Below are 144,179 nucleotides of genomic sequence, written 5' to 3' on the forward strand. Positions count from 1 at the left end.
TTTTTTTTCTATTTGGATTTGAGAATCCAAGTAGAAACGAACAATTTGTTTGAACACAAAAATTTATTTTTACGTCGGGCGACTTGGGCTCCTACTGGCAAAGCAAAACTCAAGTTTTGTTAAAATCTAAGTTAAGACTTTGAACTATTGTCCTAAATCTTATATGACTCACGAAATATTTCAAGTTTCTTTGTTTTTCTGAATTTAGAAAATTTCTTCGAAATTTTCATTGCCATGCTCTTAAGATTATAGAATCATTTCTTGTTAAACCAACGTATAATAACCCAAAACAGTGAGGACCCTCTTCTAAAAAATTTCTGTAACATTCTAATCTTTTGAATTAACTAAAATTGAATAAATTAGGGAAAACTGTTGGAGAATTGATGTTAGAAGAACTAGTCCTAAAGTTCTGACCCTATATGTAGTTGCTTATGTAATCTAAACAATTTGATATTTAACACAAACAAATGTAATGACAAATTTTAATCATAAATAGATATAATATTTCATTTAAAATCCAATATCAATATTACAAAATATTTAATTTAATTAACACTATCTTAATTTATAATTGACGGAATGTTCTTTTCACAATCACACCTATTTTGACAAAGTGAGGATTACATTTTATAAAAATAAATGTGGTACACGTAAAATAATTTTCTCCATAAATCACATTGCTCCTTATTTGTGCTGCATATACTATAATTCAACTTGAAATAATACATGCTATACGATTCTACATAGCAGTGAAAGAATAGGGGCAGATACTTGTCCTAACAAATATAGAGTCAACTGAAAAGAATAAAATAAGCATGTTAGAAAAGTCTTCAGCAAAAAACTGATTCTGAAATATACTAAAAAAAAAAATTTTTTCAACTTTTAGACCATCTAGTCGGTATTTCAAGGATTTCTTCTTATGGATTTCTATGAGTTTTTCAAGAAGTACCTAGCTAAGTTTGACCTGTCTTTCAATCCTAAGCATTTTTAATCCGAGTGGAGGAATATAAATAATGACCTTCATCACAAATTAGTAGCGAAACTTGTCTGACGAAAAGTATAAGAAAGGAAAAAGAAACAGCATGTGCTTCATTTTGGTGGTTTAATAAAAAATGCTTTCTCATTCCCTGCAAAAATCTAAATTTGAAATCCCCTATCTCCTCCCCAAAAACTAATCTAGAGGGAAGGGTCATATTTTATGTTAAAGAAACAGCATGTGCTTCATTTTGGTGGTTTAATAAAAAATGCTTTCTCATTTCCTGCAAAAAGCTAAATTTGAAATCCCCTATCTCCTCCCCAAAAACTAATCTAGAGGGAAGGGTCATACTTTATGTTTTTCATATACAAAATAAAAAAAGAATGAAAATATGCTTAGTGTAAAATCAGAAAAAGGATATTTTTTTAGGAAAACCCTCCCGACCCAAAAAATGCGAGAATTTTCCCTATTGAATCAATAAGAAAAACAAGGGGATAGGAGGTAGGTGTGAATTTAAGGTTCCCGAATGGCCTCAGATTGGTAAGAGGTTGAAATTTCACTTTTACCAAATCTACGAGGAATCCTTCATATAGTTTTAAGGATATGGGAGCGAAAGAAACAGGACGACACTTTCGAAAACCAGGATTTCCGTCTTTGTTTTTGAAATGGATTATGTAGACCTGTTTCCTCATTTAGGGAAATTGGGCCAAACTCACTAGTCTCATAGGAATAAACAGACAAGAAGTGAACTAGTAATTTTAACTTATGTTCTATTAAAGCACTAAGCAGCCTGTTTCGTTTAAAGTTATCGATTAAACTTTTGTACAGCGTAAATCGTTGCACAGCATTGTTTAATATACGGTTGTTCAAACTAGTATCTATCACTATCCTTGGACATTTTCTCAGTAAAACGTTCTGTATATACTCCTAATTTCTTCCCAAGTAGGCTACCCACATTTAAAAAGATACTTATTTTAAGAAGATAACACATTTAAAAAGATACTTATTTTTATATACTTGCTTTGCTAGCATTAAAAAATGTAACTGTCTTGATTCTTCTACTTTTCGCCTTTTTTTAAATCCACCATCATTACACATACTGTGACTTAAGTGAGTGAAACTATAACCTTGATTAATTTTATCATTACCTAACATTGGCTTCTCATCTTCATTTCTTATTTATTTGCGTTTTGTTGTTCTCATTAATTTTCAAACATCAGTTAGATCAGTTCCCGAAGGGGACGAAGAAACAGAAAATCTACAAAGGAACAGAGCAGATTAATATAATGATTTTGTTCGTTTTTCTTAGTAATAATAAAGATTTTGATATAAATTAAAACAAATAGTCAAGCCTGACTATCAAAAATGTTCCATATGGTTTTACATCCTGAAAAAAAAATGGTACCTTGACCGTTGGAAAAGCTAATAAATGCTGAACAGTTGAGCTATTTATCAACAGACATAGAATTAAAAAGTAAGATAGATATAGTGACCATGACTGATAAATAAATCCATGACACCATTTTCATGGTGTCACCATGGTGTCATGGCTACACCATTGCTCTTTCATGGCTCTTGTGGATACCTATCCGGTGTTTTTTATTTTTTCCTCCATTTTGCCTTTCAATGGCTTTAACTAGCAAAATTAGCAAACATGATTAAAAGTATGGTTTCTTTTATATAAAATAATGCAAAACTTCGAAGACATCATACCAGCCAAACATTAATAAAGACAGGTGAGTTAAATGAAAGGACAGACGCATAGAAAACTTGTTATAAGATCATTAAAAAGGTATCTGTTTCTCAGCAAGAAATAATTTGTGTTTTCGATTAACACTCAACCTAATTAAACACATGAAATGGTGCAGGATATACGTACTACATATTTGTAGGGTCAATTTCAATGTGTCCCCCTTTCAAGAAAATTTCGTTTTTCCTTTTCTCAATCGACGAAAATATTTACTCGATACGTATCTTCTTATAAAATAAAAATTTAGGTGAATTAAAATAGTTATACTCTGTCAAGAATCTTTCTTTCTTTGTAGAATTTTTTTTATTTTTAACAGCTCTAACATCAGTTGCATTTAACCGCAATTCTGAGAAAATACCAAAACGCGTTTTAGAGCTTAATTCTAGATCCCAGGGCCATTTGAAAGGACTTTAATCAAAACAGAGCTTCCAAAAGAAATTTGTGGGAAAGGGGGAGGGGATTTGTTTGAAAAGGTTTTTACCTGAATTTTAAAGAGCACATGACGAGTCAAAGAGCTAGAGTTTACTTTTTAAGAAAAAACAGTCTTTTTACCTACAGTTTATAGCTAAGTCTACGAGTCAGAGAAATATTTTAAGTGGGATAAAATTCAAATCTGGTAAACCCTGCTCATCAATATTTTGATTGCTCTAAGCTCTTGTGACTTGAAGACAATTCTGAGCATAGCTCTTACTTTGGCTGCAACAATTCAAAAAACATTATGTGACATGTTATGTCATATTGAGATTCGCAGTCTACAATAGAAAGTTAATTTTGCATTTTTGGTTCAATCAATTTCCCCCTTCTGCGTTTGGCATTAAAAATATTTAGAAATTTGTGTTTTTTTAGTGTTTATCCCTAACGTAAAATTAGAAATACTTAGGAATTAAATTTTTTGTCTTATAACAATGTATTTTACTCTATTTTTTATTCTGGTTCACCCTACCTTCTGCAATTAGCTTTATTGTTAGTAAAAGTTAGTTGAATCTTTTTCCAGTGTAAACTGTCAATGCTTTCGGTATTAAAATAAACCCTCGTAGTCACACGGCGCAGTCACATAGGTCGGATTCTAAAATATTTAGTAAGGACATTGTCCAAAGCATATTAAAGAATTATTTGCTTCGTTTAATAGGCTTATTCCCCACTGTAGTTCTTTCATGGTTCTTGTACCATGCGATCACAGAAAAAAAAAATTTGAGGATCGTTTTTCAAACGCTAGAGGAATGGAAACTGTGGATTATGGGTTAGTTTATCTTAAAAGCCAGATACAAGTAACTCTTTTCGACACCGATTTCAAAAGCTAATTGGGCAAACGATAGCTTTGCTTGATATTTTCAAAACTAAACATAATGGACATCAATTGTCAATTGCAGTTCATCAACAGTTGCATGGTGTATTTTAAATTATTTCTTTTGATTTTACTGCTGAAGAGAAGGAAGCAATGGAAGATGGAAGCACCTGAGGAAGAGCATTTTTTTAACATTTATTTTGTACGATCATGATGGAATTTGGTGCCATTTTTTTCAATCGGAACTGATAACTGGAAAATTTTTCAAGCTCGAATTGCTGTCATTTTCTTTGCAATTCGGTGTCGATTTGGCAAATCCGTACCAAAAATAGCTTCTTGTGTCCGGCCCCTTAAGAGATAATTTACCTCATACGTGTACGCTCTAGCATTTTTTCTACTTCCCAGATATGCCAAAATGGCATTTTAGTTTTACAATTGTCAACTAAAATTTACTTCTTATAATATAACACCTTTTAAGCTAAATACTACTGCGGACTTGATGCTCTGAAACTGTTTCCGAATAACTTAGATATTTAGAGTAAATCTGAAACTGATTTTATTGTAATTTTCAAAAAGCTACTTTTTCGTTAGTATATTCTTCTCTCAGTTTATTGAAATATTTTCAGAAGAATTTTCTAAGAAGTCACTTTTAAGACTCTTTTTTCTTTATTTCAATCTTTGAAACTAAGATTGTAAACCTTGTTTTAACTAAGTTCAATATTAAGAGCAAAATAACAAAACAATTTGAGTAAAAAATATTGTCGCATAGGATAGTATAGTTAAGACTAGCTTCCAAAATCATATATCCTTTGACCGGAAAATTTTCCAAACTTCGGTAGAGATGTACTTCACCAAGTGTTAGGAGGCGCTTTTATACCTTGAAGCAGTCTAAATAAATCTGATTCAATCAAATGTTTCCACCAGCAGGGAATCCGTTTAGCTTCAAAATATTTCTTTTGGGCGTTCTTGTTGGACTCTGTCTCTACTATATCCATTTAAGAAATATGTAACCATCTCTCCCTTTCCTTTCACGTTGATTTTTCCACGACATGTTAACGGATAACCTTTTGGTTCAAGTACTTGAAACACATCTTTTGTCACCTGAAATAAGAGACATATCAAAGGAAATACTGACCATATTGGGCCTCCATCTGCTTCTAACCATTTTGTGGTAATTTCATGGAAATATAATTTTTAGGGGTCATATATTTAACTAATAATTTGGTGAAAACTTCTTGTTTTTGTAAAGAATATTAAAAGTTGACCTTAAAATGCATTCAAAGCGTTAAAGTGGCATTTCCAACTTGAAATATATATATATATATATATATATATATATATATATATATATATATATATATATATATATATATATATATATATATATATATATATATATATATAATATATATATATATATATATATATATATAAACTGTAAAGCACTAATATCATTCACAATTGTTTCTGAAATGAAAATTTCAAGTTCTATATTGTGTTCTTTTAATAAGTTTATCTTTTAAATGTATTTCCCATTTTCTACAAAACAATTTTGGATTATTGGGGTCGGGATTGGGTCGGTCGAAAACAGGATCAGCCGCTTTGTGGCATGTTTGAAACAGGTTTGATGTGGCATGGCCGCATAGAAACAAAAATGAATTCTTGTCGAAAAGGGGCATGTTTAAGAGCTGACGTCACAAGACTTGTTTTGTTTCTTAAGCTAATACGAAGGTGATGACATGCCAATTCTAAACCAAAAACGACTCTATCGAAATGTGGCACGTATAGGCATCATGTCAAAAAACTGGTTTTTGTTCTATAAGCTAATATGAAACCAATGGCAAAAGTTAAAAAAAACTGGTTTTTATAATTTAATTTCTGATCTTTTTCTTTAATAATGCTTGGAAATGCGGCGCCCCCCACATAGCAATGTCTCTTCCCCAATGAAAACTTACTTCGTGGAAAGATCCTCCCATCTAACCCCCGCCCCCCCCCCCCCTACCAGAAAAAATCCCCCCTGAAAACGTCTGTATACTTACCAATAACCAAAACTATATGTTAACATTTGGTAAATTTCATAACTTTCAGCCCTCTCCCCAGGGACTCCGGGGGATTAAGTCATCCTAAAAGACATAGTTATCATATTTTTGACCATGCTGAACAAAATGGCTATCTCAAAATTTTGATCAGGTGACTTTGGGAAAAAATGAGCATGGGAGGGGGCCTAGTTGCCCTCCATTTTTTTGTCACTTAAGAGGTTACTAGAACTTTTAATTTTCGTTCAAATGAGCCCTCCCATGATATTCTAGGACCAATGGGTCGACACGATCAACCCTGAAAAAAATAAATAATAAAAATAAACAAGCATCCGTCATCTTTCTTCTGGCAAAAATTGCAAAATTCCACATTTTTGTAGATAGGTGCTTGAAACCTCTACAGTAGGGTTTCTGATACGCTGAATATGATGTTGTGATTTTTATTAAGCTTCTATAGCTTTTAGGGGTCTTTCTCCCTTTTTTCAAAAATCAGCCAAATTTTCTCAGACGCTTAACTTTTGATGGGTAGAACTAAGCTTGATGAAACTTATATACTTGAAATCAGAATTAAAATTTGATTCTTTTGATGTATCTATTTGTATCAAAAATCCGTTTTTTAGAGTTTCGGTTACCATTGAGCCGGTTCGCTCCTTACTTACACTTCGTTATCACGAACTGTTTGATATATGTTTTGGGTTAAGAGATTTGGGTTAAGAGAATAAGACATCTGCGTCTCATATGCCATCTTCAATTCAAAGTACAAATTCTATAACTCGTAATTAGCAGACCCATATATACGATGGATATGTCTTTGTATCCTTGGCAAAAGCCAAAACAAGAGACATTCAAGTTTTGTGACAAAAACCAGTTTTTTGACATGATGCCTATACATGCCACATTTCGATAGAGTCGTTTTTGGTTTAGAATTGGCATATTATTACGTTTGTATTAGTTTAAGAAACTAAAAAAGTCTTGTGACGTCTGCTCTTAAACAAGTCCCTTTTCGGCAAGAATCTATTTTTGTTTCTATGCGGGCATGCCGCATCAAATCTGTTTCAAACATGCTACACAGCGGCTGATCCTGCTTTTAACCGACCCGGATTATTTGAACATTTCGTTTACAGCGATCAGTAAAGATTTTTTGTTAGTTTACAGAAACGTGCTTTTTAGTATAATTTTATTATTATTATTTTTTTTAGGTTGGAGGAATTATGTCTTGTGAAGGTGTCAAAAAGTGGATTCAAATTCATTAAAAAAATTTAACTAATTTTCAATTAAATGAGATACAATATTATATTTCAACTGACAAATACACGAAATGATTGTCTAATACTTTAAATATAGATTAAAGTTCTCATAGAAGCAAAGAGCAACATTAAAACATCCCGGACAGAACTTATCCCGAATACAGAAGGATCAAACGGTCTCATTCAATTCCCGACTGCTTACGATTAAGTGTAACTACTGCTAAAAAAAATTACAGTTAAAAAATCTGAGCAGGTTGGCATCGCAACGCTTTGGTTTTCTAAAACATTGAAAGTGAACGCATTGTCTCTACAAAATGTGAATAAATAAATCCTTCAGTCAATGAAGAAAATCCACATTTCTAGAAAACAAAAGACTAAAAATCTCCCAGAACAAAGAACCTGGTTTTATTACATAGATTATCAACATTTTTCCTTTCAGTGGGAATTCCAGCCATAAAACAAATCGATCCTGGTAAAAAACCAAGATCGATTCCTGTTGTGATTAAATTATATCAACTAAAGTATTTTATAGTCCATGCTTTCGTATGTGTGAGGGAGGGACGTCAATTCATTAGTCATTAGTCGAAACAAAACCAATTTAACTTTTTGAATTTAATAGGGGGGGGGATAATATTCCGAAGGCCCTCTCTGTCATCCTATTTATAAAAAGTTTGAAGAGTACTTAGACTCATGGTCGAACCCTTTTCTCCAGAATATATCTTCTGCCTCTCAAAATTTTCGCGATTAATTTTGGAAGATGAAGCCCTCAAAACCCAACTATTACCATTATTAGGGGATGGGTTAGTCTCTTAAAATTATATATTGGTCTGAGCAAAAATTCAAAGCAATACTTCAATATTGAAGTGTTTAAAAATTTATCATATCAATTTCCTTCTGGTTCAAAAATGAAGTCAAATTTTAGGGCTGAAAGTTTGTTAATTTGAGTATTAATGTTTATATTCATAGTGAAGAAGTATTAATTTTGGTCAGTTGAGAAATATCAGCTAAGGGATGTTACAGAGTTTAACCCCCGAAATTTGTTCACTTTCAAACTTTCCCATTAGAATAATAATTCTGACTCTCAGTGTCAACTCTGTTTTGCTTTTATTGTAACCAAGTCAAAACTGTTAAGAAATATATCTATTTATCTTCAACCAGCTCTAACTCAGAAAATATCAATAGAATCCACAATTTCTTTGGGAAGTAACCTTATTCAATTTAATGCTATTGTTGGTTTTATTTGAGGAGCCCTTGCGTTCGTTGTTCAATCCATATTAAGAAAGGAGGAAGTCAAAAAGTATTTCAATTATTAAGAATAGATCTGCCCACAATTTTCGGTTAAATGTGTTTTTTAGTATAATTTTATTATTATTTTTTTTAGGTTGGAGGAAATATGTCTTGTGAAGGTGTCAAAAAGCAGATTTCAGCCAAATTTTCAGTGAAATTCCAGTGGAGTTTAAGCGAATTTTCGAATTTCGCTGACTCATTCGTCTCTGGGTCAAAAGCAACAAATTTATGTAATCGATTCATTTAAATAAGAAAATAAATATATCCTAAAACATTTTTAATGAAGTTTCCTTACAATCCAAAACTGCATAACATTTTTGACTTTCTAATGTAATTTACAGATAAACTGCTTCATTTTAAATCAGCTATTTTTATAAGTTGACATCGTATACGTAATAAATACATCAAAATTATCTGAAACATAAGAGAATCTTAATCAAAATATCCCTAAATCGTGAGTTTAACAAACTATATATTTTTATGGCGTAAAGAGCAGAAGTTTAAAGAAAAGACAGCCTTCCCTGGTCTTAAATGTGGGGATGCAGTGGGAACTAGGCTATACCTTCAATATTTTTTGCTCCCCATCGAAAAAAAATAATTTGAAATTACAAATTTTTAGGGACATCTCATTGAAATTTGCTGGTGTATATACCCTCGCTAAATTTTTTGAAATGGAATGAAATAAATTTTTTGAAATGAAGGTACTCCTAGCCTCCCGATAAGTAAATATTAAAAAAATTAAAAGTAATATTAAAAAATAAGAGGGAAGGCAAACCAAGTGGAAAAAAAAACTTGGACCGCACCAGTGCACAAATAGACTATAAGTATATATGTGAAAAAATGAAAACAAACATTTAAAAAGTAGAGGGGAAACAAACCAAGTGAAAACACAGTACTTAAGCCGCATAATAAGATAATAAGACAAATAGATAATGAGTAAATAATATAAAAAAATAAAACAACAGTTAAAAAATAAGAGGGAAAATAAACCACGTGAAACAACATAAAACTTGGGCAGCTCCAGAGCACAAATAAGAAAGACCAAAACTAGAGCGGAATATTTTGTTTAATTTTTCTGTGATGAATGTGACAAAGTTTTTTTTTATATTTTCAGGTAAAGAAGCGAACGGGGGAGAAGGTAAGAACACGTTTAGAAACAACCCAAGGTAGGCGGGATCCGGGCGGGGAGTGTCTATTGGGGAGATTTTTTTTTTCCTTACGAGAGTTTGTTATGGCATTTTGGTTTACATTCCTTGCAAAATGAAGGAACAACGTAACTCTCCTGTTCACTAGGATTTTCAACTTGGCTTTTTATTGAAGAAGAGAGTATGGAACTTTACCTTGCATAGGATCTTTTTTGGATGAATTCAATTATTTCTGATTATTTTTGGGAGATGTCAGGGTGCCGAAGTGGACAATCGTAGTCGAGCTGCGGGCGGACACTAAATTTATTTGGAGGCCTAAGGAGGTATTAGATCTGTGGTTTATGTCTATATTATTACGTCTAATACGTCTATATTAGCGTAATACGTATTATAGACGTATTAACTACAAAATTGGCAGTGAGTAAGGACAGTATGAAGAAAATGGGTTTAGGATTTAGGGAAACATATTGGAATTGCCATGAATTTGAAAGAGATTACACTCATGTCTATGTCCGAGGCATAATATGCAAAATCATTAAGGATACTCATTGGGCTGATTATAAAATTTCTTTCATGAGTCTTAACAACCGTCAGGTCATCGAAAAATTTTCCATCTGTCAGAAAATTCCTTAGTGAGGATGTTGATCATAACTGAAAAAATAGGGGATCCAGGACTGTACCTTGGGGTACTCCATTTCGGAAAAGTGGAGCATTGATTCAGATTGTTAACTCTTTACGATCTATCAAATAGGAAGGAGGTAACCAATTAACCAGGAAGTAATCCACACTCTCTAAATTTTGTTTTATAAATTCAGTAACAGGTATTTTAACTAATTTATTGTTTTTAACAAGGTCAAATGTTTTTTGAAGGCCAATAGAAATCAAATTTAGAAAGGCATTGGGCTTTTTGAAAATTTTCCCAATGGAGTCGCTAGAAAAACAGGGTAATGGAAAATAGAAGTGGAATTATGACTCCCAAATTGCCTAAGGCGGGTAAGAGGTAGGACTTTTTCATTTAGCCAGTTTTTCAAAACTGCCAAAACCAAGCTTCTCAATGGGGGCAAAGCCGATAGTGGACTGTAAAAATTCTTCAAATTAGTGAAACAGAGAATAAATTCAATCCATCTTAAGCTAGTTGGCGTCACCAACTAAAAAAGGCCGAAGACTTGAATGCTTAGCCTTTACCGTATAACAATCTCAAACTTTCTCTCATCATACGCCTGTGAAGCTTCAAAATTATCTTCTGTCTTTTAAAGTGCTCATATTTCAGAGCCTTGATTAACCACTGGCTTCACTATAGATTCCAATATTTTAATCTTGGTTCGGAGAATTCTCTTCCAAATATTTCCAACTTCTTTCATACGTGATGGAACACTCTGGGTGTTGGCTATTCTACTTTTAACACCTTCACTGCACCTTAACACCTTCACTGCACCTTAACACCTTCACTGCACCTTAACACCTTCACTGCTCCTTAACACCTTCACTGCACCCAGCTTCTTTAATAATACTAACTAAGTGAAGCTATTCACTGGATCCATATTCTCGTTGATCAGCATTTGCTTATTCCTAGTCTTAGCGACCTAGTCCTCTTAACGTTAATTTACAAACCTATTCTTGAGCTCTGAGCTCCAAAAAATCACTCACTTTTTTTACATTTTCATCTAAGCCCCTCATATTATCAATATAACCTAAGTTTTAGAGAGTTTTATTATACCATAACCTTTTGTTTAGCATTGCCATTTACTATATTAATAACAGTCTAATAGCCTTAGCGGTCTTGTTGATGGAAAAGTATATCAAAATTATTCATATAAATGGAGGTAGAACCAGGATTGCCAACTGCCTAAATCTTAAAATAGTACAAATCAAGGCCAAAAAGAATTTTTTTTGCTCAAAAAGAGTTTGTCAAAAAATTTGCGCATCCCCTCTTCCGCATCCCCTCTGAGATAAAAAAAAAAAGTGCACTTCACACGAGAAGTGTGTAAATTGGCCACTCTGTGCCAATTCTGATGAATTTGTCAACTAGTGGTGTTAAAAATGAATGAAAACTGACACCCAAAAAGAGTGATTTTCAATTTCACTCAGTGCATTTCACACGTAAAGTGTGCAAGTTGGTAACCATGGGTAGAGCATAACCCTCTTTAACTCTTGATTCAGTAAGAAATGTTCAAATTTTTAGCTGCAGTAATGTTATTCCCATACATGCCACAAATAACTTTAACGCATGTATCTGGTATACCTCGATAAAATAGAACCTTGGCTGAAACTCTTCTAGTGGCTTAATTAAACGCTTGCTGTATGGGTCTATGACTCAGGCAGTTTAAAATCATTAGTCTAAAACTGAAAATTCGGTAGTTACACCCTATCCCCTTCAAGCAAACGGGCTGTTGATCTCTCAAGACTTGCTTTACAGCATATCTCAGTCTAAATAGTACCATCATGTAGAATAATCTCCTTCGAATAGAAACCAAGCTAATGCCGCTATAGTTACTCTTATGATTATTCTTATATGGGTTTAATTAAAGCTTTCTTATAGTCCCCGGTTGCTTTCCCTATTTCAAAATCATATTTGTTATCTTAAGTAATTTATTTCTAACTGCACAAAATTCGTATTTAAAATACAATATTTACCATACGAACAGCAAGTTGGGCTGTTTTATTTTAAATGTTTTTTCTACGCTTTCTAATTTTTTGTCACAAAATATATCTTTCTTAACTGTCACAAACTTTTTCACTGTCTTCTAAGCCATTTTCTGTAACTGTATCACGGTTTAGCCCAATATTAAAAATTTGTATCCATGTCTCTTTAACTCCTATTTGTCACTAATTGTGGTCCCATTCATATCCTTGGCTGGGACAAGCCCAAATGGACTACACTCTGTCTGTCTGTCTGTCTGTCTCTGTCTCTCTGTCTCTCTCTGTCTGTCTGTCTGTCTGTCTGTCTGTCTGTCTGTCTGTCTGTCTGTCTGTCTGTCTGTCTGTCTGTCTGTCTCTCTCTCTCTCTCTCTCTCTCTCTCTCTCTCTATGTCTCTCTCTCTCTCTCTCTCTCTTTCTCTCTGTGTCTTTATCTCTCTCTGTCTGTCTGTCTGTCTGTATGTCTGTCTGTCTGTCTCTCTCTCTCTCTCTCTCTCTCTCTCTCTCGCTCTATGTCTCTCTCTCTCTCTCTCTCTCTCTCTCTCTCTCTCTCTCTCTCTGTCTCTCTGTCTCTCTCTGTCTGTCTGTATGTCTGTCTGTCTGTCTCTCTCTCTGTCTCTCTCTCTCTGCTCTCTCTCTCTTTCTCTCTCTCTCTCTCTCTCTCTCTCTCTCTCTCTCTCTCTCTTTTTACTTTTTTAAAATTTTTAACAGCGTCTTTGTCTTTTTAACTGCGTTTTTCTTCCTGAGACACTGTCTGATACGTCGCAAAATGTTTCATTATTAGGATACTCCGGTCTGTATTTAGTTACTTATGATCCATAAGTAATCAACTACGTGCATAAACAAAGAGGAATAGTAAAGGAACAATTTAATCCTTAAAAGGGGAAAGAGGAAAAAAAGAAAACAAAGAAAAATCAGAACAGAAAAGTTATTCAGGTCCGGAAGTTTCAGAGGGATGTCATTGGCGCAACAACGAGATTAGTTTTTAATATTGTTTAATTTTTTCTTTAGATGTTTCTGGTATCGATAGAAAAAATATAGTGTATATGAATTACTTGAATTTTATCCAACTCTCCGGTGGAATCCATTCGGCTTGCAACGTTGACTGCATTACCCCATATATCATATTGAGGCTTTCTTGCACCAATTACGCCAGCAACCACTGGCCCAATGTTTATTCCTAATAAAATAAATCAAATAGTTAGATTAGAATATTACTTTGAGCTTTTAAGAATTCAATCTTACCAATTTCACTTTGAACATTTTTGAGTAGGTCTATATCATGAAAGCCACTTAATTGACCTTCAGCTACAGTAAATCACAAATTTATTCCCCAAAAATAAGGACTAGCACAAAAAGAACAGAAATTTATTTTGAAATCAAAATTATAATTTTTTATAATCTAGTTTACGACAGAGAAATCTGCGGAAGAATATTCTCCAGGCATAAATTGATACTAGAAAAATCTTTGATATTTTTCTTCCACAAAATGATTGATAGTTAAATTAAAATGGTAATTAATATTCTTGTTGAATTAAAATCATCTAAGAACGTTGTAAAAAAGGTCCTTGAGAAGTATATTTAACAGTGTGTAGCTAATAAAAATGTATTTTACTTTGAAGTTATATATTTTATTAGGCTTTTCAAGTACCTGATAAGCCTTTTTTCCTTTTAGTAACTGAATTTTGTTCGTATAAATTGACACAACAAATTCCAGACTATTTTCCTCACAGGATAATTGATATACTAAAATAAAACGTAATCCAATGTTTTTTTTTTTTTTGTTTTTTTTTACTTCACTATGTACTTTTGTCTTTGACTTTGGAATTTTCAGTGTTGGGACTTGATCAATTTGGTCACTAAAGAGTTTTTCTACTTGATAAATTCTATCTTTTAGTATGTAAGGTATCTATTTGATTGGATTTTAAGGTCTTTTTTTAGTTTGATAATTTGAATTTAATTGTTACTGCCTATTCTCTAAGCTTTAGAATACACAAATAAAAGAAGTTCTATCAAAGGTGAGGAAGGTTGGCGGGGTGATATAGTGTGACGAATTATATATCTACTTTAATTTTTCCCCTGTTAAACCATAAAATTAATAAAGTTAATCACTAATTGACTCTGTTAATATCATAAGATTTTTCATTCTTTACACCCTAATTAGTTTTGTTTTAAGGAGGGATTGAATAGAGAACAGGTATGCCACAAATTAAGTTCTTAATAGAAGTTACCAAGTTGCAACAATATTTTTAGACATTATTAGATAGATACTTTGTTAGTGACTTAATGGGAAAATGGTAGGGTAACAGCAAGAGAGGGAATGGTGCCGTTTTGTGTTGTAATAAAAATTGATCAGCTAGCTCTTCAATAAAGGTGCTATGATCGACAGAATGGCAAGATAATGAAAATAAGACAGGTGAGACATTAGAAAGATTTTTGTTAAAAACAACTTAACAAGGATATATCAACAACCCAATAGTTGATTGGGACTACCCCAGAAATGGTGGCTAAGACCTTACTTGCAGCAGCCCTAAAATATTTGTAAATTAAAATCAGGGAAGGGCTTTAAGCTGAAAGAAGGGCTTTCCTTATATACGTTTTCATAATTACACTAATCCATATTGGAGCAGCATATAGAATAGTACTTTCAGCAGCACTTTTATGCATCAAGCTTAGGGCTAAAGGTTCTAGCCCTCAAATTGATCTGACAATACGAAGGAGGCAGATGGAATATTGTCTAGTGGAATGCAATCTGTTAGTAATAGGAGGAGACCAAAGCAACTTCCTATCTAACATAACACCCAAGTATTTCACGTTATATTGGATTTTATTCATATTAACACAGAAGCACAACTTAATAGGAGGAGATTGATGCCTGCTGTTAAATAAATTTGAAATGCCTGCTGTTTTGATTTTATCAAACAGTTCGTGGTAACGAACTGTAAGTAAGGAGCGACCCGGCTCAATGGTAACCGAAACTCTAAAAAACGGAATTTTGATACCAATAGATGCATCAAAAGAATCAGATTTTAATTCTAATTTAAGATATACATGCTTCATGAAGTTCAATTTTACTTATCAAAAGTTACGGGCCTGAGAAAATTTGGTTGGTTTTTAAAAAAAGGAGAAAAGACCCTCTTAAAAGCTACAATACGCGAGTAAAAACTAAAGCATCAGATTCCGAGTATACAGACAACCCTACTGGAGAGGTGTCAAGCACCTATCTATAAAAATGTGGAATTTTCCATTTTTTGCCAGAAGAAAGATCACGGATGCGTGTTTATTTGTTTTTTTGTTTTTTTGCTTTTTTTTTGTTTTTTTTCCCAGGGGTGATCGTATCGACCCATTAGTCCTATAATATCGCGGGAGGGCTCATTGGAACGGAAATTAAAAGTTCTAGTGCTATTTTTAAGTGACCAAAAAAATGGAGGGCAACTAGGCCCCCTCCCACGCTCATTTTTTTCCCAAAGTCATCTGATCAAAATTTTGAGATAGCCATTTTGTTCAGCATGGTCGAAAATATTATAACTATGTCTTTTAGGATGACTTAATCACTCGAAGCCCCCAAGGGGAGGGCTGAAAATTATGAACTTTACCCAATGTTAACATACAGTATTGGTTATTGGTACCCGGCTCAGTGGTAACCAAAACTCTAGAAAACGGTATTTTGATGCAAATAGATACATAAAAAGAATCAAATTTGAATGCTCATTTCAAATATATAAGTTTCATCAAGTTTAATCCTACCAATGAAAAGTTACGTGCCTGAGGAAATTTGGCTGATTTTCGAAAAAAGGAGGAAAGACCCCGTAAAAGTTATAGAACCTGAATGAAAATCACACCATCATATTCCACGTATCAGAGAACCTGTAGAGATTTCAAGCTCTTATCTACAAAAATGTGGAATTTTCCATTTCTTGCCAGAAGAAAGATCAAGGGTGCGTGTTTATTTTTTTTTTTTTTTTTTTCCAGGGGTGATCGTATCGACCCAGTGGTCCTAGAATATCGTGGGAGGGCTCATTGGAATGGAAATTAAAAGTTCTAGTGCCTTTTTTAAGTGAACAAAAAAATGGAGGGCAACTAGGCCCTCTCCCGCGCTCATTGTTTTCCCAAAGTCACCTGATCAAAATTTTGAGATGGCCATTTTGTTCAGCATGTTCCAAAATATTATAAGTAAGTCTTTTAGGATGACTTAATCCCCCGAAGTTCCCGGGAGGAGGGCTGACAGCTATGAACTTCACCCAATGTTAACATATAGTATTGGTTATTGGGAAGTATACAGTACAGACGTTTTCAGGGGAGATTTTTCCTGGTAGTGGAGGGGGGAGGTCAGGCAGGAACGTACGCAGGGGGAGGCCTCCAGGCCCGCCCCCCCCCACGAAATCTCACGATTTTTTTCATTTTCCCATAATTTTCTGATTTTTCTCACAGAATAATGGGTTTGAAGGATTTGGCCCCCCCCCCGAAACAAATTGCCCCCCCCCTCCCCGAAACAAATTCCTGCGTACGTGCCTTGGGTCGGGGGTTATATAGGAGGATCTTTCCATGAAGGAAGTTTTCATGGGGGAAGGGACATTGCTATGAAGGGGACGCCAGACTTCCCAGCATTATTTAAAAGAAGATCAGAAATTAAATATAAAAAAACAAGTTTTTCAACTGCAACAGCAGCACCATCAAAACTTTAAACGAACAGAAAATATTACATATATGATTGGGTTCACCCCCTAGTCAATACCTCACTCTTTAAGCCAGAGATCTTTTTAGTACTTTCATAAGAGCTATTTATTCTAATTAACGGCCTTTGTGATTAAGCGGTCATTTTTAAAGAATTGGAACAAAATTAGAACTTTCGCTTAAAGAGCAAGGTATTGACTAGGGGGCGAACCTCCTAATATATGTATTAAAAATATATGAATATAGAAGTTCGTTACGTAAGTTAATTCGTAAGTTACGTATATTTATTTCTAATAAAAACGTTCGTAAATAAAATGAAACAAGTTTCGAGAAAGCCATTTAACCAAATAAAAGTAAATTAATATGAAAATTTTGTTTTAATTATTCATTTACTGTGAGCCAAGATCAAAACCTGCATTTATTCAAAAACGTTCAAAAATTAAATAAAAAAAACAAGTTTTTATTACTGAAAGTAATGAGCGACAGTAAAATTTTAAACGAACAGAAATTATTCCGTATATGAAAGGGGCTGTCCCCTCCTCAACGCCTTGCTCTTTACGCTAAAGTTTGACTTTCTCACAACTCTATTTTTTTTAAACAATAAAAAACTTTAGCGTAAAGAGCGTGGCATTGAGGAGAGGACGGGCCTTTTCATATACGGAATAATTTCTGTTCGTTTTAAGTTTTAATGTCGCTCCTTACTTTCAGTTATAAAAACTTGTTTTTTTTAAATTCGTATCAAAGGTGAGTTTGTTATTTGAAAACCAATCAATAAATCTTTTGAAGACATTTGTGACCAGTCCTTCCATACTTTCAATTATCAAGCCATTTTTGTTTCAAAGCAATTCGAGCCATTAAATATTCAAATAACGCACGCATCGCCTGAGTAGGCTTGAACTTTGAAATCGGTGTCAATATTTAGCCCAAGCAAGTCTTTTATGTTTATAGACCAAAGGAATGGAGATAATATGCCACCTTGGGGGCATGAATTTTCAAAATTGAGGGAAGTGACATTTTCAGATCAGACAAATCTATCATGTAAGCAACTGTAAATTAGGTTTTTACCACTAACAGGACGTTTTTTATCTATTAGCTTTTTTATAATGCCCGTATGCTAAGCCTTATCAAACGCAACTTTAATATCAAACAAAAATTGTGCTTTTCGCGTGAACAATTTTGACATTTTATTTTTTTCACTATTGATTAGATATTATATAATGCGTCTATTGTTGATTCATTCTTTCCAAAGCCAAATTGTGAATCAGAGATCCAATTATTAGTGTAACATGAGGAATAAATTTTTTCAACATTAATTGTTCAAAAAGTTTTTCAACATTAGACAACAGACTAATAGGTCTATAGGAAAGAACGGAACCATCTTTATTTTTATTGATTTTTTTGCTAATGTCGAGGAAATTTTAAACTTTTAAATTTTTGTGGAAATAATATGACTTCAGACAATTTTAAACAAAAAAGAGCATAACTAATTAATATTTTGTTTCAAAACTAAATTTAGGATCTTGACTGGGGCAGCTACTTTAATTGAGCTTGTATTCCTTATAGTTTCCTGTATTTCGTGTAGCATTTGACAGCATTAGAGTAAGATTTCAGTGGGTTCTTTAGAGGGAGAGTCAGAATGGTTTGACATAGCTTGGGTATTACCATTTGTAGGGAATATGTTTTTTTTAAATATCTATTTTCCCTACTTAGCAAAGTAGCATTTTCTTGACGAATGGAGTGACGCAAGAATTGTTAGCGGTCAAAGTTTTCAAGGGTGATTGTTTTTCCACCATTAATTTTTTATTTTCCCTGAAAAGACTTTGATTCTTCCGAATAATTTAGAAATAATTTAACAATGTTCAAATCCGGTAATCTAATCAGTTCTTAATCGGAAGAAATTTCAGCCTCAGGTAGTTGATGACGTCAAAAGATCGTAGAGGCTTAGCTTTGGATCCACTCTAACCAGCAAGGGTTAGATCAAACAGTTCGTGATAACGAACTGTAAGTAAGGAGCGACCCGGCTCAATAGTAACCGAAACTCTAAAAACCGGAATTTTGATACCAATAGATACATCAAAAGAATCAGATTTTTATTCTGATTTTAAATATATAAGTTTCGTCAAATTTAATCGTACCCGTCCGAAGTTACGCGCCTAAGAAAATTTGCCTGGTTTTCAAACAAAGGGGGAAATACCCCCTAAAAATTAGAGGACCTGACTAAAACTCACCCCATCATAGTCCTCGGATAATATACCCCTTCGGTGGAATTTGCCAGATTCTACCTACAAAAATATGGTCTTTTCCATATTTTTAGCGAATACTGAACACGGGTGCGTGTTTATTTGTTTGTTTGTTTTTTGTTTTTGTTTTTTTTCCCATGGGTAATTTTATTTACACAGTGGTCCTAGAATATCGTAAGAGGGCTCATTTGAACGGAAATTAAAAGTTCTAGTGCCCTTTTTAAGTGATAAAAAAATGGAGGGCAACTAGGCCCCCTCCCACGCTCATTTTTTTCTCAAAGTCACCCAATTAAAATTTTGAGATAGCCATTTTGTTTAGCATAGTCAAAAATCTGATCAATATGTCTTTTACGATGACTTAATCCCCCACAGGTCCCAGGGGAAGGGCTGCAAGTTATGAACTTTGCCCATTGCTTGCATTTTGTATTGGTTATTGGGAAGTATACAGACATTTTCAGGAAGAATTTTTTTTGGTGGGGGGGAGGGGGGCTGGAGGAGGGGGTTACTCGGGATAATCTTTCCGTGGAGGATGTTTCTTTGGGGTAAGGGACATTTCTATGAAGGGGGCGCCGGATTTCCAAGCATTATTTAAAAAATGATCAGAAATTAAATTTAAAAAAAACAAGTTTTTTCAACTGAAAGTAAGAAGCAACATTAGAACTTAAAATGAACAGAAATTATTACGTATATGAGGGGTTTCTCCCCCAAGTCAATACCTCGCTCTTTAGGCTACAGTTTTTTTAGTGCTTTCAAAAAAGCTATCTATTCTAATTAAACGGCCTTTGTGATTCAGGGGTGTGTGAATTAAAATTTTTTTAAACTTTTAACGTAAAATGCGTGGTATTGACTAAGGGGTGAACCCCATCATATACGTAATAACATAAACGTAATAAAAAAAAAACAATAAAAAAAACAAGCGATACGGCTCAATAGTAAGCGAAAGTTTTAAAAACGGAACTTTGATGTCAATAAATGTATCATAAGAATGGGCTTATAATGCTGATTCTAAATATATAAATTTTTTTTAGTTTATTATTATTCATCAAATACTACGAGCATGAGAAAACTTGCCTGATTTTTTAAAAAGGGGGGAAACATTCCCTAAATGTGAAAAATTTTTAATTAAAATGATTGTCGGATTCTGTGTCTCAAAAAACCCTATAACATTGGTTTCAAGCTCATATCTGCAAAAATCTGCAACTTTGTATTTTTTTCCAGAAGAAAAATATACGACTATAGAAGTTCGTTACGTAAGTTAATTTGTAAATTACGTCAGAACCTTATTTAGAGACAGCCATTTAGCAAAAGAAAAGTAAAATTTTTATGCAAAGTTTGTTTACTTATTCAATGACGGCGAGCCAAAATAAAAGCTGCATTAACTAAAAAACGACCAGAAATTAAATAAAAAAATAAGTTTTTTAAACTGAAAGTAAGGAGCGACATTAAAATTTAAAACGAACCGAAAGTATTCCGTATAGGAAAGGGGCTGTCCCCTCCTCAACGCCTCGCTCTTTACGCTAAAGTTTGAATCTGTCTCACAACTTTATTTTTTAAAACAATAAAAAACTTTAGCGTAAAGAGCGCGGCGTTGAGGAGGGGACAGCCCCTTTCATATACGGAATAATTTCTGTTCGTTTTAAGTTTTAATGTCGCTCCTTACTTTCAGTTAAAAAAACTTGTTTTTTTTATTTAATTTCAGACAAAAACAACTGAGAAAATTTATATGTTTATCTATGTTTATCTATGTTTAAAATTTATATGTTTATATATGTTTTTAAATTGGACTGCTGGAATATAAAAGGGATCCATAAGATGAATATGATAAAAGTTTGGTTGCAAATATAAACAGAGGAAGCATACTTTTTCACAGAGACAATGAGATATTATTATCTATCACAATTGACCCAGAGATCTTTTCAGTTTGAAGCTTAACTGATACTGGAAAAACATTATTGTTACTACAGATCCTTCTATACTTCTTGAAAGGCAGCGAAAATATTGAGCTAATGGAAGGTTACTCAATTTGATTATTGGTTCTCTTTGTGGTCTTTCACAAAGAATAAATATATCTCCCTCAATATTTTAACCATTGCTTACGATATGAGGAGTACCAAAAGCGTCTTTTGTAGGCCCTTTATTATATTTATCTACGCAAATGATATTTCTTCTTCTCTTGTGCCAGTTGTGAATAAGGTTTTATATTTTACATAAAAAGAGGTAAATGTTCCTCTCCCAATGTTTGCCGATGACATAGCTTCAATTGGTTGTGTGAAAGTGACTGAATTGCTTTTTACTTCAATGTCTATTACTATTAAGAGGGTATCCATTGGGATGAGATGCAAAAAGATTACTTTTAATTATAATAGGTCAAAATATTTTATATTTTGGAGGTTCTGGTAATTTTTATCCCTGGACATCTTCAGTTGAAGCTGGGGCCTTTCAACATAATGAATGTAAAGTGTTCGATATCTTGCTATTAATGTGGATGAATTTTCCTCATTTAATGGTCTCATTGAGAAAGTTTAAAATATTTTAGTTAGAGACATCAATATAATTTAAAAACTTAATTTCATAATCCGAATATTTTTTATTAGTTTAAGCCAATCCTATATTTGGTACTTTTGTTTAATACGACTAGGGATATTCTTCCTCAATACTTACCCTGGTCCAAGTTTTAAGAAATCTCATAATTAGAACATTTACAAATATAAGCCCTTCTGAATCGTGTTGTGTGGCTCACGTTAAGTCGAAAGTACTTTCAGTAGTTGCTGTTCGTAATTTTACACTGGTGTTTTCGTGTATAATTACACCAAAGGTATGTTCTTTTTTCTAATTGTGTTCACGAATGTTAATGGTGCTAATTCCCATGGCATAAGATCGAAGAATAAAATTTACATTAATATGTTGGTAGCGTCTTGTTCTGGGTTTTCTGTGGTTATTAAAGGGGATAAGCTATGGAATTCGTTAAATGGATATATTAAAAGTAGTTTTATGTAAGTGTATTTAATAGTCTATTGAAAAATTGAATATTTTATAAATATGATTTTTAACAATTTTGCTCTAATTAGCCATGTTTTATTCTTCTATTTTTTTTTTCTCTCTTTCAGTGTTACTTTAAATTTTTTTTTCTCTTGGTCCTTAACAAGTTATCTTCTAGGATCTTTATTGTTATTAATGTTTTTGTTATGTTTTTATTAGAATAAATTGAATTGAATTGAATTGATTGAATGATTGAATTAATAGAATGTACAATTCAGGGGAAATGGGATTAAATCATAAGTATAAAATGTTTTCTTATGATTGAGCGGGGTTAAGAAAGGAACTGACTGTTGAGCGTTAAGTTAGTGGTAGCGAATACATGATGCTCTAGCCATGTTCTGTTTTTAAAGCCCTTCTTAGAAAAGCATAAATTGTTTTTTTAATGGATTTGTTTAAATGTTTAATGTTTATATAATATTTTCATAATCCCCCTCCTACAGGCCATCGAGCCTTTGTGAGGATTTGTAGATTGTTGTTTAATTATTTTACTGTTATATGGAAAATAAATCTATCTTTCTATCTATCAATGAATTAATTTATTTGACCAATAAATTTAAAACATAAGCACATGGCATTTTGGGGACATTTAGTTATGTTAAGTTTTTGTTAATAATTGATTTAAAAAATAAATTAAAAATCAGGTATGTACTCAGAATATTTGTTTACTCTCTTGAATGCTTTTGTTGTTGTTCTGTGCTTTATACCACGAATAAGCAAGCAGTGTTTGTGTGTTTGCCTAAGTATGCCGGTTATAGTCACGAACACCTTTTAGCTAATTTCAATTGGCCTTGGTCAGCATAACAGCTCCAATTGAGGGATGGATATATACAGAGTTAGTCACGAGAACCTTTTAGCTAAGTTCAATTGGCGTTGGTCAGTATAACACCTCCAATTGAGGGATGGAGATATACAGGGTTAGTGAAGAGCACCTTTTAGCTAAGTTCAATTGGCGTTGGTCGGTATAACACCTCCAATTGAGGGATGGAGATTCACAGAGTTAGTCACGAGCACCTTTTAGCTAAGTTCGATTAGCGTTGGTCAGTAGCCTATAACAGTTCCAATTGAGGGATGGAGATATACAGAGTTAGTCGCGAGCACCTTTTACCTAAGTTCAATTAGCGTTGGTCAGTATAACAGCTCCAACTGAGGGATGGAGATATACAGAGTTAGTCACGAGCACCTTTTACCTAAGTTCAAATGGCATTAGTCAGTATAACAGCTCCAACTGAGGGATGGAGATATACAGAGTTAGTCACGAGCACCTTTTAGCTAAGTGCAAATGGCATTAGTCAGTATAACAGCTCCAACTGAGGGATGGAGATATACTGAGTTAGTCACGAGCACCTTTTAGCTAAGTTCAATTGGCGTTGGTCAGTATAACACCTCCAATTGAGGGATGGAGATATACAGAGTTAGTCACGAGTACCTTTTACCTAAGTTCAATTGGCGTTGGTCAGTATAACACCTCCAACTGAGGGATGGAGATATACAGAGTTACTCACGAGCACCTTTTACCTAAGTTCAATTGGCGTTGGTCAGTACAACACCTCCAACTGAGGGATGGAGATATACAGAGTTAGTCACGAGCACCTTTCAGCTAAGTTCAATTAGCGTTGGTCAGTAGCCTATAACAGTTCCAATTGAGGGATGGAGATATACAGAGTTAGTCAAGAGCACCTTTTACCTAAGTTCAATTAGCGTTGGTCAGTATAACAGCTCCAACTGAGGGATGGAGATATACAGAGTTAGTCACGAGCACCTTTTAGCTAAGTTCAATTAGCGTTGGTCAGTAGCCGATAACAGTTCCAATTGAGGGACGGAGATATACAGAGTTAGTCACGAGCACCTTTTACCTTAGTTCAATTAGCGTTGGTCAGTATAACAGCTCCAACTGAGGGATGGAGATATACAGAGTTAGTCACGATCACCTTTTAGCTAAGTTCAATTGGCGTTGGTCAGTATTACACCTCCAATTGAAAGATGGAGATATACAGAGTTAGTCACGAGCACATTTTAGCTAAGTTCAATTAGCGTTGGTCAGTAGCCTATAACAGTTCCAATTGAGGGACGGAGATATACAGAGTTAGGCACGAGCACCTTTTAGCTAAGTTCAATTGGTGTTGGTCAGTATAACAGCTCCAACTGAGGGATGGAGATATACAGAGTTAGTCACGAGCACCTTTTAGCTAAGTTCAATTGGCGTTGGTCAGTATAACACCTCCAATTGAGGGATGGAGATATACTGAGTTAGTCGCGAGCACCTTTTACCTAACTTCAATTAACGTTGGTCAGCACAACAGCTCCAATTGAGGGATGGGGATATACAAAGTTAGTCACGAGCACCTTTTAGCTAAGTTCAATTAGCGTTGGTCAGCATAAGACCTCAAATTGAGGGATGGAGATATACAGAGTTAGTCACGAGCACCTTTTAGCTAAGTTCAATTGGCGTTGGTCAGTATAACAGCTCCAATTGAGGGATGGAGATATACAGAGTTAGGCACGATCACCTTTTAGCTAAGTTCAATTGGCGTTGGTCAGTATAACAGCTCCAACTGAGGGGTGGAGATATACAGAGTTAGTCACGATCACCTTTTAGCTAAGTTCAATTAGCGTTGGTCAGTAAAACAGCTCCAATTGAGGGATGGAGATATACAGAGTTATTCCCGAGCACCTTTTAGCTAAGTTCAATTGGCGTTGGTCAGTATCACACCTCCAATTGAGAGATGGAGATATACAGAGTTAGTCACGAGCACATTTTAGCTAAATTTAATTAGCGTTAGTCAGTAGCCTATAACAGGTCCAATTGAGGGATGGAGATATACAGAGTTAGGCACGAGCACCTTTTAGCTAAGTTCAATTTGTGTTGGTCAGTATAACAGCTCCAACTGAGGGATGGAGATATACAGAGTTAGTCACAAGCACCTATTAGCTAAGTTCAATTGGCGTTTGTCAGCATAACCGCTCCAATTGAGGGATGGAGATATACTGAGTTAGTCACGAGCACCATTTAGCTAAGTTCAATTAGCGTTGGTCAGTATAACAGCTCTAATTGAGGGATGGAGATATACAGAGTTAGTCACGAGCACCTTTTAGCTAAGTTCAATTAGCGTTGGTCAGTAAAACAGCTCCAATTGAGGGATGCAGATATACAGAGTTAGTCGCGAGAACCTTTTACCTAAGTTCAATTAGCGTTGGTCAGCATAACAGCTCCAATTGAGGGATGGAGATATACAGAGTTAGTCACGAGCACCTTTTAGCTAAGTTCAATTGGCGTTGGTTAGTATGACACCTCCAATTGAGGGATGGAGATATACAGAGTTAGTCACGAGCACCTTTCAGCTAAGTTCAATTAGCGTTGGTCAGTAAAACAGTTCCAATTGAGGGATGGAGATATACAGAGTTAGTCACGAGCACCTTTTAGCTAATTTCAATTGGAGTTGGTCATTTTAACAGCTCCAACTGAGGGATGGAGATATACAGAGTTAGCCACGAGCACCTTTTAGCTAAGTTCAATTAGCGTTGGTCAGTAGCCTATAACAGTTCCAATTGAGGGATGGAGATATACAGAGTTAGTCGCGAGCACCTTTTACCTAAGTTCAATTAGCGTTGGTCAGTATAACAGCTCCAACTGATGGATGGAGATATACAGAGTTAGTCACGAGCACCTTTTAGCTAAGTTCAATTAACGTTGGTCGGTATAACACCTCCAATTGAGGGATGGCGATATACAGAGTTAGTCACGAGCACCTTTTAGCTAAGTTCAATTGGCGTTGGTCAGTATAACAGCTCCAACTGAGGGATGGAGATAAACAGAGTCAGTGACGAGCACCGTTTAGCTAAGTTCAATTAGCGTTGGTCAGTAGCCTACAACAGTTCCAATTGAGGATGGAGATATACAGAGTTAGTCACGAGCACATTTTAGCTAAGTTCAATTGGCGTTGGTCAGTATAACAGCTCCAACTGAAGGATGGAGAAACACAGAGTTAGTCACGAGCACCTTTTAGCTAAGTTCAATTAGCGTTGGTCAGCATAACACCTCCAATTGAGGGATGGAGATATACAGAGTTAGTTAAGAGCACTTTTTAGCTAAGTTCAATTAGCGTTGGTCAGTAAAACAGCTCCAATTGAGGGTTGGAGATATACAGAGTTAGTTGCGAGCACCTTTTACCTAAGTTCAATTAGCGTTGGTCAGTATAACAGCTCCAACTGAGGGATGGAGGTATATAGAGTCAGTCACGTAAAACAGCTCCAATTGAGGGATGGAGATATACAGAGTTATTCACGAGCACCTTTTAGCTAAGTTCAATTAGCGTTGGTCAGTAGCCTCTAACAGTTCCAATTGAGGGATGGAGATATACAGAGTTAGTTACGAGCACCTTTTAGCTAAGTTCAATTGGTGTTGGTCAGCATAACAGCTCCAATTGAGGGATGGAGATATACAGAGTTAGTCACGAGCACCTTTTAGCTAAGTTCAATTAGCGTTGGTCAGTAGCCTATAACAGTTCCAATTGAGGGATGGAGATATACAGAGTTAGTCACGAGCACCTTTTAGCTAAGTTCAATTGGCGTTGGTCAGTAGCCTATAACAGTTCCAAGTGAGGGATGGAGATATACAGAGTTAGTCACGAGCACCTTTTAGCTAAGTTCAATTGGCGTTGGTCAGTATAACAGCTCCAAATGAGGGATGGAGATATACAGAGTTTGTCAAGAGCACCTTTTAGCTAAGTTCAATTAGCGTTGGTCAGCATAACAGCTCCAATTGAGGGATGGAGATATACAGAGTTAGTCAAGAGCACTTTTTAGCTAAGTTCAATTAGCGTTGGTCAGTAAAACAGCTCCAATTGAGGGTTGGAGATATACAGAGTTAGTTGCGAGAACCTTTTACCTAAGTTCAATTAGCGTTAGTCAGTATAACAGCTCCAACTGAGGGATGGAGGTATATAGAGTCAGTCACGTAAAACAGCTCCAATTGAGGGATGGAGATATACAGAGTTATTCACGAGCACATTTTAGCTAAGTTCAATTAGCGTTGGTCAGTAGCCTATAACAGTTCCAATTGCGGGATGGAGATGTACAGAGTTAGTCACGAGCACATTATAGCTAAGTTCAATTGGCGTTGGTCAGTATAACAGCTCCAACTGAAGGATGGAGATATACAGAGTTAGTCACGAGCACCTTTCAGCTAAGTTCAATTAGCGTTGGTCAGCAAAACAGCTCCAATTGAGGGATGGAGATATACAGAGTTAGTCACGAGCACTTTTTACCTAAGTTCAATTAGCGTTGGTCAGTATAACAGCTCCAACTGAGGGATGGAGGTATATAGAGTCAGTCACGTAAAACAGCTCCAAGTGAGGGATGGAGATATACAGAGTTAGTCACGAGCACCTTTTAGCTAATTTCAATTGGCGTTTGTCAGCATAACAGCTCCAATTGAGGGATGGAGATATACTGAGTTAGTCGCGAGCACCTTTTACCTAACTTCAATTGGCGTTGGTCAGCACAACAGCTCCAATTGAGGGATGGGGATATACAGAGTTAGTCACGATCACCTTTTAGCTAAGTTCAATTAGCGTTGGTCAGTATAACAGCTTCAACTGATGGATGGAGATATACAGAGTTAGTCACGAGCACCTTTTAGCTAAGTTCAATTGGCGTTGGTCGGTATAACACCTCCAATTGAGGGATGGAGATATAGAGAGTTAGTCACGAGCACCTTTTAGCTAAGTTCAATTGGCGTTGGTCAGTATAACAGCTCCAAATGAGGGATGGAGATATACAGAGTTAGTCACGAGCACCTTTTAGCTAAGATCAATTAGCGTTGGTCAGTAGCCTACAACAGTTCCAATTGAGGGATGGAGATATACAGAGTTAGTCACGAGCACATTTTAGCTAAGTTCAATTAGCGTTGGTCAGCATAACACCTCCAATTGAGGGATGGAGATATACAGAGTTAGTCAAGAGCACGTTTTAGCTAAGTTCAATTAGCGTTGGTCAGTAAAACAGCTCCAATTGAGGGTTGGAGATATACAGAGTTAGTTGCGAGCACCTTTTACCTAAGTTCAATTAGCGTTGGTCAGTATAACAGCTCCAACTGAGGGATGGAGGTATATAGAGTCAGTCACGTAAAACAGCTCCAATTGAGGGATGGAGATATACAGAGTTAGTCACGAGCACCTTTTAGCTAAGTTCAATTAGCGTTGGTCAGTATCCTATAACAGTTCCAATTGAGGGATGGAGATATACAGAGTTAGTCACGAGCACCTTTTAGCTAACTTCAATTTGCGTTGGTCAGTATAACAGCTCCAACTGAGGGATGGAGATATACAGAGTCAGTCACGAGCACCTTTTAGCTAAGTTCAATTGGCGTTGGTCAGTAGCCTATAACAGTTCCAATTGAAGAATGGAGATATACAGAGAAAGTCACGAGCACCTTTTAGCTAAGTTCAATTAGCGTTGGTCAGTAGCCTATAACAGGTCCAATTGAGGGATGGAGATATACAGAGTTAATCACGAGCACCTTTTAGCTAAGTTCAATTGGCGTTGGTCAGTATAACAGCTCCAAATGAGGGATGGAGATATACAGAGTTAATCAAGAGCACCTTTTAGCTAAGTTCAATTAGCGTTGGTCAGCATAACAGCTCCAATTGAGGGATGGAGATATACAGAGTTAGTTAAGAGCACTTTTTAGCTAAGTTCAATTAGCGTTGGTCAGTAAAACAGCTCCAATTGAGGGTTGGAGATATACAGAGTTAGTTGCGAGAACCTTTTACCTAAGTTCAATTAGCGTTGGTCAGTATAACAGCTCCAACTGAGGGACGGAGGTATATAGAGTCAGTCACGTAAAACAGCTCTAATTGAGGGATGGAGATATACAGAGTTATTCACGAGCACCTTTTAGCTAAGTTCAATTAGCGTTGGTCAGTAGCCTATAACAGTTCCAATTGAGGGATGGAGATGTACAGAGTTAGTCACGAGCACATTATAGCTAAGTTCAATTGGCGTTGGTCAGTAAAACAGCTCCAACTGAAGGATGGAGATATACAGAGTTAGTCACGAGCACCTTTCAGCTAAGTTCAATTAGCGTTGGTCAGCAAAACAGCTCCAATTGAGGGATGGAGATATACAGAGTTAGTCACGAGCACTTTTTACCTAAGTTCAATTGGCGTTGGTCAGTATAACAGCTCCAACTGAGGGATGGAGGTATATAGAGTCAGTCACGTAAAACAGCTCCAATTGAGGGATGGAGATATACAGAGTTAGTCACGAGCACCTTTTAGCTAATTTCAATTGGCGTTGGTCAGCATAACAGCTCAAACTGAGGAATGGAGATATACAGAGTTAGTCACGAGCACCTTTTAGCTAAGTTCAATTGGCGTTGGTCAGTATAACACCTCCAACTGAGGGATGGAGATATTCAGAGTTAGTCACGAGCACCTTTTAGCTAAGTTCAATTAGCGTTGGTCAGTATAACAGCTCCAACTGAGGGATGGAGATATACAGAGTTAGTCACGAGCACCTTTTAGCTAAGTTCAATTGGCGTTGGTCAGTATAACACCTCCAATTGAGGGATGGAGATATAGAGAGTTAGTCACGAGCACCTTTTAGCTAAGTTCAATTGGCGTTGGTCAGTATAACAGCTCCAACTGATGGATGGAGATATACAGAGTTAGTCACGAGCACCTTTGAGCTAAGTTCACTTAGCGTTGGTCAGTAGCCTACAACAGTTCCAATTGATGGATGGAGATATACAGAGTTAGTCACGAGCACATTTTAGCTAAGTTCAATTAGCGTTGGTCAGTAGCCTATAACAGTTCCAATTGAGGGATGGAGATATAGAGAGTTAATCACGAGCACCTTTTAGCTAAGTTCAATTGGCGTTGGTCAGTATAACAGCTCCAAATGAGGGATGGAGATATACAGAGTTTGTCAAGAGCACCTTTTAGCTAAGTTCAATTAGCGTTGGTCAGCATAACAGCTCCAATTGAGGGATGGAGATATACAGAGTTAGTCACGAGCACTTTTTAGCTAAGTTCAATTAGCGTTGGTCAGTAAAACAGCTCCAATTGAGGGATGGAGATATACAGAGTTAGTCACGAGCACCTTTTAGCTAAGTTCAATTGGCGTTGGTCAGTATAACAGCTCCAACTGAGGGATGGAAATATACAGAGTTAGTCACGAGCATCTTTTACCTAAGTTCAATTGGCGTTGGTCAGTATAACAGCTCCAACTGAGGGATGGAAATATACAGAGTTAGTCACGAGCATCTTTTACCTAAGTTCAATTAGCGTTGGTCAGTATAACAGCACCAACTGATGGATGGAGATATACAGAGTTAGTCACGAGCACCTTTTAGCTAAGTTCAATTGGCGTTGGTCGGTATAACACCTCCAATTGAGGGATGGAGATATACAGAGTTAGTCACGAGCACCTTTTAGCTAAGTTCAATTGGCGTTGGTCAGTATAACAGCTCCAATTGAGGGATGGAGATATACAGAGTTAGTCACGAGCACCTTTTAGCTAAGTTCAATTAGCGTTGGTCAGTAGCCTCTAACAGTTCCAATTGAAGGATGGAGATATACAGAGTTAGACACGAGCACATTTAATTTAAGTTCAATTGGCGTTGGTCAGTATAACAGCTCCAACTGAAGGATGGAGATATACAGAGTTAGTCACGAACACCTTTTAGCTAAGTTCAATCAGCGTTGGTCAGCATAACGCCTCCAATTGAGGGATGGAGATATACAGAGTTAGTCACGAGCACTTTTTAGCTAAGTTCAATTAGCGTTGGTCAGTAAAACAGCTCCAATTGAGGGATGGAGATATACAGAGTTAGTTGCGAGTACCTTTTACCTAAGTTCAATTAGCGTTGGTCAGTATAACAGCTCCAACTGAGGAATGGAGGTATATAGAGTCAGTCAAGTAAAACAGCTCCAATTGAGGGATGGAGATATACAGAGTTAGTCACGAGCACCTTTTAGCTAAGTTCAATTAGCATTGGTCTGTAGCCTATAACAGTTCCAATTGAGGGATGAAGATATACAGAGTTAGTCATGAGCACCTTTTAGCTCAATTCAATTATCGTTGGTCAGCATAACAGCTCCAATTGAGGGATGGAGATATACAGAGTTAGTCACGAGCACTTTTTAGCTAAGTTCAATTAGCGTTGGTCAGTATAACAGCTTCAACTGAGGGATGGAGGTATATTGAGTCAGTCACGTAAAACAGCTCCAATTGAGGGATGGAGATATACAGAGTTAGTCACGAGCACCTTTTAGCTAAGTAAAATTGGCGTTGGTCAGTATAACAGCTCCAACTGAGGGATGGAGATATACAGAGGTAGTCAAGAGTACCTTTTAGCTAAGTTCAATTGGCGTTGGTCAGTATAACACCTCCAATTGAGGGATGGAGATATACAGAGTTAGTCACGAGCACCTTTTAGCTTTGTTCAATTAGCGTTGGTCAGTAGCCTATAACAGTTCCAATTGAGGGATGGAGATATACAGAGTTAGTCACAAGCACCTTTTACCTAAGTTCAATTAGCGTTGGTCAGTATAACAGCTCCAACTGGTGGATGGAGATATACAGAGTTAGTCACAAGCACCTTTTAGCTAAGTTCAATTGGCGTTGGTCTGTATAACAGCTCCAATTGAGGGATGGAGATATACAGAGTTAGTCACGAGCACCTTTTAGCTCAGTTCAATTGGCGTTGGTCAGTATAACAGCTCCAACTGAGGGATGGAGATATACAGAGTTAGTGACGAGCAACTTTTAGCTAAGTTCAATTAGCGTTGGTCAGTAGCCTATAACAGTTCCAATTGAGGAATGGAGATATACAGAGTTAGTCACGAGCACCTTTTAGCTAAGTTCAATTGGCGTTGGTTAGTATGACACCTCCAATTGAGGGATGGAGATATACAGAGTTAGTCATGAGCACCTTTCAGCTAAGTTCAATTAGCGTTTGTCAGTAAAACAGCTCCAATTGAGGGATGGACATATACAGAGTTAGTCACGAGCACCTTTTAGCTAAGTTCAATTGGCGTTGGTCAGTATAATAGCTCCAACTGAGGGATGGAGATATACAGAGTTAGTCACGAGCACCTTTTAGCTAAGTTCAATTAGCGTTGGTCAGTAGCCTATAACAGTTCCAATTGAGAGATGGAGATATACAGAGTTAGTCGCGAGCACCTTTTACCTAAGTTCAATTAGCGTTGGTCAGTATAACAGCTCCAACTGATGGATGGAGATATACAGAGTTAGTCACGAGCACCTTTTAGCTAAGTTCAATTGACGTTGGTCGGTATAACACCTCCAATTGAGGGATGGAGAAATACAGAGTTAGTCACGAGCACCTTTGAGCTAAGTTCAATTGGCGTTGGTCAGTATAACAGCTCCAACTGAGGGATGGAGATATACAGAGTTAGTCACGAGCACCTTTTAGCTAAGTTCAATTAGCGTTGGTCAGTAGCCTACAACAGTTCCAATTGAGGGATGGAGATATACAGAGTTAGTCACGAGCACATTTTAGCTAAGTTCAATTGGCGTTGGTCAGTATAACAGCTCCAACTGAAGGATGGAGAAATACAGAGTTAGTCACGAGCACCTTTTAGCTAAGTTCAATTAGCGTTGGTCAGCATAACACCTCTAATTGAGGGATGGAGATATACAGAGTTAGTCAAGAGCACTTTTTAGCTAAGTTCAATTAGCGTTGGTCAGTAAAACAGCTCCAATTGAGGGATGGAGATATACAGAGTTAGTTGCGAGCACCTTTACCTAAGTTCAATTAGCGTTGGTCAGTATAACAGCTCCAACTGAGGGATGGAGGTATATAGAGTCAGTCACGTAAAACAGCTCCAATTGAGGGATGGAGATATACAGAGTTAGTCACGAGCACCTTTTAGCTAAGTTCAATTAGCGTTGGTCAGTAGCCTATAACAGTTCCAATTGAGGGATGGAGAAATACAGAGTTAGTCATGAGCACATTTTAGCTAAGTTCAATTGGCGTTGGTCAGTAAAACAGCTCCAACTGAAGGATGGAGATATACAGAGTTAGTCACGAGCACCTTTCAGCTAAGTTCAATTAGCGTTGGTCAGCAAAACAGCTCCAATTGAGTGATGGAGATATACAGAGTTAGTCGCGAGCACCTTTTACCTAAGTTCAATTAGCGTTGGTCAGTATAACAGCTCCAACTGAGGGATGGAGGTATATAGAGTCAGTCACGTAAAACAGCTCCAATTGAGGGATGGAGATATACAGAGTTAGTCACGAGCACCTTTTAGCTAAGTTCAATTGGCGTTGGTCAGTATAACAGCTCCAAATGAGGGATGGAGATATACAGAGTTAGTCACGAGCACCTTTTAGCTAATTTCAATTGGCGTTGGTCTGTATAACACCTCCAATTGAGGGATGGAGATATTCAGAGTTAGTCACGATCACCTTTTAGCTAAGTTCAATTAGCGTTGGTCAGTAGCCAATAACAGTTCTAATTCAGGGATGGAGATATACAGAGTTAGTCACGAGCACCTTTTACCTAAGTTCAATTAGCGTTGGTCAGTATAACAGCTTCAACTGATGGATGGAGATATACAGAGCTAGTCACGAGCACCTTTTAGCTAAGTTCAATTGGCGTTGGTCAGTATAACACCTCCAATTGAGGGATGGAGATATAGAGAGTTAGTCACGAGCACCTTTTAGCTAAGTTCAATTGGCGTTGGTCAGTATAACAGCTCCAACTGAGGGATGGAGATATACAGAGTTAGTCACGAGCACCTTTTAGCTAAGTTCAATTGGCGTTGGTCAGTAGCCTATAACAGTTCCAATTGAGGGATGGAGATATACAGAGTTAGTCACGAGCACCTTTTAGCTAAGTTCAATTGGCGTTGGTCAGTATAACAGCTCCAAATGAGGGATGGAGATATAAAAAGTTTGTCACGAGCACCTTTTAGCTAAGTTCAATTAGCGTTGGTCACAATAACACCTCCAATTGAGGGATGGAAATATACAGAGTTAGTCACGAGCACTTTTTAGCTAAGTTCAATTAGCGTTGGTCAGTACAACAGCTCCAATTGAGGGATGGAGATATACAGAGTTAGTCACGAGCACCTTTTAGCTAAGTTCAATTGGCGTTGGTCAGTATAACAGCTCCAACTGAGGGATGGAGATATACAGACCTAGTCACGAGCATCTTTTAGCTAAGTTCAATTAGCGTTGGTCAGTAGCCTATAACAGTTCCAATTGAGGGATGGAGATATACAGAGTTAGTCAAGAGCACCTTTTACCTAAGTTCAATTAGCATTGGTCAGTATAACAGCACCAACTGATGGATGGAGATATACAGAGTTAGTTACTAGCACCTTTTAGCTTATTTCAATTGGTGTTGGTCGGTATAACACCTCCAATTGAGGGGTGGAGATATACAGAGTTAGTCACGAGCACCTTTTAGCTAAGTTCAATTGGCGTTGGTCAGCATAACAGCTCCAATTGAGGGATGGAGATATACAGAGTTAGTCACGAGCACTTTTTAGCTAAGTTCAATTAGCGTTGGTCAGCATAACACCTCCAAGTGAGGGATGGAGATATACAGAGTTAGTCACGAGCACTTTTTAGCTAAGTTCAATTAGCGTTGGTCAGTATAACAGCTCCAATTGAGGGATGGAGATATACAGAGTTAGTTGCGAGCACCTTTTACCTAAGTTCAATTAGCGTTGGTCAGTATAACAGCTCCAACTGAGGGATGGAGGTATATAGAGTCAGTCACGTAAAACAGCTCCAATTGAGAGATGGAGATACACAGAGTTAGTCACGAGCACCTTTTAGCTAAGTTCAATTGGCGTTGGTCAGTATAACAGCTCTAACTGAGGGATGGAGATATACAGAGTTAGTCACGAGCACCTTTTAGCTAATTTCAATTGGCGTTGGTCAGTATAACACCTCCAATTGAGGGATGGAGATATACAGAGTTAGTCACGATCACCTTTTAGCTAAGTTCAAATAGCGTTGGTCAGTAGCCAATAACAGTTCTAATTCAGGGATGGAGATATACAGAGTTAGTCACGAGCACCTGTTAGCTAAGTTCAATTTGTGTTGGTCAGTATAACAGCTTCAACTGATGGATGGAGATATACAGAGTTAGTCACGAGCACCTTTTAGCTAAGTTCAATTGGCGTTGGTCGGTATAACACCTCCAATTGAGGGATGGAGATATAGAGAGTTAGTCATGAGCACCTTTTAGCTAAGTTCAATTGGCGTTGGTCAGTATAACAGCTCCAATTGAGGGATGGAGATATACAGAGTCAGTAACGAGCACCTTTTAGCTAAGTTCAATTGGCGTTGGTCAGTAGCCAATAACAGTTACAATTGAGGAATGGAGATATACAGAGTTAGTCACGAGCACATTTTAGCTAAGTTCAATTGGCGTTGGTCAGTAGCCTATAACAGTTCCAATTGAGGGATGGAGATATACAGAGTTAGTCACGAGCACCTTTTAGCTAAGTTCAATTGGCGTTGGTCAGTATAACAGCTCCAAATGAGGGATGGAGATATAAAAAGTTTGTCAAGAGCACCTTTTAGCTAAGTTCAATTAGCGTTGGTCACAATAACAGCTCCAATTGAGGGATGGAGATATACAGAGTTAGTCACGAGCACTTTTTAGCTAAGTTCAATTAGCGTTGGTCAGTAAAACAGCTCCAATTGAGGGATGGAGATATACAGAGTTAGTCACGAGCACCTTTTAGCTAAGTTCAATTGGCGTTGGTCAGTATAACAGCTCCAACTGAGGGATGGAGATATACAGAGTTAGTCACGAGCATCTTTTAGCTAAGTTCAATTAGCGTTGGTCAGTAGCCTATAACAGTTCCAAGTGAGGGATGGAGATATACAGAGTTAGTCAGGAGCACCTTTTACCTAAGTTCAATTAGCGTTGGTCAGTATAACAGCACCAACTGATGGATGGAGATATACAGATTTAGTTACGAGCACCTTTTAGCTAAGTTCAATTGGCGTTGGTCGGTATAACACCTCCAATTGAGGGATGGAGATATACAGAGTTAGTCACGAGCACCTTTTAGCTAAGTTCAATTGGCGTTGGTCAGTATAACAGCTCCAATTGAGGGATGGAGATATACAGAGTTAGTCACGAGCACCTTTTAGCTAAGTTCAATTAGCGTTGGTCAGCATAACACCTCCAATTGAGGGATGGAGATATACAGAGTTATTCACGAGCACTTTTTAGCTAAGTTCAATTAGCGTTGGTCAGTAAAACAGCTCCAATTGAGGGATGGAGATATACAGAGTTAGTTGCGAGTACCTTTTACCTAAGTTCAATTAGCGTTGGTCAGTATAACAGCTCCAACTGAGGGATGGAGGTATATAGAGTCAGTCACGTAAAACAGCTCCAATTGAGGGATGGAGATATACGGAGTTAGTCACGAGCACCTTTTAGCTAAGTTCAATTAGCATTGGTCAGTAGCCTATAACAGTTCCAATTGAGGGATGAAGATATACAGAGTTAGTCATGAGCACCTTTTAGCTAAATTCAATTAGCGTTGGTCAGCATAACAGCTCCAATTGAGGGATGGAGATATACAGAGTTAGTCACGAGAACTTTTTAGCTAAGTTCAATTAGCGTTGGTCAGTATAACAGCTTCAACTGAGGGATGGAGGTATATAGAGTCAGTCACGTAAAACAGCTCCAATTGAGGGATGGAGATATACAGAGTTAGTCACGAGCACCTTTTAGCTAAGTAATATTGGCGTTGGTCAGTATAACAGCTCCAACTGAGGGATGGAGATATACAGAGTTAGTCACGAGTACCTTTTAGCTAAGTTCAATTGGCGTTGGTCAGTATAACACCTCCAATTGAGGGATGGAGATATACAGAGTTAGTCACGAGCACCTTTTAGCTTTGTTCAATTAGCGTTGGTCAGCAGCCTATAACAGTTCCAATTGAGGGATGGAGATATACAGAGTTAGTCACAAGCACCTTTTACCTAAGTTCAATTAGCGTTGGTCAGTATAACAGCTCCAACTGAGGGATGGAGATATACAGAGTTTGTCACAAGCACCTTTTAGCTAAGTTCAATTGGCGTTGGTCAGTATAACAGCTCCAACTGAGGGATGGAGATATACAGAGTTACTCACGAGCACCATTTAGCTAAGTTCAATTAGCGTTGGTCAGCATAACAGCTCTAATTGAGGGATGGAGATATACAGAGTTAGTCACGAGCACCTTTTAGCTAAGTTCAATTAGCGTTGGTCAGTAAAACAGCTCCAATTGAGGGATGCAGATATACAGAGTTAGTCGCGAGAACCTTTTACCTAAGTTCAATTAGCGTTGGTCAGCATAACAAGCCAATTGAGGGATGGAGATATACAGAGTTAGTCACGAGCACCTTTTAGCTAAGTTCAATTGGCGTTGGTTAGTATGACACCTCCAATTGAGGGATGGAGATATACAGAGTTAGTCATGAGCACCTTTCAGCTAAGTTCAATTAGCGTTGGTCAGTAAAACAGCTCCAATTGAGGGATGGAAATATACAGAGTTAGTCACGAGCAGCTTTTAGCTAAGTACAATTGGCGTTGGTCAGTATAATAGCTCCAACTGAGGGATGGAGATATACAGAGTTAGTCACGAGCACCTTTTAGCTAAGTTCAATTAGCGTTGGTCAGTAGCCTATAACAGTTCCAATTGAGAGATGGAGATATACAGAGTTAGTCGCGAGCACCTTTTACCTAAGTTCAATTAGCGTTGGTCAGCATAACAGCTCCAACTGATGGATGGAGATATACAGAGTTAGTCACGAGCACCTTTTAGCTAAGTTCAATTGACGTTGGTCGGTATAACACCTCCAATTGAGGGATGGAGATATACAGAGTTAGTCACGAGCACCTTTTAGCTAAGTTCAATTGGCGTTGGTCAGTATAACAGCTCCAAATGAGGGATGGAGATATACAGAGTTAGTCACGAGCACCTTTTAGCTAAGATCAATTAGCGTTGGTCAGTAGCCTATAACAGGTCCAATTGAGGGATGGAGATATACAGAGTTATTCACGAGCACATTTTAGCTAAGTTCAAGTGGTGTTGGTCAGTATAACAGCTCCAACTGAAGGATGGAGATACACAGAGTTAGTCACGAGCACCTTTTAGCTAAGTTCAATTAGCGTTGGTCAGCATAACACCTCTAATTGAGGGATGGAGATATACAGAGTTAGTCAAGAGCACTTTTTAGCTAAGTTCAATTAGCGTTGGTCAGTAAAACAGCTCCAATTGAGGGATGGAGATATACAGAGTTAGTTGCGAGCACCTTTTACCTAAGTTCAATTAGCGTTGGTCAGTATAACAGCTCCAACTGAGGGATGGAGGTATATAGAGTCAGTCACGTAAAACAGCTCCAATTGAGGGATGGAGATATACAGAGTTAGTCACGAGCACCTTTTAGCTAAGTTCAATTAGCGTTGGTCAGTAGCCTATAACAGTTCCAATTGAGGGATGGAGATATACAGAGTTAATCACGAGCACATTTTAGCTAAGTTCAATTGGCGTTGGTCAGTATAACAGCTCCAACTGAAGGATGGAGATATACAGAGTTAGTCACGAGCACCTTTAAGCTAAGTTCAATTAGCGTTGGTCAGCAAAACAGCTCCAATTGAGGGATGGAGATATACAGAGTTAGTCACGAGCACCTTTTACCTAAGTTCAATTAGCGTTGGTCAGTATAACAGCTCCAACTGAGGGATGGAGGTATATAGAGTCAGTCACTTATAACAGCTCCAATAGAGGGATGGAGATATACATAGTTAGTCACGAGCACCTTTTAGATAAGTTCAATTGGCGTTGGTCAGTATAACACCTCCAATTGAGGGATGGAGATATACAGAGTTAGTCACGAGCACCTTTTAGCTAAGTTCAATTGGCGTTGGTCAGTATAACACCTCCAATTGAGGGATGGAGATATACAGAGTTAGTCACGATCACCTTTTAGCTAAGTTCAATTAGCGTTGGTCAGTAGCCAATAACAGTTCTAATTGAGGGATGGAGATATACAGAGTTAGTCACGAGTACTTTTTAGCTAAGTTCAATTGGCGTTGGTCGGTATAACACCTCCAATTGAGGGATGGAGATATAGAGAGTTAGTCACGAGCACCTTTTAGCTAAGTTCAATTGGCGTTGGTCAGTATAACAGCTCCAACTGAGGGATGGAGATATAAAGAGTTAGTCACGAGCACCCTTTAGCTAAGTTCAATTAGCGTTGGTCAGTAGCCTATAACAGTTCCAATTGAGGGATGGAGATATACAGAGTTAGTCACGAGCACCTTTTAGCTAAGTTCAATTGGCTTTGGTCAGTAGCCTATAACAGTTCCAATTGAGGGATGGAGATATACAGAGTTAGTCACGAGCACCTTTTAGCTAAGTTCAATTGGCGTTGGTCAGTATAACAGCTCCAAATGAGGGATGGAGATATAAAAAGTTTGTCAAGAGCACCTTTTAGCTAAGTTCAATTAGCGTTGGTCAGCATAACAGCTCCAATTGAGGGATGGAGATATACAGAGTTAGTCACGAGCACTTTTTAGCTAAGTTCAATTAGCGTTGGTCAGTAAAACAGCTCCAATTGAGGGATGGAGATATACAGAGTTAGTCACGAGCACCATTTAGCTAAGTTCAATTGGCGTTGGTCAGTATAACAGCTTCAACTGAGGGATGGAGATATACAGAGTTAGTCACGAGCATCTTTTAGCTAAGTTCAATTAGCGTTGGTCAGTAGCCTATAACAGTTCCAATTGAGGGATGGAGATATACAGAGTTAGTCAGGAGCACCTTTTACCTAAGTTCAATTAGCGTTGGTCAGTATAACAGCACCAACTGATGGATGGAGATATACAGATTTAGTTACGAGCACCTTTTAGCTAAGTTCAATTGGCGTTGGTCGGGATAACACCTCCAATTGAGGGATGGAGATATACAGAGTTAGTCACGAGCACCTTTTAGCTAAGTTCAATTGGCGTTGGTCAGTATAACAGCTCCAATTGAGGGATGGAGATATACAGAGTTAGTCACGAGCACCTTTTAGCTAAGTTCAATTAGCGTTGGTCAGCATAACACCTCCAATTGAGGGATGGAGATATACAGAGTTAGTCACGAGCACTTTTTAGCTAAGTTCAATTAGCGTTGGTCAGTAAAACAGCTCCAATTGAGGGATGGAGATATACAGAGTTAGTCGCGAGCACCTTTTACCTAAGTTCAATTAGCGTTGGTCAGTATAACAGCACCAACTGAGGGATGGAGGTATATAGAGTCAGTCACGTAAAACAGCTCCAATTGAGAGATGGAGATACACAGAGTTAGTCACGAGCACCTTTTAGCTAAGTTCAATTGGCGTTGGTCAGTATAACAGCTCCAACTGAGGGATGGAGATATACAGAGTTAGTCACGAGCACCTTTTAGCTAAGTTCAATTGGCGTTGGTCAGTATAACACCTCCAATTGAGGGATGGAGATATTCAGAGTTAGTCACGATCACCTTTTAGCTAAGTTCAATTAGCGTTGGTCAGTAGCCAATAACAGTTCTAATTCAGGGATGGAGATATACAGAGTTAGTCACGAGCACCTTTTACCTAAGTTCAATTAGTGTTGGTCAGTATAACAGCTTCAACTGAGGGATGGAGATATACAGAGCTAGTCACGAGCACCTTTTAGCTAAGTTCAATTAGCGTTGGTCAGTATAACACCTCCAATTGAGGGATGGCGATATACAGAGTTAGTCACGAGCACCTTTTAGCTAAGTTCAATTGGCGTTGGTCAGTATAACAGCTCCAACTGAGGGATGGAGATATACAGAGTCAGTCACGAGCACCTTTTAGCTAAGTTCAATTGGCGTTGGTCAGTATCCTATAACAGTTCCAATTGAGGAATGGAGATATACAGAGTTAGTCACTAGCACCATTTAGCTTAGTTCACTTGGCGTTGGTCAGTAGCCAATAACAGTTCCAATTGAGGGATGGAGATATACAGAGTTAATCACGAGCACCTTTTAGCTAAGTTCAATTAGCGCTGGTCAGTATAACAGCTCCATATGAGGGATGGAGATATAAAAAGTTTGTCAAGAGCACCTTTTAGCTAAGTTCAATTTGCCTTGGTCAGAATAACAGCTCCAATTGAGGGATGGAGATATACAGAGATAGTCACGAGCACTTTTTAGCTAAGTTCAATTAGCGTTGGTCAGTATAACAGCTCCAATTGAGGGATGGAGATATACAGAGTTAGTCACGAGCACCTTTTAGCTAAGTTCAATTGGCGTTGGTCAGTATAACAGCTCCAACTGAGGGATGGAGATATACAGAGTTAGTCACGAGCATCTTTTAGCTAAGTTCAAATAGCGTTGGTCAGTAGCCTATAACAGTTCCAATTGAGGGATGGAGATATACAGAGTTAGTCAAGAGCACCTTTTACCTAAGTTCAATTAGCGTTGGTCAGTATAACAGCACCAACTGATGGATGGAGATATACAGATTTAGTTACGAGCACCTTTTAGCTAAGTTCAATTGGCGTTGGTCGGTATAACACCTCCAATTGAGGGATGGAGATATACAGAGTTAGTCACGAGCACCTTTTAGCTAAGTTCAATTGGCGTTGGTCAGTATAACAGCTCCAAGTGAGGGAGGGAGATATACAGAGTTAGTCACGAGCACCTTTTAGCTAAGTTCAATTAGCGTTGGTCAGCATAACACCTCCAATTGAGGGATGGAGATATACAGAGTTAGTCACGAGCACTTTTTAGCTAAGTTCAATTAGCGTTGGTCAGTAAAACAGCTCCAATTGAGGGATGGAGATATACAGAGTTAGTTGCGAGCACCTTTTACCTAAGTTCAATTAGCGTTGGTCAGTATAACAGCTCCAACTGAGGGATGGAGGTATATAGAGTCAGTCACGTAAAACAGCTCCAATTGAGGGATGGAGATATACGGAGTTAGTCACGAGCACCTTTTAGCTAAGTTCAATTAGCATTGGTCAGTAGCCTATAACAGTTCCAATTGAGGGATGAAGATATACAGAGTTAGTCATGAGCACCTTTTAGCTAAATTCAATTAGCGTTGGTCAGCATAACAGCTCCAATTGAGGGATGGAGATATACAGAGTTAGTCACGAGCACTTTTTAGCTAAGTTCAATTAGCGTTGGTCAGTATAACAGCTTCAACTGAGGGATGGAGGTATATTGAGTCAGTCACTTAAAACAGCTCCAATTGAGGGATGGAGATATACAGAGTTAGTCACGAGCACCTTTTAGCTAAGTTCAATTGGCGTTGGTCAGTATAACAGCTCCAACTGAGGGATGGAGATATACAGAGTTAGTCACGAGTACCTTTTAGCTAAGTTCAATTGGCGTTGGTCAGTATAACACCTCCAATTGAGGGATGGAGATATACAGAGTTAGTCACGAGCACCTTTTAGCTTTGTTCAATTAGCGTTGGTCAGTAGCCTATAACAGTTCCAATTGAGGGATGGAGATATACAGAGTTAGTCACCAGCACCTTTTACCTAAGTTCAATTAGCGTTGGTCAGTATAACAGCTCCAACTGATGGATGGAGATATACAGAGTTAGTCACAAGCACCTTTTAGCTAAGTTCAATAGGCGTTGGTCGGTATAACACATCCAATTGAGGGATGGAGATATACAGAGTTAGTCACGAGCACCTTTTAGCTAAGTTCAATTAGCGTTGGTCAGTATAACAGCTCCAACTGAGGGATGGAGATATACAGAGTTAGTGACGAGCACATTTGAGCTAAGTTCACTTAGCGTTGGTCAGTAGCCTATAACAGTTCCAATTGAAGAATGGAGATATACAGAGTTAGTCACGAGCACCTTTAAGCTCAGTTCAATTGGCGTTGGTCAGTAGCCTATAACAGTTCCAATTGAGGGATGGAGATATACAGAGTTATTCACGAGCACCTTTTAGCTAAGTTCAATTGGCGTTGGTCAGTATAACAGCTCCAACTGAGGGATGGAGATATACAGAGTTTGTCACGAGCACCTTTTAGCTAAGTTCAATTAGCGTTGGTCAGCATAACAGCTCCAATTGAGGGATGGAGATATACAGAGTTAGTCATGAGCAATTTTTAGCTAAGTTCAATTAGCGTTGGTCAGTAAAACAGCTCCAATTGAGGGATGGAGATATACAGAGTTAGTCGCGAGCACCTTTTACCTAAGTTCAATTAGCGTTGGTCAGTATAACAGCTCCAACTGAGGGATGGAGGTATATAGAGTCAGTCACGAGCACCTTTTAGCTAAGTTCAATTAGCGTTGGTCAGTAAAACAGCTCCAATTGAGGGATGGAGATATACAGAGTTAGTCGCGAGCACCTTTTACCTAAGTTCAATTAGCGTTGGTCAGTATAACAGCTCCAACTGAGGGATGGAGATATACAGAGTTAGTCACGAGCACCTTTTAGCTAAGTTCAATTGGCGTTGGTCAGTATAACACCTCCAATTGAGGGATGGAGATATACAGAGTTAGTCACGAGCACCTTTTAGCTAAGTTCAATTAGCGTTGGTCAGTAGCCAATAACAGGTCTAATTGAGGGATGGAGGTATACAGAGTTAGTCACAAGCACCTTTTAGCTAAGGTCAATTTGTGTTGGTCAGTATAACAGCTCAAAATGAGGGATGGAGATATACAGAGTTAGTCACGAGCACCTTTTAGCTAAGTTCAATTGACGTTGGTCAGTATAAAACCTCCAATGGAGGGATGGAGAGATACAGAGTTAGTCATGAGCACCTTTTAGCTAAGTTCAATTGGCGTTGGTCAGTATAACAGCTCCAACTGAGGGATGGAGATATACAGAGTTAGTCACGAGCACCTTTTAGCTAAGTTCAATTAGCGTTGGTCAGTAGCATATAACAGGTCCAATTGAGGGATGGAGATATACAGAGTTAGTCACGAGCACCTTTTAGCTAAGTTCAATTGGCTTTGGTCAGTAGCCTATAACAGTTCCAATTGAGGGATGGAGATATACAGAGTTAGTCACGAGCACCTTTTAGCTAAGTTCAATTGGCGTTGGTCAGTATAACAGCTCCAAATGAGGGATGGAGATATAAAAAGTTTGTCACGAGCACCTTTTAGCTAAGTTCAATTTGCGTTGGTCACAATAACAGCTCCAATTGAGGGATGGAGATATACAGAGTTAGTCACGAGCACCTTTTAGCTAAGTTCAATTAGCGTTGGTCAGTAAAACACCTCCAATTGAGGGATGGAGATATACAGAGTTAGTCACGAGCACCTTTTAGCTAAGTTCAATTGGCGTTGGTCAGTATAACAGCTCCAACTGAGGGATGGAGATATACAGAGTTAGTCACGAGCATCTTTTAGCTAAGTTCAATTAGCGTTTTGCGAGTACCTTTTACCTAAGTTCAATTAGCGTTGGTCAGTATAACAGCTCCAACTGAGGGATGGAGGTATATAGAGTCTGTCACGTAAAACAGCTCCAATTGAGGGATGGAGATATACGGAGTTAGTCACGAGCACCTTTTAGCTAAGTTCAATTAGCATTGGTCAGTAGCCGATAACAGTTCCAATTGAGGGATGAAGATATACAGAGTTAGTCATGAGCACCTTTTAGCTAAATTCAATTAGCGTTGGTCAGCATAACAGCTCCGATTGAGGGATGGAGATATACAGAGTTAGTCACGAGCACTTTTTAGCTAAGTTCAATTAGCGTTGGTCAGTATAACAGCTTCAACTGAGGGATGGAGGTATATAGAGTCAGTCACGTAAAACAGCTCCAATTGAGGGATAGAGATATACAGAGTTAGTCACGACCACCTTTTAGCTAAGTTCAATTGGCGTTGGTCAGTATAACAGCTCCAACTGAGGGATGGAGATATACAGAGTTAGTCACGAGTACCTTTTAGCTAAGTTCAATTGGCGTTGGTCAGTATAACACCTCCAATTGAGGGATGGAGATATACAGAGTTAGTCACGAGCACCTTTTAGCTTTGTTCAATTAGCGTTGGTCAGTAGCCTATAACAGTTCCAATTGAGGGATGGAGATATACAGAGTTAGTCACCAGCACCTTTTACCTAAGTTCAATTAGCGTTGGTCAGTATAACAGCTCCAACTGATGGATGGAGATATACAGAGTTAGTCACAAGCACCTTTTAGCTAAGTTCAATTGGCGTTGGTCGGTATAACACCTCCAATTGAGGGATGGAGATATACAGAGTTAGTCACGAGCACCTTTTAGCTAAGTTCAATTAGCGTTGGTCAGTAGCCTATAACAGTTCCAATTGAGGAATGGAGATATACAGAGTTAGTCACGAGCACCTTTTAGCTAAGTTCAATTGGCGTTGGTCAGTAGCCTATAACAGTTCCAATTGAGGGATGGAGATATACAGAGTTAGTCACGAGCACCTTTTAGCTAAGTTCAATTGGCGTTGGTCAGTATAACAGCTCCAACTGAGGGATGGAGATATACAGAGTTTGTCACGAGCACCTTTTAGCTAAGTTCAATTGGCGTTGGTCAGTATAACAGCTCCAACTGAGGGATGGAGATATAAAGAGTTAGTCATGAGCAATTTTTAGCTAAGTTCAATTAGCGTTGGTCAGTAAAACAGCTCCAATTGAGGGATGGAGATATACAGAGTTAGTCGCGAGCACCTTTTACCTAAGTTCAATTAGCGTTGGTCAGTATAACAGCTCCAACTGAGGGATGGATAGATATAGAGTCAGTCACGAGCACCTTTTAGCTAAGTTCAATTGGCGTTGGTCAGTATAACACCTCCAATTGAGGGATGGAGATATACAGAGTTAGTCACGAGCACCTTTTAGCTAAGTTCAATTAGCGTTGGTCAGTATAACACCTCCAATTGAGGGATGGAGATATACAGAGTTAGTCACGAGCATCTTTTAGCTAAGTTCAATTGACGTTGGTCAGTATAACAGCTCCAACTGAGGGATGGAGATATACAGAGTTAGTCACGAGCACCTTTTAGCTAAGTTCAATTAGCGTTGGTCAGTAAAACAGCTCCAATTGAGGGATGGAGATATACAGAGTTAGTCGTGAGCACCTTTTACCTAAGTTCAATTAGCGTTGGTCAGTATAACAGCTCCAACTGAGGGATGGAGATATATAGAGTCAGTCACGAGCACCTTTTAGCTAAGTTCAATTGGCGTTGGTCAGTATAACACCTCCAATTGAGGGATGGAGATATACAGAGTTAGTCACGAGCACCTTTTAGCTAAGTTCAATTAGTGTTGGTCAGTATAACACCTCTAATTGAGAGATGGCGATATACAGAGTTAGTCACGAGCACCTTTTAGCTAAGTTCAATTGGCGTTGGTCAGTATAACAGCTCCAACTGAGGGATGGAGATAAACAGAGTTAGTCACGAGCACCTTTTAGCTAAGTTCAATAGGCGTTGGTCAGTATAACACCTCCAATTGAGGGATGGAGATATAGAGAGTTAGTCTAGATAATATTCATAGATACTGCGTAGACTATATAATATATAAACTTTCTTTTATATATAATTGCTTATGTGTTTGAAAATGGAAAAGAAAAACAGATAATATGAATTAGTATAGAATCAAATTTACTTTATAGTTTTTTCTGGGGAAGATTTTAAAATAGGGTATGTAAATTTTACAGTAAGTAAAACTTACTATTTTACTTACCTTCTTATAAAGATTTTTATTTATACCATGCTTCCATAGATTTTTTTTCAAGACATACATTTGAGAATTTCTTAACGTTTGAGTCAGGGGAACATAGTTTTGGGACTGGTGTGGGACAGGGGAACTGGTGTTTCTACGAATGTTTGAATATAATTATAAGGCAGTTAAAATAAGAAGCTTCTATGAGCTTCAAGCTCTTACCAATTCGTATTTTGAAATTATTGAAGGAATGTTCATTGACATACACGAGCTGCTCTCTTAGACGGAGGGCAAAGTCAGCCATTGCTGCTACATGGCGGAAATTTCGCATATCGCTAGAAGTTTTCGTCAATCCTAGAAGTAAAAATATTTCAGTATTAATAAGAAACAATAGTTTCAGAAAAGGAATTTCTAAGGTACTTCATATATAGCTGGCTGCCTAACCCGTCCTATTATAATAATTCCAAAAGTATTTTATTAAAAAAACTGTTTATATAACTAACTCATTCTCTAAATAGTTAGACGATTTAGTCTATAAGGCCCTCCGTTTTGTAAAACTTAATTAGTTTCTCTGATTTTTCTATACCAAATTATAAGCCAGTACAAAAGACGAAAATTTAAAATACAAACGATTGGTACTTCTGTTTGAAAATTTAAGCCAATGATAAGGCAAAGTTGTGTCACTAAGATTCTCTGTAAATGGTCCTTATTTTTCCTTATGTATATTGATTTTTTGCGTATCCCCAAATGTAATCGACTGCCACTTTGAAAATTGAAGTGCTTACCTAATAATTGAAAATTACATTTTAGAAACATAAGCATCAACATAGTAAGTCAAGCATTGAACCTAGAGACATTGTTGGAAATCGAAGCTTTCTGCATAAGAAATTCAAACATACCAACATAGGTTTAAATGCTTACAAACATCGCACCGAACAAGGTTAAATTCTTAATTAATACATTCTATTCCTGGTTAGGTTTATTTTACACACTAACTAGTTTTTTTTAAATTCTACATAAATATCTTTATGTTCAAATCCAATATCTCTTGAGCAAGGCAAAAATCGTGTTTTGTATACATTTGGGAACGATTTCTAGTAAGGATTTTTTGTTCAAGAGATTTTATTCAAAAATATTTTTCGGAGAGGGGGTTACACAACAAGAAACTAAAAACGCATACAAAATTTGTTTATTTCCATTTCTGTTACGTTTTTACGAGTCAGACAAACATTTTGTGGGGTTGGGGGGGGGGGTGCAAAACCCCCTGACACCCCCTCCCCCTGTCTTGGTATGGTCTTGATTTCAAGTACCAAAGACAGTGAAATTGAATCTTATTTTTCAAATTCGTTCACTTGAAACTGGCCTAACAGCCTATATTTTTTCAATTAGAGAAAAACAGGCCCTTAATTTTCTATTGAAAAACCCTTTCAGCAACAGGAATACAGTTTTTCGTGGAAGGTGTGCCAAATTTAAGAAAAAAATGAGAATAAAACTCGACGAAAAATCAGCTAAAACATATGGCGCTAAACAGCTGAAAAGGTTTAGGTTTTTGAAAGTGTATTTGTCTTGTGAATCCACCGATCAATAATGTTTGGATTTTCATAGACAAAAACCTTGCGTTTTTTTACGGTTTACGGTGCAAGAACTTACGGACAAAAATTTTGTGATTTATTTTCTGAAAATGTTATACTGCTCTTAATATTCCATAATTTTCAAACAACCAAAAGAAAAATCTTATTAAATTGCACACTTCAGGTGTGAATAGACCTTTGATTGTTCCAGGGGTCGTAATAAGATTATTAAAACAGTAAAGCTAATATTAAAACTGTATTAAATTCTTACCGGAAGCAGCCATATATGTTGATCCAGTAGATTTAATTTTTTCTATGTCTCGGAACTGACTCTCCCCGAGAATTTCATCAAAGTCTGCGATTATTTCGTTTAAGAGTCGAAGGCACTCCACACCTTCGTTGTTGGCTTCCAATTCAACATAAAACTCCGAAAAATTTGGAATGGTTGCAAATAGAATGCACACATAGTCACATTGTTCATGGTAGAGCTCCTAAACGATTAAGAGCGGGGTATAAAAATCTGAAAGTACCGTTGCCACTACCAGCATAAAAAACAGCTGAAAATCCTACAAACCCTACAACATCACCTAAATGAAAATTAAATAGTTTTGGTGTCTAAGCCCTTACAGCTTTCTTTGTTATATTGCATTGCTCTTGTATGTTCAGCACATGTGTTTGTTTCAACATTTTATTTTGTAGATCAATATTTTTTTAAGTAGTATGTACGTATAGTCACACTGTTCATGGTAAAGGACTTGAAAGTATTTAAAATACTTTTTCTACTTCTGCAATCAGTATAACTGAAAATCAAAAAAACTTCAGAGAATCACCTAAGTAAAAATAAAAGCTCATTTTACTGTACAGTTAAAGCACGTTTCAATATCTCAGGCATTCTGAAAGGCCATATCTGAATAGGCCTATGAAAGGCCTTTGAATAGCCTCAGTGTGAAAAGACATTAAATTACGTAAAGAGCAAAAAACTATTAATTACAAAAATAAATGTATATATTTTAAAAAGGGATTACAACATTTCAAAAGCCTTAAAAAGTAAAACCAAAAGTTTGAAGCTTAGTAGATATCGTTCTTTGAAAAACATCATTACCAAATTTCTTTTCTTATAAGTATAAGCTGTCTTTTTTAGACATGAAAAAAAGTTGAAAACATTTTGAAGTTCAGTTCAGAATCAATGAAATTATTATGTAAACCTTAAAAATATTTGCGGCGCCTGAGTAATAATTTTAATATTTTGAATATTTTTGAATAATTTTAATAAAATACCTGAAAATTTTTAAACTAGTTTGTGTTTTTGTTAGATAAAATCCACTCGGTTTGTGATTGAGTTTACGGGTTTGAACGCAACCAGTTATATACTGTCAGTAGCAAGGCCAAAATAACGAACATTTGCAATTATTACGAATGATAATTTGATATTTTGACAAGGGATTACAACAATTCAAAAACCTTATATAGGAAAATAAAAGATTGAAAGCTTAGCATATATCGTTGTTACAAATCGGACTAGTGAAAAAATATTTGTAAATGTTTTAGCAAGGAATTACAACAATTCAAAAACCTTAAAAAAGAAAACCTTTTTTGAACAAAACCAGTTATATAATATCAGTAAGACGACCCAAATAATGAAAATTTGCAATTATTACAAATGATGATTGTTCATTTTGACAAAGGAATGCAATAATTCAAAACCAGAAAATTAAAAGTTCGAAGCTTAATGTGTGTCGTTGTTACAAATCGGACTAGCTTCAATATTCAAATATCTTTGAACAGACAGCACTATGAAAAGACATTAAATTGCTTAAAAAGCAAAACACCTGTAATATATACAAAAAATTAAACAAGAAAAACGGGTTTTAATTTCTATAAAGCAGTGAATACAAAACACTTAATTAAACAAAAATACTCCTAATATTTTGGCCCCACATCCAGGAGCCTTTCTCAACGAAAAAAAAAAATTCTTACATCAACATAAAAAACATACTAAACAAACAAAAGAAAAAATATAAATAAATAGGAAAAGAAAACTCACATATTATCACATTTAATATGTGAGTTTGCTTTTCCTATTTATTTATATTTTTTCTTTTGTTTGTTTAGTATGTTTTTTATGTTGATGTAAGAAATTTTTTTCTTTTTTCCGTTGAGAAAGGCTCCCGGATGTGGGGCCGAAATATTCGGAGTATTTTTGTTTAATTAAGTGTTTTGTATTCACTGCTTTATAGAAATTAAAACCTGTTTTTCTTGTTTAAATTTTTTTTTTTTTTGTAAATGGAAAAGCAGTGTGGTCTAAGAAATTATTTACCTGTAATATATATTTTAACAAGGGATTAAAACAGTTCAAAAAGCTTAAAAAAGAGAACAAAAAGTTTCAGGTTTATTAGAAATCGTTGTTAGAAATTGGACTTGCTTTAATAATCAAATATCTTTGAACAGACAGCACTATGAAAAGAAATTAAATTGCTTAAAAAGCAAAACACACCTGTAATATATATTTTAACAACGGATTAAAACAGTTCAAAAAGCTTAAAAAAGAGAACAAAAAGTTTCAGGTTTATTAGAAATCGTTTTTAGAAATTGGACTTGCTTTAATAATCAAATATCTTTAACAGACAGCACTATGAAAAGACATTAAAATGCTTAAAAAGAAAAACACCTTTAATATATATTTTAACAAGGCATTAAAACAGTTCGAAAATCTTAAAAGAGAGAACAAAAAGTTTCAGGTTTATTAGAAATCGTTTTTAGAAATTGGACTTGCTTTAATAATCAAATATCTTTAACAGACAGCACTATGAAAAGACATTAAAATGCTTAAAAAGAAAAACACCTGTAACATATATTTTAACAAGGGATTAAAACAGTTCAAAAAGCTTAAAAAAGAGAACAAAAAGTTTCAGGTTTATTAGAAATCGTTTTTAGAAATTTGACTTTCTTTAATAATCAAATATCTTTGAACAGACAGCACTATGAAAAGACATTAAATTGCTTAAAAAGCAAAACACCTGTAATATATATTTTAACAAGGGATTAAAACAGTTCAAAAAGCTCAAAAAAGAGAACAAAAAGTTTCAGGTTTATTAGAAATTGTTGTTAGAAATTGGACTTGCTTTAATAATCAAATATCTTTGAACAGACAGCACTATGAAAAGACATTAAATTGCTTAAAAAGCAAAACACCTGTAATATATATTTTAACAAGGGATTAAAACAGTTCAAAAAGCTTAAAAAAGAGAACAAAAAGTTTCAGGTTTATTAGAAATCGTTGTTAGAAATTGGACTTGCTTTAATAATCAAATATCTTTGAACAGACAGCACTATGAAAAGACATTAAATTGCTTAAAAAGAAAAACACCTGAAATATATATTTTAACAATGCATTAAAACAGTTCAAAAAGCTTAAAAAAGAGAACAAAAGTTTCAGGTTTATTAGAAATTGTTGTTAGAAATTGGACTTGCTTTAATAATCACATATCTTTGAACAGACAGCACTATGAAAAGACATTAAATTGCTTAAAAAGCAAAACACCTGTAATGTATATTTTAACAAGGGATTAAAAAAGTTCAAAAAGCTTAAAAAAGAGAACAAAAAGTTTCAGATTTATTAGAAATCGTTGTTAGAAATTGGACTTGCTTTAATAATCAAATATCTTTGAACAGACAGCACTATGAAAATACATTAAATTGCTTGAAAAGAAAAACACCTGTAACATATATTTTAACAACGCATTAAAACAGTTCAAAAAGCTAAAAAAAGAGAACAAAAAGTTTCAGGTTTATTAGAAATTGTTTTTAGAAATTGGACTTGCTTTAATAATCAAATATCTTTGAACAGCCAGCACTATGAAAATAGATTAAAATGCTTGAAAATAAAAACACATGTAACATATATTTTAACAAGGGATTAAAACAGTTCACAAAGCTTAAAAAAGAGAACAAAAAGTTTCAGGTTTATTAGAAATCGTTGTTAGAAATTGGACTTGCTTTAATAATCAAATATCTTTGAACAGCCAGCACTATGAAAAGACATTAAATTGCTTAAAAAGCAAAACACCTGTAATATATATTTTAAAAAGGGATTAAAACAGTTCAAAAAGCTAAAAAAAGAGAACAAAAGTTTCAGGTTTATTAGAAATCGTTGTTAGAAATTTGATTTGCTTTGATAATCAAATATCTTTGAACAGACAGCACTATGAAATGACATTAAAATGCTTAAAAATCAAAACACCTGTAATATATATTTTAACAAGGGATTAAAACAGTTCAAAAAGCTAAAAAAAGAGAACAAAAAGTTTCATGTTTATTAGAAATCGTTGTTAGAAATTGGACTTGCTTTAATAATTAAATATCTTTGAACAGCCAGCACTATGAAAAGACATTAAAATGCTTAAAAAGCAAAACACCTGTAACATATATTTTAACAAGGGATTAAAACAGTTCAAAAAGCTTAAAAAAGAGAACAAAAAGTTTCAGGTTTATTAGAAATCGTTGTTAGAAATTGGACTTGCTTTAATAATCACATATCTTTGAACAGACAGCACTATGAAAAGACATTAAATTGCTTAAAAAGCAAAACACCTGTAATATATATTTTAACAAGGGATTAAAACAGTTCAAAAAGCTCAAAAAAGAGAACAAAAAGTTTCAGGTTTATTAGAAATTGTTGTTAAAAATTGGACTTGCTTTAATAATCAAATATCTTTGAACAGCCAGCACTATGAAAAGACATTAAATTGCTTAAAAAGCAAAACACCTGTAATATATATTTTAACAAGGCATTAAAACAGTTCAAAAAGCTTAAAAAAGAGAACAAAAAGTTTCAGGTTTATTAGAAATCGTTGTTAGAAATTGGACTTGCTTTAATAATCAAATATCTTTGAACAGACAGCACTATGAAAATACATTAAATTGCTTGAAAAGCAAAACACCTGTAATATATATTTTAACAAGGGATTAAAACAGTTCAAAAAGCTTAAAAAAGAAGACTAAAAGTTTCAGGTTTATTAGAAATCGTTGTTAGAAATTGGACTTGCTTTAATAATCAAATATCTTTGAACAGACAGCACTATGAAAAGACATTAAATTGATTAAAAAGCAAAACACCTGTAATATATATTTTAAAAAGGGATTAAAACAGTTCCAAAAGCTAAAAAAAGAGAACAAAAGTTTCAGGTTTATTAGAAATCGTTGTTAGAAATTGGACTTGCTTAAATAATCAAATATCTTTGAACAGCCAGCACTATGAAAAGACATTAAATTGCTTAAAAAGCAAAACACCTGTAATATATATTTTAACAAGGGATTAAAACAGTTCAAAAAGCTTAAAAAAGAAGACTAAAAGTTTCAGGTTTATTAGAAATCGTTGTTAGAAATTGGACTTGATTTAATAATCAAATATCTTTGAACAGACAGCACTATGAAAAGACATTAAATTGATTAAAAAGCAAAACACCTGTAATACATATTTCAACAAGGGATTAAAAAAGTTCAAAAAGCTTAAAAAAGAGAACAAAAAGTTTCAGATTTATTAGAAATCGTTGTTAGAAATTGGACTTGCTTTAATAATCAAATATCTTTGAAAAGATGCAGTATGAAAAAATATTAAATTGCGTGAAGATAAAAATAACTGATGGTTTCAAAAATGTTTATATATATTTTAACAAGGGATTACAACAATTCAAAACCTTAAAAAAGAAAATAAAAAGTTTGAAGCTTAATAGGTATCGTTTTTAGAAATCGGACTAGCGTCAAATAGCTTTGAAAAGACTCCAATACGAAAAGACAGCAAATTGTCTAAAATTGTCTGCGGTTAGAAGACAAGCAACAATGAGGATCCATACATAGAAGCCTGGCACGTGCAGAGTGCCAGTGGTGAAGCCACCAGTCTCTCGGTACTATATATATATTCTTACATATATATACATAGATATATACATATATGTATGTATATATATTATGTATGTATATATATATATATATATATATATATATATATATATATATATATATATATATATATATATATATATATATATATATATATATATATATATATATATATATATATATATATGTGAATTTCCGAAATCTGGTTAATGTCCACATTCACCGGTGAATGTCCAAAATTCCTATTTTTCTGCTATATATATATATATATATATATATATATATATATATATATATATATATATATATATATATATATATATATATATATATATATATATATATATATATATATATATATATATATATATATATATATATATATATATATATATATATATATATATATATATATATATATATATATATATATATATATATATATATATATATATATATACATATATATATATATATATATATATATATATATATATATATATATATATATATATATGTATATATATATATATATATATATATATATATATATATATATATATATATATATATATATATATATTAAACTGTTTCAATTTTGTTTTTATCAGTTTGAAAATCAATTGCGTGACCAGGGTTCTATTTTTCAAATGGTTTTGTCAGCAGCTTCATTTTTACATGGGAGGTAATTCATATTGTTGCGCTTCATAGGGAGGAGGCAAAGAAAATCAAATTTAAAATTTTTATACAATTAATACAAAATTTCTTTGATTTTTTTTATGTCGATACTAAACTTACGTCGTTATTTTTGTCCATTTTCATGAAATGATCTGCTACATGTACTGGTAGAATATTAGCCAGTAATTTTTTGTTATAAGCCTGAAGATGCTCCATTTCTTCTTTTTCCTCTAGAAAAAAAAATAAATCTTTAAATATACTACTACTATTGCTAACAACTCACCGTAGCACCAAGCCGCCTGAGGCCAACATAGCTAAGCATGCTCCTCCTCCATGCCAATCTATTCAAAAGCTCTCTTTTTAGACCCACCCATGAAGTTCCCATTTCCTTTAAATCTTTCTTTATGAAGTCCTCCCACCCCAGACGAGGATGACCTGCTTTCCATTTAGACCTAGACGGTTGGCCAAAAAGAACAATCTTCGGCAATCTGTCATTCTTCATCCGCACAACGTGCCCTAGCCACCTCAACCTTTCTTTCATTATAGCCCTAGAGAACGGTATTGAACCACATTTTTGTGTAAACTATTGTTTGAAATACGGTCAGTCAGTCAGGTACCCAGAACAATCTTTAAGCAATTTCTCTGGAAAATATCTAGCAAAGCTTCATCCGCTTTTCGGACCGCCCACGCTTCAGAGCCATATTTGACCATTGTCATCACTATAGCCTCTAGAATTCTAATCTTGGTTTGCAGACTTATCTTCCTATTCTTCCAAACTTTTTGTAACTGTGAAAAAACACCCTGAGCCTTGGCTATTCTACTTTTAACATCTTCACTGGTCTAACCATCTTTACTAATAATACTACCAGGGTAAATGAAGCTGTCCACCTGATCAATCTTTTCATTACCCAGCGTCGCCTTTTCATTTTCACTTATTCCTAGCCTTTGTGATTTAGTCTTCTTAACCTTAATTTTCAAACCTATTCTAGCACCTTGAACCCGCAAAACCTCTAAAACTTCATTCATTCTTCTCCCACTTTCATCTAGGATGCTTAAATCATGAGTATAATCTAAGTACAGGAGACTTTTTCCTCCCCATTTGATTCCGTGGACTCCCATTGCCTATTCTGTGCTCCTTAAGACAAAGTCAATCAAAATAATCCATATAAAGGGGGATGGATTACAACCCTGCTTAACTCCTGATTTAATACAAAACCAGATACTAACCTCATTTCCTACCTTAACCGCAGCAGTGTTATGCTAGAATAAAACCTTTACTAAAGCTCTTCTATCAATAGAATCAAATGATTGCTCATAATCTATAAAACTGAGGACCAAAGGTGTTTGAAAACTCAGGCACTTCTCAATTCTTAACCTAACAGTGAAAATTTGGTCGACACATCCTCTACCTTTTCTAAAACCACACTGTTCTTCTTAAGGTTTGATTAAAACCGCACTGTTCTTTAACTGTAATTAAGGTTTTCCTAAAATCATTAGGTACTTCCCCTTTTTCAAAAAACATATTCATAATCTCCAGTAACTTATTTCTAACCTCAGAGCCACCATATTTAAGAAACTCATTTACCACCCTATCAGTAAATGGAGCTTTATTATTTTTTAGTCCTTTTAGTGCTGTCGCTAATTTCTCCTCACAAAACAAATCTTCATTCACATCCAAGGTATCACAAACTTTTTCATTTTCCTCTATATCTCTTCCTTCAACTCTATCTCGGTTAAGCAAACTCTCAGAATGTTTGGCCCATTTCACTTTAGTTTCTTCCTTATTGCTAATTGCGGCCCTATTCCTATCTTTAACTGGGTCAAGTCTGCATTGACTACTCCCTTTCAATTTGTTAACATTCCAGAACAAAATTTTACTATTATGCCGTCTAGCTGCATCTTCTAGATCCTCGGCAATTTTTTCCTCGGCAATTTTGTTTTCATATGATCTATCACTAAGGTAATTCTTGTACAAGTCCTTTCTTCTTTCTATCAAACATAAAGCTTTTTCACTAATATTCTTAGCTGTAGTTATAGCTTTTTTCCTAAGATACCTTCAGCAACTTCACAAATTATTTTTCTAAAATTATTCCAACCTTCTTCCACATTATCAAATTTTAAACTTTCAAGTTTAGCATTCAACTGTTCCTGGAAAGTTTCTCTCAAATTCATATCCTGGAGTCTACCAGCACCATAACTTCCCGGGAGATAGTTACCCTTCCGATATTTCAGCTTTAAATTAACCCTTGACACTACTAGATGGTGAACCTTACTTTTAGCATCAGTAACGGCACTCCTATATACCTTAGTATCTTGTATCGATTCTGCCAGTCTTCGGTTTACAATAACATAATCAACAAGGTTTGCTGTCTTACCATCACGTGAATACCATGTTAACTTATGGGCCCTTTTATGACCAAACACCGTTTTGGTTATAACAAGATGGCTATACCTACAAAATTGCAAAAGTCTGTATCCATTACTGTTTTCTTTTCCTACACTAAATTATCTAGGCTAGGATACCATCTATATCCCTATTTATACCAACATGGGTGTTAAAATCTCCCAGTAAAAAGACCAAAGTTTTACCTGGGACCCTGACTATTTGCTCGTGTAACTGTAAGTAAAATTCATCTGAGTCACTAGTACGTCCGTCAGTCGGTTCTAAAGGGGCATATACTACTATAACTTATACCTTGAACTTTTTAGTCATAAAATGAGCAATTTGTATTCTATTATTAATACCTTCCCAGCTTAAACAAAAATTAGCAGCTTCCTTATTCATCATGAGCCCTACTCCCTGTCTATGTACCCGATCCTTCCTGCCTGAGTAAACAAATTCTATATCACCTAATTTTATGCTTCCTACCCCTATATATATATATATATATATATATATATATATATATATATATATATATATATATATATATATATATATATATATATATATATATATATATATATATATATATATATATATATATATATATATATATATATATATATATATATATATATACATATATATATATATATATATATATATATATATATATACATATATATATACATATATATATATATATATATATATATATATATATATATATATATATATATATATATATATATATATATATATATATATATATATATATATATATATATATATATATATATATACATATATATATATATATATATCTGTGTGTGTGTTTATATATATTTGTATTATATATGCTTAGTTTTAGATAGGATATACACTTTGGTGCTTAGACCTATTAATTGTAAACATTCACTTTATTTAACAATCAAGTTGAAATCTGGCTTTTGGCCCATGTCCTTGTCGATGTCAGTTGTTTTTATAGTTTATTTTCTTTTGCTTTTAAAATTCGAATGCAAATAAAAAAGGCAAATCCTTAAGGTAGGAGATTATTTGGCACTTCACAAAGTATTGGTTTACAACAATAATATTACAAATAATAATGCAGAAAATTATCAAAATTTTATTTCGTAACTAAGGACACTTTATTTTGGAGCTTTAAATCTATGAAAAAATGTACATAGGATATAGTAACAAACTTCATGGTAACAAACTGTAAGTAAAGCCTGACACAGGCTTAATAACAGCCATAATTAAAAAAATATATAAGAAAACATTCATCCAAATAATTTGGTTTTATGATGATTCAAAATGTTTAAATTCATCAATCTTATTATTGCTATTATTATTATTTATTGAAAACTTGTCTTATTAGAAAAAGGAAATGACAGAGCACTATAAAAAAAAGAAAGAAGTAAAAGATCACTATGCAACTATTACAAGACAACTAGCATAGAGGGAGTTGGTTCCAAGCATGTTTTAACAACAAAATGACGGAGCACAACAGGAGGGCACTATGCTTTCTAGGACGAAAGACAATTAAAAACACAGAACAAATAATGAAAAACACAGGTACTTGTAACAAAAATGAAGAAAATGAAGAAAATGAGCTATGACAATGTACAGAAATATGGCTAATGTAAAAGGAGTTGTTTATAAGCGTGGTTTGAAATCTTTTGGTTGTGTTTTTCCATGAGCTTAACAACCGCTACATTAGGATCTGCTATGTGAAGTCTATTGCTGAGCTTTGAATTGCGTGTCCAAATTGGATGTCTCAGTCAATATTTTACGAAACGGAAGAAGGTTGAATAGCTTTTCAATTTATCAAAGTGTGTAAGAACCTTCCAGAAGGGGGAATATAGAGGATATGGGGGAGAGCAACAGTGTTGTACAGGGTTGACAGATAACAGCGATTAAAAGGAAGCTTAGCAGAGACTATGGAAGCGTATGAAGCTGATATGCGGCGTTTGATGTGTTCTGTCTAAAGATGATGAGTGTGAGAAATTGTATTTCCAATGGGAATGCCAAGATGACGGATTTGGTCGGACGGGCAGATCTTTGAATTTCGAAGTACAGTTTCATTAGTAAATGGGCCATTCCAAATAAAAAGGACAACGTCAGTTTTTTTAGCGTTGAATTCAAGACCAGATTTTAAATACTTGGTTTGCAGTTTTTGAAATGTTTCAGGAATTTTGTCGTGAGTTCAGCTAAGGTTAAAAATGTCATCAGCATAAGTGACTAAGGAAATATTATGACGAGAAAGAACGCAGGACATCTGACACTGATCTTGAGTCTCAAGGATGTTAGTTATTGAAATAACAAGGTGAGACAATGGCACCTTGCCTTGCTCCTTTCTTAACTGGCACAGTTCTATCCTATGGCTTCACCAATTCATCTGTCTCAAGGGGGATTTTACATTGGACTCGTAGCTTGGTATACATATCCCTTATAGATCTGATGATAGCTGGACTTACTCTCTTTCAGCAGCCCATAAGAGCATAAAGGGGTGGCTCAGGGAGTCAAAGGCACGGCGAACATCGTGACATCGAGAAGCATCAGGCAGTGCATTAACAACAACCACCAGGGCGTCCGCACAACCGATACCATGTTGAAAGCCAAATTGATGGGGAGGCGTGTAACATTTTTCTTCTAGCTCTTTTATGACCAGTAGCTCATAAAGCTTGTATAGGGTGGTTGATACAGTTATGGGTCGGAAAGATGTGCATTGACTGGAGATTTTTCCTTTTTTAGGAATAGGAGAAAGGTCTCCCACACAGAATGTTGACGGAACCAAACCTTGAGTAAAAATCATTTGCAGTGATTGAGTGTGATGTTCTAAAAGCGTAGTACCACCACATTTGATATATAGAGCGTGAATTCCATCTATGTCTCGTGACTGCTTTGGTTTCAGGCACATGATAGCATCGGCAGCAGACATTACAGATACATGTAATCAGAATCAGGGAAAACATGCAAAAATTGGTCAAGCTCTTTGACATATTTGTGGTCAAGTTTGGGGTCTGGTGGAGGAAATTCAGCCTCGTAAATAGAATACCAATCAGATAAAGGAATATCGGCAGCGGAAAGGGGAGTTTTGGGGATCCTGGGACGGATAGACGACCAAAGGAAATGAGGATTATCTTTATTTTTTTATGCTGTCTGTTCTGTGATTTGCTTACGGTGCTTCTGAAGCTCCTAACCAAACTTCTTCTTTGTTGCAATGCGTATGGAATTAACAAGACCGGACCGTGGTCGGTAGCATTCAACCCATAAATGTAGCCAAAATTTTGCTGAATCACCGGCTTGAGAGAGACTTTGATTTTCCTGCCACTTAGGAAAACTTCCTCGATGCCTACGCTTCAATGGAGCAGCACGAGATTCTGCATATTGTAAAGCGTGACATATTGCTGCACAATAAATATCAAGGAGGATACGTTTTTTCCTCAGCGGACAACAGTGAGTGCTTGATCAGCAGAACAAAGGATTCCTTAATCTTGGAAAAGATTATAGAAACACTATCCCAACACAACTCAGTGTTGATTGACGCCCAATCAAACAGTTCGTGGTAACGAAATGTAAATAAGGAGCGACCCGGCTTAATGGTAACCAAAACTCTAAAAAACGGGATTTTGATACCAATAGATACATCAAAAGAATCAAATTTTAATGCTGATTTCAAATATATAAATTTATAAATTCATCAAGTTTAGTCTTACCCATCAAAAGTTACGCACCTAAGAAAATTTGGCTGATTTTAGAAAAAGGGGGAAAGACCCCCTAAAAGTTATAGAACCTTAATGAAAATCACACCATCATATTCAACGTATCACAGAACCCTACTGTAGAGGTTTGAAGCACCTATCTACAAAAATGTGGAATTTCGCAGTTTTTGCCAGAAGAAAGATCACGGATGCGTGTTTATTTGTTGTTTTTTTCAGGGGTGATCGTATCGACCCAGTGGTCCTAGAATACCGTGGGAGGGTTCATTGGAACTGAAATTAAAAGTTGTAGTGCCCTTTTAAGTGACCAAAAAATGGAGGGCAACTAAGCCCCCTCCGGCGCTCATTTTTTCCCAAAGTCACCCGATCAAAATTTTGGGATAGCTATTTTGCTTAGCATGGTCGAAAATATGATAACTATGTATTTTAGGATGACTTAATCCCCCGAATTCCCAGGGGGGAGGGCTGAAAGTTAGGAACTTTACCCAATGTTAACGTATAGCATTGGTTATTGGGAAGTATACAGACGTTTTCAGGGGAGATTTTTTTGGTAGGTGGGGGGGGGGGTCGGGGGTTTTATGGGAGAATCTTTCCATGAAGGAAGTTTTCATGGGGAAAGGGACATTGCTTTGAAGGGGGCATCGAATTTTCCAGCATTATTAATCCAAAAGATCAGAAATTAAATTAAAAAAAAAAAAAGTATTCCAATTGAAAGTGAGGAGCAAAATCAAAACTTAAAACTAACAGAAAATATTACGTATATGATTCGGTTCACCCCTAGTCAAAACCTCGCTCTTTAAGCCAAAGATTTTTTACTACTTTCATAAGAGCTATTTATTCTAATTAACGGCGTTTGTGATTAATAGGTTATTTTTAAAGAGTTGGAACAAAATTCGAACTTTAGCTTAAAGAGCAAGGTATATACTAGGGGGCGAACCCCCTAATATACGTATTAAAAATCTGTGAATATAAAAGTTCGTTACGTAATTTAATTCGTAAGTTACGTATATTTATTGCTAATAAAAACGTTTGTAAATAAAATTAAACAAGTTTCGAGAAAACCATTTAACCAAATAAAAGTAAAATTACTATGCAATTTTCTTTTTAATTATTCATGTACAGCGAGCCAAAATTAAAACCTGTATTAATTCAAAAACGTTCAAAAATTAAATAAAAAAAACAAGTTTTTTTAACTGAAAGTAAGGAACGACGTTAAAACATAAAACGAACAGAAATTATTCCATATATGAAAGGGACTGTTCCCTCCTCAACACCTCGCTCTTTACGCTAAAGTTTGACTTTCTCACGACTCTATTTTTTTTTTTTTAATAAAAAACTTTAGTGTAAAGAGCGAGGCGCTGAGGAGGGCACAGTCTCTTTCATATACGAAATAATTTCTGTTCGTTTTAAGTTTTAACGTCGTTCCTTACTTTCAGTTAAAAAAACTTGTTTTTTTTGTATCATCTTTGGCCCCTGGGAATTTCCCTGGAGAGAGGAGGTATGTTACCAGGAACTTTGTTCTGATCGGCGTGTAAATTGAAACATTGGGTTTTGTGTGTTTTTTTTTTATAGATCAAACATTCTTTAGACCAAACTATAAGTAAGGCCACAAATGGCTTTTTACCCTAAAATTTAATTTAGTTCCTAATGTTTTGTGAACCACTGCTCAAACATAAACACCATTAATTCAAAATAAAAACATATTTTTGAAGCACAATGAAACTTTAGCAAAAAGAGTGGAGATTGAAGAGGGGATTAACCTCCTTTACATGCAGAACAATTTCTTTTCGTTTTAAATTTGAATATCGCTCCTAACTTATATTTGCCGAAAACTAGTTTTTTATTTAATCTTTAGAGAGGATGAAATGCATTAAAGATGGAATCGTACACACAAAATGAAAAAAAAAACTTCTAGTTAATCTTAAGACCTTATTTCTGAGATGAATTCCTCCTACTCTAGAAAATTGTAATATGAAAACATATTATCAACTCTCCGTAATGGGTTTAGCTAGATAGACATAAAGGCTGAAATGGTAGCAGGTAATTAAAGTTAGCCCTACCCCTGTGAAACCCATTGCGTCCAGTGGTGGATCCAGGGGGAGGGTGCGCGCAACCCCCTAGCGCAGTCTCAAGTAGTGTAATTTACTTAATTAACTCAAGTTTGCGTTAATTAAACTTGCTCATAACGCAAGTTTGTCGGATCAACCTATTTTGTGCCCCCCACACTCAGCAACTATTTTCACACACACACACACACACACACACACACACACACACACACACACACACACACACACACACACACACACACACACACACACACACACACACACACACACACACACACACACACACACACACACACACACACACACACACACACACACACACACACACACACACACACACACACACACACACACACACACACACACACACACACACACACACACACACACACACACACACACACACACACACACACACACACACACACACACACACACACACACACACACACACACACACACACACACACACACACACACACACACACACACACACACACAGGGGCAGATCAGGTATTTTTAGGTGGTGTGTGTGTGTGTGTGTGTGTGTGTGTGTGTGTGTGTACATTATTTCGCTGTATGACCTTTTTGCGCCATGCTGAGTTCTATGTCAAAAATACTATCCCACCAAGGTTTTATATTTGCCTCAAAAGCTGCTCCTTTTGTTCCGAAAGAAATTATGGAACGGATTATGGAACACACACACACACACACACACACACACACACACACACACACACACACACACACACACTAACACAGAAATTATGGAACGGATTATGGAACACACACACACACACACACACCACCCTAAAAAATACCTGATCTGCCCCTGATTTTGTCCCTTAAATACCTTCTAAAGAGTATCTAAAACTTATACTTGACAAAAGATAGTAATTTTGAGCTCCTAGCTGGCTAGTTGCCCCTTTCTTAGGGCAAACCTTCAGTGCTTTTCTACTGCATATACATCTATTTGAATGTGTAGTTTATTTAATTTAAATATAGCTTTTGTAGGAAGGAAAGAAAAAAATAAAAAACTAGCTGAATTGCATGACAAATATTAGAAATAAAAAGAAATCAGATAAAATTGCACATTTTCCAATGTTAAACTTTTTTTAATTTTAGTAGCGAAAAATATTCTTTTTTTATAGTGAGTCTAAATAACTATGTTTTATTGATTGTCGCTTTGTGTTTCAGAGGAAAATAACGTTAGAAAGATCTAGTTGGGAATTTCCCTCTTAAAACGTTTGTAAACTGTTTCTAATGGGTAATATTAAAAATAAAAAATGCAATTTATACAGAGTCAGCATAAAATATAGATGTTTTTCGATTACTTAAAAGTATAAAAGTTAAGACCCTGAAATACTTTATTTAAGAAAACTACCAAAATCATTTATTGCTTCTTGTTTGTTCAGGCATAATAAATTACTACTCTTAGTTTGGTTGGTCAGATACAAAGAAAAGAATATTCCAATGCCTATTCCACGTTGTAAAAAAAAAAAATATATATATATATAGTCAAATTAATATAAGAGCACTCTTAAAGACTATTAAAAATATTTAGGGTACTTTCCTCAGATCTGCCTTGGTGTTTGGATCCCACACAATATAACTGATAAACAAAAGGCTTCGAAGGCAATCATAAAATGCAAAAATTTAATTGCTTCTTACTGAAGAAAAGTTTACTGAGATAAAGATTAATTTGTTCTTTGACATAAATCATGATAGAGAAACCAACATTGCTGTAAATTCTTCTAAAATAATATTTGTATCATCACTATGGGCATGTACAGATCTTGCAATAATCCACGTCCGGGGTAACCATAATTCATATTGGTCAATTAAATCAACTATTGGTTAGAGCCATAATTGGTAACCACTATTGGTAACCATAATTCATATTGGTCCATTAAATCAACTATTGGTTAGAGCCTTTATTGGTAACCACTATTGGTAACCATAATTCATATTGGTCCATTAAATCAACTATTGGTTAGAGCCTTTATTGGTAACCAATATTGGTAACCATAATTCATATTGGTCCATTAAATCAACTATTGGTTAGAGCCTTTATGTGGGATATCAGCCAATGTTGCCGTCTAGAATTTCCGATAAACGATTCCTGACCTTGTGAAATAACAAAAAGTTTATTAATATGCAGCAAGGTAGGAATAAACGTTTGAAAAGTGACTCTTTGACCTTGTCAAATTTGAATGACAGTTTCATACAAACAATTAAGACCTAGTGAATTATTACCACTGATTCTGGCCCCTTCTGAAGTGCTCCTATGAATTACTCATTGGGACACTAGTTTTAAAAAATGAACCTTTTTATTGGTTGGTAAGATGGGGTTCACTTTTTGGGGCCTATGATGCAGGAAAGTGAAAAAGAGAAAGAGAGGTGACTTTTTTTGGATAGGTGTAGAACCTTTATTTGGGGTAGAAGTAAGTGTTGCCATCTAGAATTTTCGATTGACGATTGCTGAAACGATAGTTTCAGTTAAATGATGGACTCTATTTAAGTTTGTATTTCAGGAATAATGTGGTTTGTACTGTTTTGTTTATTTTTTCCTATTTTTGAAGTTCGAAAGGAAATTCTAAGGACTCATACAAGCAATTGAGAACAAACAGAATACGTTCACTGATTGTGGTCCCCTCCGAGGCATTCTTTTGTATCTTTTCTTAGGAATTGAATACGTATAAAGAAATGTGTTAAAAAAATATAAGCAATAAGAAAAAAGTTGGATTATTGTAAGAAGAATGAGGAAAGAGGTTGAAGTAGCTAATCCTCTATTGTCTTGTCGACTAACTGACCTAAACTTACATCTTAGTAAAGAAAAAAAATATGGAATTAAAATATGCAAGAGGACATACTGACCAGTTGCTTGCAACTTCCACAGAAAATCCAATCTTGAAGTGGCTTCAGTCTGCTGGCTATGCATGACTAAAGCCAGAGCAGTGATGATTAATGCCACTGCATTAAGCAATGAATTGGGAACTCCAACCGATGATGATGATAATCTGTAAATAAAAAAAAAAGAAAACGGAGGGTTTAACTTCAAAACAAGAAAGAGAAAGAGAATCTCTTTCTTTCTCTCTCTCTATCTCTCTGTCTCTCTCTCTCTCTCTCTCTCTCTCTCTCTCTCTCTCTCTCTCTCTCTCTCTCTCTCTCTCTATATATATATATATATATATATATATATATATATATATATATATATATATATATATATATATATATATATATATATATATATATATATATATATATACATATATATATATATATATATATATATATATATATATATATATATATATATATATATATATATATATACATATCTATCTATCTATCCATCTATATATCTCTTGGAGGGATAATATTTGGGTCCCGATGTCATGGGCCCCCACTTTTCATGTGAGAAGGTGTTACGAAGCACAAGATTTAGCAAAGATCTCCAGTGATTCCACGAGCCGCTGGGTTCGTTGTGCAGTAATATTGAGATCAATATCCCCCCGTAGCCTTAGTCTTAAATAAATGTCTCAAAAGAAAATTAGTGACACATTGTTACCATGAACTGTTTGATATGGCGGAAGAGATGACAGAACTGTTTAATTTTGACATTAGAAAATAATTGAATGACCAATTGCATTTGATAGCTTCTCTCTATGCTAAGTGGCTGGATTTACACACTGATTCAGTCAACAACCCTTCAGTTGACCAAGATGTCTGATAGCATGTATTACCAAGATATTCAGGGACGTGGACTGCTGAATTCAAATACCGTCAAGGACAAGATTGGAATTTTTGAGCTAGTATAGCTAAATATAATAAATTGCGTTTTTTGTTTGGTGATCTGTAGTCCTATTTTTCTTTATAAGGCACAACGAGCCGAAAGATTCTCTTTTAGACCTCTTAGCGTGCTGCTTAGAGGCATCAAGTCATCCGCACAGGAAATTCAACTTAGATCCAAGCCTTCCAAAAAATTGTCCCTCGAACCTCTATAGTTAAAGATTGCTTCCCAGCAATGAAGATGCTAGGACTTACAACAAATTCTTACCCAACACCTTCAAAAAGTTAAATGGGTTCAGAAGGCTCTTGCTTGTGGTGATTGGCAATTATTTTTCACTCTAAAGCTAAACGAACATGCAGATGGGAGCAACAATTATGAAGAAGAGGAATATTGGGAATTAAACTGAATGTATACGGCACCCCAGTGCTTGCGCATGAACGGTAAATACATTGCATCAAAAATGTCGATGGTGCAGACAAACAGTGGATTTTTAAATAAAGATGTAGTTCTTATTAGTCTTCTACAGTAGCCGACGGGCGTTTCCACGGGGCAAACCCATTTCTGAAGCTTTTTGTGTTCTATTAACGCATGCGACATAATGTGGGGAAAAAATATCTTCTCAAACACTCGATGAAACTGTGATAGCTCATGGCTTGTACAAAGCAAATTATCTCGATCTCTTTTTCAGGATGTTGTATGTGTGTTAATCGTGAAAGTTGAAGGTGTGAGTCCTTTCTCGATGCACATTTGGAATAGTAAGGATAAGTACTCATGTAGAAGTTCTGCCAATGCTACACAAAACTGACTGCTAATAACAGTCAAAAGTCATAAGCGTATCTCGTAATTCTTTTGCTCTTCTGTGGAATTTGGGTTCAATATACCATCTTCTGAGTTACAACAGTTCAAATGAACATTCACATTTGACAAGTATTTAACTCACAATTCACAAGTTTATTAAACAGTCTAGCTTAGACCAATTCCTTCGGAATCTGACGTTAAAAATCCTGAAGAATTCTTAATTGTTTGATTGCATTCTTAAATACAGCGAAATACATCTTTTCAATTATTCATGCAGGAGATTCTATAATTAATGATCTATCTATGTAGTGATTAATTAAAAAGCGAAGTTTTCTGATGAAAGTAAAGAGCGAAGATGAAACTTGAAATGAAAGAAAAATATTGCTCTGCAATTTATGCAACATAAATCTGTAATGTTAGAACAATTAAACTCACTCGTGATGCTTCTCCAAATTTGCAGAATTCTGAAAGACGAGCACTTTACTGAAAATTTATCTCATATGAGTCAAGTTCATATGAGTCAAGTTTCGAGAGAATTAAAAGTGTATACGAAAATTTACTTATTTTGAGACCGGTAAAAGACTATTGAGAGCCTTATATAATTAGTATTTTATTTTCGGCAGGGTTTTTGTTGCTATAGATACCGAGTCTAGTTTACGAAGAGCACGTAGACATGATTAATAGCTTTTAGATGAGCCATTAAACATCTCTCTACAACGCTGAAATTGATCGCTCATTCTGCATAATAGCTTTCAGCTATTACGGTTTTCAACCATAGAGACTATGCCGGGGCTCCTTTTATGGTTACTGGCATTTTCATTCCACTTATGGTACCAAAAGTACCACTTTTGGTGCCATATGGCAGTTTTTGAAGATTTTATCAATACGAATTTATAAGAACCATGTAAAAATAAAAACTATATTTTTATTTTTGATCAGATTTGGAACATCGCTATACAATTTTGCAGTAGCCTGCTAGTTCTGTCAGTCAGTAAACCATTCATGGAAAGAGGGGGATTGTAAACCCCGGGCTAAGGTTTTTCCACCATATAAATTATGATAGAGTACCCTTTTCATTCTTCTCAGCTTCTTCATTCCACACCCAGAGAGTACTATTTAAAGGACATGTGGAAATTATGCTGAATTTATGGAAAAAACAATTAAATATAAGGATTATGTTTTAAATGAGCTCTTAAACAGCTCTCTAAGATGTTCCAGGGCCACGCCAATGGCGTAGAAGAAATAAGGACCCATCATTGCTATGCATGCAAAAACAGTAATTTTAGTGATTGTTAAAGGTGACAGGCTGTAAGTCTCCTGCATAGGCTTTCTGGCATTTCAATCGGGTATTTTTCGTTTTAATTCAATGCCACTTTTGATGAGTTTCAAGCTCTTTTTCAAAATTCCTGTAAATTTGTTTTCGATATAAAATTTTACTATTAAGATTAATTTAAGTAATAATTGCCATTTCAGAATCAGCCGAAATTAGTAATTTTTTCCCAAAAGGCAGTTAAAAAAAGAATAAAATAAAAACTTATTTTTAAACTTTTTGTTACTATGGGCCATTGACGACTGATTACTGGGTTGAGAAAAAGCGTATTTTTCAAAAAGACAAATCTTCTTTTTATATCATGATTGGGTACCAGTAATAATTCTAATGTGAAACGAGTTGGAACAATTTTATTATTATTTATATTTTTTGCACGATAATTATTTGTAAAAAGAAAGGATCAATAGAAACCTATTAGATAACAATAATGCACTTTTAATGCTAATGAGTGAAGGTCGGAATGAAATGAATCGTTAAAAAAAACAATTATAAGGCTTACTTACTCTGTGAAAGACGTTCCAAACGTGTCCGTAAATACCACAAACATCAATATTAGATAAACTCCAACAATGGTGCCCAAAACCATTGTCCGTAGACCTGTAGTCAATTGTTGGAACGCTGCACATGATATTATCACCAACATTACACATAAGTGGAAATACTAAAAAAAACAAATATGTTTTGAAAATGGTATTAAGCCCATGGTAATAACACATAACAGTGACCTTAATCAAACATGGAAAATATTGTGGTGCCATTTTTATAACACTTCCAGAGATGGATATATAGTGTTTTTTTTTTTTTTATTTAGGCAGTTGTTTATGATATCCCACCTCCACCCCATTTTAATTATTCAGAACTCTATTTTAAGGAAAGATTAGACCTTATACCCATCATACTTATAAAAAAATTTAAAAAAAAGAAAAAAAAATACATTTGGTTTAGAGACCATTTCTTCCAGAGTAAAGGCCAAGATTTTTTATATTCAATCGTGTTTTTTAATATAAATAGAAAAAATAAACATAAATTATGCTCCTCTATGCAACAACCACGTCCAGTCCCTTAAAATTAAGAATTCCTCTTAATCCCGTGTTATGGCTCTGATTTCACTCTGCAAAAAAAACTGCATTCCTCATCAAAACAATTCAACATCTAATAAATCACTTCTTCCTCCCCGAAAGCTCAGCCACCTTAACCTTGCAACATAATAGTAGTAATCATCAGGAGTGTCCCACGGCTCATTTCATTGGGGGCAGGGGGAGGGGGTGATCTTCTTTAATTTTACCGAATCGCTACTTGATTTATGCCGAATTTTCTGCAGAAATCAGGAATTTTGCTAAATTTCGGACGATTTTGCAACATTTCTGCCGAACTTTTTGCCTTCGGCGAAATTTTACCAAATGCCAAAAACGTTGGAGAGAGGGGGGAGCACCCCCCCCCCCCCTCGAGATGACCCTGGTAATCATAAGCACGCAGAAAATAATAAGAATAATTAAGTAATCAAATAAATTAAAAAGATCTCTTAGTTATTTGTTAACTCTATTTACTAAAAGGCAATCAAATGATTGCTTTAAATTATTTTTAAACGACCCAAGGGAGTTCCTACACCTCAGCTGATAAGAGTGCATGCTCCACACTTTCACGCATGCCACACCAGGGACAAAATCCGATCGTACTGTAGGTGTTTCTTCTCAGTAGAAGGTTTGATCCTTATGTCATCTTCCTAGGATGTAGTTCTGATACCAGCTCGCTCAGATGTTGTTCTGATACCAGGAACAGATTGTGGAATGCTGATGGAAGTAATACGGCCCGTTTATCCCCCTCATTGATCTTAGACAGTTTGGTAATCTCAAATCCACGTCAACCTCTCATTACCTGATCCATCTTGCCGATACCATGGGTAAATTACTTGAAAAACCTAACAGGTGGCTGAATCAGATTTTTATTGATCTTCATAGAGCTTTCAATTTTATTAACCAAAAATTGCTCAGATAAATTTATAAAGGAATTCCACATTGAAACTTTCCTTGTTAAGCTCGTTGCCTCTTTTCTCTCTAATAGGTCTCAAGCAGTTAAATATCTAAAATGTTTCTCAGATCATCTCTCCATATTTAATGGCGTTCCTCAGGAGACTATTCTAGGCCCTCTCCTTTTTTCACTTATGATTAATAACCTTTCAACCCTTTACGACAATAGATGGAAATTTGTCGATGACTTGACAGTTTTAGAGATATGTCACAAAAACATGTTTAGCAACCCAATGGGCATAGTCCAAGATATTGCCTGTGAGACCTCGTCTCTTGACATGACAGTTAACCCTTCTAAACCCGCAACACTCTTAGTAACTTTCCTTAAATTCCCTCCACTTTTTCTTGCTCATATTCCTCTTGAAACCTCTGTCACATCTATTAAACTCCTTGGTGTTACAATTTCTTCCAATTTGAAATGCGATGCCCATATAAATGATATCCCACGACAAGCCAACTCTTCGCTTTCCCTCCTTAAACTTTTAAATAAATTTAGTTGCCCCCAATCATATTTACTACAAGTATACATTTCTTTTTTGCGTCCCATATTAGAGTATGTTTGTCCTGTGTGGCACCCTCTCCTCTCAAATGACGCAACACAAAAAATTTAAAATGTCTAAAAGAGAGCTCAAAGAATTATTTTTAAAGAGGGCAAGATACCATATTTGCTTTTGTTAAATATTTCAAAACTAGAGACCCTCAACAAACGAAGAAATAATTTTTGCCTCCGTTTTGCAAAAAATCCCATAACAAACCCTCGAACGGCAAGTTTTTTCCCCAAACGTCACTCCCCATCCAGATTACGGCCGCCTCGAGCTGTTTCTGACCATCCCTATTTTGTCCCCCATTCGCTGCGTAACTTTCAGATACGAAAAAACATTTTTCCCCTTCATCACAGAAAAAAATGATTAAAATGTCCCAATAGTTTCTTTTTTCCCTCTTTTTTGTTTACTAGCTGATGGTGCTGCCCAGGTTCTTGCACTCATTTGCTTGTCCCCCCCCCCTTTTTTTCAGTTCCCCCTTTAATTTTTATATATTTTATTTTTCATTCTTTTTTTAGGGGGGGGGGGGTATTTATTTATTTTTGTCTCCTCCCTCCCCCCCTTTCTTGACCAGTTTTTATTTTTTTAACTCCTTTATTGATTTACTGTAGTTAAATTATTGACACTTTCTTAGTGTCCCTTTTAATTTATATGTATTTATGTCTCGCTCTTTTTTTTGTGTATATTCTCTTATTCCCTCTCCCCCTTTTTTATGTCTGTTCTAATTATTTTTCTGATTCGTATTTGTGTAAGTTTAGTTTGACAAGTTTTTATCTTTTTAACTTTTTAATTGACTTTTTACAGTTTTAATTATTGACTGTTAAATGATTGTTCATTATGATTTTTCTATTTCGTTGTTGTTTTTTGCACTTTTGCCAGTTTTAGTGCAACCATTTATATTGTCGACTCCGATGTCCGAATTTGGCCCTTTGTGGGCTTGTGATAGTGATCTTTTTGGAATAAATATCTTATAAATCTTATAAATGAATCAAGCCTTTTGATGCGGGATGTGAGTGCTAACTACCAGCTCGACACACAATATTGTAGATGACGTTTGATAAATGTATTCTAAAGTAGGCCAAGAGCTTTTAGAGCGAATGTAAACTTCAGTTTCCTGACAATCCCAATATTTCGGGAAAGCTTCATCACGCATATCCAGCATGGATATGATGAAGGTAGGAGTGGTTCTCGTCAAGGACTGCATCTAGGTACCTCGCATAACGTGTTTCTGGTCGCTTGATCTTTCCTCGAGAGGTCGTTAGTCCTGATATTTCCGGATGGAAAGTTCCAACCCTTGAGAAGACAAGAACGCATGGTCTGTCAACTCCAAGAGGGAGTGGTTCTTACTACCCTTGAATTTTAATTAAGGATTGAGTTTTTGGAAGGAACTTTTTTTTACATAGGATCTTTTATTTCTTACAGTTACAGTCATGAATATCATTGGTCTAAGTGCTATAAACCATTTGCCCTTACCAGAAATACGAATAAAGGGGAAAACGAAGTGATAATTGTTTCGGTTTTATTAATGTCATCTGGTAACACTCGCCCCTCAGGATGAATACAAGATATCTTTTATTTAAGTACTCTTGAGCATTTTCCCTGACTAGCTGCAAGAATAAGAAGAACAAAAGCTGCAACCCATATTCTAGTTTTTGTTTAAGTCCTCAGGTGGCATTATGCCCATCATTCTACGGCATGATTATCTCTCAATAAGGTTTTTTTTATTATTTAACCCTAGAAAGCAAGCATTCACATAATTTCAGACAGCTAGAAAATATTTTATTTGGAGACCTTTGAGTAAAACAGCAATACTAATTCTCCACAAACATCTCAGTGATCTTCGTAATAGGCTTAAAACCTGTACCAACGCCAAAAAAATATATGTTTTGTTGTAATCAGAAGGGAAAGACTACCTACCTCGGACGGGACATCATTCCAGACGTTTCGAGTGATGTTCACTTTCAGCATTTCACCAAATCCAAATGGTCTATCTGAAGCATTATTTTGCAACGGATGGTTGGCTAATGAGCTACTATCTCTCCTTAAAACCTGAAAGATTATATCAAATTGTTTTTTAGTAGTAGACATTAGTTATATAACCTTTATGTATTGCAATTTCTAAATTTTCTTTCTTTTTCAGACATAACAGTGACGAGAGATATGTATGCTCTATTAATTACTAGATGGTGTTTTCAAGAATAAAAACGATAACTCGCTCAAACAGACAGAACATGAAAACGTATTGGCTTTTTTCAACTTCCTGTTTTAACTTTGCTTCAAATTAAAAAAATGTAGCTATTTTAGCTTTCATTAGTAATGGCTTATTACAGCTGAACTTTTGATTAAAAAAATCTTCTCTCTATTTCTCTCTCTCTCTCTCTCTCTCTATCTGTCTATCTATCTATCTATCCATCTATATATCTCTTGGAGGGATAATATTTGGGTCCCGATGTCATGGGCCCCCACTTTTCATGTGAGAAGGTGTTACGAAGCACAAGATTTAGTCGAGATCTCCAGTGATTCCACGAGCCGCTGGGTTCGTTGTGCAGTAATGTTGATATTAATATCCCCCCGTATCCTTAGTATTAAATAAATATCTAAAAAAAAAAATTAATGAAACATTGTTACCATGAACTGTTTGATATGGCGGAAGAGATGACAGAACTGTTTAATTTTGACATTAGAAAATAATTGAATGACCAATTGCATTTGATAGCTTCTCTCTATGCTGAGTGGCTGGATTTACACACTGATTCACTGATTCAGTCAACAAACCTTCAGTTGACCAAGATGTCTGATAGCATGTAGCATATAGCATGCATCTCTCTCTCTCTCTCTCTCTCTCTCTCTCTCTCTCTCTCTCTCTCTCTCTCTCTCGCTCTCTCTCTCTTTCTCACAGCAATATTCAGCAAGCTAGATGCCCACTCTACACAACCTTCGGCACCATCTATGGACGATATTGATGGAAAAGATACCCCTTTGGTCTAATGTCTGCACAAGACGAGTTCCAGAGGAAAATGAGAGAGGCATTTAAAGGATTAGAAGGTATTAAAATACTTGTGGATGACATTCTAGTGTATGGAAGAAACCACAAAGAGTATGACGAAAGGTTTGAAGCTGTTCTTAGAAGATCATGAGAAAAAGGAATCCGTTTTAACAGTATTAAATGTGAGTTCGTCAAAGACAAAGTAAAATATCTTAGACGTATTATTAGCAAGGATAGGATAAATCCATACCCAGGAAAGATCAGGGCCAAACGAGACATGCCAAATCCCCAATTCAGAGAAGAGCTACAGACACTGTTAGGAATGCTCAACTTCCTGTCAAAGCAAATACCTGACATATCCTCCAAAAATTTCAGGTGAACAGTTGATCACAAATCTTGCATGGGACTGCAAATCAGAAAATCTTGCAAGAACTGCAAATCAGAAAATATATAATAGTTGAAGTTAAGGTTGATGCTTCAAAGAATGAACTTGGAGCCAAGCTATCCTAAAATGGGAAGATAATAGGTTTTGCATCCAGAACCCTTGGTAAGACAGTACACAACTATTCACAGCCGGAAAAATAACTATACGCATTCATGTTCGGATGCAAACACTATCATCACTATATTCATGGTTGCAAAACATCATAACAATAGATCTTCTTCCACTTGAGACCATCCTATTGCGTCCACTCGTTGATGCACCAGGGCGATTGCAGCAAATGGTGATCCATATCCAGCCGGATGACCTAGAAGTATACTATATCCGTGGATCAGATATTCCGGTACCCGATACACTCTCTCAACTTCACTTGCCAGATACTGATGCCCAAATGAAGAATGAAATCAAAGTCTGTGTGGATGCAGTGATGAAATCTTTGCCAGTAAGTGATTCCAAACTAGATGAAATACGCCATGAGCCAGAGAAAGTTGCTCAACTCAAGACACTCATGGAACTCATGAAAATGCAAAATTATGACCTATAAAACGACGGTCATGCCCAACAGAAACTATCCAATCCTGGAATATCAGACACGAGTTAGTGATCCATGATATGATAGCTCTAAAAGGCCACAGAATCGTTGTACCCCATCTTCTCAGAACCAACATACTTCACCAGCTTTACTCAGCACACTTGGGGATAGACAAAACCCAACAGAACGCCAGAATGATCGTCTACTGGTCAGAAATGAATGCAGACATCAAGGTCTTCGTCCAAAAATTGGAAACATACCCACAATTTGCAATGAATAATCAAAAGGAGCCATTGATCAGAATGTCTTTATAAACTGAGATCGGCAGCTATTTGACACCTTAAAAAATCGATTTTTCTTTAACAAAAATTTACTTTCTCGTGAAATGTAAAATTTCTTATATAAAAAACAGGAGAAAATACCCCAAACTATGCTTGAAAGCTATTTTAAAAAGAAACTCTTTGGAGATTTCCATGGATATGACCAAAGTAGAAGCTTTGAGCCTGGGTGGGGATCAAAGAGGAGTCTTTGAGTATTTTGACCACAGGTGACTTATTGATGCAACTTTCTTAAATTTGGTAATTTTTGTGAGCATTTGGAAATAAAAGACAAATACCAGCCGCCCTCACTGCTATGGCAGAAATCTGACACTGACCTATTTGAGTGGAACAAAACCTGTTATCCAATAACTGCTGACTATTACAGCAGATATTTTGTAATAGATAAACTACCAACACAGACATCAGCTGCAATCATTAAAAAACTGATAGCTAATTTTGCACGTTTCAGAATCCCTCAGTTGATATCTTCAGACAGTTGATCTCAACTAATCTCTCAGGAGTTCAGAGACTTTGCGCAAGTATTAGGAATCAGTCTGAAAACCTCCAGCCCCATCTATCCAGGATCAATTGGTCTGGTGGAAAATCAGTACAAACTTGGAAACAAATACTAAGGAAAGCAAAGTAAAATGGAAGCAACCCACATACTGCAGTTCGAAAACATGGAAACAGCCCAGTTGAATGCATCACCCGCCAAACTCCCAAGAAGCTGCCGGCTGTGGTCTGTCCTACCATCAACATACCATCAGCTGATACCCAAAACTATCCTCCTCCATACCTGTCTACAACACAGGTCAAAGGAACAGGAAAGACAGAAATCCTATCATGAAAAATCCGCGAAACCACTATTTGAGTCACAACCGGACGACCAAGTTTATGTCCAGAAGAAAATGTACGGCCCCTGGACAAAAATGAAAATCGTATCTAATCATGAAAACCCCAGATCATATGTAGTGGAGACAGAAGACGGTTCCAGACTACGATAAAACAGAGTCCACATCTCCCGGCGTCCCTTTACCATAGCGGAGGACGCAGTCAGAATCACGCTGATAACAAGGGACGAAAGTAGCTACACCTCCCCCTCCCCTCACCCGAATAACCTCAGCCAAAACCTGCAAATATCGGAACTCCATCAAGAAGTTTCTCAATTCCAAAAGAAGAAGGCGAGCCATCTTCCCCGCCTTTCGGCCCGCCAAGTATCATACCTACATCCCAAACTGCGGCCGCAACTTGTCCAGCCACAAGGACTCAACCTTTCACCACCACACCAAAGGTCATGCCGCATACCCGCAGTCGCAGAGTGATTAGACCACCCATAAGGCTGGACATGTAAGCAGACATTCCTAGATCAAAGGAAAGGAGATGCAGCATTGTGAACTAATCCGCTTGCTTGTGTTTATATGCTCGTGCTTATATTATGCATGCTATTTGCTTGTGCTAATATTATGCTTTGCTATTTGCTTGCGTGTGTTTATAATATGCTTTTGTTCTAGGAGCCTGACTTATAAATAAACTATAAATCAAAGAATTCTACCGGTATATAACAATTATTTATAATATTTATAATGGTACATAGTTGTTATGATGGTAAATAAAAGGCACACTTCAGAAGAATATAAAATTTAGTAAAACAGATTATGTCCACAAAGAAAAAAACAAATTAGTAAGGGGAAGGGGGGGGGGGCGGTAGTGGTTAGTTTCCTCATCCTTACATGATATTTTATCAGATTTTGGATGTTACCTTTCCCAGCTTTACTTCTCTAGCCTCTAGCTTTACTTCTAGTTTGTGGATTATAGTAGAAAGGCATCATGAGCTCGTGTCACGCACCCCTGCTGCCACCTACAACTTTTTTTGCATCCCAAATAAGGGCATAGCCTCCCTAGGGAGAATGATTACGTAATGGGGTCAATGACCTCTTTTTCCAAGGTCGATTTATTTGATGTGTCTGTGTGTAATAGCTCCGGGGCGAAGGTTGCACATGCGCATTGATTTCTAACGGGAACAATGTTATTGATCTAGGACTCGAGGGGGAAGTGAATTTCCGTGGATTTACATAATCACTAGGGGAAATTATTGATTCACGAAGGGGGAATTAAGAAACAAACATGGCTTCATTGTTGTTTGGTTAGCTTAACCTGAGAAATAGCACCTGTGAACTTGATTTACATTATCGCTAGGGGAAATTATTGATTCACGAAGGGGAGAATTAAGAAACATTAAGGCTTCTTTAATCTTAGGTCTGTGGGATAAACGTTCATTAGGACAGAGAGAAAAATTAATATTCTATTTTTAAATAGGGCTTCATTGATCTTTAGTGTCAGGAATTATAAATGACATCACTTGTTATCTTGGAATTATGCGGGAGTCTAAAGAGATAGAAATTCTATTTTTAAATACGGCTTCACGGAGCTTTAAGTCGGAGAGATAAATTGATATTCTAACGAAACCCTAATAGTTTAGCTAGGAAAATTTATGAGATGAAGAGATTAACGTAGGAAATCGTTTCCTAGAAATTTGAAATGCGTTAGCGCACAGATGCCATACAAAAGGAACACGCTGAAATTACGTTTAGGGATTATTTGGGCGAAACGGTTTTATCCATTTTATGGGATTATTTTGGCGAAACAGTTTGAGCCATTTGAAAAAAGATTTTAAGAAAGGTTTTAGAAGAGAATTTGAGGGTGAAACTCTGTGGTCGTTATAATACACAAGTTCCATTTGAACAGTGTTGTGAGGTCCTCTACCCCAACCCCAAAGGGTTCCGATCCCCCACCCCAACCCCGAAGGAAGCCCCCGGTACTCAAAGGTCTCCCAAAGCTCCCAAAGAGCCCCAGCCCCCCAAACGCCCTCCTCAGACCCTCAAAGGCCCTCCTCTGGTCCTCAAAGGGCCCCCGGACCCCCAAAGGGCCCCCGGACCACAGAGGCCCTCCCCCCGGTCCTCAACAGTCCCCCGGGCTCCCAAAGAGCCACTGGCGCCCCCAAAGGTCCACCCAGACCCCCAAAGGCCATCCCCGGGCCCCCCAAAGGCCCATCGAGCTCCCAAAGGACCAACGGGGTCCCAATGGCCCTACACCGGCCCCAAAGGTCTCCCAAGCTCCCAAAGAGCCCCAGCCCCCCAAACGCCCTCCTCAGACCCTCAAAGGACATCCCCGGGCCCCCCAAAGGCCCATCGAGCTCCCAAGGGACCAACGGAGTCCCAAAGGCCGTCAACCGGTCCCCAAATGTCCCCCAGGCACCCAAAGGCCCTCCCTGTGCCACAAAGGCCCCCCAAGCTCCCAAAGGGCCACCGGCGCCCCCAAAGGCCCACCCAGACCCCCAAAGGCCATCCCCCGGCCCCCCCAAAGCCCAACGCGCTCCCAAAGGACCAACCGGGTCCCAAAGGCCCACCACCCGTCCCCAAATGTGTGTTGGTCGATTTATTTGATGTTTTTCATGGATGTTTAATGGTTTTTGTCAGTGAGAATTTGAAAAACAGGAACTTTGTCACATTTATGGATGTCAACATCAATTCATGTCTGTTATATGGTTTTCTCAGTGAGAATGAAAAACTGGAATTTGCCAAATGCTATGACTTTCCCGGAAACAGTTAGATCACGTGTTTCCTTCTCAGCCAATCAGCGATTCGGATACATCCTCCTTCTCAGCCAATCAGAGGGCTGGTTACATATTAGCGGTGGTGGGAATATAAGGAACGGGTTTTTTTGCTATAGTTTTATTAGTCTGTGAATAGAATTCAAAGGAGTGAGAAGAAGAAGAAAAGGTATTTATGCAGAGTTTCAACTAGCTATGGCTAAGTTTGCTAAAGACAAGATATTTTCTCATTAACACACACAAAATCGGAAAAAAATATAAAGTGGTCCTCTAGTTCCTGCATAATAAGGATTAAATTAAGACTTTTATGAAGAGTTTCATCTAGTTCTGGCTCAGTTTGATAAAGACAAGACCTTTTCAGACGAAAACACAAATAATCAGAAAAAAGTTAAATGTTAATATAGTACCTACGCAATTAGGCTTAAATGAAGATATTTATGCAGAGTTTCAACTAGCTATGGCTAAGTTTGCTAAAGACAAGCTATTTTCTTGTGAAAACAGACAAAATCAGAAAAATGATCAATGTTCCTTTAGTACCTACGCAATTAGACTAAAAATGAAGATATTTATGCAGAGTTTCAACTATCTATGGCTAAGTTTGCTAAAGACAAGCTATTTTCTTGCGAAAACACACAAAATCATAAAAAATGTTCAATTTCTATGCATTCTAAATTTAGGGGAGGGGGGCGTGAATCCATGATTTTTGTTGGGGAGGGGATTAGCACTTTTAATAGTGACAAAATAGAAATGAAATTTAATTTAAACACTTTTTTTCAGATATAATAATGTTTGGTGTGATTGACACAGAATATATTGGTCTGAAATATTCCGCAACTGGCATTATATTCGAAGCAGCTTTCTTACTCCTAGACAATCAACGACGTGAAATTCATTGCTATAAATGGAACATCAGATACAATATGTATAAGTACGAGAAAAACAGATGGAGTCCAACACTAAATTTTATAAATCGAAATGGCTTTTACGCTAAAATCATACGACCACATAATGAAAATGGCTATGAAATAAAACGTGTACAAGAGGAAATTCAGGAAATATGCAGTTTTTTCGGTGTGCAAGCTGTTTATGTTAAGGGAAACGTGCCAACTGATAAACTCTTACTAGAAAAATGTGATAAAAACATAGCATTATTCAATTTAGAAGACTTCAAATGTGAGAAATACCTGCATTCAGTCCATGACCCAGAAGATGAAGTTAGATATTTCGCTAAATGGATACCGGAAAAGATACCTGACATGGAAAATGCATCAGATATCCAAAGTCCTAAACTTGCTCCTCCTCATATCAAATGGATTAAGCTTCTTTTTTTTAAATATGTCATTATTTTTTTCAAATGTTTTAAATATGTTTAAGCAATAAATATCTTAAGCCTCAACCGTTTTTATTCTTTAGAATAGTCCATCGCCATGAAAATTATACTTTCAGATTCAACATGTCAGTGAACACACTTTCAAGTTCAGCATGTTAGAGAACCCTAAATAGTCATCCATAAAAAGGTAAGTTAACTCTAAAAGGTTAAAGAATTTTTCTGAAATTATCTTGAGCCTGAGACGTTTTTATTATTTAGAATATTCCATCGCCAAGAAAATTAGAACCTCAGATTAAACATGACAGGGAACACACTTTCAAGTTCAGCATGTTGGAGAACCCTAAATAGTAATACATAAAAAGTTAAGTTAAATATAAAAGGTTAAAGAATTTTTATTAAATTATCAAGCCTCAACCGTTTTTTATTCTTTAGAATAGTCCATCGCCACGAAAATTAGACATTCAAATTCAACATGTCAGGGAACACACTTTCAAGTTCAACATGTTGGAGAACCCTAAATAGTCATCCATAAAAAGGTAAGTTAACCCTAAAAGGTTAAAGAATTTTTCTGAAATTACACTTTCAGATCCAGTATGTCAGGGGGCACACTTTCAGGTTCAGCATGTAGGAGAACCCTAAATGCACATCCCTAAAAAGGTAAGTTACCCCTAAATAGTTAAAGAATTTCTCTATTTATGCAGAGTTTCAACTAGCTATGGCTAAGTTTGCTAAAGACAAGCTATTTTCTTGCAAAAACACACAAAATCAGAAAAAATGTTCAATGTTCCTTTAGTACCTAAGCAATTAGACTAAAAATGAAGATATTTATGCAGAGTTTCAACTAGCTATGGTTATTTTTGGTAAAGACAAGCTATTTTCTCGCGAAAACACACAAAATCAAAAAAAAAATGTTCAATGTTCCTTTAGTACCTACTCAATTAGACTAAAAATGAATATATGTATGCAGAGTTTCAACTAGCTATGGCTAAGTTTGTTAAAGACAAATTATTTTCTTGCGAAAACACACAAAATCAGAAAAAATGGTCAATGTTCCTTTAGTACCTACGCAATTAGACTAAAAATGAAGATATTTATGCAGAGTTTCAACTAGCTATGGTTATGTTTGCTAAAGACAAGCTATTTTCTCGCGAAAACACACAAAATCAGAAAAAAAATGTTCAATGTTCCTTTAGTACCTACGCAATTAGACAAAAAATGAAGATATTTATGCAGAGTTTCAACTAGATATGGCTAAGTTTGCTAAAGACAAGCTATTTTCTTGCGAAAACCCACAAAGTCAGAAAAAATGATCAATGTTCCTTTAGTACCTACACAATTAGACTAAAAATGAAGATATTTATGCAGAGTTTCAACTAGCTATGGCTATGTTTGCTAAAGACAAGCTATTTTCTTGCGAAAACACACAAAATCAGAAAAAATGTTCAATGTTCCTTTAGTACCTACACAATTAGACTAAAAATGAAGATATTTATGCATAGTTTCCACTAGCTATGGCTAAGTTTGCTAAAAACAAGCTATTTTCTTGCGAAAACACACAAACTCAGAAAAAATGTTCAATGTTCCTTTAGTACCTACGCAATCAGGCTAAAAATGAAGATATTTATGCACAGTTTCAACTAGCTATGACTAAGTTTGCTAAAGACAAGCTATTTTCTTGCGAAAACACACACAAAATCAGAAAAAATGTTCAATGTTCCTTTAGTACCTACGCAATTAGACTAAAAATTAAGGTATTTATGCAGAGTTTCAACTAGCTATGGCTAAGTTCTGTAAAGACAAGCTATTTTCTCACGAAAACAGACAAAATCAGAAAAAAATGTTCAATTTTCCTGTAGTACCTACGCAATTATGATGAAATGACGATATGTATGCAGAGTTTCAACTATCTATGTCTAATTTAGCTAAAGACAAGATATTTTCATGCGAAAACACACAAAATCAGAAAAAAATGTTCAATGTTCCTTGAGTACCTACGCAAATAGGCTAAAAATGAATATATTTATGAATATTTTCAAGTATCTATGGCTAACTTTGATAAAGTCAAGATATTTTTTTGTGAAAACACACAAAATCAGAAAAAATGATAAAGTTTCCTTTAGTACCTACGCAATTATTCTAAAATGAAGATATTTATGCAGAGTTTCAACTATCTATGGGTAAGTTTGCTAAAGACAAGATATTTTCTTGCGAAAACACACAAATCAGAAAAAATGTTCAATGTTCTTTTAGTACCTACACAATTAGACTAAAAATGAAGATATTTATGCAGAGTTTCAACTAGCTATAGCTAAGTTTGTTAAAGACAAGATATTTTCTTGCGAAAACACACAAAATCAGAAAAAATTATCAATGTTCCTTTAGTACCTACACAATTAGACTAAAATGAAGATATTTATGCAGAGTTTCAACTATCTATGGCTAAGTTTGCTAAAGACAAGATATTTTCTTGCGAAAACACACAAAATCAGAAAAAATGTTCAATGTTCCTTTAGTACCTACACAATTAGACTAAAAATGAAGATATTTATGCAGAGCTTCAACTAGCTATGGCTAAGTTTGCTAAAGACAAGCTATTTTCTTGTGAAAACACACAAAATCAGAAAAAATGTTCAATGTTCCCTTAGTACCAACACAATTAGACTAAAAATGAAGATATTTATGCAGAGTTTCAACTAACTATGGTTAAGTTTACTAAAGACAAGCTATTTTCTTGCGAAAACATACAAAATCAGAAAAAATGTTCAATGTTCCTTTAGTACCTACGCAATTAGACTTAAATGAAGATATTTATGCAGAGTTTCAACTAGCTATGGCTAAGTTTGGTAAAGACAAGCTATTTTCTTGTGAAAACACACAAAATCAGAAAAAAATGATCAATGTTCCTTTAGTACCTACTTAATTACACTAAAAATGAAGATATTTATGCAGAGTTTCAACTAGCTATGGCTAAGTTTGCTAAAGACAAGCTATTTTCTTGTGAAAACACAAAATCAGAAAAAATGATCAATGTTAATTTAGTACCTACGCAATTAGACTAAAAATGAAGATATTTATGCAGTTTCAACTAGCTATGGCTAAGTTTGCTAAAGACAAGCTATTTTCTTGTGAAAACACATAAAATCAGAAAAAATGATCAATGTTCCTTTAGTACCTACGCAATTAGACTAAAAATGAAGATATCTATGCAGAGTTTCAACTAGCTATGGCTAAGTTTGTTAAAGACAAACTATTTTCTTGCGAAAACACACAAAATCAGAAAAAATAATCAATGTTCCTTTAGTACCTACGCATTTAGGCTAAAAATGAAGATATTTATGCACAGTTTCAACTAGCTATGGCTAAGTTTGCTAAAGACAAGCTGTTTTCTTGTGAAAACACACATAATCAGAAAAAATGATCAATGTTCCTTTAGTACCTACGCATTTAGACTAAAAATGAAGATATTTATGCAGAGTTTCAACTATCTATGGCTAAGTTTACTAAAGACAAGATATTTTCTTGCGAAATCACACAAAATCAGAAAAAAAGTTCAAATTTCCTTTAGTACATAAACAAGTATACTAAAATTGAATAAATATAGTACGAGTTTCAAATCGCTATGGCTAATTTTGCTAAAGACAAGATATTTTCTTGCGAAAACACGCAAAATCAGAAAAAATGTTCAATGTTACTTTAGTACCTATTTCTTGCGAAAACACACAAAATCAGAAAAAATGTTCAATGTTCCTTTAGTACCTAAACAATTAGGCTTAAATGAAGATATTTATGCAGAGTTTCAACTAGCTATGGCTAACTTTGCTAAAGACAAGCTATTTTCTTGCGAAAACACACAAAATCAGAAAAAAACTGTTCAATGTTCCTCTAGTACCTACGCAATTAGGCTGAAATGAAGATATATATGCAGAGTTTCAACTAGCTATGGCTAAGTTTGCTAAAGACAAGCTATTTTCTTGCAAAAACACACAAAATCAGAAAAAATATCGTTAGGTTAGATTAAGTTAGATTAGGTTAGGTTAGCCTACGTACGCGCGCAGAGAGGTTAGGTTAGGTTAGGTTGGATTAAGTTAGGTTAGGTTAAGCTAGGTTAGGTTAGATTAAGTTAGGTTAGGTTAAGTTAGGTTAGGATAGGTTAGATTAAGTTAGGTTAGGCTAAGTTAGGGTAGGCTAGGTTAGCCTACGTACGCGCGCGTACGTAGGCTAACCTAGCCTACCCTAACTTAGCCTAACCTAACTTAATCTAACCTATCCTAACCTAACTTAACCTAACCTAACTTAATCTAACCTAACCTAGCTTAACCTAACCTAACTTAATCCAACCTAACCTAACCTAACCTATCTGCGCGCGTACGTAGGCTAACCTAACCTAATCTAACTTAATCTAACCTAACGATATTTTTTCTGATTTTGTGTGTTTTCGCAATAAAATAGCTCGTCTTTAGCAAAATTAGCCATAGCTAGTTGAAACTCTGCATATATATCATCCTTTAAGCCTAATTGCGTAGGTACTAGAGGAACATTGAACATTTTTTTCTGATTTTGTGTGTTTTAGCAAGAAAATAGCTTGTCTTTAGCAAACTTAGCCATAGCTAGTTGAAACTCTGCATAAATATCTTCATTTAAGCCTAATTGTTTAGGTACTAAAGGAACATTTAACATTTTTTCTGATTTTGTGTTTTCTCAAGAAATAGGTACTAAAGGAACATTGAACATTTTTTCTGATTTTGTGTGTTTTCGCAAGAAAATAGCTTTTCTTTAGCAAACTTAGCCATAGCTAGTTGAAACTCTTCATAACTATCTTCATTTTTAGTCTAATTGCGTAGGTACTAAAGGAACATTGAACATTTTTTCTGATTTTGTGTGTTTTCTCTAGAAAATAGCTTTTCTTTACCAAACTTAGCCAGACCTAGTTGAAACTCTTCATAGATATATTCATTTTTAGTCTAAATGCGTAGGTTCTAAATGAACATTGATCATTTTTTTTCTGATTTTGTTTGTTTTTACAAGAAAACAGCTTGTCTTTAGCAAACTTAGCCATAGCCAGTTGAAACTCTGGATAAATATCTTTATTTTAAGTCTAATTGCGTAGGTACTAAAGGAACATTGATCATTTTTTCTGATTTTGTGTGTTTTCACAAGAAAATAGCTTGTCTTTAGCAAACTTAGCCATAGATAGTTGAAACTCTGCATAGATATCTTAATTTTTAGTCTAATTGCGTAGGTACTAAAGGAACATTGATCATTTTTTCTGATTTTGTGTGTTTTCACAAGAAAATAGCTTGTCTTTAGCAAACTTAGCCATAGCTAGTTGAAACTCTGCATAAATATCTTCATTTTTAGTCTAATTGCGTAGGTACTAAAGGAACATTGATCATTTTTTCTGATTTTGTGTGTTTTCACAAGAAAATATCTTGTCTTTAGCAAACTCAGCCATAGCTAGTTGAAACTCTGCATAAATATCTTAATTTTAAGTCTAATTGCGTAGGTACTAAAGGAACATTGATCATTTTTTCTGATTTCGTGTGTTTTCGCAAGAAAATAGCTTGTCTTTAGCAAACTTAGCCATAGCTAGTTGAAACTCTGCATATATATCTTCATTTTTAGTCTAATTGTGTAGGTACTAAAGGAACATTGATCATTTTTTCTGATTTGGTTTGTTTTCACAAGAAAATAGTTTGTATTTACCAAACTTAGCCAGAGATATTTTAAACTCTGAATAATTATATTAATTAAAGTCTAAGTGCGTAGGTACTAAAGGAACATTGAAAATTTTTTCTGATTTTGTATGTTTTCGCACGAAAATATCTTGTCTTTAGAAAACTTAGCCATAGCTATTTGAAACTCTGCATAAATATCTTCATTTTTAGTCTAATTGTGTAGTTACTAAGGGAACATTGAAAATTGTTTCTGAGTTTGTGTGTTTTCACAAGAAAATAGATTCTCTTTATAAAACAAAGCCCTAGCTAGTTGAAGATCTACATAAATATCTTCATTTAATCAGAATTGCTTAGGTACTAAAGGAACATTGAACATTTTTTCTGATTTTGTGTGTTTTCGCAAGAAAATAGCTTGTCTTTAACAAACTTAGCCATAGTTAGTTGAAACTCTGCATAAATATCTTCATTTTTAGTCTAATTGCGTAGGTACTAAAGGAACATTGAACATTTTTTCAGATTTTGTGTGTTTTCGCAAGAAAATATCTTGTCTTTAGCAAACGTAGCCATAGATATTTGAAACTCTGCATAAATATCTTCATTTTAGTCTAATTGCGTAGGTACTAAAGGAACATTGAAAATTTTTTCTGATTTTGTGTGTTTTCACAAGAAAATATCTTGTCTTTAACAAACTTAGCTATAGCTAGTTGAAACTCTGCATAAATATCTTCATTTTTAGTCTAATTGTGTAGGTACTAAAGGAACATTGAACATTTTTTCTGATTTTGTGTGTTTTCGCAAGAAAATATCTTGTCTTTAGCAAACTTAGCCATAGATAGTTTAAACTCTGCATAAATATCTTCATTTTAGTCTAATTGCGTAGGTACTAAAGGAACATTGATCATTTTTTCTGATTTTGTGTGTTTTCACAAAAAAATATCTTGTCTTTAGCAAAGTTAGCCATAGCTACTTGAAACTCTGCATAAATATCTTCATTTTTAGCCTAATTGCGTAGGTACTAAAGGAACATTGAACATTTTTTTCTGATTTTGTGTGTTTTCGCATGAAAATATCTTGTCTTTAGCAAACTTAGCCATAGATAGTTGAAACTCTGCATAAATATCTTCATTTCAGACTAATTGCGTAGGTAGTAGAGGAACATTGAACATTTTTTTCTGATTTTGTGTGTTTTCGTGAGAAAATAGCTTGTCTTTAGCAAACTTAGCCATAGCTAGTTGAAACTCTGCATAAATATCTTCATTTTTAGTCTAATTGCGTAGGTACTAAAGGAACATTGATCATTTTTCTGATTTTGTGTGTTTTCGCAAAAAAATATCTTGTCTTTAACAAACATAATCATAGATAGTTGAAACTCTGCATAAACATCTTCATTTTTAGCCTAATTGTGTATGTACTAAAGGAAAATTGACCATTTTTTCTGACTTTGTGTGTTTTCGCAAGAAAATAGCTTATCTTTAGCAAACTTAGCCATAGCTAGTTGAAACTCTGCATAAATATCTTCATTTAAGTCTAATTGCGTAGGTACTAAAGGAACATTGAACATTTTTTCTGATTTTGTATGTTTTCGCAATAAAATAGCTTGTCTTTAGTAAACTTAGCCATAGTTAGTTGAAACTCTGCATAAATATCTTCATTTTTTCTATAATGTTGTAGTTACTAAGGGAACATTGAACATTTTTTCTGAGTTTGTGTGTTTTCGCAAGAAAATAGCTTCTCATTAGCAAACATAGCAATAGTTAGTTGAAGATCTACATAATTATCTTAATTTAAGCCTAAATTCGTAGGTACTACAGGAACATTGAACATTTTTTCTGATTTTATGTGTTTTCGCAAGAAAATAGTTTCTCTTTAGCAAACTTAGCCATAGCTAGTTGAAACTCTGCATAAATATCTTCATTTTTAGTCTAATTGTGTAGGTACTAAAGGAACATTGAACATTTTTTCTGATTTTGTGTGTTTTCGCAAGAAAATATCTTGTCTTTAGCAAACTTAGCCATAGATAGTTGAAACTCTGCATAAATATCTTCATATTTAGTCTAATTGCGTAGGTACTAATGGAACATTGATCATTTTTTCTGATTTTGTGTGTTTTCGCAAGAAAATATCTTGTCTTTAACAAACTTAGCCATAGCTAGTTGAAATTCTGCATAAATATCTTCATTTTTAGTCTAATTGTGTAGGTACTAAAGGAACATTGATCATTTTTCTGAGTTTGTGTGTTTTCGCAAGAAGAAATTTTTTCTATAGCAAACTTCGCAATAGTTAGTTGAATATGTGCATATATATCGTCATTTTTAGTCTGATTGCGTAGGTACTAAAGGAACATTGATCATTTTTTCTGATTTTGTGTGTTTTCACAAGAAAATATCTTGTCTTTAGCAAAATTAGCCATAGCTACTTGAAACTCTGCATAAATATCTTCATTTTTAGTCTAATTGCGTAGGTACTAAAGGAACATTGAACATTTTTTTCTGATTTTGTGTGTTTTCGCATGAAAATAGCTTGTCTTTAGCAAACTTAGACATAGATAGTTGAAACTCTGCATAAATATCTTCATTTCAGACGAATTGCGGAGGTACTAGAGGTACCTATTACATTTTTTCTTAGTTGTCTTGTTATCGTTAGAAAATTGCATGTATTTTGCACTATTAACCCTTGATAGTTGAAACTCTTAAAAAACACCTTCATTTTTTGACTAACTGCACAGGTAATCAGGTACAATTTATCATTTTTTTCTGACTTTGTGTGTTTTCGTAAGATAATAGCTTGTCTTTAGCAAACTTAGCCATAGCTAGTTGAAACTCTGCATAAATATCTTCATTTTTAGTCTAATTGCGTAGGTACTAAAGGAAAATTGAAAATTTTTTCTGAGTTTGTGTGTTTTTGCAAGAAAATAGCTTGTCTTTAGCAAACTTAGCCATAGCTATTTGAAACTCTACATAAATATCTTCATTTTTAGTCTAATTGTGTAGGTACTAAAGGAACATTGAACATTTTTTCTGATTTTGTGTTTATTCTCAAGAAAATAGCTTGACTTAATCAAACATAGACATAGATAGTATAAACTCAGCATAAATATCTTCATTTTTAGTCTAATTGAGTAGGTACTAAAGGAACATTGATCATTTTTTCTGACTTTGTGGGTTTTCGCAAGAAAATAGCTTGTCTTTAGCAAACTTAGCCATAGCTAGTTGAAACTCTGCATAAATATCTTCATTTTTAGTCTAATTGCGTACGTACTAAAGGATCATTTAACATTTTTTTTCTGATTTTGTGTGTTTTCTCGAGAAAATAGCTTGTCTTTAGCAAAAATAACCATAGCTAGTTGAAACTCTGCATAAAAATCTTCATTTTTAGTCTAATTGCGTAGGTACTAAAGGAGCATTGACCATTTTTTCTGATTTTGTGTGTTTTCGCAAGAAAATAGTTTGTCTTTAACAAACTTAGCCATAGCTAGTTGAAACTCTGCATAAATATCTTCATTTTTAGTCTAATTGCGTAGGTACTAAAGGAACATTGAACATTTTTTTTGTGATTTTGTGTGTTTTCACGAGAAAATAGCTTGTCTTTAGCAAACTTAGCCATAGCTACTTGAAACTCTGCATAAATATCTTCATTTTTAGTCTAATTGCATAGGTACTAAAGGAACATTGAACATTTTTTCTGATTTTGTGTGTTTTCGCAAGAAAATAGCTTTTCTTTAACAAACTTAGCCATAGCTAGTTGAAACTCTGCATAAATAGAGAAATTCTTTAACTATTTAGGGGTAACTTACCTTTTTAGGGATGTGCATTTAGGGTTCTCCTACATGCTGAACCTGAAAGTGTGCCCCCTGACATACTGGATCTGAAAGTGTAATTTCAGAAAAATTCTTTAACCTTTTAGGGTTAACTTACCTTTTATGGATGACTATTTAGGGTTCTCCAACATGTTGAACTTGAAAGTGTGTTCCCTGACATGTTGAATTTGAATGTCTAATTTTCGTGTCGATGGACTATTCTAAAGAATAAAAAACGGTTGAGGCTTGATAATTTTAGAAAAATTCTTTAACCTTTTAGTGTTAACTTACCTTTTTATGGATGACTATTTAGGGTTATCCAACATGCTGAACTTGAAAGTGTGTTCCCTGGCATGTTGAATCTGAAGGTCTAGTTTTCGTGGCGATGGACTATTCTAAAGAATAAAAACGTCTCAGGCTTAAGATAATTTCAGAAAAATTCTTTAACCTTTTAGAGTTAACTTACCTTTTTATGGATGACTATTTAGGGTTCTCCAACATGCTGAACTTGAAAGTGTGTTCCCTGACATGTTGAATCTGAAAGTATAATTTTCATGGCGATGGACTATTCTAAAGAATAAAAACGGTTGAGGCTTAAGATATTTATTGCTTAAACATATTTAAAACATTTGAAAAAAATAATGACATATTTAAAAAAAAAAAGCTTAATCCATTTGATATGAGGAGGAGCAAGTTTAGGACTTTGGATATCTGATGCATTTTCCATGTCAGGTATCTTTTCCGGTATCCATTTAGCGAAATATCTAACTTCATCTTCTGGGTCATGGACTGAATGCAGGTATTTCTCACATTTGAAGTCTTCTAAATTGAATAATGCTATGTTTTTATCACATTTTTCTAGTAAGAGTTTATCAGTTGGCACGTTTCCCTTAACATAAACAGCTTGCACACCGAAAAAACTGCATATTTCCTGAATTTCCTCTTGTACATGTTTTATTTCATAGCCATTTTCATTATGTGGTCGTATGATTTTAGCGTAAAAGCCATTTCGATTTATAAAATTTAGTGTTGGACTCCATCTGTTTTTCTCGTACTTATACATATTGTATCTGATGTTCCATTTATAGCAATGAATTTCACGTCGTTGATTGTCTAGGAGTAAGAAAGCTGCTTCGAATATAATGCCAGTTGCGGAATATTTCAGACCAATATATTCTGTGTCAATCACACCAAACATTATTATATATTAAAAAAAGTGTTTAAATTAACTTTCACTTCTATTTTGTCACTATTAAAAGTGCTATTCCCGTCCCCAACCAAAATCATGGATTCACGCCCCCCTCCCCTAAATTTAGAATGCATAGAAATTGAACATTTTTTCTGATTTTGTGTGTTTTCGCAAGAAAATAGCTTGTCTTTAGCAAACTTAGCCATAGATAGTTGAAACTCTGCATAAATATCTTCATTTTTAGTCTAATTGCGTAGGTACTAAAGGAACATTGATCATTTTTCTGATTTTGTCTGTTTTCACAAGAAAATAGCTTGTCTTTAGCAAACTTAGCCATAGCTAGTTGAAACTCTGCATAAATATCTTCATTTAAGCCTAATTGCGTAGGTACTAAAGGAAAATTGAACATTTTTCTGATTTTGTGTGTTTTCGCAAGAAAATAGCTTGTCTTTAGCAAACTTAGCCATAGCTAGTTGAAACTCTGCATAAATATCTTCATTTCAGCCTAATTGCGTAGGTACTAGAGGAACATTTTACATTTTTTTCTGATTTTGTGTGTTTTCATTAGAAAATATCTTGTCTTTAGCAAACTTAGCCATAGCTACTTGAAACTCTGTATAAATACCTTTTCTTCTTCTTCTCACTCCTTTGAATTCTATTCACAGACTAATAAAACTATAGCAAAAAAAACCTTTCCTTATATTCCCACCGCCACCAATATGTAACCAGCCCGCTGATTGGCTGAGAAGGAGGATGTATCCGACTCGCTGATTGGCTGAGAAGGAAACACGTGATCTAAATGTTTTCTAGAAACTCATAACATTTGGCAAATTCCTGTTTTTCATTCTCACTGAGAAAACAATATAACAGACATGAATTGCGGTTGACATCCATAAATGTGACAAAGTTCCTGTTTTTCAAATTCTCACTGACAAAACCATTAAATATCCATGAAAAACATCAAATAAATCGACCAACCCACATTTGGGGCCCGGTGGAGGGCCTTGGGGACCCCTTTGGTCCTGTGGGCGCTCGTTGGGCGTGGGGAGGGCCGGGGGTTGCCGTTGGTTGGCAGGTGGGGGTCTGGGGGGGCGCCGGTGGCCCTTGGGGAGCTTGGGGGGCGTGTGTGGAACAGGGAGGGCCTTTGGGTGCCTGGGGGACAGTTGGGGACCGGTGGAGGGCCTTTGGGACCCTGTTGGTCCTTTGGGAGCTCGATGGGCCTTTGGGGGGGCCCGGGGCGGTCCTTTGCGGGTGGGCGGAGGGCGTTCGGGGGGCTGGGGCTCTATGGGACCTTGGGAGACCTTTGTGGCCGGGGTAGGACCATTGGGACCCCGTGGGTCCTTTGGGAGCTCGATGGTCCGTTGGGGGGCCCGGGGATGGACTTTGGGGGTCTGGGTGGGCCGTTGGGGGCTCCGGTGGCTCTTTGGGAGCCTGTGGGACCATTGAGGCCCGGGGGGAGGGCCTCTGTGGTCCGGGGGGCCCTTTGGGGGTCCGGGGGCCCTTTGAGGACCAGAGGAGGGCCTTTGAGGGTCTGAGGAGGGCGTTTGGGGGGCTGGAGCTCTTTGGGAGCTTTGGGGGACCTTTGAGTACCGGGGGGCTTCCTTCGGGGTTGGGGTGGGGGATCGGAACCCTTTGGGGTTGGGGTAGAGGACCTCACAACACTGTTCAAATGGAACTTGTGTATTATAACGACCACAGAGTTTCACCCTCAAATTCTCTTCTAAAACCTTTCTTAAAATCTTCTTTCAAATGGCTCAAACTGTTTCGCCAAAATAATCCCATAAAATGGATAAAACCGTTTCGCCCAAATAATCCCTAAACGTAATTTCAGCGTGTTCCTTTTGTATGGCATCTGTGCGCTAACGCATTTCAAATTTCTAGGAAACCCTTTCCCACGTTAATCTCTTCATCTCATAAATTTTCCTAGCTAAACTATTAGGGTTTCGTTAGAATATCAATTTATCTCTCCGACTTAAAGCTCCGTGAAGCCGTATTTAAAAATAGAATTTCTATCTCTTTAGACTCCCGCATAATTCCAAGATAACATGTGATGTCAATTATAATTCCTGACACTAAAGATCAATGAAGCCCTATTTAAAAATAGAATATTAATTTTTCTCTCTGACCTAATGAACGTTTATCCCACAGACCTAAGATTAAAGAAGCCTTAATGTTTCTTAATTCTCCCCTTCGTGAATCAATAATTTCCCCTAGCGATTATGTAAATCAAGTTCACAGGTGCTATTTCTCAGGTTAAGCTAACCAAACAACAATGAAGCCATGTTTGTTTCATAATTTCCCCTTCGTGAATCAATAATTTCCCCTAGTGATTATGTAAATCCACGGAAATTCACTTCCCCCTCGAGTCCTAGATCAATAACATTGTTCCCGTTAGAATTCAATGCGCATGTGCAACCTTCGCCCCGGAGCTATTACACATAGAAACATCAAATAAATCGACCTTGGAAAAAGAGGTCATTGACCCCATTACGTAATCATTCTCCCTAGGGAGGCTATGCCCTTATTTGGGATGCAAAAAAAGTTGTAGGTGGCAGCAGGGGTGCGTGACACGAGCTCATGATGCCTTTCTACTGATTATATCCAATCACTTTCTAATCCAATCACTTTCTAATCCTGGCTAGACATTCTTCTGTTAGATACTTGTTTCCACGGTCACTTGACATTTTTGAAAAATCGGGGAATACTCCCTAGCATTCCCCGTATAGTAGAAAAATCGGGGAATTAGAATGCTCCCTAGATTCTTAATGCCTGCAACGGCATCAGCCCTCCTTCGCAATTTAAATATTTTCAGTCGTAAATGATGTTTAGTCAAACTTCGAAATCACTTCTTTTATTTCTTTGCGTCCTACCTCTATGTAAATTTTCTTATGAAATAAACTTGAAATAATTTTCAAAGATGTGAAATGAATTTTGCCATTAAATTTGTGATACAAACTGGGACAGTGGAGGAATTAAACAGGATGATAGGCTGAAGTCAATAGCTAGGAAGGGTTATGCCCGACGGATGGAAAAGTGTATGGTAAGAAGATTGCTTTTGGCACTTTAAGTAGTGTCTCTAAATGTGTACTCTTTTATTATAATTTATGCTCATAGCTACTGACAGTTACATATTTTATTATGGTTTTGAGTAGCTAAGATAAGCCTTAGTGAATCTATTAATTTTTTCTACTTTCTTGGGAATTTTTAATGTAAATGTATTTTTAATACAAAAAATTTTTTACATAAAGATGGTATTTTGGTATGCATCTTAAAAATGTTGAAAAGAGGATCTCCTATTAATATTACTCTAGAAGAATAGGACTTACCAATGGTCCAATGGCAGTTAGGAATAGTGAACAGATCATAAGACAGGCGATAGTTTGACATACTCTTCTGCTTGAAGTAATTTTACGAGAAAGGTGACGGAATGAAGACGGAAGGCACTGAAAACATAACGTGATATTTAATACATCTGATTTATATATTAAGGATATTCACTGCCATTAAATAAGTATAACTTAGTGTCTTTATCAAAAAATAAAAAAAAAACAAGTTTTTTAAACTGAAAGTAAGCAGCGACATTAAAACTCAAAACGAACAGAAATTATTCCGTATATGAAAGGGGTTGTCCCCTCCTCATCGCCGCTCACTTTAATCTAAATTTTTGTTTTTTTTAAAAAAATAAATTTTTTTTAAATATAAAAAATTTATGGTAAAGATCGTGAAAGTTAGAAAGGGCCTTCCCTTTAATATAAGGAATGTTTTATGGTAGGTTTTATTTTTAATGTCGCTCCTTACTTTCAGTTTAAAAAACTTGTTTTTTTTATTTAATTTCTGATCGTTTTTTAGTTAATGCAGCTTTTATTTGCATAAAAATTTTAATTTTCTTTTTCTAAATGAATGTCTTTACAAATTGAATTACTTAAATAACTTCTATATTATTATATTTTTATTATGTAAAAAAATAAAGAGTTGCAGATTTTTGCAGATATGAGCTTGAAACCTATGTAATAGGGTTTTCTGATACGCTGAATCTGACGATGTGATTTTCATTAAAATTCTTTAACTTGTAGGGGATATTTCCCCCCTCTTTAAAAAGTCGAGTAAATTTTCTCAGGTTCGTAGCCTTTGAGGAGTAATACTAAACTTAATAAAATTTATATATTTAGAATCAGCATTATAAACACATTCTTTTGATACATTTATTGACATCAAAATTCCGTTTTTAAAAGTTTTGATTACTATTGAGCCGTATCGCTTGTTTTTTTATTGTTTTTTTTTTATTACGTATATGTTATTACGTATATGAGGGGGTTCTCCCCTTAGTCAATACCACGCTCTTTACGTTAAAAGTTAAAAAAAAAAGTTTTGATTCACAAACCCCTGAATCACAAAGGCCGTTTAATTAGAACAGATATCTCTTTTGAAAGCACAAAAAAAAACTGTAGCTTAAAGAGCGAGGTATTGACTTGGGGGAGAACCCCCTCACTTACGTTATAATTTCTGTTCGTTTTAAGTTCTAATATTCCTTCTTACATTTCAGTTGAAAAAACTTGAATTTTTTTATTTAATTTCTGATCGTTTTTTAAATAATGCTTGGAAATCCGGCACCCCCTTCATAGAAATGTCCCTTACCCCAAAGAAATATCCTCCACGGAAATATTCTCCAGAGTAACCCCCTCCTCTAGCCCCCCCCCCTCCAGAAAAAATCCTTCCTGAAAATGGTTATATACTTCCCAATAACCAATAAATAATGCTGGCAAGTCCGGCGCCCCCTTCATGGCAATTTCCCTTCCCCCATGAAAGCTTCCTTCATGAACAGATCCTCCAACATAACCACCGACCCAACCATCCCTCCCACTACCAGAAAAAAAACTCCTGAAAACTTCTGTATACTTCCCAATAACCAATACTATATGTTAACATTGGGTAAAGTTCATAACTTTTAGCCCTCCCTCTGGGAACTTCGGGGGATTAAGTCATCCTAAAAGACTTATTTTTCATATTTTCGACCATGCTGAACAAAATGGCTATCTCAAAATTTTGATCGGGTGACTTTTGGAAAAAAATAAGCGTGGGAGGGGGCCTAGTTGCCCTCCATTTTTTTGGTCACTTAAAAAGGGCACTAGAACTTTTAATTTCCGTTCCAATGAGCCCTCCCACGTTATTCTAGGACCACTGGGTCGATACGATTACCCCTGGGAAAAAAAAAAGAAAAACAAACAAACAAATAAACATGCATCCGTGATCTTTCTTCCGGCAAAAAATGTAAAATTCCACATTTCTGTAGATTGGAGCTTGAAACCTCTACAGTAGTATTCTCTGATACGCTGAATATGATGATGTGATTTTCATTAATGTTCTATAGCTTTTAGGGGGTCTTTCCCCCTTTTTTTGAAAATCAGCCAAATTTTCTCAGGCGCGTAACTTTTGATGGGTAGCACTAAACTTGATGAAAGTTATATATTTGAAATCAGCTTTGAAATGTGATTCTTTTGATATATCTATTGGTATCAAAAACCCGTTTTCTAGAGATTCGGTTACCATTGAGCCGGGTCGCTCCTTATTTACAGTTACGTTACCACGAACTGTTTGATACTTACTAAATTGAAAGTAACAATAACTTCTTTACTAACATTGTTGGCTCGGAGAGAAGGCCACGACAATCTTTTAAAGTAAAAATAAAGAAAAACAAACAGAAATATTAGTCAAAATCTCCTAGGAATGGAGCGATTTCAACAAGTAAAGGAACCAATTTATGAACACCGTTAAACTCAAGTTGATTAATTGGTACCCAAGTTCGGCTCTTTGGATCTGAAGCGGGAGTGACGGTTTACTAATTTAGGTACCAAGGAAGTTAAAAACATCGAAAATCAGGGATGTGATTTGCTAATTTCTGTACTCAGGGAAATACATGAACTTTGTACAATGGGATCATTACTTGCTAGTTTTCATGCTAATAAAAAGCTGTAGTATAATATAGATGGCACTATAAATCCTAATGGGTACTTGTGAGATGATTATTTCCCAAAACGTTACGCCAGTGACAAAAGAAGTCAATAGTATATGTAAATGAAAACTTAGCACAAATATTTCTGTATATACTGCAATGGCCACCCCTTCCCCCCCCCCCAAAAAAAAGTAGCTATACTATATTGGTTTGGATGGATGAAAACGGGAATAATATTCAAACAAATGGGTTCTAAATTTGCATAGCCTTTGGATTTCTATAGGGCTAAACACGTTCTGCCATCCGTCCATCGAGTGTTCAAGGTCTACTTTGATTCAAAACAAAACCTGGATCAGTTCTTGAAAGTTTCTGTGAAAGTTGGCCACGAAAAGCTTTCTGCACAAGTATTTTTATATCTCCCAAAGCGTTGTTTCTCGTGTCAAAAGACTGGGCATCTGGCCTCGCAGTGCTCTAATCGGGCCCTCTGCTATCGCTGTGGATCATGCGATCATACCTCAAACAGTGCCTCTCCGTGTTTGGAAAAAATGTTCTATCTAGAATGTAAAGTTACCGGCCATACTTGTTACAGTGTAAAGTGTCCTAATAACAACAGTCAACTAGCAAAGCCCATGGTATGACATGGATGTGTCTGCTTCTACGCAAGCTGTACTTTTGTGGAATATTAATGGTGGACTATTAGTCAAAATTCCTGTGATCAATGGTTTGCTTTCGAATTGTGACGTATTGTGCTTGCAAGAGCATTTTTTGACGAGTCATAGTTTAGGCCTTCTGAAAATTGACAATAATTTTACTAGCTATTCGGTTCCCGCTAAACGATCCGCTTCCAGTGGCCGCCCCTTGGGTGGTATTGCGGTACTTGTTAGGACCTCGTGCCGGTCGGTATTTTTCATTCATGTGATTTTTTTCTTGCTATCCGTGTAAAAGAGTATGTTAGTGTAAACGTCTATCTCCCGACAGATTATCGCAATGACCGATCGGAATTTTTATTTACTTCTGCGTATGAGAAACTAGGGTCTTGCCTTTCAAAGATTCGCCTGTTAGGTAAGTGTTGTATTACTATGGGATATTTTAACTGTAATTTAACTGATGCCTCGTTATTGCGGACTGCTATTTTGTCTGGTATTTTTGACGATTGGCTTAGGATATTGCCGAAAGATCTTGATTACACTTACACACACCATTCAAGTCACGTTTCAAACCTTGACCATGCAGTTTCTTCTATAAATCTCCAAGTGTCACCTGTTCACGTCGTTACTGATTTTCAACTATCAGACCACCTTCCAATATCTGCATCCATTTATTGTCCCTCTGCTCAGTGTACTCCCACCACACAACCACATCAGCCCCACGCCCAATTTTACAGGGATTGGGAAAATATCCAAGATGATCTTTTTGCTGCAGTTACTAGTTCTGTCCTACATAAAATCCATGTTCCGTTCCAGTTGCTCATGGAAAATCTGCAAGTTGATGCAAATGAAATACTTCACGCACAAAATTTTTCCCGAAGGGAACAAAAACTGAAATCTTGTTGGGTTAATGATACATAGCTAAAATACAAGGGGTAAAAGTTCCTAGCTGAACCTGTGATGGCAAACCTGATTTTTGCGGTGTTCTCAGTCGAGGACAGTGTGCTTCACTTGATCAAAATCGGCTATATTTTCGGTGAAAAGCGTACAAAAGGCAAGTGCTGAATAAGCATACAACTAATCACTTAGCGTGAAATTCACCAAAACTATCGCACCCATTGACATTACACAGAGGGATTTTGCATTTTGAACACATTGTGCGAGTCTTCATAACGCATGGCGAGTTCTTGCAACGATTCTGCTTGTCGGTCTTTTCTGGACAATGAGCCGTTTGGTCAAACCGAGCACTCTGTCCGGGGCGCACAAAAATCTTGTTCCTTTTCTTAGACGGCTCTCTAAGACCTTCCTCTCTTTCGTCAGAATCAAAGTCACATTAAGTCCTTGGCCTACCTCACTTCTTGCGTGGAACAGCAGCGTAGGTAAGAGCCTGTGCAACGTCAAGGCGAAAGGAAAGTAGGTCAAGACGGCTTTTATTGCTGATTTTCAGTCGATCACAGTCACTCGTGCATTCTAGCCATGAGTTACAAACAGCAAGATCCACAATGTGGAAAATCATTCTGAAGGTCCACTTTTTTGATCGGATGAATGTTCTATAACAAGACAAAAGCTGGTCTATTTTGTCAACTCCACCCATATTTCTGTTGTACTCCTTGACAATCTGTGGTCTTGCGATTTCTATCTTTTTCTTTGCAGCCTTTGACCATCTGTTTACTTTGCTGACCTCACCTCCACCCACATATGTTGAAGCTAGCTGCAAGCTGCTGTTATCCAACTAGCGTACCAATACAAATTCATCTTGACCCCCAACTACTTCAGAAAAGCTGCCCCTTCCTGTTCTCTTCAGGTCTTTCTCGGTTTTCAATGGCACACTTCGGATCATATTCGCCCGGATAGTACCCGTGCAAAGTACTCCTTTTTTTTCAACTCTAGAAGAAGATTGATTGAAGTAAAAAAAATTTCACAATACACGTTTCTGTATGGTGAGGGATTGATCGCATTCACCAGCTGGAGGACTATACCAGCTCCCAGACCATATTTTCTAAAGTCTTCCAAGATTAGTGTATTCTTCCCTTGGTAAACATCAAAATTTAGCACGGTACCACCCGAAGTAAATAAGAGAAAGACCTTGATGCTCCATGGACAAGGTTTACCTCTTATATATTGTTTTATTTCAAGATTGCCTGAACATGGTACCATCTGCTCGTCCACTGACAGGTTTTCTGTTTGTGGTAGTTAACGCACTCATGTAAAGACCGTATCAGTTGTGGGTCAAACTTTCCATAAACGGTCGTTCGGATTCCTATCATTCAAGTTGTCAACAACATGGAGTGCTGAGTGGAGTCCGGAAACGCTGGAACCCACTTACATTCGTGACGTCAACAATTAAGGGTATCCTAGTGACTGGGTACCAAAGCCTCATGTATTTTAGAAACTTGAACAAACCCATTGCAACATGTATGCCAATGAGTCTCTTGATCTCTTCTCGAGTGGTACCAATGCTCACTACATTTTTCTGCATGGAGTAGACGTTTGTGTAGTTGGCAAGCCTTCATAAAATTCTTCATAAAAACACTTATTAAAGTAAACAATCGGGTCAAGGTCTTCGTCGTCATCAGAAGCTTAGGCTGTTGAAGGAGGGTTTCACTTGCCATTGTTGGAGGAAAAGGGCCTCTTGTAGTAACGAAAGTTCCTTTTTCGCTTTTTCCCTGTCTCTGTAGCGGGTTGTCGTGTCTCAACATCTGATATATCAAAATCTTGGGTTTCTTCTTTTTCGGGAGTATCGACACTGTCAGTAGGCACGTATGCTTCCACCTCCTCACTATTAGATAGGTCCTTCCTTTTAGACTGCTCACTACCAATGTCTTCAAAGATATTTTAAATATCAGCTTCATTTTGGATGTATTAACGTCTTCTAGAGGGTCCTAAAAAAGGAACTATTTGACAAGGACGAGAAAGAGCAATAAGCACCAGCTGGTATCACAGCTTGTATTTTGATGATTTGATTACAATGACAGTTAGTATTTTATCTTCCGTTACACACTGTCCTCAGCTGAGGACACGAAAAATAAGACTCCAGATGTCCTTCGAAACTTGTTTGACATCTGTATTCTGCATTTTTTTTTTATGACATGAAGATACATTGTTGAGCCGGCAAGAGGTCCCATAGATCGTTCCTTGTTGCTTTGTCTCTTTCTAGTGAAAAACATCAACTTATGCACTCTGTCCTCAAATGAGAACACTCAACTTTTATAACAGCGCTCCCAAACCAAAAAAATTCACAGCCATTCGAAAAAGTTTTCTCTATTACTGTCAAACATTCAATTATTCATGCTACAAAACCCAAGTGCCTCACATTCATACTTACCGAGTTATAGAATTTCAACTCTTACCTGGTTCAAGACTTTTTCTTCCATCTGACATGATAAATCCAAGAAAAATCTCCAAAATTCTGTCTATGCCTGGACTAAAGCGAAAAAAAGATGTCAGGCAGGGCTGACTTGTGCAAAACTACAGATATCACCACGAAAGCGTTACGAGCTACCTAGCGGTACAAATTTCATCGAGAAGTTGACGTATTCAGGTGAGGATACTATGCGTGAAGGGGTTAATGAAGTTGAACCATCCCTGGTCGTCAGTACTGGCCCAGTAGTTAAGATGTATTTGTTGTGTTTTTTTTAAGTGTTTGTTTTCCCGCTTATTGTAATTGTTGCAGTTTTTAAACTGATCAATGATGAACTCTCTTTTCGTGTGAGTCCAATTTAAGTGAGGCTTGTTATTCTCAATCTTGGTGTCAATTTTGTTTTGATACTACATTTTTTATCTTACTAATAATTTAATTGCTTATTAATTATCAGTTCTTTTAAACATATTACTTTAAGTAAATTTGGAAAAGGATCCGTGACTGAATTATTTCCTTGTTTCTGTTATTTATGTATATCGGAGTAAATGAATCAGTTGTTGAGAGTGATCTGAGTTCAAGACCAGCGGGCGAAAGTGCCTTTTAATTGTTTTACCGTTTCTTGTCATATTTACACTAGTTTATATGATTATCTACTGTATATATTTTTTAATTCACTGATAATTATTTAGGTTATTTTTTTTGCCAATTGCGGCTTGATGCAATGATGTTCATATTATTTATGTTTGTTCAGTATTTAGGAGCCTAAAAAAAAGAAACATGTTACGTACCTACAGAGCAGTGTATAATTGAGTTTTTCTTTCTCCTTTTGTGTAATCTGTTCTAAGAGCTGATTTAGATCTTAGTTCCAGCGTTCGTCACTAAAAACCACATGTATAACTCATAAGTTTATGTCTATTGCTTTTTTTTGCTTATTGCTTCGTCTTTTCCTTTTTTTGTATGACAGGTTTTCCAATAAATAGTAATAATAATAATAATAATAATAATAATATATATATATATATATATATATATATATATATATATATATATATATATATATATATATATATATATATATATATATATATATATATATATATATATATATATATTTATATATATATATATATATATATATATATATATATATATATATATATATATATATATATATATACATAATTATATATGCTTATATATGCTGCTGAACAACTCAGTTTTGTGTTAATCAATTAGACAATCTTTACGATCGTTTAGCTTCTCAGATACGCACTATAAACATCACCTTACAAGTAGAAGAAGGAACTAATGTAGCTAAAACCGCTTATTTAATTGGATATTTTCCATGTGTCAAAGAGAATAATATAAATAAAGATAAATTTTTTGCAGATTTATTAATTGCAAAGCCATATCCAGTAGTATTTTAATAAAAAAAAATTTTATGAGAAAGGTATATTGTGGAATAAAATGCTGAATAACTTGTGCCAAAATGAGTTAGAGGATGTGTGAACTCAAAGTGGAAGTTGCAATTTTTATCGAAGAAAATCAAAAATGAGGACGCAAATATGTTGGACATATGATAATTTAATTATTAAACTGATTGTTTGCCGGATATTTTTGAAAAATTAAGCTTTTTGAACGAATTAAGGTAAGGCCCAAAAATATGTCTATTGATTCAAAAGATAATGTGGAAGCATTCATAAAAAATGGAGCTATGAAGGCGAATTTGGAAAAAAAACTTTGACATGTCTCCACTTTTAAATTTATGTGCCCAAGATAACGTAGAAGCGAACAAAAATCCATTTGTTGAATCCTTGGAATGAATACTTTGTTAATCCATTTCACGAATTATTTTCTTATGATCTCAATTGTAAAAAATATGTGTGATTACACAATTCTTTTATCGACAGAAAAGATTAGAAATTTGAATTAACGAGTAATGAAAAATAAAACTTGATTACATCTCTAATTCAATTGTTGCAAAATATTAAGAGTGAACATAATATTTTGTCCAATAAAGATTTAAAAGCATTCTCTTAATAATTCATTTAATATTTCTTTTAATAGTTATTAATAATTCTAAGAATAAAAATCTAAAAATAATTCTTTTAATAATTATTAATAATATAATAATTTTAAAAAGCATTCAATAAAGCTTTAAATTGAGGAATTGATGTTAGTATTATGATAAATCATATTATTTTTTTGTTGTTGGTTTTTGTTTGATTTTTGAGTAGCCAAATGGGTATTAAAAAGGTTTTAGTTGTTTATTTGTTTATAAAAGAAGGATTAGAATGGCGTGCCTAATGATATTGTAAGGGCACAGCTTTCTACTCCTCCTAGGGTTTTTTTTAGGGTTGAGGGAAGGTTGGAAGGATGGAGGATGATGTATAGTTGATTGAGAACAAGGTTTTATGAAAATTATATGTCTATTATTAATGTATTTCCACGGTGAAAGGAGTGCCTTATGGTAGAAGGGCACCCTGCTAAACCAGGAATGGTATATTTTGGCGGTTTTGAATTTTTTTTTGTAGTATACCTTGGCTTTGTCAATTATTGTTTGGCTACCCAAATCCAAATTTAAAAAAATTAAAGTTGTTTTTAAACTAGTATATCTTTTATTAAATTTTGAAATTAGGTTAAAAATATTATTAGGTTACCAAGAGCAGAGGAAGTGGGATTTAATTAAAAAAAAAAAAAAACATTCATGCCGTTTGCAAATTTCATTGATACAAAACAGAATTTTCTCCATTAGATGAAATGAAACAGAAATATCGTGTTCATTTGGTTGTAGAAAAAGATCTCCGTGCAGTCATTTCATGATTGACACCGATATTTGACGAACTTTGAGCTAGCAAGCGCATTTATGTCTTTAAAAGACAATAAAATAATTGTTATTCGCATTCTTTGTTTGGTATAGTTTGTCTTAATACATTTTGTAGTACTAAAAATTTTCACGTCTGTATTGTTCTAGATAATGAAAGGAGGTCATCATGTGATTAAACATTTTTAAGGAAGCCGTGACAGAATAAAGTTTGGGAACCTCTGGTTTAGACCAATATTAATCACTATATTTTACTCCCGTGGCAAATTTGTAAATAAAGACAAGTTGTCAGTTATGTTGAATCTAGCTATGTATTCTGTTTCTGAACAAATAGTCAGCACGCTAGGGATTTATCTAGTTAGGATATATTAACAACCCTTTTTGGGAACGGTGCAGTCATTTAAACCAGACCTTCTAAATTGGTGACTTGTTCACAAGAACCCCTTCACAAAGTGGTCACAGCTCCACTTTACAAAGGAAATTGAAACTAAAAGGGAGGGAGTACAGACTAACAATTTGACTATTTTGTGAGGGAGGCTAAGCTTGCGCAGCCATGTCTCCCTTTGCCGGCTTTGTGTTGTGATGAGTTATGGATATTAGTAGCAGATGTTGTATATGACACACAGAAAGTATTAACTTACCTTTTTAATTGTCATATAGTATTTACTTACCATAGATTTGTCAGCTAAGACTGAGACAAGTATGAACAAAGTTAAGAACGCTCCTGCACAGTCAATTGCAAATGAGATCAGGTCACTGAAAATGTAGAAAAAAAGTCAAAAAGTATTTTCTTGGGAACACGGGCCTTCATCAGTTGCATTGAAATCAATTTATAGTCTTAACTGTTTTTACTGTGCTACTCATGGGGAAAAAGTCTTGCATTACTCCACAGTAACTATAAGAGAAGAAGTGTTCTAGTATTTTTGTGGTATTTTGTGACGTTTCAAAAGTGTAGTTTTAACCCCAATTTTTTGCTGGAGATGGTTCAGATCATCTAATTATTTAAATTATTTGAAGGAACATATTTGGGGTAAACGTGCATTATAAATACCGAGAGGCGAAACAGCTTCCCTCATATGGCAGACTGATCTGAACTGTAAAATAAATATACTCATATGTTTACTCAGAGGTGCAAAGAGGGGGGGGGCAGAATCACCAAGGAACAAGATTTATCCAAAAACCCCGACCACTCTTCTGGAAAAAATGAAGCAATAAACTATTTATTTGAGGCGTTTAATGCAATTCCCTCCAGTACGCTACCCTTCTCCCCCAGGAATGTTTTGAGGAAATGATTCTTTGAGGGCGTTTATCATTTTACAAGAGTTATTATGCATTTTTAAGCTGCATCATAAGGCGTTGGGAGCGGCAACCTCTTAAAACACAGTATAAATCAAATTACGATGATAAATCAAATAATAAATGCTTTAACCAATTTACCCAGCAACGTCAATAATTAGCGAAAAATGGAATTTATTTTGTGTATGATGGCGGTTAAAATATCCTAATCCAGTTTGTTTTTTGGATAAAGTGTCAAGATGTTAATGAAAATAATCAAACTCGATAAAGAGAATGTTAAGCACAAGTGTAAAGAGGGAGGATAAGAGGAGTGGCGACCATCCCGACAAATATTTTTGCTTCTGAAGCAAAAACTAAAATCTTAAATATAAAATGTCACCTAGAAAAGAGAAAGGGAAAGAAAAAAAAAGAGAGAGAGAGAGAGAGAGAGAGAGAGAGAGAGAGAGAGAGAGAGAGAGAGAGAGAGAGAGAGAGAGAGAGAGAGAGAGAGAGACGAGATAAGGTCAGATAGTAATTACAGATTTTATAAGAGATTTTAGGCTATTTCCTTTTGTGAAAACATAGAAGATTATTTACCTTCTTATCAACCCTACCTGACCAAAAACCAAGGTGCTGCTCGTAATACAAGACTTATTTTGTGCCAGCAACAATTTTAAGATTCTACTTGTCATTTACAAAGGCTTAGTGGTAACACACAGTAAGTAAGGAGTATCTCAGGCCCATAATGACTGAAAACACAACAAAAGGAATTTTGAATTTTAAAGTTCGATATTAAGCTTCAGAAGTCATGAGGCTTACAAAATTTGCCTGATTTTCATAAAAGGCCGTCATTACTCCAAAAAAGAACTCCCAGAAAGCATAACCGTGGAGGCTTGAACCTCCTATCTACAAAAACAAGGAAGCTTGTTTTTTTCCCAGGAGAAAGATCTGAATTGGTGTTTACTTGTTTTTTTCCAAGGGTGATCGTATCGAACGAATAGTTGTAAAAGATCGAGAGATGATTCATTCGGTTGAAAATTAAAAGTTTTAGTGTCCTATTTAAATGGTCGTGAAAAAAAAAATGCCACGGCAAAATAGCGTTTTCTGCCATTTTGTGGCTCCAAACTACGATTTTGCCCCATCCAGGACCAAGTAGGTATTGTGTAGATGTTCTGAAACAGAAAATCCATTTATAAGACCAATTTGGATCTCTTATTTGTTTAAAAATGACCGAAAAGTGAATAAGAAAAATCACCGTAAAGTAAGGAGCAACATTAAAACTAAAAACGAGCAGAAACATTTCCGTATATGAGGGGGCCCTCAACCCTTGTTCTTTACTAGGCCAAGGTATGACTTCTTATCGCAATTCTTTAAGAACGACTGCTGAAAGCAAAAAGCTATTGAATTAGAATAACAAAATTTTTTAAAGCGCTAAAATATTTTAGCGTAATGAGCCAGGGATTAAGGAGGGACAGTCCCCTCACGTCCGTTTGTTTAAAGTTTTTATGTTTCTCCTTACTTTCGTTGACAAAAATATAGTTTTTTTTGCGGTTTTTCTAATCAGTAGATAGATTAATTGGATAAGGAATGTTGATGGACTTGGGTTCATAGCTTCAGACATGAATGCATGAACTATTGTAGAGAGAGAAACTTATTAGTCCAACACACAAATACGTAAATACGTGAAGTGATAGGGGACAAATATGAAAGTGAAAAGACTTACATTTTCAATAAGAGATGAACAATCGCAATACCACAAAACGAAATAGCAGCACAAACAAAATATGCTTCCAACATTTGGTCCCTTTCATTCGAAAACTGAAAAAAAAAATGATAGAAATGTACTAAATAAGAATCCTTTTAAAATCATATTGACATTTTGGAATATCACAGGTCCCCGTTACAGTTATGGTAAGGTTCCCTCACAATGTTAAAGTTGGTGATGATTATAAGGTAATTAGCTTCGGGAATTCACTTTGAATTTTTTCAATATATAAAAAGGAAAACAAAATAAGATAAAACCATTTGACTCGTCTGTACTTCCCCGGTGTGGAAGCTTGTTAGGGAAATTTTTTGAAAATTAATCTAAAATTCGAACATATTAGATAAATTTTTCTTCTGAATTGAAATATGTATTTCTGCTTCTCATCTGCCTCTCCTCCTCCAGTAGTCTTCCTCGTCCTCAACACCCCACTCCTGGCACTTAATTTGGGGCCTTTTGTCCCAATTCTTCAAGCAAGACTCCTGAAACACAAGGGCTGTTTATTCAGAATAAGGAACTTTTTTATAAAGTGCTTAAAAATTTTAGCGAGAAGAGAGGGGTGTTGAGGAGAAGGCAGCCCCCCTCATTTAAGGAATATTATCTGTTTGTTTTAAGTTTTAATGTTATTTGTGTTGAAAAAACCTGTTTTTGATTTAATTCCTACAAGGACAACCACTCCACCCCAAAAATCTCCAATTCGTCACGGTGGGTCTTTCATAAGAATCTATGGGTAAGAAAGAGCTCTCTAACGCCTTTTTTCGGGCTGCTAGGGCTGCAATTATTAATTAATTAGAAACTTCACCTGCCATTACTCCACCATCTCGATTCAACTTCTCTACATTCAATGAAGTAAACACACCTCTTAAATGGAGCCAGTCAATAAATGTATAGCAATTAGAAAAATTTCTCTCGCCTTCAAATAAATTTGGCAAGTTATTTCTGAAATAAATATTTGATATTTTGCACCTTTTCGTCTCGGGCTCATCTGTTGTGATTTATTATTCTAAAAATAAATTGTGAAACATCGCTTTCTCATTCATACAGATTCATTTTCCTAACAGACAAGCTCATGATTATGTAGTTTGTCAGACGTTAAGTCAGATTAAATCGGAGTGACAGATATAAATTATCTGCTGGAACAAGGATTTTTTTGTCCAAAATACAATTCTAGAATGTTAGACAGTTTTGTAGATGGAACTGACTAATGAGAGAAAAAAAACCTTTTTATTCTATTTTTCTCCAGTCTTCAGCATTGAGACTTCCGCTATTCATTTTTATACTTTTGCTTTTTATGTCTCTTCGTAAAGTGATAATTCCTGAGGTGCAAGTGATTTTGATGAAAATTCTACATTCGAAATGAGCACATCAAACGAAATCAGCATAAGTGCAAGTGATTTTGATGAGAATTCCATTATCGAAATCAGCATACAAATCTATTTCCTGTCTTTGAAAATGTGAAAATCGTTTTCCCTCTTTTTTTAGAAGAACGATCACAGATTTATGTTTATTTGTTTGTTTGTTGTTTTTTCCTCAGGGCTGATCGTGTCGAACAAATGATCCCCAGATATCAGAAGAAGGCTCAATAGAAAAGATACTAAAGTTTTATGGACCTTTCTAAGAGGCAAAAAAGACCGTGCCACACCAAAGGTGCGTTTTCAGCTATTTGGTGGCGCGAAATGACATTTGGGCCCAAACGGGGCCAAAAAGTAATCGACTGAAATTTTTTAGACAGTTAATCGATTTCAATTTCTGAAATCTGTAAATTGAGCATTTCAGTGGAGCAGGGGGGGGGGGGGACAACTGCTATCAGCAACTCTTGTGCCGAGATTTGAACGGTAATATAACCCACTTTTCCCATTTATGTACATGATTTAATGACTTCTTATTTCCCAGGGGGCATTCTCCCCTACTAGCGTCCACAGGAACATTCCCATAAAAAAGATTGGTTTGAAGATCTTGCCTTGAAAATCATGTGAATGACAAACCAATTACCATGTAATGTTTCAGACCCCTTCAAATAAATTTTTGCAGGGGTACATTTTTTCAGAGATGATGGTCATCCTCAAAGCATTTTTTTGCGGATAATAAACTTGATTGTAAATGAAAAGGAGTTAAAGGAGGGAGGAGTACTTCCTTTACATTTAAAAGAACCTTGGATTAAATGCTACTTCTAACAACTCACTGTAACACCAAGCAGTCTAAGGCCAAGACAGCTGCCCGCGCTCCTCCTCCATCTCAATCTATTCAAAGACTCCCTATTTACACCCCCCAATAGGTTCCTATTTTCCTTAAGCTTTTCCTTGCGACATACTCCCATCCCAATCAGGGACGACCTTCTTTTTATTTGGCCTAAGACGGTTGGCCAACAAGGACAATTTTTGGCAATCTGTCATCTATAATCCGCAGAACGTGTCCTAGCCATCTCTTCCGTTCTCTCATTATAGCCCTAGAAAGTAGGATTGAGCCACATTTTTCATATGGCTTACTACTTGAGATACGGTCAGTCAGTTACATACCCAAAACATTCCGTAAGTAATTTCTCTGGAAAATATCTAACATGCGCTATCCTCTATTTTTTTGGAGTGCCCACGCTTCTTAACCATAATTGACCATTGTCATCACTGTAGCTTCCAATGTTCTAATCTTGGTTCGCAGACTTGCCTTCCTTTTCTTCCAACCATTTTTCAGCTGTGAAAAGACACCCTGGGCCTTGGCTATTCTAGTCTTAGCATCTTTACTGCACCGACCCTCTCTACAAATAACAATGATCGATCTTCTCGTTACCCAGCATCACCTCTTCATTATCACTTATTCCTTGTCTTTTCAACTTAATCTTCTTAAAATTAATTTTATATCTTTAGTTGCACACTTAACTAGCAAAACTATAAAAATTACTTGAATTTGCGTACTTTTTTTTTTAGAATGCTTAAATAATAAGCATAATCTATGTTGAAAAGAGTTTCACTTCCCCATTTGATCACGTGTTCTCCCTTTGCCTTTGCTGTGCTTCTTAGGATGAAGTCCATCAAAATGATTCATACAAATGGGGATAGAACGCAACCCAGTTTAGCCCCTGATTTAATACAAAACCACCTGCTAAGCTTATTTTTACATTAACCGCAGCAATGTTATTTTCTTACATAGCACTGATCACTATAATGTATTTTTCGTCCCTACCATGCAAGGATAGTACCATTGCTAAAGCTCTTCTAGATCTTAGTCGAGACTCTGGCATTTTTCAAGTATTAACATAAGAGTGAAAACTTGGCAGACACATCGTCTAACCTTACTAAAACCACGCTGTTCTTCTCTTAAAACTTTATGAAAAGCATCTCTAAGTCTAAGAAGTATCATTATGCTGAGACACTTCCTACAGAAACCAGGCTAACACCTCTATAATTACCACACTCATTCTTACCACCTTTCTTATTGAGGGGTTTGATTAGAATATTCCTAAAATCCCTAGATACTTGCCCCTTTTAAAAAATCATATTCATAATCTTCAGTCACTTATGTCTTATCTGACAACCACCATATTTAAAAGATCTCATTTACCACATTATCAGCACCTGGGGCCTTATTATTTTTGAATCCTTTTAGTACTGTTGCTAATTCTTCCTCACAAACTAAATCTTCCTTCAAATCCAAAGTCTAAGAAAGCTTTTCCTATAACTCTTTCACGATTTAGCACATTCTCAAAGTATTGTTCCCATCTCTCTGTAACACTTTCCTTGTCACTAATTGTGGTCCCATTCTCAGCTTTGATTGATACAAGTCCAGATTGATTTATTAACATGCCAGTACAATATTACACTATTATGCCGTACGGCTGGATCTTCCAGATTTTTGGTAATTTTATCCATATCATCTACCTAACGCCTCCTCAACTCATATTTCAATACTTTCTCTATTTTCTTTTTTTGCTTTTTTTTTCTATCTATCTTTCGCATAATTCCTGTTTAAGCCCTCTTCCTCTCTATAAGACATAACATATTTTCACAATGTTCCTAGCTTTATTAAATAGATCTTAGTAATAAACAGTAAGTAAAGAGTGACCCTTGTCAATGAAAACAAAAACTTTAAGAAACAAAGTTTGGATTACAGGACACGTAACAACAAAACATATTATTTATGCTGATTCTTAAACACAAAATGTGCTATTTTTAAAGTCGTCCATTTAAATCTATATGTACAAATCTTAGAAGCAGAATACGCAAAACGCAAAATGTATAAGAAAAAAACTCCCCCCAAAAAGGTGCAATCTTGATTGAAATAACGGAATAAAATTCCAAAAGTAAAATAAAAATAATCAAAAGACCAAAAGAATTTTCGACAAGTATTGTAAAAAATTATGTATTTACCAGAAACGTGCACATGAGTTAGTATTTTTCAAAGCACTATCCTTCCGTCTCCATGCACCTCTTCGAACGTTTTACCCACCTCTTGTAGGCTTCCTGGAAGATGTTAACAGGTATCTCTCGTTCACAGGTGATCGAACTGTACTTTACCTATTCTAGCGTTCAGTGGTGATGTCCTTTGAGTGCTCTGTTGATTCTCGGAAAAAAAGTCTGATGGAACCAAATCCAGGCTATATAGTGGATGGAGAAGCTTTGTAATGCCCATTTGCGCTAGCAACTTGCGAACATTAAGTCCCATGTGACTTGGTGCTTTATTTTGCTGCAAGACCAAATTGTCACAGATGCATTTTCAGGATCATCGGTCTCTGTTGCTTGACCATTTTAGCACTTCATAATATTACTGGCTTTTAACAATCTGTCCTTGGGGCATGAATTCGTGACACGTTAAACCCTTGTTGTTAAAAATCACGATAAGCACCTTGATTTGATGAACACGATGCCCTTCAACCGTGTTTTGTCGGATCTTGCTTTTTTTCTCGATGAGACCAATTAGTGTACCACTCGCTGCTCTGACGTTTGGTTTCAAGATAATATTTGAAACACTATGTTCCGTCACTTGGGATGACTCTGTCTAGGATGTCAGAATAGATTTCATAACTTTCATGCAGGTCTGACAAGTTACGACATGTTTGGCCTTCATTCCCTCTGCGAGCACTTTGGATCCCATTTTTTGCACACACTTTCTTCGTGCACAAATCCCCGATTGAAGCTAGATGAACGACTGTTTTCGGTATATTATTTATATCAGCTAACAGCTGAACACTCAATCGTCGATCACTATTTAAAAGTTTTCACCCATTTTCCACTGTATTGTCAGTTGTTGGTCATTCAAGTACGCCTGGGCACTGATCGTTGTCGACAGACTCCTTCTCTATCCGGAACCTCCTGTCTCATTTGGAAATTTAGTTCTTGGACATCTTGTTATTCCAGTTGGCTTGCTGAAGCATCTTAAGGGTATCTTGACCATTTTTGTCCAGTTTGACATACAATTTTAATCACGCACCGTTACTATATATTCTTTGTCATCACTATTCCGACTATTTTTTGACGTGGTTCAACGTAACTCAAAAACACTTAACGCAAAGAGACCTCTTGTCTTGCTTATATCCAACAGATGACGAGCAATGTGACTCTGATCACTCGTTTGCTCTTGTGGTTCGAAGTTCAGTTGACATGTTCTGTGACACAGCATCAAGCAAGGTGGCTAATTTATTAAGCTATCTCTGCATAAAAATTTGACTAATCCAGGTTTAGAACGTTTAAGAACGGTAATGACAGGATTACCGTTTACTCCCCTTGTACAGAGAATATTTTTCAAAGGAAAGTAAAGATTACACTAAAGCTGAATTCGAACGGAACTTATTCTGTACACGGGAAGGCTGTCCCCTCGTCAGCTCCTCACTGTTTATGCTGAAATTTAACTTTCTCTGCCAATCTTTTAAAACAACAGCACAAACACAAGGGTCATTTAATTGGAATAAGATTTTTTAAAGCACAAGGAGTGAGGGGTTGAGGAGCCCCTTCCCTCATACATGGAGTAATTTTGCTCTTCACTTTCCTTGAAAAAAACTTTTATTTTCTTATACTTAAGATCTCAATATCTTTTGGTTTTCTTTTAAATGTACGGTCCCTTATTTCTGTAGCCCTCGAAGTGATTTATTCTGTTAAATTGATTTTTTAAATCTGTTTCTTATTCGCGCATAGATTTATCTATCTAATGAATGAGCCCATGATAATAGAGTTTGTCAAACACTAAGTAAGATTGGAACTTGAGGACAGATATAAATTGACAGCGGAAACAAAGATTCTCTTTTCTAAAATAGGTTCCATTGATGTTGATGACACGTCCCAAAAAGACCTAGCTGATGGAATGATAATTGGATCACCCATTGAATGTCCTGGAAAAGACAAATCATTTTTTTTTACTTTTTTTTAGAAGAAAAGAAAATTCAACTTAATAGAAAAACCCGCAACGGTCATTATGGAAAATAATAATAATAATAATTACGATAAAAATAATCAATAATGATAATATGATAATAATAGAATGATAATACAACAGTAGCAATAATTACTATTACTTCGGAGGTAGCCAAATAACGCTTTTTTTGTAGTGTTTAGGACACATTACAGTGCAAAGAGTCTCTAGGAGAGAAGACAAAGGGGTCTTTGCGACCTTTTCATTATATAAGAAGGTTATATAATAAACTAATCTATTGTGTTTTGTTCTACTCGTTTTTAGTTAAGACGGAACAAATCTAAATGAAACAAACAAGTCATATTAGTGGTCAAGGCCCTACCCAGAGGGGGTTTTAGGGGGGTTTGACCCCCCCCTAAAATGTTTGTTTGACTCGTAAAAACGTAACAAAATGGATAGAAACAAATTTTGTATATTTTTTGAATTATTTTTGTGTAACCCCCCCCCCGAAAAAAAATCTTTGAGTAAAACCACCTCCAAAAATAAATCCTGGGTACGGCCTTGTTAGTGGTTATGGATAAAGCTAGCAGGGGAAAATTCCCCGCCCCTAACTTGCGATTGGATTTACAGGCTTAATGCTATATTATAAATTTTCTGTGTAATTTCTTTTTAAACTTTGCAAGTGCAACAGAGCGTGTACAACTACGAAGGAATAAAACCGATAGCCCATGTCGAATATTTAGTTTCTTTTTGCAGGGGGGGGGGGTCCTCAGAACGACACTTTCTCAACCACGAAGTTTTGAAGGACAAGATAAAATTGTGGACCAGATATTTTCTTTTTAAACGTAATGCTTTGATAAAAAGTAAATATCTCAGAGAAGTATTTCTTTTTACATACACTGCAAGAAAGGATGTCTAGTCCCCTACCCTTTTAGACGGTCCTTTTTTCCGGAGTGAAAGTAGTTCAATCGGTAGCAGATAACTAATTATAGGAAAATGCAACCAGGGCAACTTAACAGAGAAGTGAACGGTCAGATGTACGATTCGTCATAACGGATTAATGAAAGATGTGCAAGAGTCAGTAGGGAGCAGAGACAGGTTAAGGTTAGTAGGACTTTAGGATACATGATTAGATCGTGATGATGACAAAACAAGTAACAACAGTGTCCATGGCCTAAACACTTTTTCAGTGTCATGGTAGACTTTATTACCGTTGTTGACTACCTGAAGGAATGCTTGATGGGTAAAACTTACAAGCAAGACTTTTTCTGGGGCTATGTATCTATCTGCTAACCCCTCCCTGAGAATGTAATGCCATCAAAGTTGTCTGTTAAACCCTAGAAATTTCACTGGATAAAGGACTTGTGGAGTAACGGGCTTGATGTGTCGGATCCTTCAAATAATGTTATATAAAACCTGTCTTATCATTGCCATCAAAGATGTCATAATTATCGATACCATGGTTGTAACCTAGAGCTGGTGGGGGTGTCACTATCAGTATTGTTTCAGTTTCGCTCTACATCAAATTATAAAGTTGCGTATGTTACTGGATCTTAAAAGGTATTAAATAAAAAAAACTTTTTTTTTAAAACTAAAATTAAGGAGCGACATTAAAACGAACAGAAATTATTTCGCATATGAAAGGGAATGTCCCCTCCTCAACGCCTCGCTCCTTACGCTAAAGTTTTTTATTGTTTTGAAAAGTAAAATTGTGAGAAAGAGTCAAACTTTAGCGTAAAGAGTGGGGCGCTGAGGAGGGGATGACCCTTTCATATACGGAATAGTTTCTGTTCGCTTTAAGTTTTAATGTAGCTCCTAACTTTCACTTAGAAAGCTTGTTTTTTTTTTTATCTAATTTCTGATCGTTTTTAAATAATACTGGGGAATCTGGTGCCCTATTCATGGAAAATTTCCTTCCCCCATGAAAAATTCCTCCATGGAAAGATCCTCCCACGTAATCTTCTCCCCCCGACCTTCCTCCACAGGAAAAATCCCCCCAAAAAACGTCTGTATACTTCCCAATAACCAATACTATATGTAAACAATAGGCAAATTTCATAACTTGCAACCCCTCCCTCGGGGACTGCGGGGCATTAAGTCACCCTCAAAGACATAGTTATTATATTTTTCGACTAAGCTGAACAAAATGGCTATTTCAAAATTTTGATCGGGTGATTTGGGAAAAATGAGCGTGGGAGGGGGTCTAGTCGCCCTCCAATTTCTTCGGTCACTTAAAAAGGGCACTAGAACATTTACTCTCCGCTCGAATGAGCCCTCTTGCGATATTCTAGGACCACTGGATCGATACGATCACCCCTCGGAAGAAAAAAAACAACAAAAAAACGAACACACATTCGTGATCGTTCTTCTAGCAAACAAATACGAAATTCCACATTTTTGCAGATAGGAGCTCGAAACCTTTATTGTAGGGTTCTCTGATACGCTGAATATTATGTTGTGATTTTCATTAAGATTCTATGACATTTAGGGGGTTTTCCCTCCTTTTTCGAAAATAAGGCGAATTTTCTCTTAAGTTTTGATGCGCCAGACGAAACTTGATAAAGCTTATATGTTTGAAATCAGCATAAAAATCCAATTCTTTTGATGTATCTATTGGTGTCAAAATTCCATTTTTTAGAGTTTTGGTTACTATTGAGCCAGGTTGCTCCTTACTTAAAGTTCGTTACCACGAACTGTTTGAAAGCAGTTTATCACTTCTTTTTTTGTAGGTTATTTTCTCTGCTTTGATTTGAATCAATGGTATTTGGGCCAATTCATTGCCTTTTGTCGTTAAACTAACTGGATTCACCATTAGCATACTCTAGTTCAGACCCTGAGGCAGTAATGACGTGACGAAAACACCCACTTGAGTGAAGGGAACACTCTAAATTTTCACAATGGCGTGACAAATGCAGTGAGAGTCCATTCTGTGAGGGCCATATGCCCAAATAACCATTTGAGTGAAGGAAAATACCCCAAAACTATACTTTCGATGATATACTTCTGAAAACCGATATACTTCCGAAAACTTTTGAACTACTTCCGAAATGCAGAAAAAAGTGAATTTTCTATAATGGGATTAAATTTTTTCCAATATTTGGTTTGCTTGTCTTTTCTATTTCGTAGTGGTAGCTTTTTAAAGGTTAAAGCTGACATTTCATAAGCTATTTAACTCTTTGTAAGAGCTTTCAATTTCTTGAGAAAACATGAAAAATATTGGAAAGTTTGACGCTTGAACTTTCATGAAAAAGTTTTGCAAGATTAATCTTATAAAAGTGCTTAGCCTTCAAAAGACAAAACAAAAAACTTCCACGTGTCAGTGATTTCAAGGAAACTATGACCCACATTTTTTGTTACAATGGGCTATTAAAAAATGAAAAGAAATCTGTGCGACTTTTTTTGAAGAAAAATTAGACCCTAAGCGATCTGTTCATTCTTGAGAGCCTACTGGGTTGAACCTGAAAGTCTAGCTGAATGTCCTGAACAATAATGGACTAATTGTTCTTTTTTTGACTAGATTACTATTAATTTTTGGATTAATGAAAATAACAATTCAGAAAATGGCAATTAGTTTTCTACCCTACCTCCCCCCCCTTTATATAACAGATGAAGAGGAAATGAGGCATTTATTATTTTCATATTAATAGTCTTAATACAAACTCGTTGCTTTCAGCCCACCCTATTTCTTCTTTACCCATCACTCTTGAAATCCTCAGAATTTTTTAGTAGTTTGTTTGAATTTTATCCCAGTCTAATCCACAACTAGGGGCCAAGGACTTTTACATCCTAATCGGAGCAAAACAACAGATAATATCACCTTTAGTTTTATGTCGCGTTTTAAAACGGTCTCTAAGTTATTCAAACTGTTTCTAGAACTGTCAATTAAAGGCTATTTTTAAGAAGTAATTTTTATTCATATATATATATTTTTTTATTCATAAATATATTCATATATATATATATATATATATATATATATATATATATATATATATATATATATATATATATATATATATATATATATATATATATATATATATATATTGAATGTCCGCAATAGCTTTTTTTTCTTTCTCCTTCGATTTATATTCAGCTCTGCCAGTCAACTTTTTCTAATCCACAACTAAGGGCCAAGAACTTTTACATCCTAATCGGAGCAAAACAACGGATAATATCGCCTTTAGTTTTATGTCGCGTTTTAATAGGGTCTCAACTGTTATTCAAACTGTTTCTAGAACTGTCAATTAAAGGCTATTTTTAAGAAGTAATTTTTATTTAAAAAAAACAAAAGTCTGAACCCCACCCTTTTAAATAGACTTTTGCGTAGATGTCTGAGCATTATCATTTTGCTTCCAAAAGATACTTAACGTTAGATAAAAGGTTATTTTAGAAACACTTGTATCTTTTTTTAAGTTTCACCTATTTGGCATATTGCCAGTGAGTTTTGTTACCTTTTCTTCTACTTCTTTCTCCCTTTTAAATAGACTTTTGCGTAGATGCCTAATCAGCGTTATCATTTTGCTTATAAAAGATGCTTAACGTTAGGTAAAAGGTTATTTTACAAACGCTTGTATCTTTTTTTGAGTATCGCATATTTGGCACATTGCCAGTGAGTTTTATTACCTTTTTTTCTACTTCTTTCTCCCTTTTAAATAGACTTTTGTGTAGATGCTTGATCAGCATTATCATTTTGCTTCCAAAAGATACTTAACGTTAGGTAAAAGGTTATTTTAGAAACACTTGTATTTTTTTTTAAGTTTCGCCTATTTGGCACATTGCCAGTGAGTTTTGTTACCTTTTCTTCTACTTCTTTCTTCCGAAACGTCAGCAGAAACTTGCGGCAGTGTTCTGAACGAAGTTGATCAATACTTCTGGCATCAATAGCTCTTGCCAAATAGTCATTTACTTCCATTTCACGATCTTTGATGTCTTGGTTTTCTCCAAATCCAAGTCTGAAGGAAGAAAAGTTTATGCTAAACATATATGTGGATGTTAAGGAAGAATTAAATTGAGCATTTTATTAAGGTTGAAGATGTGAAGCCCTAATTAATTTGTTCAAAAAATTCCAAAATACAATCTAAGACAACATTTAGGACTAGATTAACTCCAAATCCTACATTAAATACATTAATTGTTTTTCAATTGAAAGAAAAGGAGCAACATTATAACTTGAAACTAACACAATTTATTCCACATATGAGGTAAGATGCCCCCTCCGCTCTTTACGCTGAAGTTTTACAGTACTAAGCTGAAACCGTTTATTTATACAATAAACACCCAACCGACTGTCTTTTAAAACATTTGAACTGAAAATTGTTCTGTTTAAAACCAATAATAATCAATAGGCTTTTTCATTCTTCAAGTATTGTAAAAATACGTTCTACTCCATTCCAATTGCTCTTGTTATAGGACAGTCACTCTTAAAAGAGTGTAGGAATATATTCAAGCATTAGCGCAAAGAGGAGGGGGTTGAAGAAAGAGCAGCCCCTTCCAAAAATGTAACGATTTTTTTCTCGTTTTAAGTTTTAAGCTTGCTCCTTTAATTTCATTAAAAAAAAAACTTTCACTTAGCTATTTCATTTTAAATACTATATTAAAGGCTAGCTTAAATGTAAGGAGAGTGATCAAATTTAAGCAGAGACCATAAATGAGTGACAAAGGAGACAATGAGACAAATGAGACAATGAGACAATGAGACAAATGACAAATGAGTGACAAACACAAAGAGAGCTACAGTCCCCTCAAACTCGACATTTTAAATTAAGGCTTGATTTTTAAAGCTCACTCGGTGTATTTTATTTGCTTTCTGAAATAAAGTAAAATTGTCGAAAATGAACTTCTAACTTATCTAAAAGAGGGAAGTTTTCGCTCCCTCAGCAGTTACACTGAACGCTATATATATATATATATATATATATATATATATATATATATATATATATATATATATATATATATATATATATATATATATATATATATATATATATATATATATATATATATATATATATATATATATATATATATATAGAACGCTTATATCAAACAGTTTGTGGTAACGAACTGTAAGTAAGGAGCAACCCGGCTCAACGGTAACCGAAACTCTAAAAAACGGAATTTCGATACCAATAGATACATCAAAAGAATCAGATTTTAATGCTGATTTCAAATATATAAGTTGCATCAAGTTTAGTCCTACTCATCAAAAGTTAGACAAGAAAATTTTGCTGATTTTCAAATTAAGGGGGAAAGACCCCCTAAAAGTTAATGAAAATCACACCATCATATTCAGCGTATCAGAGAACCCTACTGTAGAGGTTTTAAGCTCCTATCTACAAACATGGGGAATTTTGCATTTTTTGCCAGAAGAAAGATCACGGATTCGTGTTTATTTTATTTTTTCTATTTATTTTTTTTACAGGGGTGATCGTATCGACCCAGTGGTCCTAGAATATCATGGGAGGGCTCATTGGAATGGAAATTAAAAGTTCTAGTGCCCTTTTAAGTGACAAAAAAATGGAGGGCAACATGGCCCCCTCCCACGCTCATTTTTCTCCCAAAGTCACCCGATTAAAATTTTGAGATAGCCATTTTGTTCAGCATAATCGAAAATATGATAATTATGTCTTTTAGGATGACTTAATCCCCCGACGTTTCCGAGGGGAGGGCTGAAAGTTATGAACTTTACCCAATGTTAACATATAGTATTGGTTATTGGGAAGTATACAGACGTTTTCAGAAGGGATTATTTCTGGTAGTGGGGTGGTGGGTGGGGGGTGGTTGGGTCGGAGGTTATGTGGGAGGATCTTTCCATGAAGGAAGTTTTCATGGGGGAAGGGACGTTGCTATGAAGGGGATGCCGGATTTCCCAGCATTATTTAAAAAAAGATCAGAAATTAAATATAAAAAAAACAAGTTTTTCAACTGCAACAGCAGCAACATCAAAACTTAAAACGAACAGAAAATATTACATATATGATTGGTTTCACCCCTAATCAATACCTCTCTCTTTAAGCCAAAGATTGTTTAGTACTTTCATAAGAGCTATTTATTCTAATTAACGGCCTTTGTGATTAAGCGGTCATTTTTAAAGAATTGGAACAAAATTCAAACTTTAGATTAAAGAACGAGGTGTTGACAAGGGGGCAAACCCCCTAATAAACATATTAAAAATATATGAATATAGAAGTTCTTTACGTAATTTAATTTGTAATTTACGTATATTTATTACTAATAAAAACGTTTGTAAATAAAATCAAACACGTTTCGAGAAAGCCATTTAACCAAATAAAAGTAAAATTAATATGCAAATTTTGTTTAAATTATTCATGTACGGTGATCTAAGATCAAAATCTGCATTAACGGAAAAACGTTCAAAAATTCAATAAAAAAAACAAGTTTTTTTTTTTTTTTTTTTTTTTAACAAGCGTTTAAAAAATAATTTTTTTAAACGCTAAAGTTTGACTTTCTCACAACTTTATTTTTCAAACAATAAAAAACTTTAGCGTAAATAGTGAGACGTTGAGGAGGGGACAGCCCCTTTCATATAAGGAATAATTTCTGTTCGTTTTAAGTTTTAAGGTCGTTCCTTACTTTCATTTAAAAAAAACATGTTTTTTTATTTAATATGTATATAGAACGCTTATAGAACACTATATATATATATATATATATATATATATATATATATATATATATATATATATATATATATATATATATATATATATATATATATATATATATATATATATATATATATATATATATATATATATATATATATATATATATATATATATATATATATATATATATATATATATAAGTAGGGTAAGAAGTTCCATTTCTACGACGCCCCCGTACCAAACAGGTTTTTCTGGTAGTCCTATTCTACAGGGCATTACACCTTTGCCGAGAGGAACGAGTATAACTTGATTGATGATTAGGATTTGAATAAAAGGAATAGTTTTCGCATGGATATGTGTGTGTACTTTCAAGTAATTGGGTTACCAGGGTCATTTGCCTATTAAAATGAACTCCACATGGCTTGGCAGACATGTTCTTTATTATGAAATCGATTTTTTGTGTGTCAGTCGATTAGAGAAAGCTGGTGGTTAGTCCAATATAATAACTTGATTGGTCGGTTTTCTAAAAACGTTATTACGATAGGATTAATCAATTTACATCTTAGTGTTAACTGGGACGATGATTTAGTCTAAATGCATAGGTACTCAAGGAATATTTGAAGGTGGAGAAAAAAAAGGGGGTAATTAGTGATTGAATAATTTTAAAAAGAAACCACTAAAGAGTGTTTTGGAGGAAATGGGATGAATATGTACTGTATAATACACAAGTGATGATTTGTACAGTGTTATCAATTTTAAATAGTTTAGAAATAAAAAAAAAATAACAAGAAATGGCTGAAAAGTGTTTTGAGGGAGTTGAGTTGCACGATGGTTGACTTGCACGAGGGTTCAGTTACATGCGGATTCAGTTACACGGGGATTAGTTAAATGGGGTTGAGTTGCACGAGGATTCAATATAATGGAGGTTCAGTTATATGGGGTTTCAGTTATACAGAGGTTCAGTTACATTGGGTCGGTGGTCGTTATAATACACAAGTTCCATTTGAACAGTGTTGTGAGGTCCCCTACCACACCCCCAAAGGGCTCCGATCCCCCCCCCACCCCAACCCATGTATTAGCGAAGTTACTTTGTGGTCGTTATAATACACAAGTTCCATTTGAACAGTGTTGTGAGGTCCCCTACCAAACCCCCAAAGGGCTCCGATCCCCCCACCCCAACCCATGTATTAGCGAAGTTACTCTGTGGTCGTTATAATACACAAGTTCCATTTGAACAGTGTTGTGAGGTCCATTACCACAACCCCAAAGGGCTCCGATCCCCCCGGCCCAACCCCGAGAGAAACTCCCGGTCCTCAAAGGTTCTCTGGGCTCCCAAAGGGCACCCAGCGCTCCAATGGCTCTGAGCCTCCATTATAATACTTTTTAAGGCTTTATTATATCTTTTCAGAAACTCTAGGTTTTTGCAAGAAGATTATGGAAAATACAATTCTCTGGTTCAAATGTGAAACTTAAGTTCATTTTTGGATCGAAAAAATAAACTATTTCTATAAAATCTGAGCTAATAAGGGTTTTTGACTGTAAACTCTAGTTTGTTGAAAGAAAATTAAATGAACCCTACAGTAGGATGTCCGCTACTATCCTAAGCTTCAGCGCACATAACCTCATCTAAATTAACCTTAAAAAATTAAACTATCTTTTTTTTACCATGAACAGTTTAGCCTGTAGACACATTCCTGAAAGTTTCATTTTCCTAACCTAATCCCTTTCCAAGATAGCCAAAAGTAGCTAAATTAACCTTAAAAAATGAAACCATCTTTTTTTTATCATGAACAGTTTAGCCTGTAGACCCATTCCTGAAAGTTTCATTTTCCTAACCTAACCCCTTTCCAAGATAGCCAAAAGTAGCTAAAGTAGAATTGGTAATGTTCTATCAGCTGTAAGCCACGCAAGATAAATGATAAAAGAAACTAGTCAAACAGTTCCTCTCAACGGAGAAATGGATTGCAAACAGTGGTTTCTAATTAACCGATTCAGACTCAAAACGAGCAGAAATTAACATTAGTTGGGCGCGAAACCCCTTTACCTTCCCAAGACCAGAACAAAATTTGCACTTTACTGAAAAATATAACTGAATGTGCATTGTCAGTTAATTCCTAAGCTAACCCCTTTCCACTATAGCCAACAGTAGCTAAAGTAGAATTGGTGATGTTCTATCAGCTGTAAGCTAAAAAAAAACAAAAAAAAACAATGGAATTATTTACTGATCTTCAGTTGTTGTGATTTTAAAAGTTCTGCTTTTGTTTCAGTCAATCGTTTATAGCCCCCCCCCCCAAAAAAAATTAATTTTTTTCAGACAATCAAGTTCAGCCTAACTAGAATTTTTTTAAACTAAAGTGGAAAATTTAATATTATTTTTGGAAAATATAATTGATCAATAACTTATTTCATTTTCATTAAGAAAATTCAGAGTGGAAGTTGAACTTTTTAGTCTTCACGTTTTTTTGTATTAACCAGGAGTTTTGTAAAGGCTTAATACCCACAGGCATATACAAGTCAAATTTCATCTTAAAGTGCCAATGTATCTGATACAATAATTTAAGTGTTATGATCAATTTCATAAAACCTATAATTTTCACCTTTTTCTTCATTAAGTATCAATTACTTCAAGAAATTAATTCCACATTTTTGCAGATAGGAGCTTGAAACTTCCGAAGTAGGGATATTGGTTTTTAGAGTTTCGGTTACTATTGAGTCGTGTCGCTCCTTACTTACAGTTCGTTAGCACAAACACAAAAATGTTATCACTCATAACATTTAAATCTTGGCAAATCCAAAACACCAGTGCAATGATTTTTGCAAGTGCGTCTAGGTGTTAAATTCACATTAATATGCACGTAACGTCAAAAAAACCTCTAGTAATCAAAATGTTAATGTCATTTGAACTATTAAAGGCGTAAAAGTTAAACCATCTGTATTTTTTCAGTAAAGTGCAAAGTTTGTTCGTGTCTTGGGAAGGCATATGGAGTTAAGCGTCCAACTTATGTTAATTTCTGCTAGTTTTGAGATTGACTCGGTTAATTATTATAGTTTTTGTTCGCTTCAGGTTTCATTTATACGAGTTGCACTTTACTTTCACCTTGTTTCCCAAAAAACTGTTTAAAATTAGGGTTTTTTTTGTTCTTTTTTTGTTTTTGCTTTACTGTTCGACTTAATAGGAATTCTGAAACTGGACTTGAATTATTTCAACAGATACACGTTAGCACTCTATAGAGAAATTTGAGTCACATAAGCTTGGGCTATTAAGCGTTTGAATCTGATAAGAAGAAGTTTTAATTACTTTTAATCCCCAAGATATAGATTCCTCTCCAGTAGGATTCTCGTAATAATACTCAAATATACTAAGCTTTAATAGCGTGAATCGTGCTTCAAAAATTCCGGCTTGCCACAGGAGTAATTAAAAATAGGACGTTAGCCCAAAAAGTTTTATGAAATAGTTAATAGTGTTAAATTGTAATGAAGGAGCGACTTAGCTCAATTGTAACCAAAACACATAAATGGAATTTTGATAACAATTAACAAGAATTGGATTTTTATGCAGATTGCAATTATATAAATTTCATTACGTTTAATATCTAGCTACCAAATGCTCCAAGCCTCAGAAGAAAAAGGGATTTTGAAAACAGGGAGCCTGATTTTCGAAAAAGGGAGAAACACCCCCCAAAAAGTCAATAAATCTGAATGTAAATCAGACCTTCAGATTCAGCAGTGTTGTTCCTTACGCAATAGACTTATTAGAGTGATTTCTGCTCGTTTTGAGTTTGACTCGGTTAATTATTGTAATTTCTGTTCATTTTGGGCTTCATTTATTTATCGATGCTGATTTGTGGCAGTTTCACGATTTGTAGATTATTTGATGTTATTTTTTCTAATTTTTTGTTTAATGGAGTTCTTTACTTTTCTTTGAAAAACTTATTTTGTGGAAAAAGTGTTTTTTTTTCTAATTAAGAACGAAAATCCTTTTGTGGGAACAACTTATGTTTTTGCGAGGAACGTCACTTTTGTAATGAAACCCAGAAAGCGTTTCAAAAAAATTCTTCCCTGGATTTGCCATAAATTCGCTGCTTACGCTGAATAACCAAGTAAGCAAATATATCGAAGAAAAGAAGACGGCTGTAAGGGTATTTCAGTCCTTTACGTACACGTAAAGTAACCCAAAGCTTCCCCCAAAAAGAGAATTTTCTAAAATGGTGCACATTTCAACTGGACTCAGAAATACTAAGCTTTAATAGCGTGAATCGTTCTTCAAAAACTCCGGCTTGCTACAGGATTAATTAAAAATAGGACGTTATCCCAATAAGTTTTATCAAATAGTTCATAGTGTTAAATTGTAATGAAGGAGCGACTTAGCTCAATTGTAACCAAAACTCAAAAATGGAATTTTGATAACAATTAACAAGAATTGGGTTTTTATGCAGATTGTAATTATATAAATTTCATTACGTTTAATATCTAGCCACCAAATGCTCCAAGCCTCAGAAGAAAAAGGGATTTTGAAAACAGGGAGCCTGATTTTCGAAAAAGGGAGAAACACCCCCCAAAAAGTCAATAAATCTGAATGTAAATCAGACCTTCAGATTCAGCGGTGTTGTTCCTTACGCAATAGACTTATTAAAGTGATTTCTGCTCGTTTTGAGTTTGACTCGGTTAATTATTGTAATTTTTGTTCATTTTGGGTTTCATTTATTTATCGATGCTGATTTGTGGCAGTTTCACGATTTGTAGATTATTTGATGTTATTTTTGCTGATTTTTGGTTTAATGGAATTCTTTACTTTTCTTTGAAAAACTTATTTTGTGGAAAAAGTGTTTTTTTTTTTTTACAATTAAGAACGAAAATCCTTTTGTCGGAACAACTTATGTTTTTGCAAGGAACGTCACTTTTGTAATGAAACCCAGAAAGCGTTTCAAAAAAAATTCTTCCCTGGATTTGCCATAAATTCGCTGCTTACGCTGAATAACCAAGTAAGCAAATATATCGAAGAAAAGAAGACGCCTGTAAGGGGATTTCAGTCTTTTACGTACACGTAAAGGATCCAAAAGCTTCCCCCATAAAGATAATTTTCGAAAATGGTGCACATTTCAACTGGACTCAGAAATACTAAGCTTTAATAGCGTGAATCGTGCTTCAAAAACTCCGGCTTGCTACAGGATTAATTAAAAATAGGAAGTTATCCCAATAAGTTTTATCAAATAGTTCATAGTGTTAAATTGTAATGAAGGAGCGACTTAGCTCAATTGTAACCAAAACTCAAAAATGGAATTTTGATAACAATTGACAAGTATTGGGTTTTTATGCAGATTGTAATTATATAAATTTCATTACGTTTAATATCTAGCTACCAAATGCTCCAAGCCTCAGAAAAAAAAGGGATTTTGAAAACAGAGAGCCTGATTTTCGAAAAAGGGGGAAACACCCCCCAAAAATTCAATAAATCTGAATGTAAATCAGACCTTCAGATTCAGTGGTATGGTTTCTTACGCGATGGACTTATTAGAGTGACAAAAAACTTTTTTTTTCCACAACCCGCAAGAGGACATTTTTCAACTAAAAGTAAAGAGCTACTAGACTAAATAAAACATGAGGGGAAATAATAACGAATAATTGTTCAAACTTAAATTTTCTGTAAAGCTATGTCTAGCGATAGGCTTAGTAGAGTGACAAAAACTTTTTTCTTGGGCTGATCTAGGTTCACATAGAGTAGTTTTCTAGCAAAGATGTTTTTGTGTTTGTTTAAGTTTTTGTGTGTGTGTGTAAGTTTTTGTTTGTGAGTGTTTGTGTGTGTGTGTGTGTGTGTGTGTGTGTGTGTGTGTGTGTGTGTGTGTGTGTGTAAGTTTTTATGTGTGTGTGTAAGTTTCTGTGTGTGTGAATGTGTGAGTTTTTGCGTGTGTGTATTCAAAATATTTTTGGTCTATCGACCTAGTGGTACCAAAATATCCTAAGAGGGCTCATTTGACTGGAAATTCTAGTTTGGGATGAGTAGTTGGATATTTCAGACTTTTCCGAGCTAAGGTTTCTTAGTATTTCGTAGGTGAAGCTTCCACGTCAGTTTTAAGTTCACCAACACATAAAAAATTTAAAGTTCAGTTCTAATTTTTCCATAGAAGATAGGAAAAGTTATACTATTATTGTGATTTTTTTCTATGAAGATAGAAAGTTTCACTTTAATTCTAAATTTTCTTAAATTCAGTTCCGACTTTTCTCAAAGAGATGAAAAATTTAAAGTTCAATTTAAAATTTTCTCAGCGAAGTCAAGGAAAGTTCAAGTTCCCTACTGAATTTTACCAAAGAACACAATTCAATTCTAATTTATCCAGAGAAAATAAAAATATTCCACTTCAGTTCTTTATTTCACAAAGACATAAAGAAATTTAAAGTTCAATTCTAAATTTTTCAGTGGAAGATAGAAAAAGTAATACCATACTTGTGAATATTTTCACGGAAGATAAAAAGTTCTAGTTCAATTTTCAGTCCTTTACGTACACGTAAAGGAACCAAAAGCTTCCCCCAAAAAGAGAATTTTCTAAGATGGTGCACATGTCAACTGGACTCAGAAATACTAAGCTTTAATAGCGTGAATCGTGCTTCAAAAACTCCGGCTTGCTACAGGGTTAATTAAAAATAGGACGTTAGCCCAATAAGTTTTATCAAATAATTCATAGTGTTAAATTGTAATGAAGGAGCGACTTAGCTCAATTGTAACCAAAGCTCAAAAATGGAATTTTGATAACAATTAACAAGAATTGGCTTTTTATGCAGATTGCAATTATATAAATTTCATTACGTTTAATATCTAGCCACCAAATGCTCCAAGCCTCAGAAGAAAAAGGGATTTTGAAAACAGGGAGCCTGATTTTCAAAAAAGGGGGAAACACCCCCCAAAAAGTCAATAAATCTGAATGTAAATCAGACCTTCAGATTCAGTGGTATTGTTCCTTACGCGATAGACTTATTAGAGTGACAAAAAACTTTTTTTTCCACAACCCACAAGAGGACATTTTTCAACTAAAAATAAAGAGCTACTAGACTAAATCAAACATGAGGTGAAATAATAACGAATAATTGTTCAAACTTAAATTTTCTGTAAAGCTATGTCTAGCGATAAACTTATTAGAGTGACAAAAACTTTTTTCTCGGGTTGATCTAGGTTCACGTAGAGTAGTTTTCTAGCAAAGATGTTTTTGTGTTTGTGTAAGTTTTTGTGTGTGTGTGTAAGTTTTTGTGTGTGTGTGTGTGTATCTGTGTGTGTAAGTTTTTATGTGTGTGTGTAAGTTTCTATGTGTGTGTATGTGTGAGTTTTTGCGTGTGTGTAATCAAAATATTTTTGGTCTATCGACCTAGTGGTACCAAAATATCCTAAGAGGGCTCATTTGACTGGAAATTCTAGTTTGGGATGAGTAGTTAGATATTTCAGACTTTTCTGAGCTAAGGTTTCTTAGTATTTCGTAGGTGAAGCTTCCACGTCAGTTTTAAGTTCACCAACACATAAAAATTTAAAGTTCAGTTCTAATTTTTCCATAGAAGATAGGAAAAGTTATACTATTATTGTGATTATTTTCTATGAAGATAGAAAGTTTCACTTTAATTCTAAATTTTCTTAAATTCAGTTCAGACTTTTCTCAAAGAGATGAATTTAAAGTTCAATTTAAAATTTTCTCAACGAAGTCAAGGAAAGTTCAAGTTCCCTACTGAATTTTACCAAAGAACACAATTCAATTCTAATTTATCCAGAGAAAATAAAAATCTTCCACTTAGTTCTTTATTTCACAAAGACATAAAGAAATTTAAAGTTCAATTCTAAATTTTTCGGTGGAAGATAGAAAAAGTAATACCATACTTGTGAATATTTTCACGGAAGATAAAAGTTCTAGTTCAATTTTAAATTTTCTCAATGAAGTGAAGAAAAGTTCAAGTTCCCTACTGAATTTACCAAAGAACTTCGAACTAGCAAGTTTTCTAGCAAAAGTTACCAAATTTCTTCATAGAAGTAACATTTTTTGATTGTGATAACAACTTTTCTGTCAGAAGTAGCAAGTTTTGCATAACAAAGTTTTTATGTGTGTGTGTGAGTTTTTGTGTGCGTGTAAATTTTTTTGTGTGTGTGTGTGTGTAAGTTTTTGTTAGTGTGTAAGTTTTTGTTTTTGTGTAAGTTTTTGTGTGTGTGTAAGTTTGTGTGTATGTGTGTGTGTGTGCGTTTAAGTTTGTATGTGTGTGTGTGTAAGTTTCTCTGTGTGTGTGTGTGTTTGTGTGTGTGTGTGTGTGTGTGTGTGATTTTTGACCATAACTCTAGTTTCCTATAAGAAAATTATGGAAAATACAGTTCTATCGTTCAAATGTGAAACTTAGTTCCATAAAGTTGGGTTAATCTAGGTTCACTTAGAGTGGCGCGCCACTCTAAGTGAACCTAGATTAACCCAACTTTATGGAACTAAGTTTCACATTTGAACGATAGAACTGTATTTTCCATAATTTTCTTATAGGAAAACTAGAGTTTATGGTCAAAAATCACACACACACACACACACACACACACACACACACACAGAAACTTACACACACACACACACATAAAAACGCAAACACACACACACACACAAACACACAAACTTACACACACACACACACAAAAACTCACACAAACACAAAAACTTACACACCCACAAAAACTTACACACACACACACACAAAAATTTACACGCACACAAAAACTCACACACACACATAAAAACTTTGTTATGCAAAACTTGCTACTTCTGACAGAAAAGTTGTTATCACAATCAAAAAATGTTACTTCTATGAAGAAATTTGGTAACTTTGCTAGAAAACTTGCTAGTTCGAAGTTTTTTGGTAAAATTCAGTAGGGAACTTGAACTTTTCTTCACTTCATTGAGAAAATTTAAAATTGAACTAGAACTTTTTATCTTCCGTGAAAATATTCACAAGTATGGTATTACTTTTTCTATCTTCCACTGAAAAATTTAGAATTCAACTTTAAATTTCTTTAAGTCTTTCTGAAATAAAGAACTTAAGTGGAAGATTTTTATTTTCTCTGGATAAATTAGAATTGAATTGTGTTCTTTGGTAAAATTCAGTAGGGAACTTGAACTTTCCTTGACTTCGTTGAGAAAATTTTAAATTGAACTTTAAATTTTTTTCATCTCTTTGAGAAAAGTCGGAACTGAATTTAAGAAAATTTAGAATTAAAGTGAAACTTTCTATCTTCATAGAAAATAATCACAATAATAGTATAACTTTTCCTATCTTCTATGGAAAAATTAGAACTGAACTTTAAATTTTTTATGTGTTGGTGAACTTAAAACTGACGTGGAAGCTTCACCTACGAAATACTAAGAAACCTTAGCTCATAAAAGTCTGAAATATCCAACTACTCATCCCAAACTAGAATTTCCAGTCAAATGAGCCCTCTTAGGATATTTTGGTACCACTAGGTCGATAGACCAAAAATATTTTGAATACACACACGCAAAAACTCACACATACACACACAGAAACTTACACACACACATAAAAACTTACACACACACACACACACACACACAATCAAAAACTTACACACACACACAAAAACTTACACAAACACAAAAACATCTTTGCTAGAAAACTACTCTACGTGAACCTAGATCAGCCCAAGAAAAAAGTTTTTGTCACTCTAATAAGTTTATCGCTAGACATAGCTTTACAGAAAATTTAAGTTTGAACAATTATTCGTTATTATTTCACCTCATGTTTGATTTAGTCTAGTAGCTCTTTACTTTTAGTTGAAAAATGTCCTCTTGTGGGTTGTGGAAAAAAAAGTTTTTTGTCACTCTAATAAGTCTATTGCGTAAGGAACAACACCGCTGAATCTGAAGGTCTGATTTACATTCAGATTTATTGACTTTTTGGGGGGTGTTTCTCCCTTTTTCGAAAATCAGGCTCCCTGTTTTCAAAATCCCTTTTTCTTCTGAGGCTTGGAGCATTTGGTGGCTAGATATTAAACGTAATGAAATTTATATAATTGCAATCTGCATAAAAAGACAATTCTTGTCAATTGTTATCAAAATTCTATTTTTGAGTTTTGGTTACAATTGAGCTAAGTCGCTCCTTCATTACAATTTAACACTGTGAACTATTTGATAAAACTTATTGGGCTAACGTCCTATTTTTAATTAACCTTGTAGCAATCCGGAGTTTTTGAAGCACGATTCACGCTATTAAAGCTTAGTATTTCTGAGTCCAGTTGAAATGTGCACCATTTTAGAAAATTCTCTTTTTGGGGGAAGCTTTTGGTTCCTTTACGTGTACGTAAAGGACTGAAAATTGAACTAGAACTTTTTATCTTCCGTGAAAATATTCACAAGTATGGTATTACTTTTTCTATCTTCCACTGAAAAATTTAGAATTGAACTTTAAATTTCTTTATGTCTTTGTGAAATAAAGAACTTAAGTGGAAGATTTTTATTTTCTCTGGATAAATTAGAATTGAATTGTGTTCTTTGGTAAAATTTAGTAGGGAACTTGAACTTTTCTTGACTTCGTTGTGAAAATTTTAAATTGAACTTTAAATTTTTCATCTCTTTGAGAAAAGTCGGAACTGAATTTAAGAAAATTTAGAATTAAAGTGAAACTTTTTATCTTCATAGAAAAAAATCACAATAATAGTATAACTTTTCCTATCTTCTATGGAAAAATTAGAACTGAACTTTAAATTTTTTATGTGTTGGTGAACTTAAAACTGACGTGGAAGCTTCACCTACGAAATACTAAGAAACCTTAGCTCGGAAAAGTCTGAAATATCCAACTACTCATCCCAAACTAGAATTTCCAGTCAAATGAGCCCTCTTAGGATATTTTGGTACCACTAGGTCGATAGACCAAAAATATTTTGAATACACACACGCAAAAACTCACACATACACACACACAGAAACTTACACACACATAAAAACTTACACACACACAAACACACACACATACACATACACACACACACGCACAAAAAAACACACAAAAACACAAACAAAATTTACACACGCACACAAAAACTTACACAAAAACAAAAACATCTTTGCTTGAAAACTACTCTACGTGAATCTAGATCGGCCGAAGAAAAAATTTTTTGTCACTCTAAGACGCTTATCGCTAGACATAGATTTACAGACAATTTATGTTTGAACAATTATTCATTATTATTTCACCACAGGTTTGACTTAGTCAAGTAGCTCTTTACTTTTAGTTGAAAAATGTCCTCGTGTGGGTTGTGGAAAAAAAAAGCTTTTTGTCACTCTAATAAGTCTATCGCGTAAGGAACAACACCGCTGAATCTGAAGGTCTGATTTACATTCAGATTTATTGACTTTTTGGGGGTGTTTCTCCCTTTTCGAAAATCAGGCTCCCTGTTTTCAAAATCCCTTTTTCTTCTGAGGCTTGGAGCATTCGGTGGCTAGATATTAAACGTAATGAAATTTATATAATTGCAATCTGCATAAAAACCCAATTCTTGTAAATTGTTATCAAATTCCATTTTTGAGTTTTGGTTACAATTGAGCTAGGTCACTCCTTCATTACAATTTAACACTATGAACTATTTGATAAAACTTATTGGGCCTAACGTCCTATTTTTAATTAATCCTGTAGCAAGCCGGAGTTTTTGAAGCACGATTCACGCTATTAAAGCTTAGTATTTCTGAGTCCAGTTGAAATGTGCACCATTTTAGAAAATTCTCTTTTTGGGGAAGCTTTTGGTTCCTTTACGTGTACGTAAAGGACTGAAAGACCCTTACAGGCGTCTTCTTTTCTTCGATATATTTGCTTACTTGGTTATTCAGCGTAAGCAGCAAATTTATAACAAATCCAGGGAAGAATTTTTTTTGAAACGCTTTCTGGGTTTCATTACAAAAGTGACATTCCTCGCAAAAACATAAGTTGTTCCCACAAAAGGATTTTCTGTTCTTAATTAGAAAAAAAAACACTTTTTTCCACAAAATAAGTTTTTCAAAAGAAAAGTAAAGAACTCCATTAAACAAAAAATTAGCAAAAATAACATCAAATAATCTACCAATCGTGAAACTGCCAAAAATCAGCATCGATAAATAAATGAAACCCAAAATGAACAGAAATTACAATAATTAACTGAGTCAAACTCAAAACGAGCAGAAATCACTTTAATTAGTCTATTGCGTAAGGAACAACACTGCTGAATCTGAAGGTCTGATTTACGTTCAGATTTATTGACTTTTTGGGGGGTGTTTCTCCCTTTTTCGAAAATCAGGCTCCCTGTTTTCAAAATCCCTTTTTCTTCTGAGGGCTTGGAGCATTTGGTGGCTAGATATTAAACGTAATGAAATTTATATAATTGCAATCTGCATAAAAACCCAATTCTTGTTAATTGTTATCAAAATTCCATTTTTGAGGTTTTGGTTACAATTGAGCTAAGTCACTCCTTCATTACAATTTAACACTATGAACTATTTGATAAAACTTATTGGGCTAACGTCCTATTTTTTAATTAATCCTGTAGCAAGCCGGAGTTTTTGAAGCACGATTCACGCTATTAAAGCTTAGTGATTTCTGAGTATTATTACGAGAATCATACGGGGAGAGGAATCTATATCTTGGGGATTAAAAGAATTAAAACTTCTTCTTATCAGATTCAAACGCTTAATAGCCCAAGCTTATGTGACTCAAATTTCTCTATAGAGTGCTAACGTGTATCTGTTGAAATAATTCAAGTCCAGTTTCAGAATTCCTATCAAGTCGAACAGTAAAGCAAAAACAAAAAGAAAAAAAAAACCCTAATTTTAAACAGTTTTTTGGGAAACAAGGTGAAAGTAAAGTGCAACTCGTATAAATGAAATCGAAGCGAACAAAAACTATAATAATTAACCGAGTCAATCTCAAAACGAGCAGAAATTAACATAAGTTGGACGCTAAACTCCATATGCCTTCCCAAGACACGAACAAAATTTGCACTTTACTGAAAAAATACAAATGGTTTAACTTTTACACCTTTAATAGTTCAAATGACATTAACATTTTGATTACTAGAGGTTTTATTGACGTTACGTGCCTATTAATGGGAATTTAACACCTAAACGCACTTGCAAAAATCACTGCACTGGTGTTTTGGATTTGCCAAGATTTAAATGTTAAGAGTGATAGCATTTTTAGGTTGTGCTAACGAACTGTAAGTAAGGAGCGACACGACTCAATAGTAACCGAAACTCTAAAAACCAATATCCCTACTTTGGAAGTTTCAAGCTCCTATCTGCAAAAATATGGAATTAATTTCTTGAAGTAATTGATACTTAATGAAGAAAAAGGTGAAAATTATAGGTTTTATGAAATTGATCATAACACTTAAATTATTGTATCAGATACATTGGCACTTTAGGATGAAATTTGAATCGTATATGCCTGTGGGTATTCAGCCTTTACAAAACTCCTGGTTAATACAAAAAATCGCGAAGACTAAAAAGTTCAACTTCCATTCTGAATTTTCTCAATGAAAATGAAATAAGTTATTGATCAATTCTATTTTCCCAAAATAATATCAAAATTTTCCACTTTAGTTTAAAAAAATTCTGGTTAGGCTGAACTTGATTGTCTGTAAAGTTTTTTTTTTTGGGGAGGGGGGGGATACACGATTGGCTGAAACAAAAGCAGAACTTTTAAAATCACAACAACTGAAGATAAGTAAATAATTCCATTGTTGTTTTTTTTTGTTTTTTTTTTAGCTTACAGCTGATAGAACATGACCAATTCTACTTTAGCTACTTTTGGCCATCTTGGAAAGGGGTTAGCTTAGGAATAAACTGACAATGCACATTCACTTATATTTTTCAGTAAAGTGCAAATTTTGTTCTGGTCTTGGGAAGGCATAGGGGTTTCGCGCCCAACTTGCAATTAACGCGCCAAATGTTAATTTCTGCTCGTTTTGAGTCTGACTCGGTTAATTAGAAACCACTGTTTGCAATCCATTTCTCCGTTGAGAGGACTTGTTTGACTAGTTTCTTTTATCATCTATCTTGCGTGGCTTACAGCTGATAGAACATTACCAATTCTACTTTAGATACTTTTGGCTATCTTGGAAAGGGGTTAGGCTAGGAAAATGAAACTTTCAGAATGAGTCTACAGGCTAAACAGTTCATGATAAAAAAGATAGTTTCATTTTTTAAGGTTAATGTGGCGGCCATAGCTACTTTTACCAACCATTCTAAATGAAACTATCTTTCTTTTCAATGAACTGTTTAGCCTGTAGACCCATTCCTGAAAGTTTCCTTTTCCAACCTAACCCTTTCCAAGATAGCCAAAAGTATCTAAATTAACCTTAAAAAATTAAACTATCTTTTTTTTTATCATGAATTGTTTAGCCTGTAGACTCGTTCCTGAAAGTTTTATTTTCCTATCCTAACCCCTTTCCAAGATAGACAATAGTATTTCAAGTAGAAATGGTAATATTCTATCAGGTGTAAGCCACGCAATATAGATGATAGAAGAAACTAGTCAAACAGGTCATCTCAAAAGAGAAATGGATTGTAAACAGTGGTTTCTAATTAACCGAGTCAGACTCAAAACGAGCAGAAATTAACATAGGTTGGGCGCGAAACCCCTATGCCTTCCCAAGACCAGAACAAAATTTGCACTTTACTGAAAAATATAAGTGAATGTGCATTGTCATTTTATTCCTAACCTAACCCCTTTCCAAGATGGCCAAAAGTAGCTAAATTAGAATTGGTAATGTTCTATCAGCTGTAAGCTAAAAAAAAAAACAAAAAAAAAACAATGGAATTATTTACTGATCTTCAGTTGTTGTGATTTTAAAAGTTCTGCTTTTGTTTCAGCCAATCGTGTATCCCCCCCCAAAAAAAAAACTTTTCAGACAATCAAGTTCAGACTAACCAGAATTTTTTAAACTGAAGTGGAAAATTTGATATTATTTTGGGAAAATAGAATTGATCAATAACTTATTTCATTTTCATTGAGAAAATTCAGAATGGAAGTTGAACTTTTTAGTCTTCACGTTTTTTTGTATTAACCAGGAGTTTTGTAAAGGCTTAATACCCACAGGCATATACTAGTCAAATTTCATCTGAAAGTGCCAATTTATCTGATACAATAATTTAAGTGTTATGATCAATTTCATAAAACCTATAATTTTCACCTTTTTCTTCATTAAGTATCAATTACTTCAAGAAATTAATTACACATTTTTGCAGATAGGAGCTTGAAACTTTCGAAGTAGGGATATTGGTTTTTAGAGTTTCGGTTACTACTGAGTCGTGTCGCTCCTTACTTACAGTTCGTTAGCACAAACACAAAAATGTTATCACTTTTAACATTTAAATCTTGGCAAATCCAAAACCCCAGTGCAATGATTTTTGCAAGTGCGTCTATGTGTTAAAGTCCAATTAATAGGCACATAACGTCAAAAAAACCTCTAGTAATCAAAATGTTGATGTCATTTGAATTATTAAAGGCGTAAAAGTAAAACCATCTGTATTTTTTCAGTAAAGTGCAAATTTTGTACGTGTCTTGGGAAGGCATATGGAGTTTAGCGTCCAACTTATGTTAATTTCTGCTCGTTTTGAGATTGACTCGGTTAATTATTATAGTTTTTGTTCGCTTCAGGTTTCATTTATACGAGTTGCACTTTACTTTCACCTTTTTTCCCAAAAAACTGTTTAAAATTAGGGTTTTTTTTCTTTTTGTTTTGCTTTACTGTTCGACTTGATAGGAATTCTGAAACTAGAATTGAATTATTTCAACAGATACACGTTAGCACTCTATAGAGAAATTTGAGTCACATAAGCTTGGGCTATTAAGCTTTTGAATCTGATAAGAAGAAGTTCTAATTTCTTTTAATCCCCAAGATATAGATTCCTCTCCAGTAGGATTCTCGTAATAATACTCAAATATACTAAGCTTTAATAGCGTGAATCGTGCTTCAAAAATTTCGGTTAGCCACAGGATTAATTAAAAATAGGACGTTAGCCCAATAAGTTTTATCAAATAGTTAATTGTGTTAAATTGTAATGAAGGAGCGACTTAGCTCAATTGTAACCAAAACTCATGAATGGAATTTTGATAACAATTAACCAGAATTGGGTTTTTATGCAGATTGTAATTATATAAATTTCATTACGTTTAATATCTAGCAACCAAATGCTCCAAGCCTCAGAAGAAAAAGGGATTTTGAAAACAGGGAGCCTGATTTTCGAAAAAGGGAGAAACACCCCCCAAAAAGTCAATAAATCTGAACGTAAATCAGACCTTCAGATTCAGCAGTGTTGTTCCTTACGCAATAGACTTATTAGAGTGATTTCTGCTCTTTTTGAGTTTGACTCGGTTAATTATTGTAATTTCTGTTCATTTTGGGTTTCATTTATTTATCGATGCTGATTTGTGGCAGTTTCAAGATTTGTAGATTATTTGATGTTATTTTTTCTAATTTTTTGTTTAATGGAGTTCTTTACTTTTCTTTGAAAAACTTATTTTGTGGAAAAAGTGTTTTTTTTTCTAATTAAGAACGAAAATTCTTTTGTGGGAACAACTTATGTTTTTGCGAGGAATGTCACTTTTGTAATGAGACCCAGAAAGCGTTTCAAAAAAAAATTCTTCCCTGGATTTGCTATAAATTTGCTGCTTACCCTGAATAACCAAGTAAGCAAATATATCGAGGAAAAGAAGACGTCTGTAAGGGTATTTTAGTCCTTTACGTACACGTAAAGGAACCCAAAGCTTCCCCAAAAAGATAATTTTATAAAATGGGGCACATTTCACCTGGACTCAGAAATACTAAGCTTTAATAGCGTGAATCGTGCTTCAAAAATTCCGGATTGTTACAAGGTTAATTAAAAATAGGACGTTAGGCCAATAAGTTTTATCAAATAGTTCATAGTGTTAAATTGTAATGAAGGAGCGAGTTAGCTCAATTGTAACCAAAACTCAAAAATGGAATTTTGATAACAATTAACAGGAATTGGGTTTTTATGCAGATTGCAATTATATAAATTTCATGACGTTTAATATCTAGCCACCAAATGGTCCAAGCCTCAGAATAAAAAGGAATTTTGAAAACAGGGAGCCTGATTTTAGAAAACGGGGGAAACACCCCCCAAAAATTTAATAAATCTGAATGTAAATCAGACCTTCAGATTCAGCGGTGTTGTTCCTTACGCGATAGACTTATTAGAGTGACAAAAAACTTTTTTTTCCACAACCCACAAGAGAAAATTTTTCAACTAAAAGTAAAGAGCTACTAGACTAAATCAAACATGAGGTGAAATAATAACGAATAATTGTTCAAACTTAAATTTTCTGTAAAGATATGTCTAGCGATAAACTTATTAGAGTGACAAAAACTTTTTTCTTCGGTTGATCTAGATTCACGTAGAGTAGTTTTCTAGCAAAGATGTTTTTGTGTTTGTGTAAGTTTTTGTGTATGTGTGTAAGTTTTTGAGTGTGTGTGTGTGTGTGTGTGTGTGTAAGTTTTTATGTGTGTGTGTAAGCTTCTGTGTGTGTGTCTGTATGAGTTTTTGCGTGTGTGTATTCAAAATATTTTTGATCTATTGACCTAGTTGTAGTAAAATATCATAAGAGGGCTCATATGACTGTAAATTATAGTTTGGGATGATTAGTTGGATATTTCAGACTTTTCTGAGCTAAGGTTTCGTAGTATTTCGTAGGTGAACCTTCCATGTCAGTTTTAAGTTCACCAACACATAAAAAATTTAAAGTTCAGTTCTAATGTTTCCATAGAAGATAGGAAAAGTTATACTATTATTGTGATTATTTTCTGTGAAGATAGAAAGTTTCACTTTAATTCTAAATTTTCTTAAATTCAGTTCCGACTTTTCTCAAAGAGATGAAAAAATTTAAAGTTCAATTTAAAATCTTCTCAACGAAGTCAAGGAAAGTTCAAGTTCCCTACTGAATTTTACCAAAGAACACAATTCAATTCTAATTTATCCAGAGAAAATAAAAATCTTCCACTTAAGTTCTTTATTTCACAAAGACATAAAGAAATTTAAAGTTCAATTCTAAATTTTTCAGTGGAAGATAGAAAAAGTAATACCATACTTGTGAATATTTTCACGGAAGATAAAAAGTTCTAGTTCAATTTTCAGTCCTTTACGTACACGTAAAGGAACCAAAAGCTTCCCCCAAAAGAGAATTTTCTAAAATGGTGCACATTTTCAACTGGACTCAGAAATACTAAGCTTTAATAGCGTGAATTGTGCTTCAAAAACTCCGGCTTGCTACAGGATTAATTAAAAATAGGACGTTAGCCCAATAAGTTTTATCAAATAGTTCATAGTGTTATATTGTAATGAAGGAGCGACTTAGCTCAATTGTAACCAAAACTCAAAAATGGAATTTTGATAACAATTAACAAGAATTGGATTTTTATGCAGATTGCAATTATATAAATTTCATTACGTTTAATATCTAGCTACCAAATGCTCCAAGCCTCAGAAGAAAAAGGGATTTTGAAAACAGAGAGCCTGATTTTAAAAAAAGGGGGAAACACCCCCCAAAAAGTCAATAAATCTGTATGTAAATCAGACCTTCAGATTCAGCGGTGTGGTTCCTTACGCGATAGACTTATTAGAGTGACAAAAAACTTTTTTTTTCCACAACCCACAGGAGGACATTTTTCAACTAAAAGTAAAGAGCTATTAGACTAAATCAAACATGAGGTGAAATAATAACGAATAATTGTTCAAACTTAAATTTTCTGTAAAGCTATGTCTAGCGATAAACTTATTAGAGTGACAAAAACTTTTTTCTCGGGTTGATCTAGGTTCACGTAGAGTAGTTTTCTAGCAAAGATGTTTTTGTGTTTGTGTAAGTTTTTGTGTGTGTGTGTAAGTTTTTGTGTGTGTGTGTGTATCTGTGTGTGTAAGTTTGTATGTGTGTGTGTAAGTTTCTATGTGTGTGTATGTGTGAGTTTTTGCGTGTGTGTAATCAAAATATTTTTGGTCTATCGACCTAGTGGTACTAAAATATCCTAAGAGGGCTCATTTGACTGGAAATTCTAGTTTGGGATGAGTAGTTTGATATTTCAGACTTTTCTGAGCTAAGGTTTCTTAGTATTTCGTAGGTGAAGCTTCCATGTCAGTTTTAAGTTCACCAACACATAAAAAATTTAAAGTTCAGTTCTAATTTTTCCATAGAAGATAGGTAAAGTTATACTATTATTGTGATTGTTTTCTATGAAGATAGAAAGTTTCACTTTAATTCTAAATTTTCTTAAATTCAGTTCCGACTTTTCTTAAAGAGATGAAAAAATTTAAAGTTCAATTTAAAATTTTCTCAACGAAGTCAAGGAAAGTTCAAGTTCCCTACTGAATTTTACCAAAGAACACAATTCAATTCTAATTTATCCAGAGAAAATAAAAATCTTCCACTTAAGTTCTTTATTTCACAAAGACATATAAGAAATTTAAAGTTCAAGTTCTAAAATTTTCAGTGGATAGATAGAAAAAGTACTACATACTTGTGAATATTTTCATAGTAAAAAGTTCTAGTTCAATTTTAAATTTTCTCAATGAAGTGAAGAAAAGTTCAAGTTCCCTACTAAATTTTACCAAAGAACTTCGAACTAGTTCAAGATTTCTAGCAATTAAATTAAAATTTCTTCATAGAAGTAACATTTTTTGATTGTGATAACAACTTTTCTGTCAGAGTAGCAAGTTTTGCATAACAAAGTTTTTATGTGTGTGTGTGAGTTTTTGTGTGCGTGTAAATTTTTGTGTGTGTTTGTGTCTGTGTAAGTTTTTGTGGGTGTGTAAGTTTTTGTGTTTGTGTAAGTTTTTGTGTGTGTGTGTTTGTGTGTGTAAGTTTGTGTGTATGTGTGTGTGTGTGTGTGTGCGTGTAAGTTTTTATGTGTGTGTGTGTGTAAGTTTCTGTGTGTGTGTGTGTGTGTGTGTGTGTGTGTGATTTTTGACCATAAACTCTAGTTTCCTATAAGAAAATTATGGAAAATACAGTTCTATCGTTCAAATGTGAAACTTAGTTCCATAAAGTTGGGTTAATCTAGGTTCACTTAGAGTGGCGCGCCACTCTAAGTGAACCTAGATTAACCCAACTTTATGGAACTAAGTTTCACATTTGAACGATAGAACTGTATTTTCCATAATTTTCTTATAGGAAACTAGAATTTATGGTCAAAAATCACACACACACACACACACACACACACACACACACAGCACGAACTACACACACACACACAAAACTACACGCACACACACAAATACACACAAACTTACACACACACACACACACAAACTACACAAACACAAACACTACACACCCACAAAAACTTACACACACACAAACACACACAAAAATTTACACGCACACAAAAACTTACACAAACACATAAAAACTTTGTTATGCAAAACTTGCTACTTCTGACAGAAAAGTTGTCATCACATTCAAAAAATTTTACTTCTATGAAGAAATTTGGTATCTTCGCTAGAAAACTTGCTAGTTCGAAGTTCTTTGGTAAAATTCAGTAGGGAACTTGAACTTTTCTTCACTTCATTGAGAAAATTTAAAATTGAACTAGAACTTTTTATCTTCCGTGAAAATATTCACAAGTTTGGTATTACTTTTTCTATCTTCCACTGAAAAATTTAGAATTGAACTTTAAATTTCTTTAAGTCTTTGTGAAATAAAGAACTTAAGTGGAAGATTTTTATTTTCTCTGTATAAATTAGAATTGAATTGTGTTCGTTGGTAAAATTAAGTAGGGAACTTGAACTTTCCTTGACTTTTTTGAGAAAATTTTAAATTGAACTTTAAATTTTTTCATCTCTTTGAGAAAAGTCGGAACTGAATTTAAGAAAATTTAGAATTAAAGTGAAACTTTCTATCTTCATAGAAAATAATCACAATAATAGTATAACTTTTCCTATCTTCTATGGAAAAATTAGAACTGAACTTTAAATTTTTATGTGTTGGTGAACTTAAAACTGACATGGAAGCTTCACCTACGAAATACTAAGAAACCTTAGCTCAGAAAAGTCTGAAATATCCAACTACTCATCCCAAACTAGAATTTCCAGTCAAATGAGCCCTCTTAGGATATTTTGGTACCACTAGGTCAATAGACCAAAAATATTTTGAATACTCACACGCAAAAACTCACACATACACACACAGAAACTTACACACACACATAAAAACTTACACACACACACTTACACACACACACACACAAAAACTTACACACACACAAAAACTTACACAAACACAAAAACATCTTTGCTAGAAAACTACTCTACGTGAACCTAGATCAACCCAAGAAAAAAGTTTTTGTCACTCTAATAAGTTTATCGCTAGACATAGCTTTACAGAAAATTTAAGTTTGAACAATTATTCATTATTATTTCACCTCATGTTTGATTTAGTCTAGTAGCTCTTTATTTTTAGTTGAAAAATGTCCTCTTGTGGATTGTGGAAAAAAAAAGTTTTTTGTCACTCTAATAAGTCCATCGCGTAAGAAACCATACCGCTGAATCTGAAGGTCTGATTTACATTCAGATTTATTGACTTTTTGGGGGATGTTTTCTCCTTTTTTTAAAATCAGGCTCTCTGTTTTCAAAATTCCTTTTTTTTCTGAGGCTTGGAGCATTTGGTGGCTAGATATTAAACGTAATGAAATTTATATAATTGCAATCTGCATAAAAAAACAATTCTTGTCAATTGTTATCAAAATTCTATTTTTGAGTTTTGGTTACAATTGAGCTAAGTCGCTCCTTCATTAAAATTTAACACTATGAATTATTTGATAAAACTTATTGGGCTAACGTCCTATTTTTAATTAATCCTGTAGCAAGCCGCAGTTTTTGAAGAACGATTCACGCTGTTAAAGCTTAGTATTTCTGAGTCCAGTTGAAATGTGCACCATTTTAGAAAATTCTCTTTTTGGGGGAAGCTTTTGGTTCCTTTACGTGTACGTAAAGGACTGAAAATTGAACTAGAACTTTTTATCTTCCGTGAAAATATTCACAAGTATGGTATTACTTTTTCTATCTTCCACTGAAAAATTTAGAATTGAACTTTAAATTTCTTTATGTCTTTGTGAAATAAAGAACTTAAGTGGAAGATTTTTATTTTCTCTGGATAAATTAGAATTGAATTGTGTTCTTTGGTAAAATTTAGTAGGGAACTTGAACTTTCCTTGACTTCGCTGAGAAAATTTTAAATTGAACTTTAAATTCATCTCTTTGAGAAAAGTCGGAACTGAATTTAAGAAAATTTAGAATTAAAGTGAAACTTTCTATCTTCATAGAAAATAATCAAAATAATAGTATAACTTTTCCTATCTTCTATGGAAAAATTAGAACTGAACTTTAAATTTTTTATTTGTTGGTGAACTTAAAACTGACGTGGAAGCTTCACCTACGAAATACTAAGAAACCTTAGCTCGGAAAAGTCTGAAATATCCAACTACTCATCCCAAACTAGAATTTCCAGTCAAATGAGCCCTCTTAGGATATTTTGGTACCACTAGGTCGATAGACCAAAAATATTTTGAATACACACACGCAAAAACTCACACATACACAAACACAGACAGTTACACACACACATAAAAACTTACACACACACACACACACACACACACACACACACACACACACACACAAAAGCTTAGACACACACACAAAAACTTACACAAACACAAAAACATCTATGCTAGAAAA

The 144,179-nt window shown here is 35.0% G+C and overlaps 1 protein-coding gene across 4 annotated transcripts; it reads right to left on the minus strand.

The window, feature by feature from the left end:
- Nucleotides 1–550: 550 nt before the first annotated feature.
- Nucleotides 551–118,755, minus strand: LOC148953654 (adenylate cyclase type 5-like). Of its 4 annotated transcripts, XR_016143759.1 has the most exons (13): nt 118,605–118,755; nt 107,432–107,526; nt 105,105–105,189; nt 94,978–95,094; nt 73,689–73,820; nt 69,706–69,863; nt 66,156–66,298; nt 55,225–55,334; nt 48,800–49,019; nt 47,180–47,311; nt 13,419–13,543; nt 4,889–5,112; nt 551–2,234 (listed from the first exon to the last, which is right to left on the minus strand). XR_016143759.1 is itself a non-coding variant. In XM_089108400.1 (12 exons), exons 1-12 carry the CDS (start codon nt 118,719–118,721, stop codon nt 4,954–4,956), a joined length of 1,593 nt encoding a protein of 530 aa, XP_088964526.1. In that variant the 5' UTR covers nt 118,722–118,755; the 3' UTR covers nt 551–4,953. The 4 variants fall into 4 exon arrangements, 3 of the variants coding, with proteins under 3 accessions (XP_088964526.1, XP_088964527.1, XP_088964528.1); XM_089108400.1 differs by having other exon boundaries at nt 551–5,112; XM_089108401.1 differs by lacking the exon at nt 94,978–95,094 and having other exon boundaries at nt 551–5,112.
- Nucleotides 118,756–144,179: the final 25,424 nt, after the last annotated feature.

Source organism: Artemia sp. Qi Xiang Cuo, chromosome 3, assembly GCF_049724085.1.
Source record: "Artemia sp. Qi Xiang Cuo chromosome 3, ASM4972408v1, whole genome shotgun sequence".
Classification (NCBI taxonomy): Eukaryota; Metazoa; Arthropoda; class Branchiopoda; order Anostraca; family Artemiidae; genus Artemia; species Artemia sp. Qi Xiang Cuo.

Excerpts from the sequence above, each read along its gene's own strand:
- LOC148953654 (XM_089108400.1), bottom strand. The coding sequence starts at position 118,721 with ATGGAAGTAAATGACTATTTGGCAAGAGCTATTGATGCCAGAAGTATT. Across the intron at positions 105,190-107,431 it reads GTTCATCTCTTATTGAAAAT|TGACCTGATCTCATTTGCAA; the intron begins GTAAGTCTTTTC and ends CTACATTTTCAG. Across the intron at positions 49,020-55,224 it reads AAATGGACAAAAATAACGAC|GAGCTCTACCATGAACAATG; the intron begins GTAAGTTTAGTA and ends TTAATCGTTTAG.